The sequence below is a fragment of the Lactuca virosa genome, chromosome 8 (assembly GCF_052849685.1).
Source record: "Lactuca virosa cultivar CGN04683 chromosome 8, Lactuca_virosa_CGN04683_v6, whole genome shotgun sequence".
NCBI classification, from domain to species: Eukaryota; Viridiplantae; Streptophyta; class Magnoliopsida; order Asterales; family Asteraceae; genus Lactuca; species Lactuca virosa.
This window is the reverse complement of record NC_136433.1, coordinates 56,089,550-56,233,728: the sequence shown is the minus strand read 5'-3', so window position 1 is coordinate 56,233,728 and position 144,179 is coordinate 56,089,550. Positions and strand designations below refer to the sequence as shown.

Here is a 144,179-nt window from a genome sequence, read left to right as displayed (position 1 = left end):
GCGAGTTGGCTAGGGTTTCTTCCAAATCTTGGCCACGTATGAACTCGACGAGTTAAAAAGGGAACTCGACGAGCCAATCAAGGATTTCACGACTTCTCGAGTTCAGGAAGGACTCGACGAGTCGGTGATCTGCACTCGACGAGTCGAGTCAACATAGACTGTTGACTTTGACTGTGGAATTTGACTTGGACCAAGGGTTGACCAGTTGACTTCTGATGGTTTCTGGTAATTGGGAGATTTATGAAAAAGGTTTGTATGGTACCTATAGATGGTGGAGTTCGTGTTGGACCCAGGAGTTGAGCCTTCTTATTTCCGACGACAGTTGCGAGGTGAGTTATCCTCACTATACTAAGGGGTCTAAGGCACCAAGGTCGGCCCATTGGATATGATATCCTAGTAGTTGTATTATGTTGAGTATGAGTTAGTTATGCATGCTAGTTTGATACGCTAGAGGGTAGGTCTGTAGGACTACCTGTGATACTGATTGATTGTCTGTATGTGCATTATCTGTTACATGTTGATATGTTATGTGGGATGGGTTGAGGTTGTACTACTCCGTGCGGTAGCCAACAAACCCTAGAGTATTCCAGATATGAGCTGAGGGCCCGATAGGCATTCCAGACTCATACTGAGGACTTGGGAGCATTCCAGATACGAGCTGAGGGCCCGGTAGGCATTCCAGACTCGTACTGAGGGCTCGATGGCATTCCAGATACGAGCTGAGGGCCCGGTAGGCATTCCAGACTCGTACTGAGGGCTCGATGGCAATCCAGATGTGAGCTGAGGGCCCGGTAGGCATTCCAGACTCACACTGTGGGCCCAGGGGTATTCCAGTCTGTAAAGCTGTGGACCCGTTATGTGCTGTTCTGCTCAGTTTGTTATGATATGTCATGGTGTGACATGGTTATGTGGACTGTATGTGTATCGGTATTTTGGGGGTAACTCACTAAGCTTTCGGGCTTACAGTTTCAGTTTATTGTTTCAGGTACATCAGGGGATCGCGGCAAGGCGAAGGCATGATCGTACAGCTCCTCCTATTATGTTATGTTTCTGGGAAAACTCTGATATAAATGTATTTTGAAAACAAAGTTGTAATGTTTTGATAAATTCGACATGTTTTGAAAGTTTAAATTTGGCTTGAATTTTTGGGTGTTACAAGTTGGTATCAGAGCCTTGGTTTGAGTGAATTGGAGGAACACTCGTGTGACTCCAGTCTCAAATCAAGGAAAGGATTTTCAAAATGATTTTTCAAAAAGGTTTTCAAAATAAATAAAGGAGGATGCAGGGCGTACGATCAGTCGGAGCCAGTAAGTAGACCCCAAAATACCATACAATTTATTTGATTATACGATATGATAGAACAGCATGTTAGTGCTAGGCTAGGGATCTTCAGGAATTGCATGATAGAATTGCCTGAATACATGATGCCTGCTAGCCTAGGGTTTCCTTTATGTGAGATTGACATCATTACTGTAGTTGTCTAATGTATGCATCCCAGCTGTACATAATTAAGATCTTATAGCCTGAGAATGTTTGATTTGGCCTTATGTTCTGTTCTTGTTTGATTGGGGGCTTGGGGTAGGATTGGATATTCTAAAGTCTATAGGGTCCAACGTTATGCATGGCTAGCATACATTAGTGCTGCAGGGTTGGTGGAAGTTTCATGGATAGGAGGGATTGAGTGAGACCGGTAGGTCAGTTATAAGATATTTAGCATTCCTCTAGGAGTGAGGATTGAGCGCTTGCCATGTTGTGCATATTGTTAGGGTGTTGTGGTGATACTTGGGGCAAATATGGGTAGGTGTGGAAGGTAGTAGGGGCCCATGCTACTGAAAGCACAGGACCTATACGCGTGTCAAGTAAGTCGCAATCCCTAGGGTTAGTAGGGAGTTGGCTCCCAGTGATTTATATGAATTATCTGATAACTGGTGATATGTTTCAGAATGGTGATGACGAGGCGCTTCGTGGCTGGATCCGGTTCGGGATTAGGATCATGGGACAGAGGCCAGGAGGGGCCGACAGCACCTGAGCCAGTGGTGCAGATGGGTACAGAGGAGTTGGATGCCAGGATTCGAGAGATCCTGCATGATGAGGTTGCTGCTGCATTCCGGGCTCAGTTACCGGAGATGTTCGGGTCGATCAAGACCGCCATGGTGGAGTATTTTGATGAGCGTTATGCAGCCCTTGCAGAAACAGCCGCCGCAGCAGCTGCATCAGCTGTATCAGCGATGGGAGGAGGAGTTGGTAGAGGTTTTCAGTACAGGGACTTCGATAACACGAAGCCCCCTACTTTTGATGGGACGCAAGATCCCATCAAGGCTATGAGGTGGATTTCAGATGTGGAGGGGTGTTTCTTCACCTGCTCGTGTCTTGCTGACCAGAAGGTCAGGTGTGCTCTGAACCTGCTTAGGTCTGGGGCCAAGGACTGGTGGAGACTTGCGACTGGGTCGTACTCTGATGATCAGAGAGCTGCTGTTACTTGGGAGTAGTTCAGGGATATGTTCCGCGCCCGTTACATTCCACGGGTTGAGCGGGAGCGATTGGCACATGAGTTTTTGAGTTTGAAACAGGATGGGGAGTCGGTGACGGAGATCACCCGAATGTTCACTGAGAGGGCGATGTTTTGCCCGGAGTTTGCTTCAGAGCAGGCCCAGATGACCCGTTATCTGAGCATGCTCAAGACAGATATCCGTCAGTTTGTGTCTACCCAGCGATGTGATACTCTTCTAGAGTTGCAGGAGGCCGCCAGACGGCGTGAGTTGGAGATTGAGCAGCAGTTGAGAGAATAGCGGCAGGCCCCGGCACATTCTCAGCCGGCGCCGAAGCGGTCTAAGACCGCTGATACTAGGACCGGGGGTCAGCAGAGCCGCACATGTGGGAAGTGTGGCAAGGGTCATTCTGGTGTGTGTCGAGCTGGTAGTGGATGCCACAAGTGTGGCAAGGAGGGGCATTACGCGAAAGACTGTCGCCAGGCCGCTCCAGTTCAGAGTATGAGGTTATGTTACCATTGTGATCAGGTTGGCCATTTGAAGGCCAACTGCCCGTTACTCGCCGCCAAACCGGCGCAGGCTCCAGCGCCGGCTACTTTGAGGACCACGGATGGGAGACCAGTCAGGGCAGAGCCTCCAAAGGCTCAGGGTCGTGCCTTCCAGCTTACAGCGGAGGAGGCCAGAGCAGCACCAGATGTGGTTGCTGTTATGTTTCTATCCTTATCTCGTTTTCCTATATCTGTTGTATGCTTATCTGTTGCACCTGTGGTTAGGTACGTTTTTAGTGAACTCCTTGCCTGCTTTGGTCTTATTTGACTCGGGGGCGAGTCGGTCCTTCGTATCTCATACATTTAGTAGGGAGTTCAGTGCGCCAGTGGGCGAGTTAGAGTGTCCGTTGCGAGTGTCTATCGCCAACGAACATGGGGTTTCTGCTTCTTCAGTTTATCGATGGTGTGACTTGGAGATTTTCGGGGTGTCATTTCCGATAGATTTGATTCCGATTCCCATGGGGGAGGTATGCGTGATTGTAGGCATGGATTGGCTCAGTCGATTCGGTGCCATGATCGACTGTGAGGGGTAGCGAGTAGTAGTTCGAACCCCAAGTGGGGGAGAACTGATTGTATATGGCGAGGGCACAAGAGTAGGATCATGGTTTTGTTCAGCTGCCAGGGCACGACAGTACATTCAGCACGGGTGTGCAGGTTATCTAGCGTATGTGGTAGATACGCGAGCCAGGGATCAGATTTCGGTTTCCGACGTACCGGTGGTCAGGGAGTTCACAGACGTATTCCCGGAGGAGTTACCAGGGATACCTCCAGAGAGGCAGGTCGAGTTCAGGATCGACCTGGTGCCAGGTGCGGCCCCTATTGCTAAGGCGCCGTACCGATTGGCACCGCCAGAGATGCAGGAGCTGTCATCGCAGCTGCAGGAACTGCTGGGCAAGCAGTTCATTCGACCTAGCAGTTCTCCATGGGGAGCACCGATACTTTTCGTCCGGAAGAAGGACGGTTCGCACCGGATGTATATCGATTACCGGGAGTTGAATAAGTTGACGGTGAAGAACCGTTATCCACTCCCGATGATAGACGATCTCTTCGACCAGTTACAGGGTGCATCTTGGTTTTCCAAGATAGACTTGAGGTCTGGGTATCATCAGGTCAGGGTCAGAGAGGAGGACGTGGAGAAGACCGCGTTCCGAACTCATTATGGACATTACGAGTTCGTGGTGATGCCGTTTGGGCTCACCAACGCGCCAGCGGTGTTCATGGACCTGATGAATCGGGTCTGTAGACCGATGCTTGATCGCTCGGTCATAGTGTTTATAGATGATATCTTGGTGTATTCCAAGACCCGAGAGCAGCATGAGGAACATCTGCGAGAGCTGTTGGGAGTTCTAAGACGGGAACGGCTGTACGCCAAGTTCTCGAAGTGTGAGTTTTGGTTACGGGAGGTCCAGTTCCTCGGACATCTCGTTAACCAGGAGGGGATTTTGGTCGATCCGGCCAAAATCGAGGCGGTTATGCAGTGGGAGGTTCCGAAATCTCCCTCAGATATTAGGAGCTTTCTGGGGTTGGCAGGGTACTACCGGAGGTTCATACGGGACTTCTCCAAGATTGCAGTGCCCCTCACTCGTCTGACAAGGAAGGGAGTGGATTTCCGATGGGGTCCCGAGCAGCAGAGGGCGTTTGAGACCATCCGTCAGCATTTATGAGAGGCTCCAGTATTTACACTCCCGGAGGGAGTCGAGGATTTTGTGGTGTTCTGTGATGCATCCATCACAGGTTTAGGGGCGGTCCTCATGCAGAGAGGACGAGTGATAGCCTACGCATCGCGGCAGCTGAAGCCGCATGAGACGAGATACCCTACGCATGACTTGGAACTGGGGACGGTGGTGTTCGCCCTCAAGATATGGAGACACTACCTCTATGGGGTCCGTTGTACCATTTACACGGATCACAAGAGCTTGAGACATATCATGGATCAGCCGAACCTGAACATGAGGCAACGAAGGTGGCTGGACGTAGTCAAGGACTACGATTGCGAGATCCTTTACCATCCTGGTAAAGCGAATGTAGTGGCGGACGCTTTGAGCCGCAAGTCAGCGGGGTCTTCCACCCCAGCGGTATGTATGAGGATAGCGGTGGATTCTCCGCTGGTGAGTTTGATCAGAGATGCCCAGGTTGAGGGCATCCGCCCGGAAAATTGGAAGCTGGAGAGGATCAAGGGCGAGAACACCCGGTTTGTGCAGGATAGTCGGGGACTATTAACCCGATGCGGTCGGGTTTGGGTTCCAATGACGGGTGGGGTTAGGCAGACGGTTATGGAGGAGGCTCATAAGTCTCATTTCTCTATTGACCCGGGGGCTACCAAGATGTATCGGGATTTGAGTTTGAGCTATTGGTGGCCGTGCATGAAGCGGGAAATCGCTTGGTACGTTGAGAGGTGCTTGACCTGTAGGATGGTCAAGGCTGAGCATCAGTGGCCGCATGGAAAGCTGCAGCCCCTAGAGATTCCCATGTGGAAATGGGAACAGATCACGATGGATTTTATTACCAAATTGCCGAAGACGGCAAAGGGGTTTGATGCTATATGGGTCATCGTGGATCGATTGACCAAGAGCGCCCATTTCTTGGCTATACGAGAGGGCTCATCGGCCGCGAAATTGGCCGAATTGTACGTTCGGGAGATCGTGTCTCGCCATGGGGTTCCTGTCTCCATTGTCTCTGATCGGGATGTCAGGTTTACCTCCCGCTTCTGGCAAAAGTTTCACGAGGAGCTGGGCACGCGATTGCACTTCAGCACAACATTCCACCCGCAGACAGACGGCCAGAGCGAGCGGACTATTCAGACCCTCGAGGACATGTTGCGGGCATGTGTCATTGATTTCGGTGGGAGCTGGGATTCTAACCTACCGCTTGCGGAGTTCGCCTACAACAACAGCTATCATTCTATCCTTGGCGCCCCGCCATTCGAGATGTTGTACGGGCAGAGATGTCGCACCCCGGTTTGTTGGGGCGAAGTTGGGCACAGGGTGATGGGTAGTACGGAGGTAGTCTTGCAGACTACCGAAAAGATCCAGCAGGTTAGACAGCGTTTGCAGACCGTTCAGAGTCGGCAGAAGAGTTATGCCGACAAACGCCGATCCGAGTTGGAGTTTGAGGTGGGTGACATGGTCCTCCTGAAGGTATCACCCTGGAAGGGTGTCATCAGATTCCGAAAGAGGGGCAAGCTGGGCCCCAGGTTCATTGGTCCTTTTAGGGTTTTGGCCCGGGTGGGTCGGGTCGCCTATCGATTGGATCTCCCGGCAGAGCTTAGCCAGATCCACAACACTTTCCATGTTTCTCAGTTGAGGAAGTGTTTGGTGGACGAGTCAGCAGTAGTACCCATGGAGGATATTCAGGTTGATAGCAGCCTGAATTATATCGAGAGACCAGTTGCGATCTTAGATCGAAAGGCGAAGACCTTGAGGAACAAGGTGGTTCAGTTAGTGAAGGTGCAGTGGCAGCACCGGAAGGGTTCAGAGTGGACGTGGGAGTCCGAAGAGGAGATGCGGGGGCATTACCCGGAGTTGTTTTCAGATGCAGCAGCAGCAGACTTCAAGGACGAAGTCTGAGACAAGTGGGGGAGAATTGTAACGCCCCGTTCCTGGTACGTATTTAATTTGATTAAATGTTTCTTTTTGTAAGAGCTACTCGGCGAGTTGCAGCCCTAACTCGCCGAGTAGATGTCGAATTGGACGCGGGCTTTAAGTGATCTACTCGGCCAGTCAGGAGGAAACCCTAATCCTTAGGGTTTGCACCCTATTTAAACGTCCTTATAGCCCCATCTCAGCCTCCATCACCCTCAGCGCATTCCTTATCGAAACCCTAGTCTCCATTGGTGAGTTTGAGTGATTGTTGCCTTGTGAAGGGACTTTTGGTGCACATTGGAGCAAGTGGAAGAAGGAAGGGGTTGAAGAGCTCAAGGAAGGGGACTTAGATCCAGAACACATTCATTTGTGGTCACCCATTCTGGTAATAAAGTTTCCATCTTGATTATTGATCTATTAGATCTTGTTTGTCCCTAAATTGTTGCTTTTAAGCCCTAAAACCCCAAATCCTTGGTAGAGAAACCTTATGGTTGGGCTATACTTCAGATCTGGACCCTCATTACCTTCTAGAGTTGTAAAGTCTCAGTTATGTTCGTGATTGAGGTCCCTCTTGAGCTTAGAACCCCATTAAGAGCTTAGTTTTGACATTTGGAGCCCTTAAAGCTATGCATGCATGTAAAGTTTGCAACTTTACGTGATAAGCATGCCCTAGAAGCCTAGATCTGTGGTTTGGAGCCGCTGCATGGCTCAAACCAGGTCTGTATGGAAAAAGGACTGAATGAACTCGGCGAGTAGAACGCTGGACTCGGCGAGTCCTATGAACATAGCCGTGAACTCGGCGAGTTGGTTGAGCAACTCGGCGAGTTCGTTGAAGATTGCCTTGAACTCGGCGAGTTGTTAGAAGACTCAGCGAGTTGGCTAGGGTTTCTTCCAAATCTTGGCCACGTATGAACTCGACGAGTTAAAAAGGGAACTCGACGAACCAATCAAGGATTTCACGACTTCTCGAGTTCAGGAAGGACTCGATGAGTCGGTGATCTGCACTCGACGAGTCGAGTCAACATAGACTGTTGACTTTGACTGTGGACTTTGACTGTGGACTTTGACTTGGACCAAGGGTTGACCAGTTGACTTCTGATGGTTTCTGGTAATTGGGAGATTTATGAAAAAGGTTTGTATGGTACCTATAGGTGGTGGAGTTCGTGTTGGACCCAGGAGTTGAGCCTTCTTATTTCCGACGACAGTTGCGAGGTGAGTTATCCTCACTATACTAAGGGGTCTAAGGCACCAAGGCCGGCCCATTGGATATGATATCCTAGTAGTTGTATTATGTTGAGTATAAGTTAGTTATGCATGCTAGTTTGATACGCTAGAGGGTAGGTCTGTAGGACTACCTGTGATACTGATTGATTGTCTGTATGTGCATTATCTGTTACATGTTGATATGTTATGTGGGATGGGTTGAGGTTGTACTGCTCCGTGCGGTAGCCAACAAACCCTAGAGTATTCCAGATATGAGCTGAGGGCCCGATAGGCATTCCAGACTCATACTGAGGACTTGGGAGCATTCCAGATACGAGCTGAGGGCCCGGTAGGCATTCCAGACTCGTACTGAAGGCTCGGTGGCATTACAGATACGAGCTGAGGGCCCGGTAGGCATTCCAGACTCGTACTGAGGGCTCGGTGGCAATCCAGATGTGAGCTGAGGGCCCGGTAGGCATTCCAGACTCACACTGTGGGCCCAGGGGTATTCCAATCTGTAAAGCTGTGGACCCGTTATGTGCTGTTCTGCTCAGTTTGTTATGATATGTCATGGTGTGACATGGTTATGTGGACTGTATGTGTATCGGTATTTTGGGGGTAACTCACTAAGCTTTTGGGCTTACAGTTTCAGTTTATTGTTTCAGGTACATCAGGGGATCGCGGCAAGGCGAAGGCATGATCGTACAGCTCCTCCTATTATGTTATGTTTCTGGGAAAACTCTGATATAAATGTATTTTGAAAACAAAGTTGTAATGTTTTGATAAATTCGACATGTTTTGAAAGTTTAAATTTGGCTTGAATTTTTGGGTGTTACAGATATCGTCGATGAACACGATCACCGAACGATCCAACATCGGTCTACACACCCTGTTCATGAGATCCATGAACGTTGCTGGTGCATTGGTGAGCCCGAAAGGCATCACCACAAACTCGTAATGCCCATAACGAGTCCTGAACGCTGTCTTCTGGATATCCTCATCACGCACTCTCATCTGGTGATATCCAGACCTCAGATCAATCTTGGAAAACCAAGACGCTCCCTGCAACTGATCGAACAAATCGTCGATCCTCGGTAATGGATAACGGTTCTTGACCGTCAACTTGTTCAACTCCCGGTAATCAATACACATCCGGTGTGAACCATCCTTTTTCTTGACAAAAAGGATCGACGCTCTCCATGGCGAGCTACTCGATCGAATAAACCCTTTCCCCAACAGCTCCTGAAGCTGCGAGGATAACTCCTGCATCTCTGGCGGCGCAAGGCGATAAGGCGCCTTGGCGATAGGCGCTGCCCCCGAAACCAAATCAATATGGAACTCTACCTGCCTCTCGGGAGGCACACCCGGCAACTCCTCGGGAAAAACATCCGGGAACTCGCGCACTATCGCAACGTCATCCACCGAACTTGACCTCCCAGCGGCCTCTCGTGTGTCCATCACATAGGCTACAAACCCGCTGCAGCCTTGCTATAGACTCTGTCTCGCTCTGGCCGCCGAACAGAACGCTGACCCACATCGAGTACCCTCGCCGTACACCGTAATTACTCCCCCACTAGGGTCTCGTATCGTCACCAACTGTCGCTCGCAGTCTATCACAGCCCCAAATCGGCTCAACCAATCCATGCCCACTATAACACACACGTCCCCCATCGCTATCGGGAACTCAACACCGAAGATCTCGAGTACACATCCTCGTATCACCTCCGTAGCATACACTGCTCGCTCATCAGCTATGGAAACTCGCAGAGGTCGACTCATCGCCTCTCGTCTGCCACCGATGTGACGACTAAACGTTATCGACACAAATGACCGACTCGCACCCGAGTCAAATAACACTAAGGCAGGTACAGAACTCACAAGAAAAGTACCAGCCACGACATCGGGCGCTGCGCGGACCTCCTCCGCTGTCAACTGGAAGGCTCTCCCGCGAGCCTTCGGTGCCTCGGCCTTCGCTGGCTGGGTCTCAGTAACTCGAGCAGCAGGCGCAGATCCCTGCGCTGATCCCTGCAGTAGCTGTGGGCACTCGGCCTTCCGATGGCCGGTCTGGTTGCAATGAAAGCAAACCGTGAACCCCTTGGGGCAATCCCTCGCACAATGCCCCTCCTTTCCGCACTTGTAACACACCCCAGCCCTGCACACTCCCTCGTGGCTCTTGCCGCACTTCCCGTAAGTGGGGCCCTTCGGACCCCCAGTCCTCGAATCAGCGGGCTTTGCCCGCTTGGCTGTCGGCTGAGACTGTGCCGGCCACCGATCCACCCTCTGAGACTCGGCCTCCTCCCTGGCCTGAGTCTCCAGCTCAATCTCCCTCTTCCGGGCATTTGCCTGGAGCTCAGCAAATGTCCGATAAGTCGAGTTCGACACGAACTCCCGTATATCCCTCCTCAAAACGCCCAAGTACCGGCTCATACGTGCCTGCTCAGTAGACACCTGCTCAGGGCAGAACATCGCCCTCTCATGAAACTTCCGGGTAACCACAGTAACCGAATCAGTACCCTGCTTGAGGGTCAAGAACTCCTGAACCAACCGTTCCCTCTCCACCGGGGGAACATACTCATCTCTGAACATAGTGGTAAACCTCTCCCAGGTCACTGCTGAAATCTCTGCAAGAGTGAAGCTCGCCGTCACGAACTTCCACCAATCCTTCGCTCCCAATCGAAGCTGGTTCAACGCGAACCGTACCCTCAGATGCTCCGGACATGAACACGTGTAGAAGCATCCCTCGATATTAGCAATCCATCTCATCGCAGCGATCGGATCCTGCGTCCCATCAAACTCTGGTGGCTTTGTGTTGCTGAACTCCCGAAGCAACAACGAGTCACCTCCCTGAGGTCTGGCAGCAGCCACAGCTGCAGTAGCTGCAGCAGTAGCAACCTCAGTCACCGCGGCGTACCGCTCATCGAAAGTCTCAATCAGTGTGGTCTTGATAGACCCAAACATCTCCGGGATCTCGGCCCGAATCGCCGCTGCCACCTCATCGTGGGTCATCTGACGAAGCTCCTCGTCACTCACGCCGCTCGCGTCAGGTCTGTGGCGTGTCCCAACCATGATGTCTCTGAAATACAACACAATAATATCAGAGACTCGCTCGAGTATACTCGCACTCGATAACTCAACCCTACTTGTTCCTTAGTACCCAATGGATTCTTACTTAGGGTGCGCACTGCTCCGGTGTCTTCAGTAGTACGGGCCCTATACTACCGTCCACACCGCATCAGCATTCACTCTAAGTCCTCCTCCTTGGATCCCAGATCACAAGTACTCTATATCTCACTGGCATAGGCTACCCTTCGGTAGGCCTCTCATCAGCTCCTCACTGCTACCTACTCGCTCTCAAGCATCACATAGCAGCAAAATCCCTCCTAGGCTAAGGCATCACAAATCAGGCCACTCTAGTCCTAATATGAATACCTAGCCTACTCTAGCATGCATATCATATCATATCTCATAACACATAAGGTAAGGGTATTTTGGGAAATCACCGTTGGGGCGCTGGCTGATCGTACATACTGCTTCCTTCTGCCTTTCTCAAAACTTTTACTCTTTTAGAAAAATTGTTTATTTATGTAAAACTTTCCTCATAACACATAAGGTAAGGGTATTTTGGGAAATCACCGAAGATGCACCCGAATCCCTCAAACCAAGGCTCTGATACCAACTTGTAACAACGTGATTTTTCCAAAACAATTTTTCATTTCTAAAACATACTTTCATTCGTCAAAAACAATATCCCAACAAAATATATCAAATATCATCGTCACATAACAAATCCCAGAATCTCAAAACATAATCTCCTGAGTGTGTACGGATCATGTCGGCGCCTTCCCGCGATCCTCACTAGTACCTGAAACACCTCACACAACAACTGTAAGCATAAATGCTTAGTGAGTTCCCCAAAATACCACATGCAACACATACGCCACTCGAGGCTACAATACGACCCTTCGGTCCGATGTGTCTCAGCGGGACCCTCCAGTCCCATAGCTCGTTGGACCCTCTGGTCCGGTCATAGCTCGTTGGACCCTTCGGTCCGGTCTATATCGTTGGACCCTTCGGTCCGGTCTATATCGTTGGACCCTCCGGTCCGGTCTATACAACACATAGCATGCATATAACACAATGTACATAATCTCATACATACACATAGCATACAAGACCCTCTGGTCTACACATAAATACCACTCTAGGTAATGTATAGTGAGAAGACTCACCTCGGGTATCTCGGATGATCTCGCACACGAATCTACTGATCTAGCCCCCGCCTAATCACATACAAAATATCCTCAATAAGTAATGGCTCTCAAAGGCTAGATTAAACCCCCTTCTACGATCCCTCAGAAGGGTAAAAGACCATTTTACCCCTCCTTGACTCAAAAGTCCAACTGTTGACCGAAACCCTAAAAGTTAACGAAAGTCAACGGCCACAGTTGACCCTACTAGCCGAGTGCACTAGAGTGACTCGGCGAGTACACGCCTGCCCTCTTCGCCCCTGGTCCTCTCTTGACTCACTGAGTCAACCCTATACTCCACGGGTCGTCACAGATCGCGAGTCGCGGGGCAACCCGACTCAACTCGTCGAGTTCGTTCATGGACTCGGCGAGTTCATTCCATGCTCACACTCAAACGACCTTCTGAGGTCAGATCTGTTCCTCTAATCCATAGATCTGGCTTTCCCAACCACTATAATCACGTAAAGGTCCGACCTTTACACTCATGCAATGACCATAAAGCTTCTTTGGGTGAAATAACCCCTAAAATGTCAACCTAGGGCCATATCTCTAATAGAATAGCAAAAAGCAAGATGGATAGGACTCTTTGGACCTCTTAAGGTCCAGATCTATAAAGAACTCCACCTTGGGACCTCACATACTTCGAATCCAAGTCAAAGAAGGCACAAGGAAACCCTAGATTCAACTAGAACACCAAATACACAAGTTTGAGCACATATTAGTACCTCTAGTAGCCTCCTCTGATGATATGGATGATAGATCTGAGCTCCACAACCTTCCTTGTTTGTCCTCCTTCCTTCTTTCTTGCAAAATCACACTTAGAATGATGAAATAGCCCTCCTCTTGCACTACAAGCCTTCTCTATGCTCTCTAGGGTTTCTCAGGGGTCTGATAGCCGCAAATGGTGGCTATAAAGGTCCTTAAATAGGGCCCAGGCCCCGAGAATTAGGGTTTCATTAAACAGCGTGGACTCGTCGAGTCCACGTATGGACTCGCCGAGCCCGTCACTAAATCAGTCCAACCATGCGCGATCCTACTCGGCGAGTCTGTGCGCCTACTCGCCGAGTCCCTCTCCAAAACTCAATATAAATACATAAAATAAGATACTTGGGAATCCGGATGTTACAATAATTATCTAGGTTTGCTACTATCTGATATGTTGTATGCTAGCATGATATGTTATATGTGATAGTGGTAGTAGGAGGGGACTAGTCCCCATGTTCGGTTGTTAGGACCGAAGGGTAGGTCAGCACCCCAGAATGGCTTGACACGGGTAGGTCAGCACCCCAGAATGGCTTGACATGGGTAGGTCGGCACCCCAGAATGGTCGGACCGGGTAGATCGGGCACACCAGAATTGTCTGACAGTATGTATGCTATATGATGGTATGGTATGTGGTATGATGGAGGAACTCAGTAATCTTCGTGCTTACAATTTTCAGTTTTGTTTCAGGTACCTCTTCAGCGAAGGGGAAGGAGCCGGCGCGGTAGCTGCACATCACACGCATACTAGATTTCCGCACTACGTGATTATTGGGATTGTACTCTAATCTTATTACCATTTGATGATATGATTTTGGAGACACATTGCTATGTTTTATGGTTTAATATGATATTGACTATGTTTTTGGGTAAACTATTTTATAAGTTACTTAATCAAAAATGAAATTTTTGGCTTGAAAATTTGCGATGTTACAAGTTGGTATCAGAGCCTTGGTTTGAGGGATTCAGACACACCTTCAGAAGTGTATGGACTCAAACCGAGGGTGTGAAAGGTTTTGTACCAGAAAAATGTTTTTCTAAAGATAAAGTAAGAAGTTTTGAGAAAAGAACAAGGTGTGTGATGTGCACGAACGGCCGAGCTCAAGTAAGTTTTCCCCAGGATACCCATACGTGTTATGTTATGCTATGATTTGTTATGAGAACTGCATGCTAGATTAGGGCTAAGGATCTAGGAATGATGCCTTTATGCCTGCTTTGTGTATATGAGAACTGCATGCTAGAATAGGGCTGAGGATCTAGGAAGATGCCTGTTATGCCTTTCGTATATGCTTATTGAGTTGCATGTTAGCCTGAGTAGGATATGTTGGTTTGGGGATACTTAATGCCCGAATGTTGCTTGCTTTGTGTTAATAGGAGTTCTAGCTATCTTTAGTTAACTCGTAAACGAATACATTACATTACATATTGTGAGGACTAAATAATTTTAGAAGTTTAGGTCTAACCCTATTTCTCAGCTCTCGTTTGAGTCTAACCATTGTAGGGTAGGAACCCTCATTAAAAGATTTATATGGTCTTAGTGATATGTAATGGTATTCGCAAATTAGTTAGGTGAAGGTAGCAGGAACTTCTTACGCGGCTGATGGCGGAGAGTGGGTTGGAGAGTTACCCGAGGGTAAGCCTAGGATGAGATTAGAAAAGAGTACAACAGTAGAAGAAGGGACTTGGTGAAGTCGAAGCAATCCTTGAGGAAAGTACGGATAGATGTGGAAGGTAGTATGGGCACGTACTACTGAAAGCATAAGATCCGTACTCGAGTCAAGGAGGGCTAAGATCGAATCAGGAAACTTGTAGAGTGTGTAAGACCTCTTTAGATGTTGTATGACCCTGACATTTATGTGTTTTGTTTCAGAATGCTGATGATTATGCGTCACGGAGCAAGAGGATCAGGGTCAGGATTAGGATCAGGATCAGGTTCGGGTTCAGGTTCCGAACCAGTGGACGAGAGGCTACGCGAGTTTATATCGTCGGAGATCACGAGAGGTATCCTTGAGGCTGTTGGATAAGGTGTCTAAGTCCATAACTTATTTGGTATATACTTGACCCGACCCGGCATGGTCCATTTGGGTTGCACTTCACCCAAACTGTTTATGGATAATTTTATGAGAATTGTATACTTACGATTTATTAATATATTATAAGTTATAATATATTAATATAAAGTCATGTTATTTAATTAGTTTTAATCTTGAATTAATTATGAATTAATTTAGTGATTAAAAGGAAGACTAATTAAATCATGGGCTATTATATTTATATGGTGTGGGCTAATACTCATTTGTTAATGGGCTAAGCTTATGTGGAAGTCCATGGATGATCCATGGAGCTTTTAACCCATGGATCCTTGGAAAGGAAAAGACATGGGTTATTAGGGTTTCACCCTAACCAAGCACACTATATAAACAAACTCATGTTGCATGAAATACTACCCTAGTGTGTGTGTAATAGTGGTGGCCGATTTCTAAGTGTTAGTATACTCTCTCATACATTTTCCAAGTTTGTGGTGATTTGTGATTTCCATTTGAGGCATTCACATTATTGGTGCTTGGCTCTCAAACTCCAAGGAATCAACAATCAACAAAAGGTATGTAATTCATCTAGTCCTTTTATGTTTAAAAGTACCCCATGCCATGCTAGATATGTTATAAACCTTGGAAATTAATATTTTGCATGTACCTTAGATAAACATAGATCCAAGGTTTATTAGGGTTGCATGTACACTTAGGAAGTGTTAGAATGCTCAAAACCCAACAGTGGTGTCAGAGCCTAGGCTTGTTTGTTTGATACTTGATGCAAAATAGTGATAAAAAGTCGATTTTTTGTTGTCTGACTGATGAACTCGCCGAGTCCATGGGGGACTCGCCGAGTTCATGTGTAAACTCATCCTACTCGCCGAGTAGGTTCGTGCACTCGGCGAGTAGGAGCCTCAGAATGCAGATTTTCGACTTTTGCTGCTGGAAATGGACTAGAAACATTACCCTAAACTGTTTTGGTTTTTTAAAACTTGTTTTAGTTGGTGTAATGGTAGTTCTAATCCATTTACAATAGCTTATATCAAAATTTCATGCTTTGTATGTGTTCATATAATTCTTGAAACTTTGATGATCATGTTCATGTTCTTATGAATTTAGAAGATGATAGGAATTATTTGCTGAATTGTTTAGGATTAATTCTTGATCATTTATGTGTTTTAATGGAGTCCATAATTTGTCCTCAAGTTATGGATATCCAAAGGTCACTTCTTTTAAACACACACTTAAAACACATAAGTTACATAAAATGAAGAGTCTTCATTTTTATGAACCTTTAATTCATAAGTTATGAAATGAAACGTTTTGGATAGTTACAAAACTTGCCCTCAAGTTTTGGAATTTGTAAAGTTTCACACACTTTAATAAACTTTAATTCCAAACCCTTAGAGTTTTAAAAGTTAAAATTCAATCCTTATACTATTTATAACATTAATGGTTAATTATTATATATATGTATAAGATCAAGTCGTTTTACCGTTAGTAGGCCTCATTCACGAAGCCAGTCTATAAGGGGGTATAAGGTTGTTGCCTATAAAATGGCAACTTAATGGGTGTCCATTCTCACCCACCGCTTCCTTGATCGGTGGAGGGTCGTTAGCCGAACGGGTAGGACAATGACTTTAAATTCTCATTAAAAGTATAATGAATATTATAAAGTAACTAAACCTTTTATAAATTCCCAATCTTAGTTACTTTAGGAAAATGTGAATATGGTGCTAACCCATGAAATTCACACTTTGTACCTTACCAAGTCGTTGGTGGAGCGTGTGTGGTTAACCGGCACACTAACTTGGACTAGTAAGGATCACGAAGGGTGACTTAATGTTTATCATAGATCGGTGGAGCGTGTGTGGTTAACCGGCACATCGATTAGGTCATAATATTAAGGGTACCAAGTGAGTTTGCATGGTTATTCACACCTTGTTTTGTGATCCTCGGCATCCCAGTCACAAAACCTGAAGGGCACAATCGAGATTGAAACATGTCATTGAAAAGTTCAATGAATCTCAAAAGATCTAGGAGTTTCAAATCCAATTAAAACCTAATAAATTATTTCGTTTTTCATGGTGGAAATTGGTGAATCGTCATTCACCTACCTTCAAATATTTTATAGCTTGGATTACAGCATCCCTCTTCCAAGTTATAAAATATTGTGTTGGGTCCTAGCCTTAATATTTCATATTGGGTGTTATATTAAGGACTTGAATCAACTAACTTGATTTTCTCCCATTGTAGATGTCTGGTTCAGACAACTATGATCTTCCCAAATCGCTTGAAACAAGCTTTCCTCTTGAAGATGATGTCCCTCAACATCATGCTTCACTCCCCCCCACCTCCTCCATTTATTCTCCCTGACCCACAAGCCCAAAGACTTGAAAGGTTCAAGATCACTCAAGCTCTACTAGAAATGAAACATAAAGATGGAAGACCTGTGTGCACTCATGTCTTAGGAATGAAGTCACACATAGACAGGTTGAGAATGTTGGGTGTTGTTATTTCAAGGAAGTTCGCTGTTGACTGGGTTCTTCAGTCACTTCCTGAGTCATATAGTGAGTTTATTAAAGACTACCATATGACAGATCCCGACATAACCCTAATAGATCTTTCTTATTTGCTTGTTGCTGCTGAATCAGCAATGATTTGGCGCAATGGTCGAGCAAATATTGATGGAAAATCTATTTCTCAAACTTCCATGGACATGGACAATGGTAACATTGGAAGTCCAGAAAAGCTTTCTCGTCTCAATGGAAGGGGATCGGCCTTGGTCAACCCGGTTGACCTAAAGGTAAAGGGAAAGGCTAAGTCTGTGATTGTCTCGTGTACCATTCCCAAAGAGTCTATATGTTTTTATTGTCATGAGAAGGGACATTGGAAGCGAAGCTGCCCTGAATACCTGAAATATTTGAAAGCAAGTAGAGACAAAATGTTTGACTCGACTTCAGGTAAGTCCACTATCTAACTTTGTTAAAGTTCCTAATTGTTGATTCTTATTACATGATGTGACTAGGTTGCATCTTGATGTTTAGCAGGATTGGGCAAAAGGAAGGTTAAAATAAGAGTGTGTTGAATCTGATCACGAAGATGGATTTCTATCGCATGGTTCGAGGATCGGATTTTTGAGCTACTACTTAAAAGTTATGATAGATTGCCAGGAAATATGTAATATCATAGTTTTCATTTGAAGATGCATTGTAAGGAATATTTTTTCGCATTTTAATAAAGAAATAAAAGTTTTGTTTAGTTTATTTTACATTATATCCCCTTACAATGGCATTTATGGAAATTGATGTTTGTATGTTTCTAGCAATATTGGAAATATGAGTTTGATTCTCTCATATGTGGTAGTGTCTGAATTTACCAAATGAGGAAAGGTTCTCATCACCCAAGCTTCAGTTAGACAGAAACTTGGAATCATACAAGTTGTATTGTATGATGAATGAGAATTTTCATCTTTGTAAAAATTGAGACTAATTCATTGATCACATGCATATGTGAGTCAATTGAAGGACTAAGGAATTAGGTACATTGGGTGTGTGCTGGTCAAGGTCCACCACAAAGATCAATTCGTCATGATTTACTAGAGATTAGTAAATATGGTTATACTTATAAGGTTAAGTATAATTCTGTAACATTGGAAAAGTTTCAATGTATGGCAGAACGGATGAGATGAATCAAATTTGGCAGAAAGATAAAAGTTTCTCAAATCTGAAAAGATGGGAGAGTACTTTAGTATCATGTTTTTATGATCATCTTAATGATTATGAAACCATATCACAAATTCATACTCTAAGGACATCTTAGTGCATTGTTATGACTAAGATGAGGGGTCATGAATTGTTGGAATGGTTAAAATCAAGAAGATGGATCATACATGTTTTTATGATCAACTTAATGATTATGAAACCATATCACAAATTCATACTCTAAGGACATCTTAGTGCATTGTTATGACTAAGATGAGGGGTCATGAATTGTTGGAATGGTTAAAATCAAGAAGATGGATCATACTTCGTTCCAAAACAACTCTTAGAGTCATACTCCAAGATTGTAACATTGAGTGACATAAAGTAAGGTTTAAAACACTTATCAAATGTAGTGTAAAATGTTTTCTACTCCTGTACATTTGAAATTGGTAAGTTGTGATGTCTTGGATAAGACAAAGACCAACTAAGACCAATTGTGTGAAGTGTTTATCTTAATAAGAATCTGCACTATCCCTTGAATATTTGTTTTGTCAAGGAATGGTTCTTGACTAGGGAAACTTATATGTCAAGAGGACAGTGGGAGTCTTAAAGATCCTGAAAGGATTTCAAGATTTAATCAAGAGTAAAACCTGAGTTTTATCACTAGCACACGACTTAAGGTTTGAAACCTATTAAGTTGACATAATTCTTGTTTCTGTGTTTGTTCCTATTAAGTTGACTATGCATATGAGTTCTGTTAGTTCTAAACTGTGTGCATAACAGCTTGGAAGCATTGGTGGGCCTTGTGCTACCAGATGACAAGAAATTAAGATTGAACAAGTTCAATCCATGTAAGGCTGAATTTGTTACTAACCTTGTCTTGTGATTATGGTTTTGACAAATTCACATGGATAGGAACTCATACACCATAAAATCTAAGTGTCATAAGGTTTCTCTCCGATTCATGAAAATGATTGTGAGGAAATGCTTTCACTAAGAAGATTTTAAGTAGATAGTAATTGTGATGTTTGCATTCTCAAAGTCGTTAGTGGAGCGTGTGTGGTTAACCGGCACACTAACATGGACTTGTGAGAAATGGCAAAGGTCTAAACAATTAAGACTATGATTACGGCATCCCTTTTCATAGTTCTGGAAATTGTTTAGACACACATGTGAGCTATCTAAGAAAGGGTGTACGAATCTAAATTTCAGAAGTCCAGCTGATTTCTGGAAATATGTCAGAGCTAGTGGGAGCATAAGTGTTATGCTGATAATCATCATGTTAGTGGGAGCATGATTATTATGTTTAGTGTTGCAAGTTAGCAATGTTAATTATAGAAAAACAAAAGTTTCAATTCGTAAAGTTGTAGGGGTTGAAAAAGTTGTTTTGCTATAATTAAGGGAGAGGAAATTATACTTCATTTCAATTCTAAAAGCTTAGATTGAGTTTTAATCATCTTTAGTCAAGGATATATATATGAATTTTATGTTGGAATGGTTCAACATAAGGAAATTCTATATATATTGCATTCTCAAATTCGATTATGATTATAGCATCCCTCTTCATAGTCGATTTTTGAAAACATGGAAAATAAAAAAAATATTGTAGCAAAAGACTGATCCAGTATCAGGTCTTTATGTGAGACATCGTGAATCGTGTCCCATATGCTTCGGGTATAGGATCGGTCACATGTGCTATAATATTCATCCTTTCTAAATTTTCCAAATGCTCAGAGCATTAAGAAGGGAAAAGTCTAGAATTGGATAAGACTAAAATGATTAAGCAATTGTCGATGACTATCTAAGGCTCACCAAAGATTGGTTGCTCAGGGACAGTTGGAAGTATAGTGTTAAATTTTGGAAGGACCATATGGATATATTCTGAAAAGAGGTAGCTCTTGTTCAGATATGATAATCAAAATAGGAATATGGAAATTTTCCATATTGGGAGTTGGATATTAAGAATCTATGAGAAAGTTAGAAACTTTTATGCAAGAAGGATGTTCAAAGCAATGTACTTTGAATATGAGAGTTCATTTCCATAGAGTTGATCTCCTTTGGAATCCTCTGTAATGACTGATGACAAGGTTTTGGTGACCTTGTGCATAATCATTACGAGAGGATCAGTGCATATAAGTTTAAAATCTAACAGTTTTTTTTGGTAAATGGTAGGAATTAGGAATTCTTACATTTACAATAAGGATTTGGGATTGTGAAATGAGCATCATTGGAATCATGTTCAATTGATCTATTTCACGAAGTAAAGATCATAGACAAACATAGTGTGCATACTTGGAGTATGGCATAACTATTGTTTAGAAAAACAAAGTGTACATGCTAGGAGCATGGGACGACTGTTGTTTTTGTTCAAGTATTAAGTTGATTATTTGAAACATTATACAATGAATAATGTGTAATCAATATGGTGATAAATAAAAGGTGGTTTTATTTATATTCAAAAGGGTTCTGAGACCATATTGGATTCGATTATTATTGTGTTTCACTTTGCATGTTTTGACTTCCAGGATAGCTAGGTTATTCTTTCCGAATGACTAAGTTATTTAAACACTCCACAGTCGTTCATATGTTGGAAGTAGGTATGAATTAAGACTGTCATGAATCGAGTTTGTAGATGGCTAAACGTGTTTAGACATAGCAATGGTTGCTACAACATTCATGACTACTCATAAGTTATGAGTATTGGAATTAACCCACACTCACTTGTATCACTTCATGGAATTTATCTCGAGTGATCGTGAGACGGTAATATCATATAAGTCTTCAAACCTAGAGATATGAGTTGTTACCTATGAGTTGATTGTGCATTGATTGCACGTAAACGCATCAGTAACTTGATGTTATAAAACGTGCCTTTGTGTATAATTCAACAAGTAGTAGAAACAAGTATATGAGTCGAAGTTTATCTGTTCCTTCTAGTCCTTGGAGGATTAGAAGCGATATCTAGGCCCCTCGATGATTTTGTTTTGACCTATGTACCGGGCCCGGTCAGAACCTAATTGATGTGTTCAATTTAGTTCTTTGTCAAACAAATCGGAAATCGGGAAACAAACTGCTGGACAATAAGTACGACGTTGTTCCATGTATTTGTCCGGCTGATATCATGAGAACAGAGGATTATATGATCACTTATCTAAAATGGCGCTTCATAGTTCAACAGAGTTTTCGAGAGCTACGATTGCTGGTTGGTTCCTGAAGTAACATACGCAAATACAGTTCTTAGACTTATCCAAGTGGGAGACTGTTGGATAAGGTGTCTAAGTCCATAACTTATTTGGTATATACTTGACCCGACCTGGCATGGTCCATTTGGGTTGCACTTCACCCAAACTGTTTATGGATAATTTTATGAGAATTGTATACTTACGATTTATTAATATATTATAAGTTATAATATATTAATATAAAGTCATGTTATTTAATTAGTTTTAATCTTGAATTAATTATGAATTAATTTAGTGATTAAAAGGAAGACTAATTAAATCATGGGCTATTATATTTATATGGTGTGGGCTAATACTCATTTGTTAATGGGCTAAGCTTATGTGGAAGTCCATGGATGATCCATGGAGCTTTTAACCCATGGATCCTTGGAAAGGAAAAGACATGGGTTATTAGGGTTTCACCCTAACCATGCACACTATATAAACAAGCTCATGTTGCATGAAATACTACCCTAGTGTGTGTGTAATAGTGGTGGCCGATTTCTAAGTGTTAGTATACTCTCTCATACATTTTCCAAGTTTGTGGTGATTTGTGATTTCCATTTGAGGCATTCACATTATTGGTGCTTGGCTCTCAAACTCCAAGGAATCAACAATCAACAAAAGGTATGTAATTCATCTAGTCCTTTTATGTTTAAAAGTACCCCATGCCATGCTAGATAGGTTATAAACCTTGGAAATTAATATTTTGCATGTACCTTAGACAAACATAGATCCAAGGTTTATTAGGGTTGCATGTACACTTAGGAAGTGTTAGAATGCTCAAAACCCAACAGAGGCGACCCCGATTATATTTGGGTCGATCAAGGAAGGAATCATAGAGCTGATGGAGGATCGCCTCAGGGCATTCAGGAGTGACATGGCGTTCAGCCAGGCATGATCACACACATTGTCCTTCAAGGACTTCAGGGGGAGTGGTGCGCCGGATTTCCATGGGGCTAAGGACCCCATTGTAGCCAGGAAGTGGATTGCAGACATTGAGTCTAAACAGTTGATGAGCTTCTTCCCTGAGGGGTCGAAGGTGCGATATGCTACAGGTTGTTTGAGGGAAAGGGCTAGAGATTGGTGGGAGTCAGTTGGTGACTCTTTGGGAGCCTTGGCTATTGAGGCAATGACTTGGCCAAATTTTGTAGCCCGGTTCAGGGTTGAGTTCGCGCCAGCTGTGGAGCTTCAGCAGCTGACCAGGGAGTTCCTTGACATGAGGCAGACGACTGATACAGTGGCGGAGATTACCGCCAAGTTTCGAGAAAGGGCATTGTTGGTACCCCAGTATGCGGGGGACGAGGAGATGTGGAAAACTCGCTATCATGATATGCTGAGGGCTGACATCTGGGAGCATTTTAGCTACTCAGTTTGTCCGACCCTGGATTCTATGATTGCCAGGACGAGGGAGAGGGAGATTGATTTGGAGCACATCTGAAAGAGGAAGGCGGAGGAGGGACAGGTGACTGGGGATTCGAGGAAGAAGCCCAAGGGATCAGACACTAGGACGAAGGGCCAGTCGGGCCAGAGTCGCTGCAGGAAATGCAGCAGACCGCATGAGGGAGCTTGGAGAGTGGGATTGTCCGGCTGCTATAAGTGCAGCAAGGTGAGGCATTTCAGCAAGGATTGTACCGCCCCTGCGCCCACGGTTCAGACATCAGAGTTGTTGTGTTTCCATTGCAACCAGTGGGGCCATAAAAAGGCCAATTTCCCACAATTGACAGCAGCAGCGCTTGTAGCGGTGCCAGCTCTAATGACCCTGCGGCTTACGGATGGCCGGCAGGGCAAGTCAAAGGCTCCAGTGGTGAGGAGTCGAGCCTTCCAGTTAACTATCGAGGAGGCAGGCGTCGCACCCGATGTGGTGACGGGTATGATTTCTTCTCCCTAGCTTTTATTAAATGTTGTGTATGATATTGATTTGCCATGTTGTATGCTTTGTTCAGGATCGTTCCATGTGAATGGTATCCCAGTTCAGGTGTTGTTCGATTCAGGTGCCACTCGATTATTTGTTTCTCTTGCACTTAGCAAGAGGTTCCCTGAGTCTCCAGCCATGTTGGATTGCCCTCTAGAGGTCGAGATTGTAGACAACCGCTCTGTGCGAGCATCAGAGGTTTTTAGAGACCGTGTTCTGAGGTTGTATGAGGAGCGCTACCTGGTGGATCTGGTTCCCATTCCGTTGCGTGGGAACAAGGTTATCATAGGTATGGATTGGTTGAGCCCCAATGGGGCTATGATCGACTGCGCACAGCAGTCGGTTCGGGTCAGGACCCCAAGTGGGGGACAACTGGTGATTCAGGGCGAGAAACCACAGCACGGACCAACTTTATGTTCAACAGCGAGGGCTAGGTGCTACCTCCAGCAGGGTTGCACTGCGTATGTTGCATATGTTATGGATACCTGGGAGGCAGGTAAGGCGTCGGTGAGCAATGTACCGGTGGTGCAAGACTACGCGGATGTATTCCCGGATGAGCAGCCAGGGATACCTCCGGAGCGACATGTGGAGTTCAGGATCGACTTAGTCCCTGGTGTGGCTCCGATAGCCAAGGCACCATATCGGCTGGCTCCTCCCGAGATGCAGAAGTTGTCTACACAGCTGCAGGAGCTGCTAGACAAGGGATTCACCAGGCCGAGTAGTTCGCCTTGGGGAGCCCCGATCCTGTTTGTTAAAAAGAAGGACGGGTCGCATCGCATATGCATAGATTACCGGGAGCTGAACAAGGTAACGGTGAAGAACCGTTACCCACTCCCGAGGATAGATGACTTGTTCGACCAGCTTCAAGGAACATCTTGGTTCTCCAAGATTGACTTACGGTCGGGCTACCATCAGATGAGAGTCAGAGATGAGGATGTACAGAAGACTGGGTTCGAAACTCACTATGGCCACTACAAGTTCGTGGTGATGCCCTTCGAGCTCACCAATTCTCCTGCCGCGTTCATGGATCTCATGAACCGCGTATGTAGACCGATGCTGGATCAGCCTGTGATAGTTTTCATTGATGATATATTGGTTGAATCCAAGACGCAGGAGCAACATAAGGTGCAGTTTCTTGGGCAGCTTGTCAACCAGAACGGTATTCTGGTCGACCTGGCCAAAGTGGAGGCCGTGATGAGATGGGAGGTTCCGAAGTCTCCATCTGAGATTCGGAGTTTCATGGGACTAGCCGGCTACTATCGGAGATTCAACCAAGATTTCTCCAAGATAGCCGTACCCTTGACCCGGTTGACGAAGAAAGTCGTGGTCTTTCACTGGGGGCCTGAGCAGCAGGCAGCATTCGAGACCTTGGGACAGAGGCTATGCGAGGCGCCGATCCTCGCCCTTCCAGAGGGCGTGGAGGATTTTGTGGTATACTACGACGCGCCCATTTTAGGTTCTGGCACGGTATTGATGCAGAGAGGTCACGTCATCGCCTACGCTTTGAGGCACCTGAAGCCTCACGACGTGAACTACTTGACGCATGACCTAGAGTTGGGGGCGGTTGTCTTCGCCCTAAAGATATGGCGACACTACCTCTATGGGGTCCGATGTACCATTTACACGGACCACAAGAGTTTGAGGTACCTCATGGATTAGCCGAATCTGAACATGCAGCGCCGGTGGCTAGATGTGGTGAAGGATTACGATTGTGAGATCCTTTACCACCCGGGGAAGGCCAACGTTGTGGCCGACGCGCTTAGCCGCAAGGCAACCTCGATCAGGGATATTTGTCTGAGAATGACGGTAGTGACTCTGCTGTTGGAGCAGATCCGCGCGGCGCAGGTGGAGGGTCTGAAGGAGGAGCGCCGGAAGTGCGAGCGGATCATAGGACAGGTGACCTCTTTTGACTATGATAGCCGCAGATTGTTGACCCTGTATAGGAGGGTCTAGTACGGTACTGCAGGGTACGGAAGATATTGATGGATAAGGCCCACAAGTCTAGGTTCTCCATCCATCCGGGGGCGACGAAGATGTACATAGATCTTTGTCTTGACTACTGGTGGCCCTGCATGAATCGGGATGTCGCTTGGTACGTCGAGAGGTGCCTGACCTGCAGGATGGTCAAGGCAGAGCACTAAACACCTCACGATAAGATGCAGTCGTTGGACATCCCCATATGGAAATGGGAAGATATTACCATAGATTTCATCACCAAGCTTCCCAGGACCGCACGAGGAGTGGATTCGATATGGGTCATCGTGGATCGGTTGACCAAGAGTGCCCATTTCATACCGATCCAGGAGAGAATTTCGGTCGAGAAGCTGGCCGACATCTATATTCGGGAGGTTATGGCCCGAAACAGAGTGCCAGCCTCCATGATTTCTGACAGGGACGTGCGATTTACTTCCAGGTTCTGGAAGAAGTTCCACGGCGAGCTGGGTACTCGTCTGCACTTTAGCACTGCCTCTCACCCGCAGACGGATGGTCAGAGCGAGCAGACCATCCAGACATTGGAGGATATGCTGCGGGCGTACGTATTGGACTTCGGTGGTAGTTGGGATACCTACCTTCCCTTGCAGAATTCTCTTATAATAATAGCTACCACGCTAGTATCGATCGTCCTCCCTTCGAGATGTTGTATGGGAGGAAGTGCATGACCCCGATATGCTGGGGTGAAGTTGGGCAGAGGGTTTTGGGGAGCACTGCAGTGGTGCTCAAGATGACTGAGAGGATTCAACAGGTTCGGAGCATGCTTCATACTACTTAGAGTCGGCAGAAAAGTTATACCGACAAGCGCCGTTCGGACCTTGAGTTCCGGGTCGGGGATATGGTTCTCCTGAAGGTGTCACCTTGGAAGGGTGTCATCCGATTCAGGAAGTGGGGCAAGTTGGGCCCCAGGTACATCGGTCCACTCAAATTTTTGGCCTAGGTGGCTCGGGTTGCTTACCGGTTAGACCTTCTAGCAGAGCTCAGCCATATCCACAACACTTTTCATGTTTCTCAGTTGCGGAAGTGCTTAGTGGACGATTCAACAGTATTACCCCTGGAGGATATTCAGGTTGATGACAGCCTGAACTACGTTGAGTGGCCAGTAGCGATCCCCGACCGGAAGACAAAGGATCTGAGGAACAAGAGGGTAGAGTTTGTAAAGGTGCAGTGGCAACACCGCAAGGGATCTGAATGGACGTGGGAGCCGGAGGACGAGATGAGGGACACTACCCGGAGCTTTTCTCGGAGGTAGCAACACACTTTGAGGACGAAGTCTGAAATAAGTGGGCGAGATTTGTAGCACCCGATCCCTGGTATGTATTTTAAATAAAAGTTATTCATGACTATAGAGGGACTCGGCGAGTAGGATATCCTACTCGACGAGTCGAAAGGATTTTGGGACGCGAGATTTAAGTCGCCTACTCTGCGAGTTAAGAGCCTGACTCGACGAGTAGACCCGCCAGGAGGAAACCCTAAATTTTAGGGTTTTGCACCCTATTTAAATAACTTATATGGCCTCCATTCCAGCCTCCATCTCCCTCAGACTCCTCTCACAAAATCCTAATCGATTATCGTGTGTTCTTAAGCATTTTGAGCCTTTTTGTGTGTCCTTGAAGCTTGAGAAGAAGGAGAAGACTTGAGAGATCAAAAGGAAGCAAGTAGATCCAGAGCTAAGGACCCATTTCTGTCTTCATAAAGGTATAAAGCTTATACCTTGGCTATTATTCACATAGATCTCCTCCTTAGCTTGTATGTTGCCATTTTTGGGTCATTTCCAAGGTCAAACTGAGTTTTGGACCTTTGGGGATGAAAGGACTTTGGATCTAGGCACTCTTGAGCTTTGAAAGCTCAAAGTTGCCACCTTTATCCAACCATGACTCCATTTTAGGACTTAGACCTTCTTTTTGGCTTGGATTGGGTGTTTTAGCTTCAAAACACCATGCATGCATGTAAAGTTAGAAACTTTACGTGTAATGTAAGACTTAGGAGTCCAGATCTATGAGTTAGAAGCACTGGAATGGATTAGAATCGACTGAATAGACATGCCACAAGGAGGACTCGGCGAGTTGTTCTTGAACTCAGCGAGTCGGGCCGTAAACCCTAACTCCTTTTATGATTGCGAGTGGAACCAGTGAGTTGGGGAGATGACTCAGTGGCTGTTAGATTAGATGTCTAAGCCCATAACTATTATTGGTATGTACTCTACCCGAGAGTAGCATGGTCCATTTGGGTTGTATATCATCAGGACAATTTGTTAGGATGGACTTTTGAGAGAAGGTTATTTATGGTTTATTAATATATTATAAGTTATAATATATTAATATGAAATCATATGTTTTAATTAGTATTGATCAAGAATTAATTTGGAATTAATTTAGTGATCAAAAGAGACTAATTAAATCTATGGGGACTAATTATGATAATTAGTTATATTTATATGTGTTGGGCTTATGATCCATGTTGGACCAAGTTTATGTATGGATACATAAAGAGTTGGGCCACATGAACCATGGATCATAAAACCCATGGGTATGGATTTGGGTTATACCCATGACCCTTGGAATCCACACATATAAATACATGCTCTTAGCCTCAAAAACGCCACTTGAGTCATTCTTGGAGTTCATGGGTGTTTTTGGGTGCATGGAATTCTCTCTCAAGTTCTACCTTTGTCCATGATGTGTTGTGACTTCATTTGAGGCTTCCACACTATTGGGGCTAAGCTCTTAAGGCCAAATACATCAAGACTTCAAGCCACATTAAATGTATGTTACCCTAACTAGTATCTTATATGGTTTACGTCAAATGCATGCTAGTTATAGGTTTAATGCCTTGGAAGCCATTTGCATGTATAATTAGTGAAAACATAGATCCAAGGTATTTAGGGTTGTATGTGCACCATAGGATGTTGTATTATACCAAAACCCAACAGTGGTATCAGAGTCATGGGTTGTTTTCTATTATATTTGATGCAAATGTTTTTTTTTCAAAGTTGAAAACAAAAGAAAAAAACATGAAGTTTGTCAAATTTTAAGATAATTACTTGAGTTTATGAAAAACTAGTTATTTGTAAAATTTGAGTCATTTTACTACAAGAGTTGAATTAGGTCAATTTATTAAAAGATAGAATGATATGATTATTTTATTTGTTTTAAAAGTTTGATCTAAATTTTTTTAAGGAGTTACAAATTTTTTCATAAAATTTTGGAACTTAAAAGTCTTTTTTAAAAGTTATGATCTTAAGAGTTTTGAAACTTCCATAAGTTATGGATGTGAAAAGTCTCATTCATAAAACACCATTAATTCCATAAGTTATGGAATCCAAAAGTTTGCAAGAGTTACAAAACTTGCCCTCAAGTTTTGGAATTTGAAAAGTTTTTTTTATGAGACATTGAATTCTAAAACTAAAGTTATTTGAAAAGTTTTCAAAAGTGTAACTCATGGTTCATAACTTAATATTAATTAAATTGTTTTAATTTTGATTTAGCATCTTGATGTTTTTATTGAATAGTTCAGTTAACTCTTATGGACTTTATTAATAGATAATTAAAGTGTTTAATAAAAAGAGAATTAATAATTCCATAATGACATGGTTTAAGTTTAATTAAATTAAGAGTATAGTTTTAATTAACATATTAAATCACTTAGTATTTTAAAAGTTTAAAATACACTCTTATACTATTATAATATTAATAGTTTAATATATTATATGTATAAGTAAAAAGTCGGTATTACCATTAGTAGGCCTCATTCACGAAGCCGGTCTATAAGGGGGGGGGGGTATAAGGTTACTGCCTATAAAATGGCAGTTTAATGGGTGTCCATTCTCACACATTGCTTCCTTGACTGGTGGAGGGTCGTTAGCCGAACGGGTAGGATAAAGACTATAATTCTCCCTTCATTAAAAGTATAATGATAAATACTAAGTAACTAAACACTTATATATTCCCAATCTTAGTTACTTAGGAAAATGTGAAATGGTGCTAACCCATGAAATTACACTTTGCACCTTTGTTAAGTCGTTAGTGGAGCGTGTGTGGTTAACCGGCACACTAACATGGGACTGACAATAAGTGGCGAAGGGTAACTTAAGTTTATCATAGATTGGTGGAGCGCGTGTGGTTAACCGGCACATCAATTAGGTGATAAAGTTGAGGGTACCAAGTCAATTTGCATGGTTATTCACACCTTGTTTGTGATCCTCGGCATCGCAGTCACAAACTTGAGAGGGCACAATCGAGATTCAAACATGCCATTGAAAGTTCAATGTATCTCAAAAGATCTAGGAGTTTCAAATCCAATTAAAACTTAATTATATTTTGTTTTCATGGTGGAAATTGGTAAATCGTCATTTACCTACCTTCAACTATTTTATAGCTTGGATTACGTCATCCCTCTTCCGGTTATAAATAGGTTGTTGGATCCTAGCCTTAATATTTCATATTGGGTGTTATATTAAGGACTTTAAATCAACTAAACTTGAATTTCTCCCATTATAGATGTCTAGTTAAGACAACTATGGTCTTCCCAAATCCTTAGGAACAAGCTTTCCTAATGAAGATGATATCCCAAATGGCAATCAAGGTGAAAGATTAATCCCTTTTGTTGTGCCTTAATGGGACTGGAAATCATGCTTCACTTCCTCTACCTCCTCCAATAATTCTCTCTATCCCACAAGTTCAAATACTTGAAAAGTTCAATGTCACTCAATCCTTATTGTCAAGCCGGGAGAGTCGGGTGTCGAAGTCACTCCCTGATGACAGATCACGACATGACCCTCAGTGATCTTATCTATTTGCTTGATGATGCTAAATAAACAATGATTCGGGGCACTGGTAAAGCAAATTTGATTGAAGATCTACTTCCTAAACTTCCATGGACATCGACAATGATAACATTAGAAGTCCAGAAAAGCTTTCTCTTCCCAATGGAAAGGGATCGGCCATGGTCAAGTCATTTGACCTAATGGTAAAGAGAAAGGATAAGTCTGAGATAGTCTCATGTACATTTACAAAGAGTCCATATGTTTCTTTTGCCAAAAGAAAGGGGCATTGGTTGCGAAGCTGCCAGATTTACCTGAAAGATCTGGTAAAGTCAAAAGTTTTGACTCTACTTCAGGTAAAGTCCATTATCTAACTTTATTAAGTATTTCTGGATATTCTTAATATATAATGTAATCTAATTACATTTTGATGTTTTAGAGAATCAAAGGAAGCTTAAAGAAAGAGTATGCTGATTCTGATCGCGAAGATGGTTCGGTGATCAGAATTTTGAGCAACTGCTTAAGAGTTATGATAGATTGCTTAGGAATAGATATCAACATAGTTTTCATATGTATTTGCATTGTAAGGATAAGTTTTTTTCTGCAAGTTTTAAATTAAAAATAAAAGAAAATTTTATTTATTTATTTTAAGTATCCTTACAATGGCATTTGTGAAAAATTGTTGTTTATATGTTTCCATTGATGAGCAATATTGGAAAATAGATTTGATTCTTTCATTTGTGGTAGTGTCATAATTTACCAAATAAGGAAAGATTCTCATCACCCAAGTTTTAGTTGGATAGAAACTTGGAATCATGCAAGTTGTATTGTGTGATGAATGAGAATTTTCATCTTTGGGAAATTAAGACTAAGTCCTTGTTCACAAGTATGTGTGAGTCGAGTAAAGGACTAAAGGATTGGGTACACTTGGTTGTGCGTTGATCAGGTTCGCCACAAAGGTCAATAAGATTATTCATTATGATTTACTAAAGTTTAGTAAATATGGTTATACTTACAAGTTTAAGTGTAATTCTGAAACATTGGAAAAGCTTCAATGATTGGCAGAATGAATAAGAAGAATCAAATTACGCAGAAAGATAAAAGTTTCTCCAATCTGAAAAGATGGGAGAGTACTTGAGTATCTTGTTATATGATTATCTTAGTGATTATAAAACCATATTACAATTGATCATCTAAGGACATCTTAGTGCATTTGTTTGGCTAAAGAGAGGAATCATGAATTGTTGAAATGGTTAAATCAAAAGATAAATCAAACTTCGTTCCAAAAACAAGTCTTAGAGTCATACTCCAAGATTGTAACTTGAGTGACATAATCTTTAGAAAGTTTATAACACTTGTCAAATGTAGAGTAAGATGTTTCCTATTCTTGTACATTTGAGATTGGTAAGTTGTGATGTTTTGGATAAAAACAAAGACCAACTAAGTCCAATTGTGAGAAGTGTTTAACTTGATAAGAATCCGCACTAACTCTTGAATATTTGTTTTGTCAAGGAATGGTTCTTGACAAAGAGAATCTTATATGTCAAGAGGTCAGTGGGAGTCTTGAAAGATCTTGAGATAGTTTCAAGAACTAATCAAGAGTATTGTTAATCACTAGCCCACGACTTAAGGTTTGTAACCTATCATGTTGACACATTCTTATTTCTGTGACCATTCCAGTTAAATTTGTCCATGTATGTGGGTTCTAAGAGTTCTCAATTGTTTGCATAACAACCTGGAAGCAATGGTAGGCCCTTGTGCTACCAAGTGGCAAGAAATTAAGATTGAACAAGTTCAGTCCATATGAGTTTGGATTTGTCACTAACCTTGTCTTGTGATTATGGTTATGACGAATTCACATGGATAGGAACACATACACCATAAAAATCTAAGTGTCATAAGGTTTCTCTCCGATTCATGAAAATGATGGTGAGGAAATTCTTTCACTAAGTAGATTTTAAGTAGATAGCAATTGTGTAATTTGCATTCTCAAAGTCGTTAGTGGAGCGTGTGTAGTTAACCGACACACTAACATGGACTTGTGAGAATGGAAAAAGGTCTAAACATTATGATTACGGAATCCCTCTTCATAATTGTTTAGACACACATGTGAGCTATCTAAGGAAAGGTGTATGATTTTGATAAAGTCTTATCAAAGCATTCTCGTATCAGAAATCTGAACTTTGGTAAGAAAGTCAATAAAGTATTGATTTCTAGACGTCCAGTTGATTTCTGGGTACAAGTCAATGCTAGTGGGAGCATGATAATTATGATAAGTATTGCAAGATAGCAATGTTAATTATAGATAACAAAAGTTTCAAATCATGAAGTTGCAGGGGTTGAAAAAGTTGTTTTGCTATAATTAAGGGAGAGGATATACTTCATTTCAATTCTAAAAGCTTAGATTGAGATTTTAATCATCTTTAGTCAAGGATATATATATAAATTTTATGTTGGAATGGTTCAACATAAGAAAATTCTATATATTGCGTTCTCAAAATTCGATTATGATTACGACATCCCTCTTCATAGTCGAATGATGAAAACATGGCAAATAAAAATATTGTAGCAAAAGACTGGTCAAGAATTAAGTCTTTATGTAAGACATCATGAATCGTGTCCCATATGCTTCGGGTATAGGATCGATTGCATGTGTTATAATATTTATCCTTTCTAAATTTTCCAAATGACTGGGGCATTAAGAATGGAAAAAGGTCTAGAACTGGATATGACTAAAATGCTTAAGCAATTGTCGAGGACAATCTAAGGTTTACTAAAGATTTGGTTGCTCAGGGACAGTTGGAAGTATAGCATTAATTTTGGAAGGACCATATTGACATATTCTGAAAGGAGGCAACTCGTGTTCAGAAGTGATAGTCAAAATGGGAATATGGAAATGTCTCCATAGGTGGAAGTTTAATCAATCTGTGTAAGATTAGAAAACTTAATGCAAGAAGGATGTTCAAAGCAATGTACTTTGAATATGAGACTTCGGTTCCATGGAGTTGATATCCATTGGAATACTCTGTAATGTTTGTTGACAAGTCTTTGTGACTTTGTGCATAATCATTACAGAGGATCAGTGCATATAAGTTTAAAATCTAACAAATTTTGGTAAATGGCAGGAATTTGGAATTCTTGCGTTTGCGGTAAGGATTTGCGAGTGTGAAATAAGAATCATTGGAATTATGTTCAATCGATCTATTTCACAAAGTAAGGATCATAAACAAACATAGTGTGCATACTTGGTGTATGGCATAACTGTTGGATTAGTGTGTCTAAGTCCATAACTATTTTGGTATGTACTTGACCAGATTATGAGCATGGTCCTTTTGGGTTGCCTTCACCATAGCAACTTGTAGGACGAATTATGGAGAGAGAGAGAGGATTAATTATGATTTATTAATATATTATGAGAATAATATATTAAAGGAGAAATCATATTGTTTAATTAATATTAGTCAAGAATTAATTAAGAATTAATTTTGTGGCTAAAAGAGATTCATTAAACTTAGGGGACTGGAATTGTAATTATAAGATAATTGCAATTGGGCTAATGGACTCCATAGAGTGGAGTGGACGAATTGTATGGGGAAGCCCAGAAGAATTCGTCCATGGCTCTAAGGAAAGGAGTCTATGGGCTACTTAGGGCCTAAGCAGTCAAATTAGGGTTTCCTCGTTAGATAAACCTAATTGCTCACATATATAAGGAACCCCTAAGCCCCAAAAACGTGGCCAATTGATTCCTTAGGGTTTCTGGACGTTTTCGGGTGCCTCCACTCTCCACCTTCTTCATCCTTATTGCTTATGGTGTTTTTCTGATGGGTTTTATGCTATACATCAATCCTATGGTGCACATGCAAAACTCTAAACTTTGGATCTAGGTTTATCTAATTGTACATGCAATGAATCATCCAAAGCTATAAACCCTAGATCTATCAAACTATAACTGAAATTAGGGCGCCTCCACTCTCCACCTTCTTCATCCTTATTGCTTATGGTGTTTGTGACTCCATTAGAGGTGCAACACTTGAGGCACTAAGCTTTCTGAAGCCAATTATAAGGAGGAATAGATTGTTATTGCTACATAACAATCAAAGGTAAGATCTAAACCCTAATTTCATTTATAGTTTGATAGATCTGGGGTTTATAGCTTTGGATGATTCATTGCATGTACAATTAGATAAACCTAGATCCAAAGTTTAGGGTTTTGCATGTGCACCATAGGATTGATGTATAGCATAAAACCCATCAATAACTATTGTTTAGGAAAAAAAACATAGTGTCCATTCTTGGAACATAGGACAACTAGTGTTTTTATTCAAGTATAAAGTTGATTATTTGAAACAATGAATAATGAGTAATCAATATGGTGTTTAGATAAAAGGTGTTTTATTTACTCTCAAAGTGTTGGGGCCATATAGGATTAGTATTATTCTTATGTTTCACTTTGCATGTTTTGACTTCCAGAATAACTAGGTCATTCTTCCCGAATGACTAAGTTATTCAAACCATCCACCGTCATTAATACGTTGGAAGTAGGTATTAAAGCAAGACTGTCATGAGTTGGATTGTAGATGTCTAAGATGTTAGACATAGCAAAGAGATGCTACAACACTCATGAGTGCTCATAAGTTCTGAGTATTGGATTCAACCCATGCTCATTTGAATCACTTCATGGATTTTATCACGAGTGATCATGAGACGATGATATCTTATATTCTTCAAACCTAAAGATATGAGTTGTTACTATGAGTTGGTTATACATTGATTGCACGAAAACGCATTAGTAACTCAATGTTATAAAACGTGCCTTTGTGTATGATTCAACAAGTAGTAGAACAAGCATATGAGTCAAAGTTTATCCATTCCTTTAACCCTTAAAGGGATAAAAGCGATATCCGTGGGCCCCTCGATGATTTAGTGATGACACCCTAAGTGCTTGGCCAAGCCTAGACTGATTTGATTTGTTCAATTAGTCGGGCGTCATAAATCTGAAATCGGGAAACAACAAATGGACAGAGAGAATGATTATAATCCATGTCTCAGTCTATATGATATCTAGAATGGAGGAATATATGATCCCTTACTAATGGACGCGTCATTGATTTGTTCAGAGTTCGACAGCGGCTTTAAGAGCTACGATTGCTAGTCGGGTTATGAAGTCGTACTTGCAATAACAGTTTTAGACTTATCCAAGTGGGAGACTGTTGGATTAGATGTCTAAGCCCATAAATATTATTGGTATGTACTCGACCCGAGAGTAGCATGGTCCATTTGGGTTGCATATCATCAGGACAATTTGTTAGGATGGACTTTTGAGAGAAGGTTATTTATGGTTTATTAATATATTATAAGTTATAATATATTAATATGAAATCATATGTTTTAATTAGTATTGATCAAGAATTAATTTGGAATTAATTTAGTGATCAAAAGAGACTAATTAAATCTATGGGGACTAATTATGATAATTAGTTATATTTATATGTGTTGGGCTTATGATCCATGTTGGACCAAGTTTATGTATAGATACATAAAGAGTTGGGCCACATGAACCATGGATCATAAAACCCATGGGTATGGATTTGGGTTATACCCATGACCCTTGGAATCCACACATATAAATACATGCTCTTAGCCTAAAAAACGCCACTTGAGTCTTCTTGGAGTTCATGGGTGTTTTTGGGTGCATGGAATTCTCTCTCAAGTTCTACCTTTGTCCATGATGTGTTGTGACTTCATTTGAGGCCTCCACACTATTGGGGCTAAGCTCTTAAGGCCAAATACATCAAGACTTCAAGCCACATAAAAGGTATGTTACCCTAACTAGTATCTTATATGGTTTACGTCAAATGCATGCTAGTTATAGGTTTAATGCCTTGGAAGCCATTTGCATGTATAATTAGTGAAAACATAGATCCAAGGTATTTAGGGTTGTATGTGCACCATAGGATGTTGTATTATACCAAAACCCAAGAGTGGGTTGAATCGGATTGAGACCCGATGAGTTGACTCGGTTGATCGCGAGTCTGATTTAGTGCAGGAACTCGCCGAGTTGGGAAGTAACTCGACGAGTTGGGCCGATTGAGAGTTGACCTAGACTTTAACCCGGCGTTGACTTTGATCGGGGGTAAAATTGTCATTTTACCCTAAGAAGAATTATAAGATTTTGACAAAGTGTTATTGTGGGATTGCTAGCCAGGGAGTCGTTAGAGATTCCTCACCCGAGATTCGTACAGTCAGCTTTTCGAGGTGAGTTACCTTCCAATAGGCGTAGGTTGAAGGCCACAATGCCGGACCACCAACAGGAGTTGTTGATAGATGATTGTCTTTGTGATAATTATCTAGGTTTGCTACTATCTGATATGTTGTATGCTAGCATGATATGTTATATGTGATAGTGGTAGTAGGAGGGGACTAGTCCCCAACTTCGGTTGTTAGGACCGAAGGGTAGGTCAACACCCTAGAATGGCTTGACACGGGTTGGTCAGCACCCCAGAATCGCTTGACACGGGTAGGTTAGCACCCCAGAATGGCTTGACAAGGGTAGGTTAGCACCCCAAAATGGTCAGACCAGGTAGGTCGGGCACCCCAGAATTTCCCGACAGTATGTATGCTATGTGATGGTATGGTATGTGGTATGATGGGGGAACTCATTAAGCTTCGTGCTTACAGTTTTCAGTTTTGTTTCAGGTGCCTCTTCAGCGAAGGGGAAGGAGCCGGCGCGGTAGCTGCATATCACATGCACACTAGATTTTCGCACTACGTGATTCTTGGGATTGTACTCTGATCTTATTACCATTTTATGATATGATTTTGGAGACACGTTTCTATGTTCTATAGTTTAATATGATATTGACTATGTTTTTGGGTAAACTATTTTATAAGTTGCTTAATCAAAAATGAAATTTTTGGCTTGAAAATTTGGGATGTTACAGAGAGCCACCAAGAGGTCTAGATCTCAAGTCTTAGATCCAAAACGGATAAAATGGAAATGACTTAATCAAGAAGCACTTAAGCCCTTAAGTCATAAGCTTATTTTCTCTAAAAGAGCTTATAACACCAAAACCATCCTAAAGATTGATGCTTTATAGACTTGCTTGTCCAATGCAAGTCTTGGACTCAACTTTGCTCAAAATGGGATTTGATGACCAAAATCTTATGCATGAGACAAACGAAACACCAAACTTCGAATTCCAAACCATGAACTTCTCCAAATGATCCAGGGATTCATAAAGTGTAACACCCTATTTCGAATTGTTTCATAATTTAGGGTCGTGACTTGAATATCAGTTATCATAAGGTTTTGGGCCTTGGAGGAAAGAGAGATTTAGGACCTTTTAGATGTGTTTAATGTAGATTAGGTGATATGAGAGTTCGGTTGGTGCTTTGGAGCCCAAGGGTATAACCATAAAGTGATAGTTCAAGCCTTTTATGAATTTTGGATTTAAGTACGAAAAAGTTTTAAGGAAAATGAGAGTTGATAAGGTTGTAGAGCTTCTCATTACCTTTCTGTGCATATAAGGATCATTGAAATCAGGGTTGAAATGAAGAAGTTATGAGCATTTGAAGTTAGGTTAGTTTTGGGGCTTAGTCTTGTACGATGGACGTACCTGGAGTACGATGGGTGTACTAGGCATGCCTGGAGTATGTTGGGCATAACTAGAGTATGCTGGACGTACTAGGCATACCTGGAGTATGCTGGGCGTACCTAGAGTACGTTGGGCGTATTAGGCATACCTGAAGTACATTGGGCGTACTTGGAGTACGATGGGCGTATGCGATCAGTGCCAAAACCCTATTTTCATGGTTTGAGCGTAATTTATAACGTCCCAAGAATAAGGCCCAGAAATTTCATTTTTAATTTAATAAAAACAATTTTTGAAAACATCATCACAAATCCCAAATGAAAGAAATGTATCAAAACATCACAAATATCAGAGTTATCACGAAATGTAGAACAATAACGTGTGTGCACTACAATCACCCCGAGCTCTTCCCTTTTGCACTAAAAGTACCTGAAACATAAACTAAAAACCGTAAGCACGAAGTATAATGTGACAACCGTCAAAATTCGAGTCGTTTCTAGATTTGACTAAACTTAGTTGCACGTATAGGCACGACACATACTAGACTTAGTAACTAGAAGCTAAGTTATAACCTACTAGAAACTTGGAAACAATTAGAAACGATGGATAGTGTACTTAAATTTCACATTGATATGTGAATTCTATAACTACTTAACTGTAGTGACTATCCATATTTAGGTCCCTCTTTGACTCGAACACCTTTTCATGAATCATATACACATATCATGCACTTGACCTAGTGGTATAAATTAGGTCTGACTCTCGTAGGAACTTAATTCAAAGTTGAAAACTAGGATTAGTATACTTGATTCCTCAATTTTACTTGAATTTCGAAACCACTACATAGAATACCAATAAATTGATAAAAATAAATTATATACATTATTTCTAACTTGAATAAGAGTTAGGAAACACAAAAATAATTTAAAGTCTCAAAGATTCAATTTATTTTGATATCCAAAGATTTATTAAACTCCAAAACCTAAAAGCCATAAAAACTCATATTTATAAACTTTAACCTTAAAAATTCTATAAAAATAATCATGAACCTTATAATATTATCTTATAATAATTAAAGTTATGAAAATACATTCAAGGAATATAAAATTTAACTCATTAAAATTTACCCTGAATTTATAAATCAAAAATCAAGGTTTTATGAATAAAAACTTGATTTTGGTGCAAATTTTATATAAAAATTGAGATTTTTTCATAAAAGAATTGAAAGTTATAAAATTTGAAGAGAGAGGGAGCCTCTCTCCTCTTCAAAATTCGGCCCCTACTCCCAAGGGAGCCTCTTCCCTACAAACATTAATCACTCTTCACCCACACACTCCATCTTCTCTCATCTATCTCATTTCTCTCTCACACACTCCACCACAAATTTCTTCTCTTCCTCTCTGAATGAACCACAAATTTTCCAGTCAAATAACACCTATAATCATGAAATCTTCATTATCTAGAAGTTCTCTTAAAGGTACACCCGAAAATCCTTCCATCTCCCTTCATTTTACCTTCATTTCACAATGATTTTCATGCATATCTTCTTCTCCTACCCCTTTCTAATGAAAAATCAAGAACGCATACACACATACGGTTTTGGATGATGAAGGTGGTAGGATTTCACTCAAAAACAACATGCATGTTGTAGATGGTGGTTAGGTCATAAATTATGGTTAATACTTTGCTTTTCATAAGCTTTTAGAGTTCTTGGTCTAGGACCGAAAACACCATGTTTTGGTGTTGGTTGGACCGAAATCGCATGTGATTTCTGTTAGGCTTAATATTTTTTAGTTTGGGTTTTGGGATTGGGCTTTGTTATTAGGTCTAGGTATAAATAGTGTTATTTTAGCCTAGATAGGTGTAAGAGACGTTTTGAGGCTGCCATATGCATAGGATGTGATCTTGGAGAGAAACAGAGAAAATCAAGTGTAATCAAGAATCTTCTGTACCCGACTGTTAATTAATATAGTTTGCACTGAAGATTAACTATTTGTGTTCTTGTTCCATATTTGATCTTGCATCATTCATTTAATTGGGATTCTGCATCATCAAGTGAATCCGATTGATACATCAAAGCATTTTGGGTTTTAGAATTGGTATCACTATACGTCAATAGCGTTTTGGGTTTTACAATTGGTATCAGAGCTTGGATCAGTATCAATCGTGTCATTGCAAACGGTTTTTCTTGGAGTTTCTTGGTGTTTTTGATTTATATTTTATGAATTTTTGGCCATTGTTCTTCGTGTTCTTCATATTTTTGGAGTTTTGATCGAGTTTGGCATTAAAGATTTGAAAATCTCGTGTTTTTGGCAAGTTTTGGGAGTTTTTGGTCAAAATTTGCGAGATCCCGATGGCTGTCCTCGGTCCTCGGTCAACCCTAGAAGATCTCGGAGTCAGCAGCGTTTTCAGTCAGCAACTTCGGTTCTTGGTTGTGAAGTCCTCGGATTGGGTCCGAACCCTCGGAGTTTACGGTCTTGCAGGTTTTCGGTACGAGGTTCTCGGATTCGCACGTTCTCGGTTCGAAGACTTTGGCCTCGCTTTTTGGTCTCGGATTTCAGTCTGCAACGGTATTCGGTGCGAGACTTCTCGGTGTGGATGAGAAGCCTCGCAATTTCGGTCTAAAAATCACATTTTCGATTTTGAAGCCTCGTTTTCAGCCTAAAGTTTTGACTTTCGACTTTTGACTTTGAAATTTGACCTTTAACTTTCAAGTTTTCACGTTTGACCTTTCAAGTTTGACATTCAAGTTTGACTTTTGCGGTTTCAAGTCAAAGGAAATTTTTGGTAAACTATGAGTTCTTACAACTATACAAAGGAGGTTAATGAAGCTTCATTTTCTTAGTCTTGTGAAGCTAAAATTAAACTTTATCGTGATCAAAATGAATTATTAATTAGGGAAATTGAGGACCTTAAATATGAAGGCTATACTCTCAGAAAGGCCCAAAAACCTTTAAAAGAAAAACTAGAGGCCAAGATAAGAGACTTTAGACAATTTCAGGAAGACTATAGTAACAAATGTGAGAACTATAACTATGTTAAGGGACAGCTTGACTGCCGAGCTTAACACATTGAAAAATAAGTTTGAAAATGCAGACTTTAATTTTAAAAAATTTGATGTGTCAAGTAAGAAAGTTGAGACTATGATTGAGAAACAATTAAAATTTAAAAATAATCGGAATAAGGGTCTAAGGTATCACAGTGTTCCACCTCCCTTCAATGATAACTATACCCCACCCCTTGAAACCAATGAGGTTGAGATACTTGCTCAGTACGTCTTGCCCCGTGTACCAGCTTTAGTTAAGACTGAACAATCTGGCCCAAATGAGAATATTGAGGTGAATGATACTAATGCTTCTACTTCGTGTGCAGTAAAGTAGTGGAAAATGAGAACAAGGAGAACAGAAATAATTCTAGTTCTGTTAATTCTGCTAATTGTCAAACCAATGTCTCTTTGAACTCTGAATCTGTTACTTCTAATTCAGTTACTTCTAATAAACCTGTTGTTGGTAAATACAGGCCACCAAAACAAGCGAAACATATTGCTTTCTGTAAGTGTGTTTGTGGGAATAATTAGAGACAAGGCATGGGCACGCTACCAGGGACATGCAGAAACAACTTCTACGTGAAGAAACAGACTTGTTTCCATTGTGGAACACTTGGACACATTGTCAGAAATTATCCAAATCGTGCATATGTTCACTACTATGCACAAGGTTGGCAGAAACGTGTCTAGAGGGAGATCTTTCAAAAGAAACCCTTCGAGGTCACATTGAAAAAATGGTGACTGGAATGCCAAAAATCACACGAATCAAACTCCCAAGGACAATAAGGGAATGTAAGACAAGAATCCAAATTCAAGAGATGGTTCAATTAAACGAAGAGCAGTTAGTTCGAAGTCATCTCGACGATCGGTTTCAAGTTCTATTGCAAGTGATAAGGCATCCATCCGATCAAACAAGAAATGGGTTAAACCCGACTATAGATGGGTACTAAAGGTTCATACTCCCAAATCATCTAATGATTCTAACATTTATTCTACTTCTGTGTCTGATAAACAGGATATGTCATGGGAGAGAGTACCTTGCGTAGATGATAAAGGTCAACCCACTTTCAAAATGGATAGGGTTCCAAAGACCAACTAATCTCGCCCTCCGTGTCAGAGCAGCTATGGAGGAATATCATCAGACTTCGGTTTGTTGATAGTGGCTGTTCCAAGCACATGATAAGGGACATCTCTCCACTGTACAACATTCAAAACTTAAACTGAGGCTATGTGTCCTTTGCGGGAAAAGAAGAAATAAGAGGATCACAAATGGGGATCGTACTTAACGGCGTGTTGAATTTTGAGTTTGTTAACTTCGTTCCAGAATTGAAACACAATTAAGGTTGAATTCGTTGCTGCATCTGGTTGCCGTTATCAAGTCATCTGGATGCGTCTTCAATTGATGAATTAAGGTTTGAATTCTTTCGATACTCCTGAGTTTTATTCAAATGATTCGTTTCAAGGATAATTTTTTTTTTGTTTAAATTTGCGCATTTATTTTATTTCTTCCCCATGCACAAATTTAATGGGAGATATCAAAACATTAATTAAAAATAAACAAAAAAAAATTAGAAAATCAAAAATTTCAAAAGATGTTTTCTTTTGTAAGCACTTTTGGGAAATGATATGAAGTCTAGTGTTCAAGGGCAATCTGAAATGCGTGTAATGCACTAAAGCTAAATTGAATAAACTCTATGTTCAATGTGCTGATAGGCACGAAAGATTCAAAATGAAAGGACTAGACACTGTTGACAATGAAAGGACTTAACAATGTTAACTTATCTGGACTTAGATAGTTAAATTTGGTCTGACCATACGACGCTCGGATAGATTGAGCAGTGAGATAAACTGGGGAGCTACAAGATACATTAAAATTAATTATCATCTAGAACTGTGGCTCAACATTTCTTAGGCGTACAGACTTATGTCCTTAATTCTAGTGCTGATAGGATGACTGCGGGGTTCTGATAAAGTAGGTCTGTGTGAAATTGTTTTTCTTTCTTATCCTCTCTGTCGGTCATATGTTTCCCCCTTTGTGTGATCGGAAGATCCGACCTGGGACGCAACATATGCACTCTATTTCTAAACTTATCTCTATCTATCTATGTCAGTTATATGATGTCCCCTTTGCATGATCGGAAGATCCGACTTGGGACACAACATATGCACCTTTCTTTTTCTCTATCCCTCTATTCATTTTAGTCATATGTTGTCCCCTATGGGTGATTGGAAGAGATCCGACCCGGGATACAACATATGCATCTCTATATCTATCTTTTCTCTCAAATAATTGATCACTCACCTAAAGTAAAGAGTTCTTTGGAATTCCTTGATTGCTAGGGTATGTGGTGAAGTGGGGAACACGTTCTAGTAAACTTAAAATTGAATTAACTAAAGGCTAACTGTAGATCTCGTTGCTGAATTTAAGTGGAAAACAATGTCATGGTCCTCGTCAGCTAAATGGTCTATTTAGGAATATAGTTACAATGTCTTGTCACTTATAATCTGTCGAACTTGCAAATATGCTTTGTGTTTAAGTGGACTACAATATTGGTGATTGACCAGAGCTACTCATACAGGTGTGTGCTGATAAATGATATTAAATTGCCTGACAACTTTGATGCCAAAAGTTTTTGTTTTGTACATTTTGTATCTTATTTTTGTTTTTGTTAAATTTGTTCATATTTTTCCTTTATGCACAAATTTAGGGGGAGAATTAAAAAAAACAAACAAAAATAAAAAAATTCATAAAATTAAAAAAACTAAAAAAACATGTTTATTTATGTTTTTATTTCTTTTCATAAAATTCAAAAATACAAAAATATATTTTATATATTTTTCAGAAAAATAAAAAAAAATCCAAAAACATTGTTTTGAGCATATTTTAATTTTAATTTTTATTCTTAATTGCTTTATTTGTGTGCTAAGTTTAGTTTTATTTTGTTTTTATCTCAAAATTTCATTTTGTCTTGAAAAATACAAAAATATGTTTTATATCTTTTTCAGAATCGTATCCCATTCTCAACACCGATTCATCTTTAAGCGGTGTTTATGTTTCAAACAATCGTTTATCCTTGCATACATGCTTCGTTGCCCCAGAGTCGATCCAATAAACAACATCATCATCCTGTACATAGAATTATTCAGGAATTAGTGAAACATAATAAACATAATTCTGCTTAGAATTATCAAAGTTAGTCAAAAATTGACCCCTTTAACTTGACCCGAAGACCCATTCACACTTCCGTTGGCTCTACTGTTTCCAACACCATTATTGTTATTAATGTTGCCCAAGTTCACACGTCAATTACGCTTGCAATGCCCCACCCGGTTGCACCTCCAACAAACGAGTTCCTTTGTCTTTTTGTTGGAGTTATTTGGGACATGTTCCTGTTTACGTTTTCCATGTCCTTTATTGTTCGGGTTCCGAGATTTATTTTCAACCATATGAACAGAGGGTTGTCCTGATTCCACTTTCCCTTTGGTATTATCAGATTTGTCAACTTCCTTCGTATGATGAGATTCTTCAATACGAATATGACTAGCAAGTTGAACCAATGATAGTTCCTCCTTTTGATGTTTTAGGGTATGTTTGAAATCCTTCCAAGATGGTGGAACTTTGTCAATTACACTTGACACGGCAATAGGTTCATCTATATTCATATTGTGCGGTTTAAATTTACCATAAATACAAAGGAGTTCATTATATTGTTCAGTGACAGACCTTGAATCGACCATCTTAACGTTATTAAAGTCACTAACCGGAAACTTCTTGCTAGAAGCGTCCTCTGTGATGTATTTCAATTCAAGGGCGTCCCACAAGTCCTTAGCAGTTAAAGCATCACCATGGCTATCAAATAAAGCATCAAGCATACCGTTTAAGACGTGACCTTTACATATGTAATCGTCGTTGTCCCACTTTTGCCTCTTCCTGGTCTATTCAAGTGTCTCATCAACACTTTCCTCCGATTCAGATGGTCTTGGAGTGGTAAGCATGTATGCTGCCTTCAGAGTGGTCAACATGAAGTGCATCTTCTTCTTTCAGCGCTTAAAATCAATGCCTTCAAACTTCTCCAGTTTTGCGAAGTTTATGGTCATCTCACGGATTGATTCACCCATCTCTAGAAACAGAAGATATTAGCTTGATTGTTAGAAATTGGGTAGGGTTATGGTGGAGATCTGGATATCCTTGGATCGTGTAAACACTTTCCGAATTGATATTTCTACCCTATGCCTATGTTACAAGAAACTCAGCATAGGATAATCCTAAGGGGACACTTACGAATCTAGGCACAAAAAACGTAAGCCAAATTGCTAGAACATTCTGATTTTGTATGAAGAAATGAGAGCTAAAAGAGTTATCCTCCTTCAAAGAGAAGAGTCGTTTATATAGTAAACGAAATGTAAGGTTTCGATATTAGGGTTGGCCGTCATCGGTTTCTTTGGAAACAAATCAAGGGTATCCAAATTAATGAGGAAACAAATCAATGGAATCCAAATTAATGTGCAAACAAATCAAGGGAATCCAAATTAATGAGGAAACAAATCCGAAATGAATGAGGAAATCAACGGTTACCAAAATTGATGAGATTCGTCAATTTTATCAGAATTATCCATCTTCTAAATTAGTTTGGAGAATCACGAATTTAATGGCATAATCAATGGTTACCAAAATTGATAAGATTTATCAATTTTACCATAACAACCCATTAGAATTCGGTTTTTTCCATAATGTAACTAATTAAAATTTCCGAAGAACTTTTTGGGCGCTGTCCCCAAACGCTACGTTTCTATCGTACCGACTTATAATTCGATGTTATATATGCATGCACTCCGCATTCATCAAACATATACTATAGAGTACAAACGATAAACCCATTAGCTCACATGTAGTTCCAATTACACAAAATGTCCTGGTGACAGCAAAATCACCAACAATTAACTTATTTAAAATGAAAAATCTCCTTTGTAATTTGGGAAGTTACAAGTGACAATGCTCTTATTGAGTCTATATATATATATATATATATATATATATATATATATATATATATATATATATATATATATAAAAGAGGTTTAAGGATGTTTTGAAAAAGAAAAAAAAACATCTTGATTTGTTTACTTTTTTTTTTAAAATAATGTAATGTTTTAATATGTATGTAAGTTTTTTATAAATATAAGTAAGTAAAATATGTTGTTTTATGCCAAAAAAATATATTTCATAGATAAATATTTTGTGTTTGTTGTGTTTCGTAATTTCTTGATTTTAATTATATAGTTGAATTATTTTCAAAATTAACATATGTGTGCCCTTGTTCACATGTGCATGTCAGTTAGTTTTCTATATGTTGGTCGTGATTAGACACAATTTACCAAACTAACATTTCTAACGAACTTTATTTATTTATTTATTTTTTTTTTGAATATCATAACACCATTCTAATGTACGGAATCCCAATAAATTCCTAAAAGAAAAATCCTTGTAAGAGCCTTGGTTGTAGTTGAAAGTCCAAATTTATACATATTATCCGATTAAATGTAATGTACTAATTAAACCAATTAAATTACGAATGTTGCACCAACCCTTCTCTACCCTTGATAATGGTTCCATAATATTCAACTTTTCCTTTAACACTTCGACAACCCATGTGTAATGTGTTGTAACTTTCACAACTTCCCATTTTTTAGCAAATTAAAGAAAGTCACCACTGTTATTGTGTTTTACCAAATATGTAGCATTAAAGATTGTGGAGCTTTTTTCTACTTCATCCTTTTTGTGTCGTCTTAACTCCAAATCAACAACTAAAAAGCTTTATGATTAAGTAGAGTAATATTGATAATAAAGGCTAAGGGTGCAACTTTACAACTAGATTTCCGAAGTTGTTTGGTAGCATTAGCTGGCGATTTCCTTTTAGGGTGATGGTCTTTATATCTTAACATATTTCATTGTCCCCTATATTAAATTAAAAGACTACAAAACCTCATTAATCTTTATAGGAGAAAGCTTTGCACTTTTATATAATTCCAATTCTAAGGAACAAGTAAATGTAGTTTAGAACAATGTTTTGTAAATAGACCTGGCTACGAATGTTTATACTCCATCAATCAACATAAATCTCTCATACACTGATGATACACACAAATTGTTTTGATGCCATTGTACACATAATATTTAAGAAGATATGAACGACGAATTGAAATGATATTTCGAGAAAAAGGGTATATATGGAAAATATGATAAAACTTATGTCTGCATGGAATGGTTGTACGGTCAATGTACTCAATCTTAATTGGCCCAAACCTTTTGCTGTAGTACGATTACAATGAATGATGAAATTTCATATATTAAAAAATTCAAGAGTACGTTTGGTGGTACAAATTTGTTACTACTTTGATAGTGGCCCCAACCCCACTGAAATCACCCATGAACTAGTAGCAGTGAAGTACTACTACTACTTACTACTTACTAGAGAGAAAGAAAAAAAGAAATTGGAAATTGTAAATTTGAAAATGGCAAATAAAAAAAAAAGGAAATAAAGCAAGAATGGTTGAGTAGTCATCTTTACGTAAAATTGGTCCACATAATTGTACGGGGTGAATGGATCTCGACCAATAATACAAGCCATGCATCCAGCTAATATTGTCTTCTCCTGTGATGGTCTATTTTTAGGAATGATTTCTTTTGGTAATATCTTTTCCTCTTCTTAGGAATTCGGAATCCTTCAACTCCTAAATAGTTATCATGTTACAACATGTCATGTGAAAAACTTGTATTAATTTCTTACTTTTTAGATTATAGGTATAAGGCACTATAAGAAAAACATTTTCAAGTTATATGTATGCATACGTAATATATTAGACCACAAACCTTTTTGCTTTGTGGGCTTCTTGTTGACTTTTATAAGCTTGTATATATATATATATATATATATATATATATATATATATATATATATATATATATATATATATATATATATATATATATATATATATATATATTGACTAAGAACTTTCAATAAAGTTGCAACCAAACCTTTTAAATCCCACACAATATTTGCCAAATCAATAGTTTGCATTGGATTCACGGATTCTGCCTCTAGAAAGGAAGCTAACATTTTCCTTAGATTTAGATATATGATTCATATAAATATTTTACCAATATATTATGTTGAACACATGGTTTGATTGATTTATAAGTTCAATACATAAGATATAAACGTAGACGATACAAGTAAGTACTATTTGGAAATTCTCTTTTTGTAGTATGCATGTATCCGTTGCCAAAATTCATATGATCGTTGTTGATTCCAGATAACCGTGTCCTCCAAAATGTCGATCCAACCTTTCCCCAACACGGTTTCTTCCATTTGGGTTCATGGTATTGAACTTTTTGGTGACGACTCTATTGTAGTAAAGAAAATATGTATGTTCAAAAATATAGAAGAAAGTTGAAAGAGAGATATATGTCAAATATGAACAAAGAAACCATTTGATTTCAATTCAATAAGTCTTGTTATTGCTTAGGTCGTCTGGTGCTGTTACCTTTTTTTTTTTTTTTTTTTTTTGTGAATAGATAGTATAATGTTTTTTTTTGCGGCAACAATTCTATTTGGTATTAAATGATAATAAGTGAAGGGATGGTCGTATTCGTTGTGGGTATGAGATAGTCTCCGGCAATGGTGGGTAAGAAGGAATTGTCATGGCCACCATAATACCTTCCCCATTATTCTCCCCCTCATCCTCTCTCTATTTCTCTGTCTCTCCAAAGCAAACCCTCATCTCATTTAGTTTCCATTTGGTTTTTATTTCATTTGATTTGGTTTTGGTTTCTAGGATATTTTGGTTCACTGTGATATTGGTTTCAAATTGGTTGTAAGGTTTGATTTAAGGTACGATTTTGGATGACTTTGGTTTTAGGTGTAGGTGACCAACGGTGATAGTTGGATTTGAAAGGTGGTGGTTGTCAAAGTTGATCGGTGGTGTGTAGATGTTGATTGATAGTGGTCTTCGGGATCAGGGACCATAAAAAGGGTGGGGGTGGGGAGCGATGAGATATATTTTATTTAATGATTTAGTTTACTTAATAATTAAAACAGAATTATAAAAGAAATTAAAAAAGCATTAAGGGTAAAATATACATTTTAACTTAATTATAGACCAAAAATGCAACAAAATCAAATTATAAGGACCGTCCAAGTTAAAAGAAAGTTAAGGGCTGACCACGTAAATTACTCCATACCACAGCGAGCATTTGTGTAATTTACGCTAAAAAGTAATATTAATAAAAACAAAAACTTAAAAAATGTTATATTAGAGACTAAAAACGTAATTTTAAAATATAGTAAGGACCAAGATCACAACTTAAAAAATACCAATAATTTAACTTTAGAAGAACCAAAATGAAAACTATTAGATTAAAATTTCTTAAGTGAAAAAAATAAATATAAATGATTTGGATTTGCAGCGATGTATGCTTGTGTTTGATCCGTCGAAAAGGATAATGGTGACAGAGGCTCTGCAAATCCGGATATGGCTGGCTTGTTTGACCCGATGCAAAACCCACCGCCCATCAAAGAAATTAGAAAAGGAAGGAAGCAATAGTCGTTGGTGAGTTGGTTTTTCCATCGAGGATGGAAGTGTCGATGAAGTCGATTTTGTGAGTTTGGTTTAAATGATCCTTGAACTTTTTTTGATGGCTTTATAAATGCATAATGTGAGTTTTTTTGGTCTAAATAGTCAATGTCGCATGGTGTATCAGTTATTAGAGGTTGAAAGGGATATCCGACGCTCATCCAAACCGAAAAGAGAAATTAAATATCCTCCTACTTTTATTTCTACAAATATTTCTACCCAATTAAATGATGATATGTGTCATATTAGTATATTAAAATATCATTAAATGAGCATTAAATGTTACACATGTCACTATTTAATTGGATAGAATGATTTGTAAAAACAAAAGGTAGGAGGATATTTAAGTGTCAACCTAAAATTATATTTTTGGTTTGTAAAAGTTCTTCCTCTTATTACTTCCCCATAAAGCTTCTTTTTTCCTTTTTTACAAATATAACCCATATTTTTCTTTCCTTCACAATTTTGGTATATATATATATATATATATATATATATATATATATATATATATATATATGTGGTGAAGTTCAATAGAGAACCATAATTAACCAAGAAACCAATCTTTTTTTCAACTTTTAAAACTTATTTTTTATGGAAAAAAAACTAAAAATACATAAACTCATAACTTTTTATCATTTTTCCAATGATATCAAACTCGAAAAAAAAATCGTCAAATTCACAATGTGAATCTAAATTCACACGGTGAATCTGAAAAATATTTTTCACATTCACAATGTTACGTTATGAATTTAAATATTTTTAGATTTTTTTTTCGATAAAAAATAAGCTCTAGAACTTGAAAAAAAAATTTGGTTCCTTAAAGAGCCAATAATTATGGTTCTCTATTGAACATTTATATATATATATATATATATATATATATATATATATATATATATATATATATATATAACTTTCCCCGCTTTATTAATTTACAAGTCTTTTCTCCAATTCTTTTACAACGTCGTTTTTTTTTTTATCTTTTTACAATTTTATTTGTATTGTTTTTGTAGATACGTTACATCTTTATGAAAAATATTATTTATTACGTCTTCATCTAAATATTGTTCACACTTTTTCCAAAAAAAAAATTATAACTTTTTTTTTGTGTTCTTTATTTTCTTTTTCAAATTAGATAATTTCTTTTACATCTTTCATTTTTAGGAATTTTATATATTTTTTTAACATTTTAAGTGTACTACTATTTTTTTTTTATTTAACTTACCTATTTTTAAGGGACCATTAATGTAAATGATGTCTTTTGTGAGTTCTATATTTTGGAGCTAACCATACACCGCTCACTTCCGAACTCTCCAAACCGATCAAATAAGCATCGCAACCAATAGTGCTGCAATGAATTATCTCAAGGACTATGTTGTTGAGTTTTGCAGATGCGACTACAAGCTTGCACATCTTTTCGGAACTAAAAAGTTCTTGGCCAAGCTTGACTATAAGCTGCCTGAAGCAGAACTTCTAGCCGAAGGACCAATTGATGAACCGGTGCTTGGTTATGTTTACTTGCAAAAGAAAACTAAAACAAAGGATTTCTTCAGAGTCCTAGACAAGCACCTCATACCCTCTTAGATTCTTCAAAAGTTCATCACCAGTGCAGCCAAGTCCGATGCTCTAGAGCATGTAAAGAATAAATTCATTAGCCAGCTCCAATGGTATATGGAAGTCCGAAACTGGCTATATACAAAGCTTATGTGTTTATCAATGAAGAAGCCAACTAAGTCGACATGATTGCTAAGTTTACTTAGGGGGAGATTGTTGAACCATGAAAGTGAACCTCTAGCAATCCTGAGCTATCAAGTTTCGAAGTCAGTTGAAGGTCCGAGATGAGAAGAAGTTCCGAGATGTAGATCCTTCCGAGATGAAGGGCAATTCCGAGATCAACAGGTTGTTCGAGCATTTGGTGTATTTTGTCTTATTATTGATGTAACATTTCATAGGACTTACTTTCGTGTATCTTTTAGACATCAGTTTGTCAAAGACTGATTATTATCCAATCCTATGAATGTATCTTGGTTTGTACTATGTTCCTCCTTGGTCTATAAAAGGAGTGATTGAATGATATGTGAAGAACACACATTTTTACTCCAAAGATAGCAATTATTCTCTTTACCTCACTTTCACTTCAAGTCAAGTTCTTTTCATAACATTCTTCTTGTTCTTTAAACATCTTTGCATATATTATACTCTAAGTTTTCTTCATTTATTACTTGAACACTTTGTTGAATATCCAATTCAAGTCTTAACTGGTATTACAAGATTTAACTAGAACTATTCATTAAGAGCAGACATTGATCTTAAAGATTAACTCAAGGTTTGAGTTTTCAAACCTTGTCCTTGCGCATTGAGTACTTGTTCTCACATGCATGGCCTCTTGAAATGTATTTGTATCATCCTCGATACCGTAACAATAAGAGTATTGAAGACCCTCTTCATCCCTTATGCCTTCCACCAAGTACATTTGGAAGTCGGAACCGAAATTTTTCGGAATTCGGTCACTTTTGGTTTTTCGTAGCTCTTGTGTTTCTGGTTCTGTCACACCATCTGAACTTTATGGGTTTTTCACTTCATTAGTACAAAATGTCAAATCCTTAGGTCTTTGAATAGATACAAAGCGCATCTCATTAAAAATTGCATCTCGTGACTCAATAACGGTGTTAACCGATACAAAATCATTAGGTTTAATTACGTAGAACTTATATGCCTTGGAATGTTCAGCATATCCAATGAATATACAATTTATTCTACGTTCTCCCAAAGTTGTCCTTTTAGCCTCGGTTAGTTTTACAACTGACCGACATCCCCAAACCCGAAAATAGCTTAAATTCGGTTTTTTCTTGAACCAAAGTTCATATGGGACAAATTTTTTCTTTTTATTTGTAACCCTGTTTAATAAATAACAGACCGTTAACATGGCCTCTCCCCAGAATCCATTACTCAATCCCGAGTATGACAACATCGAGTTTACCATTTCCTTTAAAACTCGATTTTTGTGTTCAGCAATTCCATTCTGTTGGGGCGAGTAAGGTGTCGTAGTCTCATGAATGATACCCACCGCATTGCCCAATTGCAATTCCACCTCGGTTTTGTATATTTTGAATTTATCTAAGGCTTCATCCTTAGAATGTAACAAATACACATAGCAATATCGAGTGTAGTCATCAACAAAGGTGACTACATACTTTTTATTTCCCAAGGAAGGAGTAGAGTGAAAATCACATATGTCACTGTGTACAAGTTCCAAAATAGCCGAATGTCTTGTGACACTAGGAAAGGGTTGTTTTGACACTTTTGTAAGCATACATGTTTTACATTTATCAGAATTCATGTCAAAGGCTATAATTAATCCATCTTTTGACATCTCATGCATCCTTCTAAAGTTGACATGACCTAATCTTACATGCCAAAGCATAGATTTGTCAACATTGGAAGTAGAAGATACAAATGCAGAATTTTGAACAAGTAATAATTTGTCAACAATATTCAAACGAAACATTCTATTTTATATAAATATCCAAACCCAATAAACATTCCACCTTGGGATCAAATGAACTTATTCGACTCAATAACTTGTTTAAAACCATCAAAATTCAAACAACTAGAACTAACAAGATTCTTTCGAATCTTAGGAACAAACAAAATATCAAAAAGCCTAATAGTCTTTCAAGAAGTACGTTAAAGACTCAAAACACCGATACCACAAATTGGAATAAAAGAATCGTATCCCATTCTCAGCACCGACCCATCTTCAAGCGGTGTTAATGTTCCAAACAACCGTTTATCCTTGCATACATGGTTCGTTGCCCCAGAGTCGATCCACTAAGCAACATCATCATCCTGTACATAGAATTATTCAGGAATTAGTGAAACATAATAAACATAATTCTGCTTTGAGTTATCAAAGTTAGTCAAAAACTGACCTCCTTTAACTTGACCCGAAGACCCATTCACACTTCCATTGGCTCCACTGTTTCCAACACCATTATTGTTATTATTGTTGCCTAAGTTCACACGACAATTATGCTTGCAATGCCCCACCCTGTTGCACCTCCAACAAACGAGTTCCTTTGTCTTTTTGTTGGAGTTATTTGGGACATGTTCCTGTTTACGTTTGTCATGTCCTTTATGGTTCAGGTTCCTGGATTTATTTTCAACCATATGAACAGAGGGTTGTCCTGATTCAACTTTCCCTTTGGTATTATCATATTTGTCAACTTCCTTCGTATGATGAAATTCTTCAATACGAATATGACTAGCAAGTTGAACCAATGATAGTTCCTCCTTTTGATGTTTTAGGGTATGTTTGAAATCCTTCCAAGATGGTGGAAGTTTGTCAATTACACTTGACACGGCAATAGGTTCATCTATATTCATATTGTGCGGTTTAAATTGACCATAAATACAAAGGAGTTCATTATATTGTTCAGTGACAGACCTTGAATCGACCATCTTAACGTTATTAAAGTCACTAACCGAAAACTTCTTGCTAGAAGCGTCCTCTGTGATGTATTTCAATTCAAGGGTGTCCCACAAGTCCTTAGCAGTTAAAGCATCACCATGGATATCAAATAAAGCATCAGACATACCGTTTAAGACGTGACCTTTACAAATGTAATCGTCGTTGTCCCACTTTTGCCTCTTCCTGGTATGTTCAAGTGTCTCATCAACACTTTTCCTCTGGTTTAGATGGTCTTGGAGTGGTAAGCACGTATGTTGCCTTCAGAGTGGTTAACATGAAGTGCATCTTCTTCTTTCAGCGCCTAAAATCAATGCCTTCAAACTTCTCCAGTTTTGCGAACTTCATGGTCATCTCACGGATTGATTCACTCATCTCTAGAAACAAAAGATATTAGCTTGATTGTTAGAAATTGGGTAGGGTTATGGTAGAGATCTGGATATCCCTTGGATCGTGTAAACACTTTCCGAATTGATATTTCTACCCTATGCCTATGTTACAAGAAACTCAGCCTAGGATAATCCCAAGGGGACACTTACGAATCTAGGCACAAAAAACGTAAGCCAAATTGCTAGAAGATTCTGATTTTGTATGAAGAAACGAGAGCTAAAAGAGTTATCCCCCTTCAAAGAGAAGAGCCGTTTATATAGTAAATGAAATGTAGGGTTTCAATATTAGGGTTGGCCGTCATCGGTGTCTTTGGAAACAAATCAAAGGTATCCAAATTAATGAGGAAACAAATCAATAGAATCCAAATTAATGTGCAAACAAATCAAGCGAATGCAAATTAATGAGGAAACAAATCCGAAATTAATGGTTACCAAAATTGATGAGATTTGTCAATTTTACCATAATTATCCATCTTCTAAATTAGTTAAGAGAATCACGAATTTAATGGCATAATCAATAGTTACCAAAATTGATAAGATTTATCAATTTTACCATAACAACCCATTAGAATTCGGTTTTTCCATAATGTAACTAATTAAAATTTCCGAAAAACTTTTTGGGGCGACTTATAATTCGATCTTATATATGTATGCACTCTGCATTCACCAAACATATAATATAGAGTACAAACGATAAACCCCTTAGCTTACATGTAGTTCCAATTACACAAAATGTCCTGGTGACGCTAAAATCACTAACAATTAACTTATTTAAAATGAAAAATCTCCTTTGTAATTTGGGACGTTACAAGTGACAATGCTATTATTGAGTCTATATAAGAGGTTTTAGGATGTTTTGAAGAAGAAAAAAAAACATCTTGATTTGTTTACTTTTTTTTAAATAATGTAATGTTTTAACATGTATGTAAGTTTTTTATAAATATAAATAAGTGAAATATGTTGTTTTATGCAAAAAAAAAAAAAAAAAATATTTCATAGATAGATATTTGTGTTTGTTGTGTTTCGTAATTTCTTTATTTTAATTCTATCGTTGATGTATTTTCAAAATTAATATATGTGTGCCCGTGTTCACATGTGCATGTCACTTAGTTTTCTATATGTTGGTCGTGATTAGACACAGATTACCAAACTCACATGGAGCAAAATTCTATCGAACTTTATTTTATTTATTTATTTATTTTTTTGAATATCATAACACCATTTAATGTACGGAATCCCAATAAATTACTAAAAGAAAAATCCTTGTAAGAGCCTTGGTTGTAGTTGAAAGTCCAAATTTATACATATTATCCGATTAAATGTAATGTACTAATTAAACCAATTAAATTACGAATGTTGCACCAACCCTTCTCTACCCTTGATAATGGTTCCATAATATTCAACTTTTCCTTTAACACTTCGACAACCCATGTGTAATGTGTCGTAACTTTCACAACTTCCCATTTTTTTAACAAATTAAAGAAAGTCACCACTGTTAATGTGTTTTACCAAATATATAGCATTAAAGATAGTGGAGCTTTTTTCTACTTCATCTTTTTTGTGTCGTCTTAACTCCAAATCAACAACTAAAAAGCTTTATGATTAAGTCGAGCAATATTGATAATAAGGTTAAGGATGCGACTTTACAATTAGATTTCCAAAGTTGTTTGGTAGCATTAGCTGGCGATTTCCTTTTAGGTTGATCGTCTTTATATCTTAACATATTTCATTGTCCCCTACATTAAATTAAAAGACTACAAAACCTCATTAATCTTTAGAGGAGAAAGCTTTGCACTTATATAATTCCAATTTTAAGGAACAAGTAAATGTAGTTTAGAACAATGTTTTGTAAATAGACCTGGCTACGAATGTTTATAGTCCATCAATCAACATAAATCTCTCATACACACAAATTGTTTTGATGCCATTGTACACATAATATTGAAGAAGATATGAACGACGAATTGAAATGATATTTCGAGAAAAAGGGTATGGCCAATATATATGATAAAAGTTATGTCTGCATGGAATGGTTGTATGGTCAATGTACTCAATCTTAACTGGCCCAAACCTTTTGCTGTGGTACGATTACAATGAATGATGAAATTTCATATATTGAAAAATTCAAGAATACGATTGGTGGTACTTAGTTATCGGATTAATTGTTATTGCTTGTATTGAATATTTTAATCCTTATTTGATTTGATATGTTGAAAAGAACTGGCGAATTCTACAAATGAAGTTAAACACTTTTTTTGTTTAGCGGCATTTTAAACATTTTTACCAAACCCGAAAAAATTGTATATGAATATTTTTTGTGCCTCCGATCTCCCTATCCAAATCCTTGATCCTCCAAGTATATACAACTATTGTAGAAAATCAAAGGGCTTGTAGGCTGTAGCCCAGTGCCATGTGTTGGTGGACGTGTCTCTCAACACTAGATTGAGGTTCAGTCTCATTTAAAGACAAAAAAAGGTTTAAGAATAGACACGAAGTGTGTGTTAAAAAAAATATTATATTTGAAATATTTAATTAAATTAAATGCTCAAAATTTCTGAATGATTACGATATACAAATAATATTATTTGTTATACATATGTATAATAAATCTGTCCACATGCTTAATATGCCAAAAACATTAATGCAAAAGTAAAGGTTAGCAAAATTGAATACATTAAGAGACGTGACGATTTTAATTTATTACTAAATATGGCACTTAATAATATAAATAACAGACGTGTGGATTTAATTTATTACTAATGATGGAGTTTTAACTATAAGTATATATCGACCTGATTGTGAAATTTGATCTGAAAGCACTTTGATGTAGGCTCCACTAATGGAGTTCGAGTTGTAATATTGAACCAATCACTTTTCAATAAAAAAAAAGGAAGTGGGGACCTAATTAGTTTTGTGTTTTTGGATGTTAGGTAGAGTGTGTATATGAGGACCCACAATTAAATGGCTTCTACCCCATCAATAGTATAGGTGTTTTTTGAAGCGGAGGAAGTAATTTAAAAATAGATTAGATTTATACGTCTTCTCATTCCATCGCAGAAAAAAAAAACAAAAATAAAGCTAAGTATACATTTGGATTTTGAATAGTAGAAAAGCTAGCTTTTAGACAAAAGGCTGGAGTTTTTTAATTTAAAAAAAAAATCATGCATCCAAATCTAAATAAATATAATGAGGAAGCTAGCTTGTAGACAAAAGTTAGAGTTTACAAATAATAAACAGATGATTTTGAATGAGCTTTTAAAGCAACTATATTTTTGTTTTTTCGTAATTTACACAGAATTGCACTTTGGGTGTGTTTTTTTGGGGAGTTGTAGGCGTATGTGATGATGCCAAAACTTGTAACAAAAATAACTCATGGTTTCCAATTACAAGCTTTTGTTGAAACTGTCAAATTAATCCAAACCTAACTTTGAAAAGTTAATATTTGTTTTTCTTTATAAACCGTTTGTTTTTAATTTAATCTATTTGCTAAAGCAAAAGTTGAGGAATATTAAAGATTAAAGTTTGTAGTAGGGTAGATTTTGACAAGTTTCTGTAAACCGAAGGTTGAAACTGTAATTTATGTAGCTATTTAACGAGAGAGAGAGAGAGAGAGAGAGAGAGAGAGAGAATAATTGCGTAGTCTCCCGATCTCCTCTATCACTGAAGCCCTGAATGAGAAAACCCTTTTCTCTTTTTGTTTCCATCTTGTCAGTAGGTTCTTTACTTTGTAACCATTAAATCACGCATAAGTGTTGTTCAGACTTGTTCTTATTCAAGCTGTTGCTAATCAGGTACAATTTGTGTTGTTATGTCTGATATTTTCTGTTTATCATTTTACAACGTTGTAATCGATACTCTCAACGTTTCAACGAAGTAGTCCATTAATATCTTCGAAAGAGATTTAAAGTTTTACATGCTTTTTCCATTGAAACGATAAGATCGGCTTTAATTAGGTTAGTATTTCTAATGATACTACTATAAAGTATAAACGTATCTTGTGTGTTAATGACACAATAAGATCTGCTTTAGGTTACTATTTCTAATGATACTGTCTGTAAACTATCTTTTGTGTTAGTTTATAATAGCTTCATGTTACAGATTTAAACAGAAGCAAGAAGAATTGATTATCCTTTATTTTTATTTTTTATTATAGATTACACCCATGGTAAATAAATATGGACACTCTCAAAAAGAAAAGTGATAAGTAAACTTTAGTAATCTAATCTAGAAAGTAGAAATGGGTTCGCTAGTATTTTTTTATTTTTTTTAGAACAACAAATATACACTACTCCTAATATCACCTCCTAATACCACCTATGTCTCCAATGAGACTTGAACCCTCAACCTCTAAGAAGGAGGACAACACCCAGTACCACTGAGCTAGAAGCCCTTTGGTAAATGGGTTCGCTAGTCAACCAATAATTAAAGAGAGAAGTGATAAGTAATGTCTAGTAATCTAATCCAGAAAGTAGAAATAGGTTTGCTGGACATCAATTTTGTAAAGTGAATTTTTCTTCCATCTCAATTATTTATTTGGTTATTAATTAAGTATATCCTCCTTTGTTTAGTACTAATTTACTTCTTGCAACATCAAATGTGGAGTGATCAATTTTTAAATAATTATCTAATGTTATATATTGAACAATATATATTGTATATTGAAAAATGTGTTAGATTAAATTACAATAACGCATATATGGATTAATTTAACAAATATGAGAACTTGTCATATTTAACTATATATATGGGAACTTTGTCATAAACAATTGAAACATGTAAAACTATTTCTTTTATTATATTTTGGTGTTAAAGTTCATATTATACTTGTGTTGGATAGTATTATTGAAAACGTGACTCGATTACCAATTTTTTTTGACTTGTTTCTTTTGTCATTGCATTTATATTGGAAACACATGGATTTAAATCTTGGATTCTTCCACTGCCACCAAATTGTCTTCCCCTTGAAAAAGCAACACTAAATGAGGACTATCACTACATGAGGTCTGGGAGGCCGTAAGGCTTGAGGGAGTGGCCTCGCCACCCCTCTCGCCAAAACCTTTGCTAAGATATGGTACACCATTCCTTAAGAGTTGCTAAGCAAGACGCCAAGACCAACTCGCTAAGGAAGTAGCGTGAAGAAAGAGAAAGGTGTAAAGGTTAGGGATTGGTTGCTGCACTTTGATTCTCATTTAATCACATTTTGACCCTATTTTTTATTTAAAAAAAAAACTTTTTTTTAAGATTTGGTAGGGGTGTTACTGTTACCACTCCCTATGAAGTGCTAAGGAAAAAATGTTAGTGAGGTGGAAGGCAAAAAAATAACGTGACAGCAAAAAAAAATGATATGACAAGGTGTTACGAGTGCTACCATTCCCTCTAGCCTAAAAGAGATTTTAGATCAAGAGAATGAACTAGTAAGGTGCAACATAAATAAAAACAATAAACGTCACATCACAACGCCTTGGTGGACATGGCAGTTCTATCCTTCAAACGTCCACCATAGGGTCACATGGTGGACTATCTTTTTGAAAAGTCTAAAAAGATGTTTGCCCTCTTTGGACAAACGACATTTGAACTAGTGTTCTCTTCGAATATATCAAGGCTGAGCTATTTGGTAAGAATATATAAAGGCGGGGCTATTTAGTAAGAAAATTTCTCTTGTAATATACTATATTCTTTACATATTGTGTTTTCTTTGTCAAAGAGTTCCAATTTACTAACCAAATGTCGGTATACATTGTAGATATTGTGCAAAAAATACTTGATGAACATTCAAAACTTGCTCGGAAACCCTGTGCATTTAAGACCCTCATGTTTCATAGCAGTAAGAATCTCGATCCTTTCTTACCACTTTTCCGTACTCAATAAATGTAGACATCGTTAATAGGTGTTCTGTTAGCTTTAGAACTTGTTCTTTCTTGTTGTATTATCTAAATTATATCACTAAAAATGTGGAAAGGTATGCCATGGAGTTTCTTAGAAAGGTCTAGAAATAATTGGGAAATTATAGAGGCTAGACTTGCTTGTATACTAAGAGGGCTCCTGACATAGAAGGAAAATTTCCTTCCGACGTCCTATTTGCATAGCAACAAGAATATGCAACACTGCCATAATTTGTGGTTAAGCTAATTCAACGATCTTAGTGAAAAAGGAATTGCCTACTTAGGTATATATGAACACGTCTAGGGGTGGAGCCAGAATTTCATAATAAAGGGGCTTACATCATAATTATTTAATAGCTTTGTCTATAACATATACTCTATTTTATCAATAATTGTTAGCATATATATATATATATATATATATATATATATATATATATATATATATATATATATGGGTAAATTACACCAATAGTCCCTCGTGTACATGTCAGAAAGCGTGTTTAGTCCCTATTTTCAAAAATTAACTCGGACCGTCCCTAGGTTTGATTTTTCTTGCACGCTTAGTCCCTATTGACATGAAATGACTGTTTTACCCTGAATTATTTCTTTTTAGATTTTCTTTTATTTCCTTATTAGTTTTAAATAATAAAAAAGAAAATAAACCAAAAATCCCCACCCCTCCTTACGACACTTCCGTTCTCCCCTCTTCTCACCTCCTTATTTCTCCGGTAACACCTCGATCTGAAACCCTCCATCTGAAACTTCATCAACGACTTCTGATGGTGGGGCACTGGTGAAGAAGGTGATCGCCGACTTCCGACAAAGCATCACCTTCGTAGTTCCGCTCAGAAACCTTCTCCTATTTTCTGTAACTCCACTGGCGATCACGCATCTACAAATCCGACCTGTAACTCTCAAATACCTAGCGCAAACCGGTGTAAAACCCAACAGGTGGCGATGAACGCTCCATCTTCGGCGAACAGGTGGTGACGAAGACGAAGGTTTTCAGTTGAACAAATGTAGACTCGACTGTGGAGCTTCGATTCTGACTGTGGAGATAGATGTTTTAAACGAAGATCTGTCGAAACCCTAACCGACGTTGATAGCGGCGCACATGTGAGCCGGTGACGGTGAGGGTGGGCGTCAAAAGGAGCCTCTGTCAGATTTAGATTAAGAAAGAGGTCGAAGATCATCGCAGGAGCCTCCGTTAGATCCCGTCGTTTCCGCCAGAGAAGACGAGCAATAGATTCCGATGAAAAGGCTTTAGAACGACGACCACAACCACCCATCAGAAAGGGGTGAGGAATGTTCATCAGAGGGTGGAGACGGTGGTGGTGGTCTGCAGTTTGTATGTTGTGTTTGGGTGCTTCTTTCCGATCAGTAACAATGAAGGGATGGATGGGTTGGGGAAAATGAAGGGGAGGGGGTTTATTTTATTTTTTTAATTGAAATTCATAATAAAACATTAAATTAATTAAAAAATAAAAATAGAAGGGTATTATGGTCATTTTAAATTAGGCATGGACTAAGTTCGCAACAAAATCGTCTTTCAGGGATGAAGCGTGTAAGGTTAAAACAAACGAGGGATGGTCCGAGTTAATTTTTGAAAATAGGGACTAAACACGCTTTCTGGCATGTACACGAGGGACGAATGGTGTAATTTACCCTATATATATATATATATATATATATATATATATATATATATATATATATATATATATATATATATATAGGCTTAGGTTATTCTATTAAAATTAATTATTGTGTTATTGTATGCATAAGTGTGGGTCAATCATTTTACTTATTTTAAGAAAGTGGTCAATACATATTATTGAATTAAAAATAATTGAAAAATACCATCAAATTTAACTAGAAGGGTATTTTAGTCAATTAATACATATTTAATAAAGGAAATTTTCATATTTTAAGGGATCATAGATTGTATTAATTTTAAAAATCCGATTTTTACTAATTATAAGGTTTTTAATTCGGACATTCTGACAGAATATGTTTGAGTATGTTCAAAAATAATAATATTCTAGAATAACAAATTTTCTTGATCATGACTTTAAAAATTTCTTGTATAATAACAAATTCTCGAACCAGCAATTGAAAAATTAAAACAAAAATTACATTAATTCTTATAGAATACATGTAACAATTGTTAAGAATTACATTTATTGTTAAAAAATAAAACTAAAAAACTTTCAAATTGGGAAAAAAAACATCAAAATCTAACAAATACACTAATTCATTCTAACAGAATAATATTGCTGAGAAACACTTTTAATTTTGTTGTCCGTTCTTCAAGCATCAACTTCTTCAAGCATCAATTTCTGTGAAAACAAATCCAATTGTAGTTTAGAATCCAATAACGCATTAGCAAATGATAAATAAAAAACTATATTCCTTTGGAAAAATAAGCGGACTTGTTAACTGCACCAAAACCAATAACCAAAAATTGTAAAACATGTATAATCAATGAGAAAAAATCCATATTCCATTCCAACAGAATTAGAATTCATGTTTCCATTCCGATAGAATTTGAATTCGTGATTCTATTCCGATAGAATTAGCTTACCACATAAATCGTTGATCCTTTTGGCCATTTCCTTTACATCTTTTTCAGCTTTCTTGATGCTTGTGGAATATGGCCCCAATCCCTGCATAAGTCTTCATCAATTCAGTTGCGATAAACAGAACATTTCAACCAACGCAAACTATCAACTCAAACGTTTCTCTATAATGCCCATGAACTCTAGTAAAATGCAAGATAAAGATCAAAATATCCTAAGTTCCTAACAGCTGAAGGCATTTAAAAATCAATTTTAAATCAAATTGTATTAAATCGCAGCAATTCATCAGCTTTAATAACTTATTCTCCACTGAAATCGACGCAGCATAGGGAGACTTGCCTTCTTACCCTTTTGAGCCTACCAGACGAGATACTTCTGAAAGTTAGATGATTCCTGCCATTCTCGATTATTTCTGCCTTTTTAGGAGTCAAACACCTTCCTTTTTCTCCCCTAAAAACCGTGAATAATTAGAGAGAGGGTGTGGGTGGATTGTGTGTGTGTTTTGCGTGCGACTGGAATCGAGAGAGGGAGAGAAGTTGAGAGTGAGAACGAGGAAGAGTCCATGGATTCTCATACAAGCGATGTTGATCGAGAAGTGGTATCGCAAGAGAGAATAAGAAAACTGGTTTCAAGTTGATGTTCAAAGAATTCCCGATTTGTGTGTGTGAAAAAGATTTCCAGCAACCCCAAATTGATATAATAAGAACCCTAATCGAAAATCATACCTGGATCGTGAAAAGGGGATAAATCGTAGCCGAGATCGACATGATGCAGGGGCTTCTTAGGCTTGCTTTTTCGTCAAGATAGGAGGGCCGGTGAGGCTTGATTGGAGGCAGCAGCCTCCGGTTTTTCTTTGGTTTTTCCAGCGAACAATAAAGATAACGAGAGAGAGAGAGAGCTTCTCCAAAACGTCTATTGAAAGTCGGTAAAAGGGGATGTGTTGTTGGCTTTCTCCAATCTCGCCATCTGGTTGGGACAGAAGGGCGGTGGATACGGTGGTCGGAGGAGCAAGAGGATAGGGTGGCGGCCAGTGGTGGGAGGCATAAGGATGGAGGTGACGGCTGGAGATGGTTTGATTAGGGTTACGGTGGTTTTAAAAAGCCTAGTAGCTGAAGTCAATGGTTACCATAATTATAAGATATTATTTGTGGAAACTAATTATCAAATTACCTATTTACCCTTATTTATTTAATTAATTATTTATTTATATTTTAAATTTTGATTGGCCCACATTTATGAATATAATAACACAATACTTACTTAAAACACATGAACCTATCTCTCTCTCTCTCTCTCTCTCTATATATATATATATATATATATATATATATATATATATATATATGGAGTTGCTACTATTTTATGTATAAAATAATATTCTAAATATACAAAGACCTATTTTTATATGTTTACTATAACTAGGAACAATTATTTTATATACTTTTTTTATAATAATTCATCTCATTGGAGGATCACATTATTACTTACACCTACAAATTAACTTTCACCAAAAAATAGTCACACCACTATACAGTAAAGGTAGCAAGAGTTTACAAATTTTAAATTACCGTAACGATGATTACTTTTTAAATTATAGTGATAAAAGTTATATCCATACATATGAGTGAAGTTATACAAATATTCTAAATTCTAAACATCCACACTTCTAATATTAACTAAGTTTAATTAATAAATACTCCTATATGAAAGTGTAAATGATGTTATAGTAGGAATTGCAAATATTAAATTTCAAACCATTTAATTAATACATTAATAACTATACAAAAGTGTAAATCAGTGTATAAAGGGTAAGATGTGAAAATAATGCAAAGTTTCTATAACGATATACAATAGAAAATAAAGTTAAAGGGTATAATATAAAATATGTTTATAAGTCTAAGGAGTTGAAATAATAATTGTCAAACAGTAGTAGGAATTGCAAATATTAAATTTCAAGGTTATGTTTTTCGTACTAGCTGAAAAGCTAGCTATTAGTTGAAAAGCTAGCTGTTAAATAAAAAGCTAGTTGATAGCTGAAAAGCTAGCTGATAAAAAATAACGTTTGATAAAACTAGCTGAAAAGCTAGCTAAAATATTTAAAATTACATAAAAAGACATATAAGAGTATGTGTTTCTATAATTAATTAAGGAGTGTATTTGAAATTTTTTTAAAAAGCTCCTAAAAAGCTAGTCTAAGTAGCTTTTCAAAAAGCTAGCTTATAAGCTACTTTTTGGCTTACCAAACACGACAACATACAAAAGCTCGAAAAATAAGCTAGCTTATCAGCTAGCTGTGGCGCGTCAAACACAACCTAAAAAGGTTAGAGTGGGCAAAGCACCGGCTTGCTCTTGTACTAGCTCCGCCATTGAACACGTCATTAGTAAGACACAACAAAAGTAAAATAAAGCATGTGTATTGACAATCACATAAAAAAAGGTCTAAAAATAAAATAAAGAAGATATATAATATTACCTTTGAACCAACATTGTTTCTCTCGCATCTATATAACCGGTCCTTGAATAATATTGTTCTTACAGTGATTATCGATTAATGTCTTCTAGAGGAGACCGGCTAAATGCTACATGTTGTTTCCATCAAAGTCTTGAATATAAATTATTAGTTCTCTAAGACCCTCGATTTTGTAAGATATACTGTAAAATTTCGTTGTTACTGTGCGACACAATAACGTGAAAAATACTTTGTTTTCTTTCATCTAGCTCAAATAGATGGATGACATAAAATAAAGTGTTTAAAAATATTTTGCTTTCTGTCATCTAACTCAAGTAGCTAAGTAACAGAAAACCGAGTGTTTAAGTAACAGAAAACCTAGTGTTTTTCAGGTTGTTATATCACATCCTAACATCAAAATCTACAATATGTTGCACAAAATCGGAGGACTAAAAGAGTTAATAATTTATCTTCAAGACTTAGATGGAAACAACATGTTGCATGTAGCCGATCTTCTCATGAGGACATTAATCGTTAATCATTATATGTACAATATTAATCGTTAATTTATCTTCAAGACTTGAAGATAAATTAGCAATGTATGATCTTTTGTACATTGCTCAATCGTTAGTCATTATATGAAATTCATTAATAATTATTAACTCTTTTAGTCATCACGAAGATAAAAGATCATACATTGCTAAATCATCATAGATATTAATCCTTAATCATTATATGTGCATTGCTAGATCATACATTGATATTTTTTTTCTGTTTATCTTACATTGCTAAATCATCACGAATCCGCTATTGCTTTTTGGATCGGCGAACAAAAGATCGATTGAGCAATGTATGTTTATTAACTTTATGACTCAAACGACGACTCTTCGACTTCTACAGATCACTTAAATTACACCTAACAGCTGTAGTTCCTTCTTCCAAAATTCAATCAGGTAATTAATTATTTTCTGACGAGCATCTTGAAATTGAGAGCATTTTGGATGTTAATGCGTGATAACATATTCATGTAATCTCTTAATCTCTTAATAGCTTCTTTCCGGTGGTTGGATAAAGCATTAAATCATTAATTACTATTTACAGTCTTTGAATTTCATCCATACTAAACACTATCTTTTTTTTGCGTAATGTTCTTATACATATTCGATAAATGAAGTTGACTCCGATTTTGACAATCCTTACATTTTAATCGTATTCATGCTCGTCAATTTTGAGTGTTAATGAGACTATGGTGGTGTATGCCTTTGAAACTTGGGAGTGATCAGATTCAGTTCAATATGATTCTGATTTATTGTATTTGTGACGATTACCTTAGCCTAGTTTCTTTGGATCTTTTTCTTTCATTGTCCTCGTTTTCTGTTTAATGCAATGGCTTTGTATTTTACTTGGCTAATAGGGTAGTAACTCATAACTCGATCATGATGATATATCATATTTTGCTGATCTACAGTTGCTGTAGTGTTAAGATCACTCATCTTTTCTAGAATTGCTAAATGCTAATTCCACTTTATATCATCCCAGACTTCCTTAATATTCCAAAATAATTACCTTTTGTAAATCTTGTATGTATTCTGTATTTGTTTTCACTTCAAGATCCTTCCTATTCTTGTCTTTGTTTTCTCTTATTTTTTCAACATTTTTAAAGTTTGATTATTGAAAATTGTGGTGTTTGTATGTATATGTAGGCTTGTCCTTTGTTTATAACACTTTTTGTCATATGTGGAATTAGCATTTACCAACATCTCGGATATTTATTTTCTTTTGCAAGTTTGGGTTTACCTTGAGTTTCCAAAATTCCACAGGTTGAAATGAACCAATGTTTGGATGATTTAGACTATTTCCTGTATCCTGAAGCAATCAATCTCTAACTACAAACAAGAAATTTAGAAATTGTTTTAGAAACAAAATACAACAATATCTATACATCTATACATTGTCAATAAAATTAATTTGAACTTCTCTGTTTTGCTTCTTTTTTTTGGATACACAACAGAATTGTGAGGTATTATTCAATCAATCTGGTAATCAACTTGCTTGTATCATTTTTATTTATATGTAGATATATCTGTCATTCAACTCTAAATAATTTTAGGGTTGAATTCAAACATAGCAACATACTTTTATTGATTTAATCACATTTGTATTATTATTTTTATTATTATGATCACTAATATTATATTTTTTTGTGAAATAGCTTCAATTCACATGCCATGAATTGGTTACGGTGCAACCATGCAATCTGCTATCTTACCAAGTTTGAGCAGATTGAGCCTTGGACCACATCCAGAAGGTACACAAAATTCTTTTTGCTTTTAAGTTTAGTGCTTAATGCAAAAATAGCAACGTATTTTTGTGTAGTTGTTTCATTTAACATCTTCCTTTATTTTTTTTATTACAACATTGTATCTCTAAAATTTTACCATGCATTATGATTATATTTTTACCAATCCCATAACCAATTTGGGTAATGTACTCTATTTTTACATGTAATATTATTACTAGAGAATGCAAAGTGTGTTGCTATTTTCGATAAGTTATTACAAGTGGGTGAAACTTAAACATCAAAAGAACATATTATATCACATAATTTATTTCTTAAACTACCTCCTGCAACATTAACACAACAAACCCCAAAGAAAAAACCTCATTTTAATCCTAACCTCCTTGTGAACCTGAATTATATCTGTAACTTTTGCAGGTTTTGGGGAACACGTGAAGTCATAAACTTAAACTAACATTTGAGAGCATAACCCAAGATTTCAAGTAAGTATTCAATTACATTCTAATGATTTAGACCTTATATGTTTACCACTATTGGATCTACTGAATTTGTTTTTTGTTTGAGTCATTGGTGTTAGACTATGTATTTAGTATAGACTTATTTTATTAGTCTTGTATCAGGCCCATGGCCTTGTATAGCCCAGCCCACACATACCTTGTATACGTATATTTGTAGGTTCCCATTATTTATACCCATTTCTATACCCTTTAATAATTGCATTATATTTTTTTTCCTTAATCGATGATTATATAATAGTTTTATATTTTTTACTTATAATTTAGAGTAAATTACACGAATGGTCCCTATGGTTTGGGGTAATTTGCACGCTTGGTCCCTAACTAATTTTTTTAACTCGGAAAGTCCCTAGTGTTTGCTTTTGTTACGCGCTTGGTCCGTACTGTTTGTTTTTGTTACACGCTTGGTCTCTGTCTTACTTAAAAAGACTATTATTTGAATATGAAAAGATGGTGGTATATGTAAGGTAAGGTGAGGAGGTGAGGTTGGGGGTGTTTTTATTTAAATAAATTAAAAAATCAAGGGCAAAATAGTCTTTTTTTAGGTAAGACATGGACCAAGGGCGTAACAAAAACAAACAATAGAGACCTTCCGAGTTAAAAAAATAAGTTAGGGACCAAACGCACAAATTATCCTAAACCATAGGGACCAGTCGTGTAATTTACTCTATAATTTACTCATTATTACAAAATAATTTATCTTTTTACCAATAGTTAATAATTAGTTATAAAATAATGATGTGTAGATTTTTTATAATACCAATCTTCTTTTATTTAATAAAACATTTTATTAAAGTTATGTTATATAAAATATTATAAAGTATTTCTAATATTTTTTTTTGATATTTTATTCGTTTATTTATTTGACATTTTGTTCGAATAACATTTATTATTATTTTTTAGTGTTTTGTTTGAATATATATTTTTAATGTTTTTTTACGTTTTGTTTGTTTGTTTGTTTGTGTATATATATATATATATATATATATATATATATATATATATATATATATATATATATATTCTAAGATCCTTTTCTTAGTTTTATTTTATAATCTAATTTTTTTTAACTCGAATTTATTGTTATTGAAATCTTTAAAAAAATCGGATTAAGACTTTTGAAAAAGCCATTTTAATCGGATAAAAATCTTGATTTTTTAAAACTTATTTTTATTTGTGCATATGTATAACTAACAAAATGTAAATGAAAACATCATTAAATAACGGATTCAAACAAAATATAAAAGAAAACTTTATTTATTTATCTTTCTTTGTATAATTTAAAAAATCCTTTTTAACAGTGGATTTCTTTTAAAAAAATGTTTGTCGTTTTACTTAAATATACTGTTTAATATTTTTTTTGTCGTTTTGTTAGAATATGTTGTTTAATATATATTCGAACAAAATGTAAATAAATTATAATAAATATCCAAAATCATAAAGATAAATATAATAATACTTAAAGTTAAATAACATATTACGACAAGCTAATATATTTAAATAAAACATTAACATAATTATTAAAATAAAAATGTCACTCAAAAATGCAAACAAGCAAAATGTAAATAGATTTTCTAAATTATATAAACTAAAATAAATAATAATAATAATAATAATAATAATAATAATAATAATTAGATTTTAAAAATAAAAAGAAAAAATAATTTGACATGTAATAATTATTTAATTATAGGAAAAAAGTAAAATTATTAAGTAATAATTATAGTTGTTTAAGAAAATAAGAAGATGTAATCATTAGGGATATGAATATAATAGAAAAGTGATATGATAGATGGACTCAAAAAATGCACTTTCCCTCTACTATTCTCGAAGGCGATTTTTATTTTGTTCTCAAATAAAGGTAGATTAATTCGGACCACAAAGTGGGCCGATCCAACCATGTTTGATCGACCTAGAGGGAAAACAAATAAAAAAGACCCCTTAATATTAGTTTTAAAAAAAAAAAAATCGTTGTAAAAAATTGGACCATTTTTGCTAATAAATACCCAAATCAAGACAAAAGCAACAAATAACGTAAATAACGTTTAAAATACAGTCTTCCTATTTGTGTCAAAGTTGAAAAAAGAAACCTCTTTTATAAAAACGTAAACTAATGTTTATAAAATAAGAAGCTTCACACCTGGAGGGTATCTATTTTGATTTTTTATGAATAGGAATTTTATATATTGTTTCGTGAGTCATATTAAAAGTTTAAAACAAACTTATTTATTATTTAGTTTAAAATAAATAAATTTGGAGACTTAAAAACTTTACATGTTTTTTCTTAAAAAAAAAAATAAGAAAATACCTTACAAGGTTTGAACCATCTAAGTATTTTTCTTTCAAATTGAAGTTTTTTCTTTCTGCTTTTTGTTTGAAAGGTTCAAACCTTTTATATAATATTTGCTTCAAATTAAAGTAAAAAAAAAACAATGTTTTACTAGCTTTAAACTCGGGCTCTTATATTAACATTACCACTTAATTACAAAAAGCTTTCATTAATAACAAAAGCTTCATATCTTATTATATTGTGTTTTAGGGATAACGGAAAAATAAAATAGCGGAGGGAATTGAACTCACGTACGACTATTCACCAAATATCAAATGTCATAACCAACCTATGCTATCAATAGCGCGTTATAGAGGTGCTATAACGGCGCTATATCGTTTATCTGAGGTACAAAACCGCTCTTTCAAAATAGCATTTACAAATAGAGATGACGCTATTAGCGGCACTATTGAGTGCTATTTACCGCGATACGCATCACCACTATAGAGGCGCTACATCCGATTTTGCACTTTCGTTCAGGTTTCGGCCATTTGGCTACTCCATAGTACCAGGTATGTGTGGTTTCCTTTATTCCTTTCCTTTCTACACACACACTGCGACATACAATGCTTCACAGTTCACGCTTACAAATTCGTGACTGTCAAATGTTTCAATCACTTACTGTGAATATGTTAAATGTGAAATGTCATGTTTCCTGTAATCATTTAATGTTCAATGTTTATCTTTCAATGCATCACACTTATGAACTCGTCGGTTTGTGAATTTATGAAGCAATCAATACAATTTTTGAATTTATGAAGCATAGAAACAATCAATCACTCGCTATGAATATGTGAGTTAGCCTTTAGGAACATAAATTAGTGAATTTAGAAAGTTATGAGTTTAAATTCTTAATTTGTCCATATATCATATATATTTGTGTAATATATAATATTAATACTCTTAACATATAAATTCTATATAAATATATAATATAAAATAATAAATTATACGTAATATTAAAAAACCGCTATACCACCACTATAACCACGATTTCAAATAGCGACTTATAACCGCTTTTGAAAATTTGAACTCGATAATTGCATAGTAACCAAGTCATCTATAACAACTTGTATTTAAAAATATAAATTTCAATTATTTATATAATATCTAGTTAAAATTTGAGGGCCCAAACCATTACGAGGCCCTGCGTCGTTGTCAACTCCCCCGATCCACGATTTTGGGTCGGACCTAACCACAATAAGCAGAAACCTCGTGGGCAGTTGAACACTTCACAAACAAGTGTTCTTCATCCTCGTCTTTCACGCTACAGAGTAGAGGTGGCAATGGGTCGACCTGGGTTGGGTTCGAGTTCAATCCATTTATTAATTGGGTTGAAAATATCAACCCACCCCAACATGTTTAGCCACTAAATGGATGCTCCAAGCCCAAAATTAGAAATTTATGATCCATCTTCACAAGCCCAAATAATCCAAGCCAATAACTTTCAAAGCCCAATTCTTCTTCTTTGATTCTGCCAAGCCCAATAATGCTTCGGGAGCCCACTAAGTCGTCTTCACTCAAATCCACAATCACAAAAAGCTCCAAAACCCTGCAAAATTCCTCATGCAACATAACAAGCCCCCGATACGATCCATGATAAAGAAAATAAAGAATATACAATGCAATACTAATAAAAAGAGTTAAAAATCTAAGATAAACTAATAAAAATAAGGAAATAAAATAAGCTATCAATATTTCCAACCCAACCCATCATTACAGATAAATGGGTTGCGACCGAGTTGACCCATTTATGTAGTTATTGATCAAACCTATTAAATAAATAAGTTAAACTTAGGTTACTTATTTAAAACCAAAAAATTAAGTTAAACTTAGGTTACTTATTTAAAACCAAAAAATTAAATGCATTAACTAAAGATTATACTATATAAATCAATTTCAAACATAAATAAATTTTCAAAGTATAACAAAAGCACAATCATAATTTACAAATTTGAATAAATTGATCAAATAACATAAAAAAAATATTTAATTTCAAAAGGGTTTTGGAGAGTGACTAGTGTTTTTGGGGATAAGAAAAAAGATGAGAATTAAGATTACATTTTTTAAAAACACAAATAATAAAACAACATTTTAATTTATAAATTAATACTTCGATTAATACATGATAATATTCAAATAAATATTAAATTAAACATATATTAAAGTTAAATGGGCTGATGGGTTGAAAATGGGTTGACAATTTTTACCTAACCTAACCTATTTAATTAAATAGGTTAGACGGGTTGACCCATTTAACTTAATGGGTTGAAAATCTCAACTCAACCCGTTAATTTTGGGTTGGGTTCGGGTTGAGTTGGTGGGTTGGGTCGATTTTTGCCAGCGCTATGAGTTGGCATGTGATTTATGTGTGTCGTTATCTGTTGAAGTCATGTTGTACCAAGAAATCTTGTCAACCACCAACAAGCATGTAAATGATGCACGTCGTCTATTGAAGTCGTCATACACCAAGATAATCTTGTCAACCACCGCCAACCTAAGAGACAACACCGTGTAACAGCCAGAATTCTCAAGGCCTAACTCTGGCGATCATGGTCCTGATTTAGAAGTCTCATTAATAATAGTTAAAACATAATAAATTTAAAAAATTTGAATACTCCAAACAAAAAACTTACTATATATAATTGCATACACTTGCACAAATACTTGTTCTTTCTTTGTAGAAACATGATAGGAGATATAAGAAGCTACACGATAATATTGCCCCTCTCACCACACTTATGCAATTTCCAATGTTTTCTTGTGTGTTTTGGTTATCTTTTTGTTTTGTGTTATTGATGCACAAACAACATCACCACTACCGTCTCTTATCACCGATACCGACATATAAAAAAAATCAACTTAATCTATGGAAAGTTGACACATATGATACGTTAATTAATTATAAAAACAAAACTAAAACCCTGAAAAAATATAGAATTGGTAGAAAGTTACCCGACTCTTTTTAAGTAATGTAGCAATGCCTAAAATAAATCCCTACTGAAGTAGCACTTGGACAAGTACGTGTACCAAAATTAGACGCTCTCTTTAAGTAGTTTAAACACTCATAACGTTCAAGGTCCGCTTGGCACTATCCATTAACTTGAACTCCTTGATATTCAATGATGTAATATCCTTCTTGGTTAGAGCCATTCATTAACTACGACAAGGCTCCTCGAAGCTTTTTGTTGAACCAATCACCACTAGTGGAACGTACACTACAATTCAGGATCGTCTCCGCAAGAGCATGGTGGAATGCGAGAACCTCATACCGCAAATAACATCCCCCGATCAGGACTACGGTAAAAGTGCTATTTTTATGGCATACTTTTGAGATGACGATTAGTAGTTGCTTTACACAGATAGTGCACTCCGTGATCGACATGTAGTCACCACATTGGTAGAGTATAGTGACATATGTGTTTGGTTGGTAAATTTTATTGACAATGGTTTGATAAAACTTAGTCGTTGATGATTATCTAGAAGGGTATTAAGAAGATGTTTATGGTTTTCAACGATAGTGGAATCTGTGAAACTAGGGATGAACGTTTGGACCGAAAACGAAACCCTAACTGAATTATGACCAAATAAGTTATACGGTTGGTTCTCGGATATGTATTTTATGCTTATTCAGTTTTTGGGTTTTTTTGTCCGGGTTACCCAAATAATGGTTTAATTGGGCCTAAAGGACCGACCCGAAAATTGATGGATTTTTGGAATATGATATATCAATGGTTAATATATATATTTATTCTTGAACTAGATATAGTATTTCTTATTTGGGTTATTCGGGTCATTTCAGTTTATTTTGGTTATTTCGGTTCAAAAGTATAGTGTAAATGTTATTTTGGTCCTTTTGGTCCGGATTTTGGTTCCGCCTTTTCATCCAATTCGGGTTATTCGGGTCCGGTCTGATTCCAGTCAGTTCCGGCCCGAAGCACATCTCTATGTGAAACTTTAGTATTCACAGTTCATGTTCAAAATATTTGTGAAAAAATCGAAACGAGCAAAACAACTAACCAAGAAAAACGAATAAGTAGAGACATAATATATAAATTTTTTTATTGAAGACATTTAAGGGCGGTAACAGATCCGGATGGGAAGTTAACTATGGTCTAATATGCTGAATATAATCAAAAAAAGTTTAAAAAAAATAAATATTACAAGATAGAATAACATTAAAAGCATAGAGTATAAAAAATAGGTTTGTCAACAGTCTTTTAAAGTTAATAATAAAATTGCATTTTTGTTTTCGATTACAATTATATTTTATTTTATTTTTATTTTAAAAGCTAAAAGTATATAAATGAAATTGCAGTTAATATATTAACTAAATGACATTATAATTAACTTATAATACATATAAATATATTATAAACAAAGAATAATTAAATATTATAACTAAAATAGTTAGATGGTCTTTTGATGAGTAATTATTTTAGGCAATTACTTTTATACAGTAACATATAATAATAAAACTATTCGTAAAATAAAAATAATCATAATTATTACTATGTACGGGATAATATAAACTAGAATGACCATTTCAACTTTGTTAATTCAAATTCGTATTATTTTAAATTATAAAATCCATTGTTATTTTCTAAACATTGAATATGTTATTAATGATTTGTTATAAATATGATTTATCTATCAGTAGGCTTAGACTTATGTGTAATTAAATAAGTTATTTTGGAATCATAATATTCATTAGGCTTAGACTTTTATGTAATCAAATGAGTTAGTTTGGAATCAAAAGACTCGTTGAAGAGTCGTTATGGTAGACTTGAAAGTTGAAATTCAAGTTATGAATGATAACTTGAATTTCAACTTTCAAGACAATCATAGCCACTCTTCAATGAATATTTTGATTCCAAAATATCTCATTTGATTACACATAAGCCTAAGCCTATTATTGATAAATAAATCATATTTATAACAAATCATTAATAATTTATAACAAAAATTGCTTTTATCATTTGAAATCATAAAAACTTGAAATAACAAAATTAAAGTTGTCTTTTTAATTTATATTATCCCCTTTATAGTTATAGTAATAGTTATGTGACTTTAATATTATATGTTACTATATAAATGTAATTTTCTAAAATAATTATTCATCAAAAGGCCATCATATTATATTTGTTATAATATTTGATAATTATTTGTTTTATAATACATTTAATAATATATTTTCATGTATTATAAATTAGTTATAATGTCATTAAGTTCATATTATAAACTGTAATTTTATCTATATATTTCTAGTTTTTAAAATAGAATGTAACTATAGTCGTAGTCGAAAACAACACGTAATTTTATTTTTAACCTTAAATGAAAACATATTTTATTCGTTGCCTAACATATTTTTTATACTCTATGTTTTTAATGTTATTCTATTTTGTAATATTTAATTTTTTAAAACTTTTTTATTATATTAATCATATTAGACCACAGTTAACTTTCTAGTTGGATCCGTCACCGCCCCTAAATGCCTTCCGTAAAAAGTAATCTCTTCCGTCTCCACTTATTCGTTTCTTTGGTTACTTGTTTCACCCCTTCCGATTTTTTCACAAATATTGTGAACATGAACTGTGATTACTAGAGTTTCATAGATTCCACTATCGCCGAAAACCTTAAACATCTTCTTAATACCCTCGTCTATAATCATCAACAAGTAAGTTTTATCAAACCACTATCAATAAAATTCACCAACCAAACACATTTGTCATTGGATGCTACCAATATGGTGGCTACCATTCGATCATGGAGTGCATTATCCGTATAAAGCAACTACTAATCACCATCTCAAAAGTACGCCATAAAAATAACATTTTTTTCAAAGTCCTGCTCGGGGGATGTTACTTGCAGTATAAGGTTCTTGCATTCCACCATGCTCGTGCGGAGACGATATTGAATTGTGGTGTGAATTCCGTTAGTGGTGATTGGTTCAACACAAAGCTTTAAGGGGGCCTTGTTGTAATTAATGAATGACGTTAACCAAGAGGGATATTACACCATTGAATATCAAGTATCAAGGAGTTCAGATGGATGGATAACGCCAAGCGTACATTGAACGTTATGAGTGTTTAAACTACATAAAGAGTGCATCCTATTTGGTACACGTACTTAAGTGTCCAAACGCTACCTCAATTGGGGTTTATTTTAGGCACTCCTACATTACTTAAAAAGAGTTAGGTAACTTTTCTACCAATTCTATATTTTTTACGGGTTTACTTTTGTTTTTATAATTAATTAAAGTATCATATGTGTCAAATTTCCATAGATTAAGTTGACGTTTTCAAATGTCGGGTGGGTGATAGGAGACTGTAGTGGCGATGTTGGTGCGCTAACAACACATAACGAAAACACAATGAAAACATAAAGAAAAACATTGGCAATTGTTATAAATGTAGTGGGAGAGAAATATTATTGTTTAGCTTTTAGTATCTCCTATCGTGTTTGAACAAAGAAAGAACAAGTATTTTGAAAGTGTATGCAATTATATACGCTAAGTTTTTTGTTTGGAGTGATCATTTTTTTCAAATTTTTTATGTTTTAACTATTATTAATGAGACTTTTAAATCAAGACCATGATCGACAGAGTTAGGGCCTTGAGAATTCCGAATGTTACACGGTATTGTCCCTTAGGTTAGCGGTGATTGACAAGATTATTTGGTTGCATGACGACTTCAACTAATAACGACGCGCATCAATAATCATATGCTTGGTGGTGGTTGACAAGATTTTTTGGCGCATGACGACTTCAACCGATGAAGATGCACATCAATCACATGCCAGATCTGTAGCGTGAAATATGATGATGAAGAACACTTGTTTGTGGAGTGTTCAACGAATCAAGAGGTTGTGCTTTTTGTGTTTAGGTCCAACCTAAGGGGGGGGGTGGACAACGAACGAAGGTCTCGTAATGGTTTGGTGCCCTAAATTTTAACCACACGCACACACACATACATATATATATATATATATATATATATATATATATATATATATATATATATATATATATATAATTGAAATTTATATTTTTAAATACAAGTTGTTGTAGATGAGTTAATTATGACATTTGATATTTAGTGAATAGTCTAACCTGGGTTCAATTCCTTATGCTATTTTTTTTCTACGATCCCTTAAATTACAATATAATAAGATAAGAAGCTTTTCTTATAAATGAAAGCTTTTGTAATTGGGAAAATGTCATATTAGCCCATCAAAACGTTTTGTGTTTGTTTTAAAAGCTCATCAAACTTTTTTTTTGCACATTAACGGAATAAACTCAAAGTTGACCATTTTAAAAAGTCCTTACACCCTTGATAAATGGTGTCCTCGCCAAATCATCAATAAATGGTTACGTGGATGCCAACTCACTGCTTACGTGGCAGCTGAGTGTGGTCTACTATACAACCCTTGGTCCCCAAGGATTGCCACGTCGTCGATGGCCCGGTATATAAGAAAAGTGATACCTTAATAGATCAATATGCACCACTTTGTTACCCTTTCCCTTATTCAAACCACTTCCACCTCCATTTTCAGCCTTTTTCTTTTTAACCTGAGATTTTGGGGGCCTTGCCACTGCAGTACAACTTGACTTGTTGCGCCCTGCCTGTTTACAAACACCACATACAATCCTTTTGCCCAACTTTGATACTCTATGAGATCCACTAACCTCTGTACTACACCTCCTCCTCTTAACAGTAGGTCTCCCTGACATCTTCCTTTTTAGTGGTGGTAATGGTGCTATGTAGTCCGTTGGGGGCCACATTGCACTCCCATTCATACTTCCTGTTGAGTATTTGTAGGTGTTCATGTATGTGCAAGCCCGATATTAAGGATCAACAAATGCCTTTACATTTTTGTTTACATAAGAAATGGTTTCCACTGAATGGACACAACCATACCCATTCAGTTGCCATATCCTACAAGTGCATGTTTTCTTTTCCAAATCAACAACATATGACTCCTATGTTTCTTGTTTCAAATGTATTCAGTCCACTAGAAAGCACTTGCCAGTACCTACAAATAAACACAGTTACAATGAGCTATTATGGTTGAAAAAGAATGAAAAAGAAGAATAAACCTTTGTTGGATCTTCAATTCATTTATGGAAAGCCTTATGTTTGGACATACATCAAAATGTCCCCATCCACTACCTTTCTATCTCAAAATACACATTCTCTGCATCATATATAATCTAATATCCTCTAGCATAGTAATATTTGGCTTCTTCCTAGCATCCAATATAAACATTGTTAAATCTTTCAGACAACCCATTTTCAACAACATCACACCCCTTTCCTATTTGAAAAAAATGCTCTGGACCATGACTTTGGATTCCTTCCCATAAGATGCACATATGCAGTAGGGCTAATCATTTGAATCTCTTTCATTGCAGAATTGAAAAGTGGTTCAGTTGATACCTTACAAGCCTTCCAAAACAATGTCCGAAACAATGTCTCATATTGAGCACCATGATATTTCTTCTTGAAGTTGGACAAAACATGCCTGGCACATTGCCTATGTTCTACCTCTCGGAATAGATCATTCACAGCTTCAATTATCCCCTGCATTTGGATCATAAGGGCATTTAGAACTAGATCATATATGAAACACATAAAACATGGCATAATGAACACAAACATACCTTATGTTGATTTGATATTAATGTCTTGCCATACTCACCTTCAAGATGCAGATTTTTACAGAAACCATTTCCCATTGTCTTTATTTTCAACACTAACCAGTACACATTCCTTTTAAAAAAACACCCATCCAAGTTTATAATCCCTCTACATCCACTTCTCCAACCCTGTTTTAGTGCATAAAAACATATATACATCCTGCTAATGTAAGTTTTCCCATCTGGCATAGTGTTCACAAATAACTTGACTGTTGACCTTGGATTAAACCTTCTTATCTCATCACCATAGGACCACAACTTTGCATAATATTCCACTATGGTACCTTCAACAAAAGACACTGCATGTTTCTTAGCGCTCCTACGTTGTCCCATACTAACCTCTATGCCAAATTTAGTCTTTACTTCCTCTTTTAGCCTCCTAATATTGAATTTTTGATTCTCAAGAACTTCCCTGGTTAAATGACTACCAATACATCTATAATTAACAACTGACCCTAACTTAAAGTTCTTGGCACAATTATGCTCATTGATAAGGGACTTGATTTGGAATGAGTGCTCCTCACTCATTCATGACGCCCCGAGCCCAAATGTGCATTCACCATCACAATACTTAACTAATAACCTTTTACTGTCATTTTTTTCATAGTACAATTGATACCCATTGGCTACAACATAATTACAAAGCATGAATTTCAATTGTTTAGGGTTGGTGAACCTCATACCTAGAATTGGAAACTGCTTCTTCCAAGGTATGTCTTCATTAAACATTGGTTTTTCTTTGACATCTGGGACATTGTCATCTTCATCATCTTTTGGATTTCACCTTCTGTGGCATCCTCAGTTCCATTTGTCTGACTTACTCCTTCATAGGTTACTCCTTCCATGTTGCTCTATTGTGGACTCATGAACTCAGTTAGGTCGTTACCTTCTTCCCTTTCGATTGACATGTGTGACATCCCCATTTTCACGGCCAGAAAAGACCGATTTGTTTATGTTTTGTTTTGAAAATCATAGTAACCTTTTAATGAAAAGTGTTGCGGAATTTGTTCCCAGAAGAAAATATGATAAAGATTTATCAAAGCATTTCCGAAGAAATGTATTTCATTATATTAAAACCTCGAAATGTCATTGTTAATACAGATCAAAAGCATAAACAATACAACATAGACTTTACTATATTTATTTATATCTATTGGCCTATAATCCATAATCTCTCATCCAGTAATCCAACTATGCTCTTGTGCCACTACCTGTAATACAAGAAACTGAGTGGGTCAAGCTTGGGAGCCTGATGAGCGCATAGGTTTTTCAACCCACAATAAATAAATTTATTTATTTCATCAAACCAAACAACCAAATTACCCATTCCCGTTATTCTCACTTTACGGCCCTAGAACAATAAATAAATTTATTAATTTCATCAAACCAAACAACCAAATTACCCATTCCCGGGACCTAGCCAAAGGATTATCATCGAGCTGGACACTACTACTAAGGGGGTTCATCAGCAATAAATGTCCTTAAGGCAACCATGAGGGGGATGGAGTACACCGGTGAACACATCGTTCACAAACACCTACAGGCTGCGAGCCTACTAGCATTCCACAAGACTGTCTAGAAAAGTCCGTGGTCATCATCTATACTCCGCTAGATGATTGGATCATCATCAACGTCGAGGTCTCTCATCATTTTATTTCATCACACACCAATTATTTCATATACCTATGTTTTACCCAACATATTTGTAAATATAAAATACATATACAGTTCAGATCTGGAGAAAAGGTTTAGATCTGAAAAAGAATACATATATAGTTTAGATCTGAAGAAAAAGGTTTAGATCTGACAAAAAAACTAAGTTTAAATCTTTCACCCAGCATAGATATCAAGATATAAAATTCATATATAGTTTAGATCTGAAAAACAAAATTTAAAACTTTCGCCCAACATAGATCTCAAGATAAACAGATAATATGCCCACATAGCACGTAATTTATATAAAATAATTCATATCTATGTGTAGGATGAAAGTAACTATGCACTCACCTGATAAGGTGGTGATTCCAACTTGAACAGCGCTTCGCTTCTTAAAAATTTGATTTCATTTGACGAAACTTGGAGGTTTTCTTGAAAACCGGATTATGCGCGGGTAGAGTTTCAAACCGAAAAACTTTTTTTCTCGGAGCCTTCGGGCACTCCGGGGCTTTTTTCTAGTGCTAGGGAAGTTTCCTAGGCTTTTGGGGTTTAGGGAGGCTAGAGAGAGAGAGAGAGAGAGTAGAGAGAGAAAGAAGTGTGAAATGGTGTGAAAAAGAAGGGCTACCTCGCATCTTATTTATAGCCGGAGGCTGCTGACTACGTTGCGCGTACCTTCGGTGGTACGTTGGGCATTCCTCGGAACGTTGCGCGTACGAGGGTACGCAGCGCATTGTTACGTCGACGTGTCAAACTTCGCATGGTGCATCATGGCTTCTTCCGGACTGAGCAACGCGAGACCGTCGGGCGTATGGGCTTCGTACGCGGGGCGTACTTTGGTACGCGAGGCGTCTGACTGTACGCGGGGAGTAGTCCTCGCACCAGCCTCGCATTTTACACCTTCGACTTCTAAAAATCGTAACGTTTGCATACGAGCTCCGTTTTCGACGTTCTTTATATCCACGCGTAGGTGGGACTGTACTCTACAACTTTCGTTTAGATTTTGTCGGCTAGTTTTAAATTTATTTTTAAAATTATATTTTTAACATGCCGAGAAAGGAAAAATCCGTTAAAAATTCATAACTTCTTCATTCGACGTCCGTTTTCGTCCGTCTTTTTACCGTTGAACTACTATTAACGAGAACTTTGATTCTCATTTAGGTTATGCCGGCTAAAAATCGGTCAATCTAATTATTCGAACTTCGGGCTGCATACTGCTAAGCCGAAACTTGGAAAAATCATAACTTCCTTATACGAAGTCAAATTTGGGCGTTCTTTTTATGCACGCTCTCGATTTAACATACGCTACGACTTTCGTTTAGATTGCTAAGGCTAAAAAGTACTTTATCGTAAACTCACTTTTTACGTCACGCAGTGTCGTGCGGGTTTTGTCGCGAAACTTCGACAGACCATAACTTCTTCGTTATAACTCGGATTTCGGCGTTCTTTATATCTCCGAAATCCTTGTCACGACCACTACATCTTTCTTTATATATATCGGGTTTATCTATATTTTATTTGTGATGCTTATTTTTATTATATCTTTATAAACAAGTATATAAGCACATAAAATCACATAATTCACATAATATTCAAATAATTCTTCTTTATTACTTTAAAATGAGTTACAATGGTTGACCTTGACTATTAAATCATTATACTAATGCGTAGCCCAGAAACACGTGCGTTACAATTCTCTCACCCTTAGGATGATTCCGTCCCAGAATCATGCATCAGTAAACAGATGTGGATAGCGACTCATCATGTCACTTTCTGTCTCCAAGGTGAGGTTTGGCTCATTCATATGTTTCCAACGCACAAGCACTAAGTATGAGATTGTCCCGTGTACCATTCCAAGAGAGTGTGTTTGTTTCTATTGCCAAGAGAAGGCATTGGTTGCGAAGCTGTCATATCTACCTAAAGGATCGCAAGGATGGTAAAGTCAAAATGTATGACTCTACTTCAGGTAAATCTATTATCTAACTCTATTAAGTTCCTATTTATAAGATTCTTAAATACATGATGTGATAAGATTATGTTTTGATGTTTTGTATGATCAAAGATAAGAAAGAAAGCTTAAAGGAAAAGTAAGTTGAGTCTGATCGCAAAGAGATGGATTTCGATCGCATGGTGCGACGATCAGATTTTTGAGCTGCTACTTAAGAGTTATGATAGATTACTTAGGAATAGATAGCAACATAGTTTTCATTTGTAATTGCATTGTAAGGACGAGTTTTCCACACCTTTTAGTAAATAAAGAAATTTTGATGTTATCTTATTATAAGTTTCCTTGCAATGGCATTTGTGAAAATTGTTGTTTATATGTTTCTATTAATAGCAATGTTCATAATGGTTTGATTCTTAGCTATATCAATTGTGGTAGTGTCGTAATTTTCTAAGTAAGGAAAGATTCTCATCGCCCAATTTTCAATTGGACAAAAACTTGGAATCATATGATTTGAATCATGTGATGTATGAAAATCTTGGTACTCAGGAAAATTGCGACTAATTCCTTGTTTACATAAGTATGTAAGTCAAGTGAAAGATAAAAGGATATAGTACACATTTATGTGAACTGGTCAGATCCACCACAAAGGACGATAAAGTCTATTTGTCATGATTTACTGAAAGCTCAGTAAATATGATTATGCTTACAAGATTAAGTATAATTCTGATACTTTGAAAAGATTCAAAGTATAACAGAACGAATAAGGGGGTGTTTGGCAGGATCTGAATTTTTAAGATTTGAATTTTTAAGAGGTCTGAATTTCTAAGAGGGTCTGAATTTTTAAGAACTGAATTTTAACATGTTGTTTGGTTGAACATCTGAATTGTTGTGCTGAATTGTAAAAATGACCATTTTACCCTTATGTATAATTTTTTGTTAAATTCAAATGTAAACACAAATCCAAATCAAACCATGCCTATCAGTTTCATCTCGTTATTTAATTCTATCAAGTAACTTCCAAAAGTTTAAAAAATTCATGATTTGACAATAATATAAGTAACAAAAAGAAGAAAAAGATCAAACTCAGCTCCAAAGTATGATATTGGAATCCAATGTTGACCCCTTGACCATGGGTTTACCAATTTGATTGTCAGTATCCATTTGATCCAAGATTGTTGATATCAATATGCAATTAATGGAACCTGTAAACTACCACAAATACCTATTAAAAGACGTCGATGTTATAACACAAGTTCTATTCCCCAACCTTATTCATCAACCTGTCATCAAATTGAAGCAAAGAAAGTGTGGATTTTGGTTGATTGCCTCTACTAAACCCACCATATACAAAAATTTTCATCATTAATTCCATCGATCATCTCCATCACATAAATCCTTGTTGATCCGTCTCTTTGATTAAAAATACAGTACAGGGGCAAGAAGGAGAAGAAGAGTATCCATGTTCTTGTCCTATTTTTGACCCGCAATTCCGATTAGAGTAGATGGGGGCTAGATGGCGGCTATTTCAAGAAGAAAATCAAAAAAAGAACACCAATTTCTGAAAAAGATTACCAAGAACAGAAGGCGGAGACGATGGTGTGCAGGAGTTGATTTTCTCCCCTGCTTCTGAGACGTCGGAGATGCAGGAAGAAGAGAGGGAGGGGTGGAGACTGGTGTTCGTTGGATGCAAAAAGAGAACCGGGGAAGGAACTGGGCTAGGGCAAAAAGGGAAGACATCTTTTTTTTTCTCTTTCAGATGTGATGAGATGTCTAACCGAATAAGTGATATTTTTCAGATTAAGATGCTAAAATAATATGTAAACAAACACTCTTAATCATACAGATTCAGACTTTCCTCCTATTAAGTGGCAATACGAGGTAAACAAACAGGACCTAAGAAGAATCAAATTTGGCAGAAAGATAAAGGTTTCTCCAATCTGAAAGGAAATGAGAGTACTTTAGTATGATGTTTTATGATCATCCTATTGTTTATGGAACCATGTCACAATTGATCCTCTAAGGACACCTTAGTGCACTTGTATGGCTAAGAAGAGGAATCGGGAATTGTTGAAATGGTTAAATCAAATAGATGAATCATACTTCGTTCCAAGATTGTACATTGAGTGACATATCTTAAGTAGGTTTATAATGCCTTATGAAATGTGGAATAGAAATGTTTCTTATTCTTGCACATTTGAAATTGGTAGTTGTGATGTTTTGGATAAAACAAAGACCAACTAACACCAATTACATGAAGTGTTGTCTTGATAAGGTCTCACACTAACTCTTCAATATTTGGGTGTCAATGAATGTTCTTGACAAAGAATCTTATATGTCAAGAGGTCAGTGGGAGTCTTAAAGATCTTGAAAAGGTTCAAGAACTAATCAATAGTAAATCTATTGTTAATCACTAGCACACGACTTGAGGTTTGTAACATATCGTTTTGACATATTCTTGTTTCTGTGCCTATTCCAGTTAGTTTGACTATGCATGTGATTTCTATGAGCTCTCATTTGAATGCATAAGGTAAAGCACCTTGATCAATGGAAAGTACATTGATCTGTAGGGGTGAGCTGCTCAACAACCTGGAAGTAATTGTAGGACCCTCATGCTACCAAATGGCAAGAAATAAAGATTAAACAAGTTCAGTCCATGGTTATGATAAATTCACATGGATAGGAACACATACACCATAAAATCTAAGTGACTAAGGTTTCTCTCCAATTCATGAAAATGATTGTGAGGAAACGCTTTCACTAAGTAGATTTTAAATAGATAGCAGTTGTGTTAATTGCATTCTCAAATTCGATTATGATTATGACATCCCTCTTCATAGTTCGAATTGTGAGAAATGGAAAAAGGTCTAACATTTGAGACTTATTGCTGTAAGTTCTAAAATTGTTTAGACACACATGTGAGATATCTAAGGAAAGGTGTATGAGTTTGAGAAGACTAGATAAAGTCTTATCGAAGCATCTTGTATCAGAAATCTGAACTTTGGTAAAAAGTCAACAAGTATTGATTTCTAGAAGTCCAGCTTATTTCTGGGTACATGTCAAAGCTAGTGGGAGCATAAGTGTTATGCTAATAAGAATGTAATTATTATGCTAGTGGGAGAACAATTATTACGCTAAGTGTTGCGAGTTAGAAATGTTAATTATAGAAAACAAAAGTTTCAATTCGCAAAGTTGCAGAGTTTGAAAAGTTGTTTTGCTATAATTAAGGGAGACGAACTCATACTTCATTTCAAATCTAAAAGCTTAGATTGAGATTTTAATCAAATTTAGTCAATGACATATATGAATATTATGTTGAAATGATTCAACATAAGGAAATTCTATATATGGAAATATTATAGCGAGAGAGTGGTAAAAAATCATGTCTTTATGTAAGACATTATCAATCGTGTCCCATATGTTTCGGGTATAGGATCGATTGCATATGCTATAATATTTATGTGTTCTATATTTTCCAAATGCCTAGGACATTAAGATGGAAATGGGAACAGAACCAGATATGACTAAAGTTGTTAAACAATTGCTTAGAACAATCCACTACTAGAAAAACAGCCTTTTACGACGCGCAATGCGTGTCGTAAAACGCTCAGACGACGCGCAAATGCGTGTCAAGGAAGGCCCTGTCATAACGAGAGACGACACGCTTTTGCGCGTCGTCTATTTACAAAGCGCATTTATGACGCGCATTTATGACACGCATTTACGACACGTTGTTACGACACGCAATGTGTATCAAGGAAGGCTCTGTCATAAAAGAAGACGACACGCATTTGTGTGTCGTAACCTTACGACGCGCGTTTAAGACACCCGTTGGGTATCATTAAATCCCCTGTCATAAATGAAGATGACACGAATTTGCGTGTCATAATTTTAAATGTTATATATATATATATATATATATATATATATATATATATATATATATATTTGATAGAATTACTATTTTTAAAATTAAACAACAGATTGAAATTATCATAATACAAAATAAAATACCATACATAAGAACGATAATTCATTTCAAAAAAATATCACATGTCAAACAATTTACCTAACATTACATGTCAAACAACACTACATGTCAACGCTAATAACACTTAAAAACATGCTTTTTCTTGCATTTGGAGCACCCACTATTCCTATATCAGTAACCAGCTTTAGGTCCAATTCCAACCACCTGTAAAAGAACAACATTGTAAAAGAACAACATTAGAAGATCAACATTTGCTTCTCCACTTAACCTCTTTAAAAATAATGATCATTTTACCCTTACACACCCAACAAACAATATTCATCAACTATAACAATTGAAAAAACAAAAAGATCAATGTTGGCTTTTTACTAGTGGTCCCACCAATAATTTCCAATTTGTGACCTGAAATAGATCAAAAATATAATTAAAAAAACAAGTAACAACAAAAATATAAGAAAACATTGGAAAGGATTTTGGTATTTAGTCTTACAGACCTTGACCACTCTGGTATAAACTTGAAAACTCTGTTAATGAATGATCTACAGAAAAAAAAATTGATTTTTTTAATGATAATAATGAATTTACAAATAATAGTAAATTAGAAAAAATAACCAATAAGTTTTAGTAGTTTAAACCAACTTAATGTCACAGTATAGATTAAGGCTATAACCTAACTACAGTTAAAAGCATGAGGTATAAAGTGGAAACAAGGAAGAGGGAATACAATACGATAAGCACATATTGATAAAAGCAACTACGAACTTGGTCACATCCATGATGAATTGATATAAGTAGGAAAAAAGCATCAGCAAACTGAATCAGGCTACTGAGGGCATACATGTCTTTTTGCACAGAGATGAATGTGCACCGCAGCTTATGGTATAAAATATCAATGTTATTTGGTATAAGAAAAAAAACATTCATCTCGTTTGCATTATTTAACACATTATTGTATCGTGTCACTCTCTCCTCATGTTACATACACCTATTTTATTATGCTTTTATTTATGCCGTCAATGACCATGACCTTGTCAACTGCCATATCATACTCATCTATTTAATTTTTACCCATTCCAGTTTCATCAGGTATTAAGTATTAAGTATTAACCAACAAACACCTACCTTTAGTTTTTCTTTCTTCTAGCAACGCATCACAGACCAATCCAAATTCCAAAGTTAAAAAGCTTAAAGGTCCTTGTAAACCAGAATCTATTAATCAAGATTTTCATACACCATTGTTTCAAGAGGAAAATTGCAGGTAATCAATGTCCTGCTTTTTCTGTTGATGCTATACTACCATTATCTCTAATATTATCAAATTAAATGATTGGTAAGTATTTTGAGTTACTTACCTTACCTCTTCATCATCATCAAGACAAAGACATGCAATAACATGTAGACTACTGATCCACCTTTCAACAATGCTTCAGGTACCTATCATCCAGAAAAACAACAAAACAGACAAAAATTTACACCAATCCCATCACAAACAAAACCAACTGCTATTATCACAAATAACAAATATAATATCCTCCAGACAGTATTAAAATGTAGCAGCATCCAAACATATTATAAGATGAAAAAGTTAATAATACGAAGAAGTAAGAAGTAGACACCCACTCAGAGAGTGATTTTGCACTATTATGACAAAACATCTCCTTACATTGATTTCTGAAATAAAGAGAGAATATTACCTATAAAGTAATATTCCAAATGGACTTGTAAAGTTCTTATATCTTGACCATCTACCATTATCAAACCTGTCAGTTTTATACCAAGATTAAATTCGATCAAAACCAAATTTTAGCTTGACCATCCATCATTATACCGTCCGCTGTGCAAACTGAGCACCGGGAACAAAAATAGCCTCAGGGGTATTTTGGGAAAGTTCCAATTTAATTAAGTTTTTGTATTAAAATATGATTGTAGTTCGTGAATTGCCATAATATCACCTCCATTGTTGGCGTAATTCAGGAAAAAGCCCACAGGGGCATTTTAGGAAAAATGCTTTTATTATTTTTGTTTCCCGGTTTTAGACTATGAGTCAAACTCTTTTTCTTTTAGTATAAATATGCTACGTTATAGGTATTTAGAAAGAAGTTTTTCAGCAATAAAAGTTTTCTTTTCCACCAAGCAAAATCAAAAATCCCATTTTTTTTCTTCCCCTGTTATCACCTGTTGCCAGCTGTGCAGTTTTTTTTTCCTTCTTTCCTTCCTGTTCTGTTTTGTTTTCTGTTTTTAGGCAACAAGGTTGCAGCAAGGTATCAGGTAGATACCTTACATCCATAACATTCAGATTCTTTGAGAATATCTTCTTTCAATCGAGCTTCCATTCTCTCCACTCTTTCACAGTCAATTCCCTACATTAAACCACATGACACTTGAGTATATTTAAATAATAAACATTAAAAATGAGAGAGGATTATTATTATATACCGTATACTCGAGCATGTTTTTGTAGGGTCTTTCAACCTCACGAAGCAGAAAGGGCTTTCCATTAATGTAAATAACAGGTTCTTCTCTCATGTTGTGCCAAAAGACGGGTCTACCCACGCCACCTTTAGAGCTACCTATTCTTTGCATAACAGATTTAATTCTTTCCACAGTTGGATTTGCAACACCATAGACTGGGAACCCGCCCTAAAGCAGATTTAATTCTGCATGGAGGCACACTTGTCAATCACTTTGTCCACCTGTCGTTTGCCTTCAACACCGCCCTAAAACCATGTTAATCAAAAAGAAGTTACTCAAGAATGTTGTTGTAATGGGAAATTTATAAGGAAAAAGGTTCATTTGCATACCTCTAAGACACGGATTAAGCTTCTTATGATAGTATATTCCCCTCTAAGAAGAGCATCTTCTGTGTTTAGCATGTTGTCAGTAGCATTTGAGCCACAAACAGAAATTGTTCCAATTGAATTTGTTCTTGGGATACCTAATAATAAGATATTGTAAAAGCATGCAATCATAAAACATAAACTTCACAGAGAAAAAAAAAGTACCAGAAGCTCTTATTCGCTCTTATTCGGTTGAAATAGATCAATGTGGCCATGACCATCCCTGTGGTAGTACGCCCACGCCCCATTTGGCAATTAAAGATTATTTCTGTCTTGAGATCAGCTCTTGAAATTCTATCAACCTATAAAGATCATAAAACACAAATCATATATAAAGTATAATCTAGGTTAAATATTTTCATTTTGTAAAATGAAAATAGCACTCACCAACGTATCAAAATCATGTTCCTTGGGTGATTTTCATCTGTTACTGGATTGCGTTCGTAGTCAACAAGGAATTTTCTTGTTTGGAGTTCTAAATAGACCTACAATAGTGAAAGGAATTATGAAATAGATATTCAAAATGAACATTTAATTTCATAGTATGGTGAACCTGTAGTGATGTTTTGACAGAGTTGGTGTGACTGGCTCCCATTAATCCACCATTTGATTTGACCATCTGGTAGTTCATCAGTTACTAGGATCTTATTTCCATATCTGTAATCGAGATGGGTATTGAGATGATAAGAAAAATGGGTATCAAACACAGAAACATGTTAAAAAGAATACCTTGCAGCTTCTAGCAATATGTCTTCCTTCAACCGGTCTTCCATTTGCTCCACCCTAGCCCTATTGATACCCTATTCATAACATCAAAGTTTAGATATAGAATGGGATAAATCAGCATGTTTATCAACAAAAAAATATAGCAAAATACTGTAAATCTGAAGTGGAAGTTGGGATTTGAGCAGAAAAAATAAGCACACACCGTGTATTCAAGATTGGAGAAGGGTCTCTCGACCTCGCGCAAAACAAATGGTCGTCCATTGATATAAACCACCTGTTCCAAGAAAGAGTTTTTCCACTGTTATTCAGGGCATCGAAACCTAAATCTATTGCCATAAACAAGTGGAAGCATGAAAAAATCATTTACCAATTCTAAAAAGTTATTGTTATAAAGAAAGGGAATAAGTTATTGCCAATCATCTGGACAATCCATCAGTAAAGAAGAGAGATTTAGGGTTGTAGTGGTTGACTGCGAGAAGGATTTAGGGTTTCCTTCGGTTACCCCTGCACATCTTCGTAAATCTTCATATGTTGGAGGATAGAGATGAGAGAACACCTGGTGGAGAAGGAGAGACGAGAAGGTGGAGGTGTCGATTAGGGGTTGTTCAACTGGTAGCTTCGATTGACGATTGCTGAGTCGTAGTTGTTGATCGGCGCTACAATCGAAAGGAGTTACAGTCGTCGAACCATTTAGTGTGAGGATCGATTTGGAAGAAATCTCAAACCCTTAACCTTAAACATGATGTGAAGCGATTGATCCATAATCTTATTCGTCTCCATCAATTCCTTGGGCTCACATAATTGGACGATGGTGGTAAATGAAGCGTTCTTCGAGAAGGAAGGTGCATCGCCGCAATCTGAGGCTAGAAGAGGCAACGAGGATTGGAGGCGATGGATTTGGGTGAGGGCCTGAGGGGTGGAGACGAGGGAGAAGAAGGCGGGGGTTTAAAAAATTTGGGGATTTCATTTTCCTAAGGAGACGCGCGTTTCTTAAAAAAAATATAAAACGACATTCACAGAGGACGCACATTTTAGATAAAGTGCCCTCCGTGTTTTTTTTTTTTTTACATGAGACACTAATTTAAGGGCACGCAATAATGCGTGACCTAAATCCTTAAATTTTTTGAAGAGATGACACTTTTTTAATGTCACTCTCTTTTGCGTAACATAAATCAATGAGTGTTGTGGTTTGCGGGTCGTAAAAGGGTCTTTTTCTTGTAGTGATCTAAGATTCGCCAAAGATTGGTTGCTTATAGACATTTGGAAGTATAGTAATGGATGGACCATATTGACATTATTATGAATAGATAAGATTCATTGTCATATGGCAAATATGGAAATTTATCCATAATGGGAGTTGGATATTAAGAATCTGTGTAAGTTAGAAACTTTGATGCAAGAAGGATGTTCAAAGGAATGTACTTCGAATGAGAGACTTCGTATCTGTGGAATTGTCTTGTAACAATCTCCAGTAGAGTACTTTGTAATATCATTATCCAAGTCTCTGTGACTTTGGTGCATTGACATTACAAAAGGATCATTGCATGACAGTTTAGAATCTAACACATTCTAGCAGTGGCAAGAATTTTGATAAGGATTTGGAATTGTGAAATGAGTATCATTGGAAATGTTTACAATTGATTTATTTCACAAAGTAAGGATCATAGATAAACATAGTGTGCATGCTTGGAGCATGGGATGACTATTGTTTTAATTCAAGTATTAAGTTGATTAATCGAAACATTATACAATGAATAATATGTAATCAATATGGTGATTAAATAAGTGTTTTGTTTATATTCAAAAGCTTTGAAACCATATTGGATTCGATTATTCTTGTGTTTCACTTTGCATGTTTTACTTCCTGAATAACTAGGTTATTCAAACATCCACAGTCAATCATACTTTGGAAGTAATTAATGAGGTAAGACTGTCATGGATCCGACTGTAGATTGTCTAAGTGTTTAGACATAGCACAAGTGTGCTGCAGTGTTCATGAGTACTCCTGTAATAAGATTGTGAGACGATAATATCTTATATTCTTGAAACTAAGACATGTGAGTTGTAGTTGATGTGTAAACGCACCAGTAACTTGGTATTATTAACCATATTGTTGTGTGTGATTTGATGAGTAAATAGAGCAAGCATATGAGTCGAAGTTTATTCGTTCCTTTTACCCAATGAGGGATAAAAGCGATATTTGTGGGCCCCTCGATGATTTAGTGATGATACCCTAAGTGCTTGTCCAAGCCTAGACTAATTTGATTTGTTCAATTAGTCAGTCGTCATAAATCGGAAATCGGGAAACAACACATGAAAAGAGAGAATGATTATAATCCATGTCTCAGTTCATACGATATCTTGTATAATGGGGGATTATTTGATCCCTTATCTAATGGACGCGTCAGAGTTCGACAACGGCTTTTGAGAGCTACGATTGCTAGTCGGTTTTTGAAGTCGTACCTGCAGTTGTAGTTATTAGACTTATCCAAGTGGGAGACTGTTGGATTAGGTGTCTAAGCTCATAACTATAATTGGTATGTACTTGACCCGATAGTAGCATGGTCCATTTTGGGTTGCATTCACCGGAGCAATTTGATATGAAGGATATTTGAGAAAGTGGTTATTTGTGATGTATTAATATATTATAAGAATAATATATTAATTGAGAAATCATATTATTTAATTAGTATTGATGAAGAATTAATTTCGAATTAATTTAGTGATCAAAAGAGACTAATTAAATTAACAGGGGCTGATTACGTAAATCAATGATACATATAGTCTGGGCTAATGATCAATGATTGACTAGTAATGGACTAAGTTTATATGGAGTCCATGAAAATGATATAGGATCAAAATCCTATGTGAGTGGATTAGGGTTTACAAGTGACTCTTGGAATCCTATACTATATATGTAACCCCTTAGATCCAAAATCGGATCAGTTCTTTAAGAAATTTCATATGAGGAATCTCGATGTAACCCTAATTGATATGACATATATGTTGATGGTTGCTGAAGCAGAAACGCTTAAGAACACAACTAAAGCCAAAATGATTATAGGGTCTAATCCCAAGGTTTCCATGGACATTGACAATGGTGACATTGTCGATCAATAAAAGATTTCTATTCCCAATCGAAAGCGATCAGCCAAGTTCAAACTGTTTGATCGTATGGTAAGGAGAAAGGCTCATTCTTAGATCACCCAATGAGTCCATTTGTTTCTACTGCTAATTGAAGGGACATCAGAAGCAAAGCTGCCCAAACTACCTAAAAGATCTTGAAGATGGTAAGGTCAATTTGTATGACTCTACTTCAGGTACATCCATTATTTAACTCAATAATTCCTATTCATAGACTCTTAATACATGATTTGATGATCACATTTTGATGGTATCGCAGGATCTAAAAGAAAGAAGGAAGCTTAGTCCAAGTGAGCTAAATCTGATCGTGAGAGATGGACTCTTGTTGTATGGTTCGATGGTAAGAAGTTTGAGCTACTAATAGGGAGTTAGGATAATTTAATAGATTGCTATTACTCTTCTGAGATGTTTAGAAATATAGTTTTTCATTTCATGCATTGTAAGGACAAGTTCCAAATTTTCATTTATTTCAATAAAAGCGGAATTTTGGTTTACATAGTTGCCTTATCTTATTTCCTTGCAATGACATTTAATGAAAGTGTTCGTTATGTTTCTAATAATAGCAATATTAATTGTGGATTTGATTCCTATGGTATCACTTATGGTATTTTCATAATTGAGTCGGTGAAAAGAAATCTCATCACCAACTAGACAGATACATGGTGTTGTACAAGTTGAATTGTATAATATATGAGAAACTTGTTCATTGGAAAACTATGACTTACATTTTTTCACATGCTTATGTGAGGCAGGTGAAGGGCTAATGGATATAGTATATGTTGATATGGACTCTTCAGATCCACCACAAGGGACGATAACTTTGTTCGTCATGATTTATTGATGTTTCAGTGAATATGATTGTGTTTATAAGACTAAATAGAATTCTGATAGTTTGAAAAGATTCAAAGAGTAGCAAAACGAATAGAAGAATCAATTAAGCAGAATGATAAAAGATTCTACAATCTGAAAAAGAAAGGAGAGTGCTTTAGTATCATGTTTTATGATCATCTTAGTAATTGTGGAATTGTATCACAATTAATCCTCCAAGAACATAATAGTGTAATTGTATGACTAAGAAGAGGAATCGAACATTGTTGGAAATATTTCAATGATAAAACGAGTCATACTTTGTTCCAATCAAGCTTTAGAGTCATACTCTAGTAACTATGAATCGTATCTTGAAACTATTTTTCAATTAAGAATGATGGCAACACCTCGTATAATGTGGAGTAATAATGTTTTCCTTACTCTAGCACATTTAGAATTGGAGTTTTGATGATTTCATTGATTGAATAACAAAAGATAAACTGAGTCATATTCTATGAAGTGTTTTCTTGTCGGGAATCCACATGACCTTTTGAATTCTTGTTTTAGCTCGTCAATGAATGTTCCTTGTGAGAAAACTCACATGTTAAGAAGTCAGTAGAAGTCATGTTGATTTTGATCTTGCAAGAGTCAAACAACAATGATCCTTTTAGTTATCACTAGCACGCGACCTGAAGTTGATAAAATTTTGTGTTTTAATTGACATATTCATATCTCTATGCACTTCCAGTTGAGCTGACAACGCTTATGAGTTCTATGTTCTTCATTTAACTACAAAAGCAAAGCACGTTGGTCAGTGAAAGTACACTGATCAATATGGGTGAGCTGCTAACAATATGGAAGCACTGGTGGGCGTTGAGCTGCCACATGGCAAGAAATTAAAAATAGCAAAGTTCAATCCAAGAAGGAATACTAAATTTGAATTTTGTTTATCCTAAACCTTGTCTTATAACTGAAGGTTAGAAATGAAAGATACACATGGATAGTAACGTATGCACCTTTGAATCTAAGTGGAAAAGGTTTCACCCTAATTCATGAAAATGGTTATGAGGAAACACTTTTGCTAGTAGATTTTAAGTATTTGATAAAGATCAATATGGATATTGGTTGTGTTAATTGCATTCTCAAATTCGCAATATGATTACGACATCCATTTTCATATTTTGAATTGTGATGAATGGAAAGGAATTAGGAAAGCTTTCAGGCGATATTTTTATCACGTATTGAAAGGACCATCGAGTGGCATAGTATGCATCATCAGAACATGTCATGACTGATGTTATCTAATTCAAGTGGTTAATTGATACTCGAAACATTATATACAATGAATAAATTCGTAATTGTTCTGGTGATTTAATAATAGTGATTTTTTATAATCAATAGGTATAGTACCATAGTCAATTAATTTATTATTGTGTTTCACTTTGCATGTTTTACTTCACCGAGTAATTTAAATATAATTCAAAATTCCACAGTCGCTCATACTTTTGGAAGTAAGTAGTGATTTAAGACTGTCATGAATCGAGTTGTAGATTGTCCATAAGGATTGGACATTGTATACAGATTACTACAATGTTCATGAGTACTTGGAAATAAGGATTTAAGTAGATAAACCCACACTTAGAGATTACTTCGTGGATTTTAATCACAAGTAATTCTAAGACGATAATATTTTCTATTCTTAAAACAAAGACATATAGTTCCTAGTTTACAGATCAGTTGTGCATTGGTTTGCTCAAACGCATCTCGTAACTGGATTTTATAAAGGGTTATTCCATGTGTGATTTGACATGAAAATTGTATAACTATATAGTCAAAGTAATTTGTTCCTTTTCCTTAATAGGAAAATCGATATATGTGGGCCCTTCGATGATTTGAGTTGATCTATGAAAACCCGACGCTTGGTCCGGACTAAATTGACGTGTCCAACTTTATAGTCTAAATTGATCACAAATCAGGAAATCGAGAAACAAATAAATGAACATGAGGTTGATCATTTAATCCATGACTCAGTTCATACGATATCTTGTAGAATGAAGGAATAACTGATCAATATCTTAGGGCCAACGTTTGATTTGAATCAGAGTTCGGTAGTGGCTTTGGAAAGCACTCTTTGCTGTTTAGTTCAAGGTCTATACTTGCAATTATAGTTATAGACTTATCGTGGGAGACTGTTAGATTAAGGTGTCTAAGCATGCAACTAAATTTGTATATTCTTGTAATTAGAAGCAAAGTCCTTTTTGGGTTGCCCTCATAACAAGAACCTGATTAAAATGACATTTATAGAGAGGGAATGATTTATTAGATTATTATATGATTAATAAATTAATTGGAAATTATGAGTAAATGATTTGTTAATATATTATATGATTAATATATTAATTGGAAATAGATAGTTGATTTGTTAATTTATTATGTGATTAATAAATTAATATGAGATCAATTGTTAACGCTATTGATTTGTTAATATATGTGATTAATAAATTAATAAAAAATCAATTAGAATTAATTAATTATTAATCAGAATTAATCTGGAATTAATTTGGGATTATTTGGAATTAATTAAAGGTGAAAGGGGTGAATTGTAATTGTTCAGTAGTTGAATAAAAGCGACAATTCTAGAACCATCCTAAGGTGGACGTTTTGGAGCCCGTCTAGGGTTTCCAGAAGCCTCCTGGATGCTGATAATGAAAGGATTTGAATTGGGATTAAATCTTAATTATTCAAATCTTGTTTTGTCCCTAAGTTACCTATACTAAAAATAGGACCCAATGGGCATCAATTTTCATGAATACTCTTTCTTAAAAGCTTATGAATGAAAATTATACTTCCCCTCCTCTCTCCTCAAGTGTCTTCTAGTTATAGGGTTTGGGTATGAGCCATTAGAGGCATCATCATTTTAATGATAGGTTTCCAAGCTCTTCAAAGGAAGGATTGAAGTAACTTGTTTGCTATAACAAGTTTTAGGTATGTATCTTTAGTTTGTGATTTTCAAAATTACTAGGAAGCATAGTAAGTTATTGTTATTCAAAGTATGTTGCCTTAATGTGAAGACATATATCCTTTTAGGTTACATGTTCCCTTCTTATTTGTTAAGTTTTTTTTCTGCATTGTGCATATTGTTGTCACCTAATAAACTTATCGTTGGTATCATAGCATCTGGGTTCATGGCAAAACTGTAGGTGGTCAGTGGTGTCAAGAAACTTAACCATCACAATTACAACACCTGGGCTATTTCCATATCGTTCTACATGCAATGTCAAGATCTATGGGAAGTTGTGAAAGGATCAAAGATGATACAACCCGAGGCTGAAGACAACAACAACGTTCTACGTAAGCGGAAGATCAAGGCAGACAAAGCTTTATTTCTGTTGAAGACAAATAGAGAAGAAGAAGTACTAGAGTACATAAAGGACGCTGCAATACCTAACGAAGCCTAGGAAACTTTGCTTACTTTGTTTTCTAAGAAGAACGACACAAAACTCCAAATGTTTGAGAATGATATTATATATGTGTCACAAAAGGACTTATCTATTTCTCAATATTTTCATAAGGTGAAAACTACGTGCATAGAAATTGGAGAAATTGATCCTTTGGCTCCAATCGGCGAATATCGGATGAAACGAATCATCATCCATGGCTTACAGATCGAATTCAGGAGTTTTTTTTGGAAACGATCCAAAGGTGGCCAACTCAACAAGCCTTATTGGAGTTTGAAAATTTGTTGACTGCTCAAGAAAACCTAGCCAAACAGTTAGCGGGAGGTGTTGAGAAAACCACATAAGAAGCCCTTTATGTTGATAGAGGTAGAAACAAGTATAAGGGTGACACAAGTAAAATCCAATGAAGATAAGAACAAAGGGTCTGACTTTGAAACAAATAATCATGATCCTGATAAAAGAGATAATCATAAGGGTCGCTATCACAATAATTGTTCTTCATTCAAGTGCTATAATTGTGGCGGAAAGACATATATTCAGAAACTATTGTGTAAGATCAAGTTAAGAAGGAAATGCAGCAACTATCCAAGAAGAAGATGTCTTGGATGCAGAAGCCCTAACAACCTAAGTAGATGAAGTCACGGCGTATACAATAACTACTAAAGTCCATAGAAATAAGATGAATGAGTGGATCATTGACTCAAGATGTTTTAATCACATGACAGGTGAAAAGAAAATATTACAAGACCCGATCAAATACAAAGGAAGTAGAGTGGTTGTCATTGCTGATAACTCCAACCTTCCTATAGCTTATATTGGCGACGTGGTTTTCTCACTTGAAGACAAAAAGAAGGAACTAAAGTTATCTGGAGTGTATCACGTACTGAGAATGAAAAAGAATATTTTATATGTTGCACAATTCGCCTCCGTAGGGCAGTATGTTGTTTTTGGACCCAATGATGTTAAGGTGTACGACAAGTTTGAAACTCCACATGTGTTAAAAGGGCATAGATCCTAATGTATTTATGTTATGTTAGCTAGAACAGCCTATGTAGAAAATACAAAGAAAAATCAAACATCAGACCTTGGCATATGCGAACGAATCACATGAGTTACGACAAACTAGACATGATGATGAAGAAGAAGTTGGTTGTTGGACTACCACAGTTAGAAGTGAACAAAGAAATTATATATGGCTGGTGTCAATATGGAAAAGCTCATCAGCAACTTTTTAAGAAGTCTAGTTTTCAAGAAAAACATCGGCGTGGGACACATACATTCAGATGTCTTTGCACCAGTAAAACAGCCATCCAACAAAGGTCTGAAGTACATGTTAACATTAATCGATGATTATTCCAAATATCGTTGGGTACTTTATGAAAGAAAAGTTGGAGGTGTTCTAGAAGTTCAAAGATTTCAAGAGTAAGGCAGAAAGAGACTTGAAGCATAGCATTACGTTTTTACGATCAGATAATAGTAGCGAATACCTTGCATCCGATTTTAGTGATTACTTGAAGGAGCATAAACTCAAGCGATAATTAACTTCTTCGAATACCACCCAACAAAATAGGGTTTTTGAAAGGAAAAATAGACACCGGGTTGAAGTATGTTGAAGAATGACGGATGATAAAAACATACCAGACGATTTTGGGTCGAAGCCATGAAAATTGTCGCGTATGTCATCAACCAGATTTCTTAGCAAGGATTACAATATGTGTCACCTAATGAAAGATTGTGGAACATTAAGCCTAATGTAAGTTACTTCTGTATGTTTGGATGTGTGTGTTATGTGGTTATTCCTAACCACCTACGTAACAAAATGGAAAAGAAAGTGATATGTTGCATCTTCATAGTGTATGACAAGGAAAGAAAGGGATGGCGCTACTGTAAACCAGGAACCAGAAGAAGTTATATGTCTCAAAATGTTGTTTTTTGATGAACGATCATCATGGTGGTCAGCCAACAATGAAAATCTTTCAGATACCGATTTACTCAAGGGAGAACTTGATTCATCTAATGTTAATTTAACATGAGTTGATATTCTGACAGTGATTGTAGAATACGAGCCATCAACAACAAGCAACAACCATGGAAAAACGGAATCTTTCATCCCATAAGTGCAGATGAACAAACATCAGAAAGATTGCGAAGGTTCACGCGTTTAAAAAGGCTTAATCCAATGTATGCAAATGAAACAATTGTTGAAGATGATATTGTTGAGCCTGCAACATATGAGCAAGCATGTGTCATGGAAAGATGGATCTCAAATCCGTTTCAAGAATACGATACACTCATGAAAAACAAACTTGGGAACTAACCCTAGAACCTAGTAACATGAATACTATTTCATGTAAGTGGATGTATAAAGTCAAACGAAGGATTGATTGATCGGTAGAAAAACTCAAAGCAAGACTAGTAGCATGGGGTTTCTCATAGGAATATGGGCTGGATTATGAAGATAACTTTAGTCAAGTAGATAAGCTAACCACTATGCGAGTTATATTGGCTTTGACATCAAGCAAGAAGTGGGATCTATGGAAAATGGATGTGAGCAAGGCATTCCTCTATGGAGATTTGGATCGAGTCATATACATGGATCATCCATTAGGATGTGTAAGTGGTGTTGCCTCGACATGTCGTGGTCACCACCAAATTCCATATTTTTGAGGGTTTAACATAATACAATCTTAAAGGAAGTAAACCAGGAACGGGTGTCACACCACAACATATTCATCTCATTAGCTCATTTAATGACTAAGCGTCCCGGTTAACAATGAAACCTATAAAATGTTTGTTATATGGAGAAAATAGTCAAATCATAACGTTTACCGATAATTCAATTTTTTTCGTAAACAAATTTAGTTTGAGACTTATTCGTAAATTAGGCTAAATAATGGGACTTTAATGTGACTATGTCAACAATGAAATCGGTAAACATGGAAAAAAACGGCAAAATCGTCACGTTTCCCGTTAATTCATGTTTTTTTATAAATAAATTTTAGTTTAGGACTTATTCATAAATTAGGGTAAATAATAGAGTTTAATGGCGATTTCCCTATATATATATATATATATATATATATATATATATATATATATATATATATATATATATATATATATATATATATATATATATATATATATATATATATTGGTAAATGTTAAAAAAACATATTAATTTCCAATGGTCAAAACAGCAAGGACTAGAAAATGGGGGAGCAACGGTCGATCTTTTGAACAGAAATAGTATGCCGTTGGCATACTGCCACTCACAGGAAAAAAAAAACAATTAGAGGCAGTGTTTGCCGTTTGCAATACATGCCACGTTGGAATACCGACGGCAAAACAACCACCACACCCCACAGTCTAAGAGGCTCCATTCATCCGGTATTTATAGAAAGACGACTACCGATGAAAAGTATCCAAAAATACCACATCAATGGTAACTTTTCTTAAAATCCATTATTGTTACCGGTGTTTCATGGTAAACTAATTTTCCAAAATTTTGTAACTTGTCTTTGTAGGTGATGATTAAAATTTGTATTTTTGGGAATTTGAGAATGTCAAATGGCATCTTAAAAATTCCATGGTTAAAAATTAGGTTTGGTCATTTAAATATTTGAAGGACATAGTTTTCTTCTTCCTCGACAATGCAACATTTGAGAAGAACTTCTAAAGTTTTGGTAAATTTAAATGGTGAAGATTATTCATCACCTTTATAATAATCGACAACATTGAAGAGGCTATGCTATGTATGTTAGGTCACTTGACCCCACCTATTTTATTTATTAATTATTATTATTATTATTATTATTATTATTATTATATAGAAATAGAAATTATAGTTATGCTACCCATCTATTTTTTTTATAATAGATTATATAAAAATATAAATTATGGCTATGCTATGTAGAGCTGTCAATGAGTCAATCTGGGTTAGGTTCGGATTCAATTCATTTAGTAATTGAGTTGAAGATTTCAACCCAATCCAACATGTTTATTTAAATGGATTGATATTTCCAACCTAACCCAACATTTTATATAAATGGGTTGTCATTGGTTTGACCTGTTTGTATATTTCTCAACCCAATCTATTAAATAAATAGGTTAAACCTGAGTTAACTCATTTAAAAAAAATTAACTAAATATTACACCATTTAAATTAGTTCCAAACTTAAATAAAATTTCAAAGTATGACAAAAACACAATTCTAATTCACAAACACAAATAAATGTTCAAATAACATTAAAAATATTTAATTTTGACGTGATTTGGAGAGTGGCTAGTATTATCGGCACCAAGAAAAAAATTAGAAAATACGATTGAATTTTTTTTTTAAAACACGAATAATGACACAACATTATAATTTATAAACTCATACTTAGATACATTATAACATTTAAATAATTATTAAACTAAATATATATTAAAGTTAAATGAGTTGGTTGGTTGAAAACGGATTGATAATTTTTACTCAACCCAATCCATTAATTAAATGGGTTAGACGGGTTCACTCATTTAACTTAAATGAGTTGAAAATCTCAACCCAACCTGTTAATATTGGGTTGGGTGGATAGGTTGGATCAATTTTTGCCTACTCTATGTATGTTAAAGGTGGTCCCCATCTATTTTTTTTATAATAGATTCTATAGAAATAGAAATTATGAGCCCATCTTAAATATTTTAAATAAACAACCTTAATGTTTTCGGAGGGGGGGGGGGGGTTATATTTCACCATTGTTGTGTTAGAGATAATTTTATAGAAGGAACTTTTTTAGGGTTTAAAATAGGGATGAGCATTTGAACTGGGGAACCGGAACCAGATAGAACCGATCGGGCCGGGACCTGGATGATATTCTTGTGGATTTTTGGAACCGGGAACTGGTAGAACCGGCAAAAACCGGAACGTATATTGCTATTTCTCGAGGACCGGTTCCAACATTGAAGACACGGCAAGAACCGGTAGAACCATCGGTCCGGTTCGGTTCTTAATTTCAGCTGACTTCGGTTTCCGGGCCGGGTCCAGTTCTTCTGGCCGGTTCCTTTGCTCATCCCTAGTTTAAAAAGTTCTGAAAGCTTAAACATACAAGATAATGAAGACGATTATTTAAGTAGTGTTTGATTTTGAATTGGTTCGGATCTTGACCTTATTAGCGGCAATTTTCTATATAATTAAAATGTAGTATGATGCATTTAGTGTAAATAATAAGTTTCTCTCTTTTAAAAAAAAAGTCAAAAGACTCAAAACCACTTATTTTGGCACCGGATAAATGGACTTCTCAAGATATCACATTAGAGAAATCAAGGGAAAGAGATTTGTACGTGACGTGCATTAATCCAACTTAACACTATAGATGTTAAAAATAGCCAATCTTACAGGTGGCTGATGATAGTAATTCCGGAAGCCAACAACCTTTTGTAATCCTTTCTTTTGATTCAATCATTTACAAAATCGTCGATCAGTTCTTGTAATTCTACCTTAATTTCTGATCCACTTTTTTTTTTATGGTTGTGAATGATGTGTGGATCCAATTCAGCTCAGGCTAATTATACACGCACTGAAATTAATCGAAGTGTCGTATTAAGGCCGATGAAACCAATGATGCTAAGGTACTCAGATTCACTAAATTAAATGTAAACTTACGTACTCCAATAAACTTTGAAACAAATAAAAACAAACGTGGGTTAAATTAAGTAAAGGGGGTGTGGGTCCCTCTCCCTCGAGAGTGTGCATCAGTCACTGCCAAGCCCTGATAGACAGTCCCACGAAGAATAACCATCAGCCTCGAAATCAGAACTATGATAACCGCTTGTATTTTCTTTCTGCCAAACAAAACAATTCATGTTATTAATAAATCTCAACTTTATTCAAAAAATACGCTTTCAGAATCACAAGATATTATAAAAATTATATCAAGACATTACAGCATGTTCGAGGAAGAATGAATACATTTGGATTTGAACATGCTTTTAACTAGTCTCAATCTGGCTTAAATTATTTGGTCAAATTGTGTCATATAACAACATGCCTTATCCTTTTTACCAATATAGGCAATGTACGTTACTTTCAACCCATGATACCAAGAAGAAATATGCAAATTTAGGCGATCAAACATATGCATGCAGTAGTAAAATTATACTAAAAAAACACCTATTGAGAACACTGGCATACTAAGGTTCATCTAAATTCTAAATAGCATTAAGAATTAAATAACCTGCAATATTCAAGTCATAATCACATCTGTTAACATTCAAGATCTAGTTGAGAATAGGACATAATTGGTTCGTCTTTATGCATATGAGGATTGTAAACATTTATTCTTCCCCTTGAGAACCAGTGTGACATTTGTTTTGGTACTCAAAATAAATAGGAAAATAACAATTATACCTTTTCTAGATGTCCTGAATAAATCAAATGATCCGGCAGTAGTTGATATTTCTCAGGTCCAGCAAATGGAGTATTTTTGAAGTAACCTAAACCCATAATCTTTGTCACCATCTCTCTCACATCAGCATCTGTAAAACAAACATTTTATCCTCAGTTCATGTAAGCATACCAATAAATTGAATTAAGTTGAATATCGACTATGGTATCATACAAGTAAACTCAGCTATTCGGATCAATCTTCTTCTCAGACTTGCAAATCCAATTATTGGCGTGCTCAATGCATCTCTGCAACGCATCTTGATGCGAAGTAAGACTAGAATCCACGGGTCTGGAAATCATTAGAGAGCTCAGCCTTGCGATCGCATCCAAATGCCGTTCTTCCAGTGCAACACCCCAACAAAGTTCAAAACGTTGAATACTATCATGTGCCAAACACCAGAATCTTTCCTCCAGCCTCGAATCCACATCAACTTGTTTCGCATCAAAAATACTTCCAAAGTAAATCAAACTCAGCAGATCATCAACAGGTAAAGCCGCATGTTGCTCTTCATCTCCATCTAGGGTTTGTGATTTATTACAGTTTTCAACGTTATCATTGTGACGACGTTGGAGCGCGAGAGTGGTTTCTTCATCGACAGCCACGGATAAGGGCTGTCGGGACTTTTCTAGTTCGTCAACCACGGCGATGATTATTGGCTTTGATTTGAGGAGTTTTTCCTGATCCTTGTTCTTGATAATGGATTTTCCTTGAACGATGGAGTCTTCGAGCTGCGTGATTCGTTTGAGCTTTTTTCTTAGGTTGCGGATACGCTTGTTGATATGAGCGAGGACTGGTCCATCAGCGGCGTCAGAAGTAGCTTTGCCTGGCGCCATTTCTGGAATTCACAGTGGGGTTTACGGAGGTGTTATAAAGTTATCTGAGCCGCCGTCACCGGCGGTGTTGAAAGATATGTGGTAGGGTTTGCAGGGAGGACAAGATCGAAACGGCCACAAGTTAGGGTTTGAAAGAGTTTAGGAGAGGAATAGCTTCCGGTAACCCCAGCCTCAGGTATTTTTATCGCATTTCAAAATAAATTATTTAAAGGGTAAATTATTGAAATCCTCCCGCCTTAATTAAATACAAGAAGTGTTCTAAATTACCTACTATGAGTATTTATCATCAATGGTAAATGGTCGCCAAAGCATGTTATAACATCAGTTCTTTTTTTTTTTCTATTTTATAGTTTTTCTTTTGTTTTTTTTTTCGAATTTCTTTTTTTATTAAAACAAATATATTTTAAATAAAAGGTAATATCTAAATAAAATATAATGTTTAAAAAATAAAATACCATAGCTTTTAAATTACACATAACATCCAAAATAATAATAATAATAATAAACATTACAATACAAAAAAAAAACATATTTTATTTTTCCTAAACAACGCTATTCGTTATTGTTATCGTTACCGTCGAAGATATAATTCGTCAAGTCCTTTCAAAGTTGTCTATGTTTATTTGCATCCTGAATGTCAATGAATCTATGCAAATATTTTGTTGTTTCTGGTTGAAATTGAACGTGTCTGGGCTCCGTTGGGATATAGTGTGCAATATTTCGTCCTTTATCTTCTACTACCATGTTATGCATTATGCTACATGCATACATGATATATCGTAGAGTTTCTAAGTCCAATGGTTGTGCCGCACGTTCAACTATGTGCCACTTCGCCTTTAGCACTCCAAAAGCACGTTTTACATCCTTACGTGCTCCTTCTTGTTTTCTCTTGAATAATTTATCTCTTTCTTCAACTGGGTGTTGAAATGCCTTCAAGAATGTGGAATACGGAGGATATATTCCATCTGTAAGGTAATACAGAAATTTGTATTCGTTTCCATTCACTGTGAAAGGAGCATCCGGGGCCTTTCCATTCAAAAGATCGTCGAATATTGACGACTGATCAAGAACATTGACGTCGTTGTTGGAACCCGCAACCCCGAAAAATGCATGCAAAATCCATAAATCTTAGGAAGCAACAGCCTCTAAAACCAATGAAGGTGATCCATGATGACCACTTGCATACTGCCCTTTCCATGCTACTGGACATTTTTTCCATTTCCAGTGTGCACTTAATGCTTCCAATCATTCCGGGAAACCCATGTCTTTCTTCATGCGTTGCATAAAGCTCTTGTGTATCATGCAATAAAGGTTTCCGCAAATATACGTCTCCGAATGTTTCAACAACACCTTTTGACATTTTATACAAACTTTCCTGTGCAGTTATTTCAGACATTCCCATATAGTCGTCCATAGTGTCGGGTGACTCCCCCATATAGTTGTCCATGGTGTCGGGTGACTCCCCCATAACCATCAAACGAATGGCCGCAACAATTTTATGCAACGTTGTAAATCCTCGCCTACCTCTAGCATCATGTCTCAGTTGAAAAAATGTATACCTAAACATATATTAACTATGGTTTAAAAACATACTACATTTGTATTATAATTAAAGAAACATGTAGTACATTTGTATTTAAGATTAAAGAAATGATACCGACTTTCCAAGGCATTGACGATCCGTAGGAACACATTCCTACTCAAACGAAACCTTCTTTTGATGTCCTTCGACCCGTATACACAATTATCCGCAAAGTAATCGCGATATAGACGTCTGTGTCCTTCCTCGTGATTTCTACTTAACAATGCGTCTTGTTAGTAGCGGGGTTGGGTCTGGTTGTAGCATCTTGTTGGTGTAATAATGATACATCATATTGAAGAATATATCGTCACCGTCATCATCAGACAAGTCGAAATGATCCATAATTTTTTTTTGAAGATAATTGAAATTGTAGAGAGAAACAGAGGAAAAAATTGTAAATAGATAGTATATATTTATAGGTAAAAAATAATTATTTTTTTAAGTTATTATTTTTTATTAATTTGACCGTTTTCAAACTGTTCAATTGGTCGAAATGGTGGAAATTAGCTCGTTTCATCCGGTCAAGACGGCAATGAGATGCACTGAGGGGAGGGGCGGTGTTCATCTCGTTATGACGTCTTTGAGACCACTCCACGTCAGCCATAACGGCGTTTTGGTGCCCATACCGCATCGTCTAATAAATGATTTTTTGACATATTTCACACTCTTATTTAATTTGATAAATATCATTTTGTGATTATTTTGAATTAATTTTTTTTACACATGTCATTTTATGGGTTTTCTTATTTATTAAACTAGATTATGACCCACGTAAAACGTGGGAGAACGTATAAAAAAGTACATATAAAGTTATAAAAAGCCGACACAATAAAATATATATATAAAGTAACATAAAGAGAGTTCGCGTTATTGGTTATATTGAAACGTCTAAAAAATAAAAGAAAATGCATGAATATCTATAATCGTTAAAGGACCTCTTTGAAGACAAAATTTTTTGTTTTATTAGTTGAACGATCTTTCTCGTCACATAAGTTGTCTTTTTAGTTGAATTATCTGTCATTTTTCATTTTCATTTAAGTTTTTTTTTTGGAATTAAACGAAAGGAAAAACAACATAATTTCATTGTATGAAAAAAAAATGGAAGTATAAGGCTATAATTGATATAAAATCCAACAATGATAGTTCATAACATTGACCTAACTCATATAACTTTTTAGAGATTATTTTTAGAAATTGATTAATTGATTAATTTTTATATAATTAGAGAAATTTCCATCAAATGATTGGTCCATATTTGTTTTTTGTTTGACTAGTCCTTTTCTTTCGAATCAGTAAATTCTTTCCAAAAATCTAATTCAATAACCAAACATCGTAAAACCAAATTACTTAGGGAAGCTTCTTGACTTTAGTTAGATTTTTATAAACGTGGAGACTAAGATAATTTTTGCAATTGTGTAATGTTAAAACATAGTGTCATATTTAACATGTTTCCTTTTAGAAATTAGTTTTTAAGAAAAAATATATTTTTTTGGCAAATAGTTATTTGAGAAAACATGTCATATCGAAAATTACATGTAACACATTAAAAAAATATTATTTTCATTAAGCAACGGACACATATAGTTATATAAGCGGCAACAATAAATAGTTCTCTTTTGAAAAATATCATATTTCAAACAACACAACATATATAAAAATATGATTTTCCGTTATGTCTATAATATATGTACAAAATTATGGTTTGCATTTGTTTCAATGTGTGTTTAGAATCTATTGATTGAATGTGAACAAATTAAAAGAGTATACATAACTAAAATTTTACCTGTTATATGAAGTAGATTATATAGATTATAACAAATGATATAAGTACTTTGCTTTGGGGTTAAAAAAATATAAATATATTGGCATTTTATGTTAGCAAAATGATAGTACTTTGCAATTATAGATAAATAAGTAAATTGCTATACTTTTGTAGATCACTTCAAGTAGTAGGTTGTTATAAGTACTATACTCATATGTTCTACTCCTCCCCTCGTAAAGCTAGTTTCCAAGTTAATCAGGTGTAGTTGGCATGATGATGTGTCAACATATATGCCATGTTATCTACAGATGAATACTGTAATTATTTTTAATTTTTTTTAAATTTTAAATTTTTAAAAATCAGATAAGTACTATACCATATTTCCAATAAGTTCCACATAAACATCACAATATATGAAAAAAAATTAATTTCAACAAAATAATAAAAGTTAAACACGTGTGGTTGCTTCTAAAAACCAATAAGTTCCAAAAAACGCTAAAGTCAAAAATTTGTTATGGCATTCTACTTGGAAGTATCATGGGATTAATTTTATATGGAATCTATAAACATACAATACACATAACCAGATTCATGAATCAAGATAAATAGTAATTGTTGATTACTTTCATTTGGATACCCTTGACATTTGTATCAACATGTGTATGTAGTAGAATCTATGCCAAACTTTCACAAAACAACTAATATATGGGGATAACCTTTTAAGTAACACAATTTGACCATTTCTTGCATTTAACTTAAAAAATAGCAACATACTTAGTTTATATCTTGCAATTAACTCAGAAAAAAATGCAAAAAAATATTTCAGTAAGAAACATTGAGGCAATCCAAATCAGAAACCTACTATTACAGAAACATAATCACATTCCCTCTCCTAAAGTCTGATCATGAACTTAATTCTTTTTCAGGTTTATCAAGATCTTCATGTTTGGGTTTAGTAGACAATTTTGGTCCAAGATTATTTATAGCCATCTTGTAATCTGTAAAATCCCAATGATAATGACTTAAGAAAAAAACAAAATTAGAATTTAAGATTGAGAGGTACTTAAATGGAATTGAAACAGAAAATCTATTACAATACCAAACTATAGTTTCACTAAACTAAGTAAAATAAAAATGAGAAACATGTCACACAAATCGTGTTGGGTTTCGAAAAAATATAAAATTCTACAGTCATTTCTGATGGGTTTTAAGCATAACAAAAAAAAAACTATGTGTGTATACAACCCTAATTCTTGATCTATGTTTCTCTAATTTAACATATAACTTTTGAACATCAAATGGAAAATACTAGGAGGCATATAATAATTTCGAAAATCATATAACTAGGGTTAGAATACATACCTTAATTGTTATATAGAAATAACAATAAAATCCTAGTCTTCTTGAAACCTTGAGAGCAAGCGTTACAAGTGTCACGCCTCTAGTAGATCACACCCAAACAAGCAAGAGGATGAGAGAGGAGAGAGTATATGGAGATCTAGGAATTTCGGCTATTCTTATAGGGTTTCAGATGGCCGAAATTCCTTAGGGATACAAGTCTATTTATAGTGCAACAAGGATGCCCTGGATAACTCTAATATGAATATAATATTAATTCCATCTCCTTAATTATCCACATGGGATAATCTAGAAACCCTAGATAATCCATATAAAACCGACCAAGCCTTCCTAGGAAGGTTATGTAACCTCTTGCTTAGCTATTGAACAATTACACTTTAGCCCCTGCACTTTTAATTAATTCTTTTAATCCAAAATTAATTTTATTTAATTTCTGATTAAATATTAATTAAATATTATTATTTCTAATTAATATGTAATTCTTATAATATATTAACAGATCATTTATTTCCATTTATTAATCAAATAAAAAATTTAACCTCTCTCTCCAAAAGTCATCATGTCTAGTTGCTAGTTTTGAAGGCAACCCAAAAGGATTGTGCTACTATCAATTCAAGTATATACCAATTATAGTTATAGTCATAGACACCTAATCCAACAGTCTCCCACTTGGATAAGTCTAATAACTATAGTTGCCAATATAACTTCAAAAACGGATTAGCAAATTGTAGCTCTCAAAGTCGCGGTCGAACTCTGACCTAGTCAGTAACGTGTCCTCAGATAAGTGATCATATAATCCTCCGTTCTGCAAGATATCATGTGGACAAACGACATGGAACTGAATCAATCTCATTGTCCAAAACTTTTTTTCCCGATTTCCGATTTGTAATGACAAAGAACTACTAATCGAACACATCAATTTAGTCATGGTCGGGCCCGACACTATAAGTCAACACCAAATCATCGAGAGGCCTAATATATTGTTTTTCCCATTAGGGCAAAAAGAACAGATAAACTATGACTTATATGCTTTCACTATTTACTCATCAAATCATATACAACAATATGTTTTATAACATCAAGTTATTGATGCGTTTACATACCAACAATGCACAACCAACTTGTAAACAACAACTCATATATCTCCATTTAAATATTATAAGATATTATCGTCTCGGAATTACTCGTGATAAATTCCATGAAGTAATTCTCTGAGCGTGGGTTTATCCAATACTTAAATTCTCCATTTCAAAAGTACTCATGAATACTGCAACAAGCCATTGATATGTCTAAACCTTTATACAATCTACAATCTGATTCATGACAGTCTTAATTCACTACTTACTTCCAAAAGTATGATTGACTTTAGATGTCTGAATAATCTAATTATTCAGGAAGTAAAACATGCAAAATGAAACACAATAATAAACAATTGACAAAAGATAGTAAACAATAGTCATAAATAAATCTTCATTATTTAATCATCAAAAGTCAATTACATTTACTTTGTTACAAGTTTCTAAATACCTATCTAACCACTAAAACTAATATCATCCTTCAGACCAATGCTCCTAGCATGTTGAACGTGTTTGACACTTTGACCCTACTCAGAACCTTTGTGAGGGGATCTGCAGGATTCTCTTCTGATGATACCCACTTTACGACGAGGTGTCATTCTTCTACCCTATGTCTGATAAAAATGCTATTTTCTTTCAATATGTCTTGATCTGCCATGATCTATTGGTTCCTTTGTCAAGGAAACCGCTCCTTTATTTTCACAGTAAATTTCCATTGGCTCCTTTATGGCTGGCACAACCCCAAGGTCTTCGATGAAGTTCTTCAACCATATAGCCTCCTTCGATGCTTCGCTTGCTGCAATGTACTCTGATTCACAGGTAGAATCAGCCACCGTTTCCTGTTTGGGACTTTTCCAAGTTACCGCTCCTCCATTAAGGGTAAACACCCAACCAGATTGAGAACGGAAATTGTCTCTGTCTATCTGAAAGCTGGCGTCACTATACCCAGTAACTCTCAAGTTATCACTGCCACCAAGCACAAGGACCCAATCCTTAGTTCTTCGCAGGTACTTGAGAATGTTCTTTACTGCTATCCAATGAGCTTTACCCGAGTTTCCCTGATATCGACTAACCATGCTTAAAGCAAAAGCCATGTCAGGGCGAATACATATCATAGCATACATGATCGATCCAATGGCAGAAGCATAAGAAACTCGACTCATTTCTGCTATCTCTGCATCAGTACTCGGACACTGAGTCTTACTCAGTTTGGTATTACTCTGTATAGGCAACTCTCATTTCTTGGAATTCTCCATGCTAAAACGCTTTAGCAACTTATCCAAATATGTACTTTAACTAAGTCCAATTACTCTTTCACTCTTGTCTCTCAAAATCCTTATCCCAAGAATATAAGTAGCCGCTCCCAGGTCCTTTACAGCGGAACATTTTCCAAGCCAAGACTTAACTTCTTGCAAAGTTGGAATGTCATTTCCTATAAGAAGTATGTCATCGACATAAAATACCAAGAAGTTTACTATACTCCTACTAGCTTTGACATATACACAAGATTCATCTTCACTTCCAGAGAAACCAAACTCTTTTACTTTCTGGTCAAAGTAAAGATTCCATCTACGAGAAGCTTGTTTCAATATCTTACACACTCTATTGGGATACTTTTCATCTACAAAACCCTCTGACCGACTCATGTAAACATCCTTAGCCAACTTCTCATTAAGGAAGGCGGTTTTGACATCCATTTGCCAAATTTTATAATCATGAAATACAGTTATGGCTAGCATTACCTTAATAGATTTAATCTTAACTACTGGTGAGAAGGTCTCATCATAGTCAATCCCTGGGGTTTGAGTAAATCCCTTCGCAAACAGTCGAGATTTGAAAGTGTGTACCTTTCCATCCATGTTGGTCTTCTTCTTGAAGATCCATTTGCACCCAACTGTCTTACGACCTGGTATATTGTCAACAAAATTCCAAAATTAGTTGGCATACATGGACTTGATCTCGTTGTCCGTTGCCTCTTTCCACTTGGCAGACTCAGGGCCCGCCATGGCTTCCTTGTAGTTAGAAGTCTCATCCAAATTTACCAGCATACTATCGTTGATAAACGAATCACCTTCAGTCATTATATGAAAACCATACAACAAAGGCGGAACGCTAACCCTACTAGAACGCCTAAGAGGTAACGACTCGTCAATTGGTTCAATTGGAATTTCTTCCTCGGGTTGAGCACTAGCATTATAGAGGTTCCTTCATCGTTTGACTCTTGAATTTCTTCAAGATCATTTGTACTTCAAGATCATTTGTACTCCCACTGTCTTCTTTGCATATGATTTATCTCTCTCTCGAAAGTCTCCCATTCATGCTACACAGACCACGTTGTCATTAGGTCTGTAGAAAAAATATCCAAAGGACCTTTGTGGGTAACCGATGAAAATACATCTCTCACTTCGAGGTTTAAGCTTTTCATGAGTCTCTCATCAAACGAAAGCTTCACAACCGCAAACCTTGATCTATGTCAACGAGGGAACCTTCTTTGTCCATATCTCGTGAGGTGTTTTGGCAACCTTCTTTGTTGGGACAAGATTAAGAATATGGGTGGCAGTCTCTAAGGCATACCCCCAGAAATAGATTGGAAGTGAAGCTCGACTCATCATGGAACGAACTATGTCTAACAATGTTCGATTACGCCTCTCAGCCACACCATTAAGTTTTGGTGTCCTAGAAGGTGTCAATTGTGAAACTATTCCACATTCCTTGAGGTAGACGTGGAACTCGATACTAAGAAACTCACCGCCTTTATCGGATCTAAGCATATTTATCTTCCTGCCCAGTTGATTCTCGACTTCTTGTTTGAACTCTTTGAACTTTTCAAAGGTTTCTGACTTATGCTTGATTAAGTAGATATAGTCATATTTTCTATAATCATTGTAAAAGTCACATAGAATCAATTTACATCTCTTGTGGTGGATCTGAAGGACCCACACACATCTGTGTGTATGAGATCCAACAATCCCTCACCTCTTTCACAAGAATCAGTGAAAGGTTATTTTGACATCTTTCCAAGTAACAAGACTCGCACGTATCATCTGACCTTAAGTCAAATGATTCCAACCACTACTAGAAAAAACCCTTTAATGACACGCATTGTGTTTCATAAAAGGGTACAGATGACACGCAAATGCGTGTCAAGGAAGGCCCTGTCATAAAGGAAGACGACAAGCTTTTGCGTGTCGTAAACTTACGACACGCATTTAAGATGTGCGTTTACGACACGCATTGCATGTCAAGGAAGGCCTTGTCTAAAGTAAGACGACACGCATTTGCGTGTCGTAACCTTACGACGCGCGGTTAGGACACGCATTACGTATCATTAAAGCCCCTGTCATAAATGAAGATGGCACGTATCTGCGTGTCATAAACTTCAACAACCATTTACGATATGCATATACGACGTGCCTTTACGATACTTATTTACGCATAATACAAAAATATAGAAACAAATATATACCAAAACAATCAATTTCATCCAATAACATCATGTCAAATAATTGTAATACATTGATATTAAGGGGATCTGATTGTACATTGTTAGTAAGAGGTTTTCCCTAATTATATAACCTAATACTAGATTTCTATTAAGGGCCACCTTCTTGTTTCAGGTATCATGTCAAAAAAAAATCCTCCATATCATTGGTTTGCCACATGGTGTACTGGGCTGCTGTCCACCGGACGTGGATGGCAAGTAATGACATGAACACTAGATCTATATTCTGGTTTGCCCATTATAAGAACATGTTGCAAGACACCAACCAAAGCCATGAATGATTAGCTATAGCTATAAACACATAGATGATAACAAACATGGATAAATTTAGAAATTGTCGCTTTTTTCACATTGTCGATAGTACAAAAAGGGAAAACTTTGATAGATAAAAAGTATCAGTTGAAAATAGACCTCCTTTTTTGCATATGACCACCTTCAAAAGAGAAGTCTGACTTTTCACACTTCCTACTTCTCATATAATCTAAATCACATGACCAGTTCTTCCATGATATTGCACAATTATCTTCCAGAAATTTGACATCCAAGAAGCTAGATTTTTCTGAAAAAAAACAAGGAATCAAAGAATGGGTCATTACGAATACACCCACACAAAAAAAAGATATTGAAACATGTTACCTTAAACATACTAATGTGAAAGGTTGTAGTCTGTCCAATAAGTGTAAAAATTATACTTTTGGAATATAAATGTAATTTATTTAAAATCATGAAGTTGTATTAAAAAGATTTTACATAAGATTTAATTACTAAATTACCACATAGCCACGTCGTCCATTATTATTTCCTCGTTCAACTTGCATAGTTACACTTAAGCGGTTAATCCAACAACCCGCCACACAATCTATACAAAATATATATTCGAATACATTTTGTTATCAATTAATAGATTTAATTTAATTTAACCAGATTAATTAGCATATAAAAATTTGTAACCTTATTTATATGAAACATAACATGTGGACCCCATTAATTCCTTTTTTTAATCATTTTTTTTATTTTAACACTTGTTTTCATTTAATAAATAGGATAGGAAGATTAGTATGAAAATGGAAAATAGAAGGATATTTGAATTCTCTTCTTTTAATTATAAAAAATTACTTTGTAAATAGTTCAACAGTAAACTTATGATGAAGTTTAAGTAAATATAGGACAGCTTTATAAGTTAATTAAAACTACTTTCTGGTTTTCTATAAATAATACAGAATGAAGTTTGAATAGTTCAACAGTAAAACATAATGATGTTTAAGTAAATATAAGACTTTACAATAAAATTATCGAACTTACCAAAATTCCTCATCACATAGAAAGATCATTGTCCTGGATGAATGATGAATAATACCCATGTGATTGCAATAAGTATACAAAAAAGGTTAGGTTAGTGGTTAGGTTAAAATACAAGAAATACCAACATACTTTCATTTATTTGTTTATTATAGTTCCTATTACAACATTGTATTTTTAAAAAGTAAGATGCTATAACAAACAATTAAATGGAAGTATGTAGGTATTTCTTGAATAAAAAATAAGTATAAGAGTAGAATAACTTACATCAAATAAATGGAAGCCCCTGTATTTGTCAAGAAAGGCATGTCGCTTTCTTAAGAGAATACGGACTCAAACATTTAGAGAACAGATGCCGAATTCCCGTGTACCTTGCTAACATCAGGCCTCACCTAAAATAAATAAATAAAATTCTTATATCCATAAACCCGTCACTTTACTTTTCATAAATAAATAAATCCCACAACAATTTATACAAATCTTACCCTGTGGGCAGTTTGAACATATGGAGACTTTCTTGAAAGAGCAACATGTCCCATAAGGCAAAAAACGAAATCAATATCAGAATTTAAAAAGAATATTTGGTTGTAAATTGTAATACCTTAGTAGGAAACATTACATACCTAAATGCTAGCAGGACCCCATTAAATGAAATTAACAAGCTTTCTTTCGCCTATTCGTTGCAAACTATCATGAACCTAATAATAAAAGCATCTTACAATATCATCCATGGAAGTTTTCAGATTGCAAAATGTATGTTGACTTGACTGACCAGAGTAGGGTCAACTTCTCCCTGAATGATGTTCAGTATGGAGATATATTTTGCCTGACTGGCTTCTTTTGTCCTAGCATGTGATGAAACCATGATATTCTTTGTCTGCAAAACATAAAATTTTTTGCACCCATGAGTATGACAATCAAAGCTTCACTAAAACAACTTCTAACATTTTCTTGCCTGAAGAAGTCTTCTCATCACATCCAATACCGTGGTTTTTCGAATCATATTAGCCTACCGATAACAAGAATTTAAAGTTCACCTGGATAATAACAATAAGAATAATTATAACAAATATTTGAAAATCTTATTCTTATATACCTGGCGTTCCACTGTGAGTGGTGTATACCCTGTCATAAGAAAGTGGCATCTTGGTGTTGGGACCAAAGAAGCAAGAATAATTGACTATAGACTAAGCCGGCAGTGTGTGTTTTGTTTGAGAGAGAAAAAAACAAGTTGTAATGAGTTGTACCTTGAAGTCACCGTTGATGATCATTTCGACCATACAAAAGATAGTAGCAAACAAACACATAACCATCTGAATCTTTTTAGGAAAAAAAATGTGTGTTTAGTCTTAGGGCCTGTTTGTTTGCATCTTAATATCTCTTAATAAGGGGTAGCTCTGAATCTTTAAGATTCAGACCGTTTGTTTAACTCTTAAGTTTTGGTCTAAATCTGAATTTTAACACTTACCGAATCAGATTTGAAACTCCATCTGAAAAAATAAAAGACGCGCTATGCTCTTAACCCCAAAACACGTTCTCTCTTTCTCGCCCCCTTCTCCTCCTTCTCACCCGCTTCTTCTCCCTCACCGATCTCCAATAATCGTCCACTTCCTCCGATCTACAACACCGCCTCCGACATCAACGTCGTCTCCGACATCGTCTCCGGCAGCCAAGCCCTTCAGCTCACTCATCGACGCCGGTTCTCTTCCACCACTTTCTCCTCCTCCTCTGATTCTGTCTGCATCTATTCGGTCGGCAACGTCACCGCCGACTTCGCATCCGCCTCCGGTTGCTTCACCTGTGCCGCCTTCACCCCCGGTATCTTCTGCAGGTAACATTTTCTTTTTCTCTTGTTATGTAATTCGAGTTTAATGCTTAAAAATCTAGTGTGTTTCCCCTGTAATTCGAATATCAGAGAATCATTACTTTGAGGTTAGTTTTGGTTCAGTTTTGATTTATGATAATGTGTTGATTTCTGAAATATATGGGGTGATTTTCTGATTTTGTGTTTATTTGGTGAAATATATTGCTGAGAATGTGTTACTAGTTGCTGATTTGTTCTTTTTTATTGATAATGTGTTCCTAGTTGTTAATATAAGTTGTTGATTTTCTTCATTTGCTGAAATCTGTTGCGGATCTTGTTGTTATGTGCTGAAATGTTGTTGACATATGTTGATCTTTGAAATTTGATAATGTTGTTGATGAAATCATATGCTTTGCTTTTTTTTTTCCTAAAATATGTTAATATTTTGCTAATGAAATCATATGCTTTTTTGTTTTGCTTGATGAAATATGAATATTAGCATGTTATTGATTCACTAAATGAAAGTACAATGTTATATATTGAACAGGTGGTGTCTATTAGTGGAGGATATTTCATACCCACAAGCTTAAGGAGTTCATTAGCATTAGATTTGTTATGGATGGAGATGGTTCTAAAAGATTTCACAAATCAATGAAAGCATGAGCGTTTGGTATAATCAAGAAATGATAGTGTTATGTTTGATTTGGATTTATGTTCTGGATTTTATATGGTGTTTGTAAATTTTTTATAATTATTCAAGAAGTTGATTCGGTTATTTTATAAAAAACGTTAAATTTAGCAAAAATAACATAGAAGGGTAAAATGGTTATTTTTATAATTTAGCACTGCAATTCAGAGGTTCCAACCAAACAACATTTGAAAATTCAGATCTTAAAAATTCAGAACCTCTTAGAAATTCAGACCTCTTAAAAATTCAGCTCTTATAAATTCAGATCCTGCCAAATAGCCCCTTAGTGTCTTACAGTAAAATTGCGTCTCCATGAGCTATGAGATTCTTGGAAGAGTAAGATCCTTTAAAATTTTTGGAAGGTGCAGGTCATCCGTAGGAGAAATTGTTGTGACAAATATGTGGAAAAAGACTCTGTAACAACGTAAATTTCCAAAATAATTTTTCATTTTTAAATCATACTTTTAACCATAAAACAATATCAAAACATAATGTATCCAATGTCATCATCACAAAACATTTCCCAGAATCCCAACATAATCTCTATGAGTGTGTACTGATCATGCCGGCGCCTTCCCGCGATCCTCACTAGTACCTGAAACACATAACACACAACATGGTAAACATAAATGCTTAGTGAGTTCCCCAAAACACAACATACAACACATACGCCACTCAAGGCTACAGTACGACCCTCCGGTCGATGTGTCTCAGCGGAACCCTCCAGTCCCGTAGCTCGTTGGACCCTCTGGTCCGGTCATAGCTCGTTGGACCCTTCGGTCCGGTCTGTATCGTTGGACCCTTCGGTCCGGTCTATATCGTTGGACCCTTCGGTCCGGTCTATATCGTTGGACCCTCCGGTCCGGTCTATACAACACATAACATACATATATCACAATGCACATAATCTCATACATACACATAGCACACAAGACCCTCCGGTCTACGCATAGATACCACTCTAGGTAATGTATAGTGAGAAGACTCACCTCGGGTAACTCGGATAATCTCGCATACGAATATACTGATCTAGCCCCCCGCCTAATCACATACACAATATCCTCAAATAAATAATGGCTCTCAAAGGCTAGATTAAATCCCTTTCTACAATCCCACAGAAGGGTAAAAGACCATTTTACCCCTCCTTGACCCAAAAGTTCAAATGTTGACCAAAACCCTAAAAGTCAACGAAAGTCAACAGGAGCAGTACGCGGCGCGTACCAGCTCTTGTACGCGGGGCGTACTCCGGCGATCCAGAATCGGGATCTCGGACCCTTACGCTGCGGGTACTGAGATTTACTCCCAGCGTAAGTCTCAGTTTCAGCCTTTCTTGGATTTTGGTCTTAAACGGTTAAGACATAAGCTCAAACTCTAGATCTGACTTCTCTAATATCACTTAATCCATAAAGTCGAGACCTTTAAGCCTTTGCATGGCTGTAAAGGTCCCTAATCACTCTAACACCTTTCCTTCTTCCTCATAAAGTCTAGATCTCATGCATGGCTCAATATTCACGTCCAAGATTGGATTTTTATGAACATACAACTCATATTACCCTGAAATATGGCAGATCTAGGCCAATGGAGACCATTTGTTCATAAAGTCTCCACCTTGGGACCAAAAACCCTAACAATTGGTCCAAGAAGCACAAATCACAAATGACAAGGAAAGCTTTGAGCTTTTTACCTCAGAAAGAAGCTCCAACCTCTGTAGAACTCAGATCTACTCTTGTCCACCAACTTCTAGCTCCTAAAATGGCCTCCTCTTCTCTTTCACCACCTTGAAATGGCACTTTGAAGCTTAGAACACACACACACAAGCTAGGAACGAAGGGTAGCTCTCTATTAGGGTTTCACTCTTTGAAATGGTGGCTGAGGATAAGGCCTTAGCATTCCTTTTATAGTGCACAAGCCACAAATTAGGGTTTGCATCTGGGCCCGCTACGCCCAGCGTAACCCTGGGTACGCCCAACGTACCTAGGCGAGTCCGCGTCCAATGAAGCGCATGAGTACGCGCAACGTACTCTCCAGTACGCCCAGCGTACTCATTTGCCTTAATGTTTTCTTTAAGGGGCCAAACTTGACAACTTGGAAAAGAAGAAGGGTATAAGAGATGTACCTGAATTTCGGGATGTTACAGTTCTCCCCCACTAGAACCAAACTTCGCCCTCGAAGTCTCACGTCGTAAACAACTTTGGATGCTGCTCCCGCATCTACGACTCCGGCTCCCAAGTCAGCTCGGACCCTCTCTGATGTTGCCACTGGACCTGAACCAGGGACACCTCCTTGTTCCTCAGAACCTTGATCTTTCGATCCACAATCGCGATTGGCCTCTCAACATAATTCAGGCTCGCATCCACCTGAATGTCCTCTAGCGGTACCACTGCCGTCTCGTCGGCAATACACTTCCTCAACTGAGACACGTGGAAGGTATCATGAATCTAGCTCAACTCCGCAGGTAGCTCCAGACGATAGGCTACCTTGCCCACCCTCGCGGTCACCCTGAACGGACCAATGTACCGGGGCCCCAACTTGCCCCTCTTCCTGAATCGGATCACTCCTTTCCATGGAGATACCTTCAGGAGTACGAAGTCTCCCACCTGAAACTCAAGCTCGGATTGTCGCATATCTGCATAACTCTTCTGGCGACTCTGGGCTGTCAACAACCTCTGCCTGACCTGCTGAATCTGCTCGGTCGTCTGAAGCACTATCTCAGTGCTGCCTATCACGCGTTGCCCTACCTCTCCCCAGCAAATGGGAGTCTGACATCTCCTCCCGTACAACAACTCGAAGGGAGGCATACCAATACTCGAATGGTGGCTGTTGTTATAGGAAAACTCAGCCAACGGCAAGTACGTGTCCCAACTTCCACCGAAGTCCAACACACATGCTGGGAGCATGTCCTCAAGTGTCTGGATCGTCCGCTCACTCTGTCCGTCCGTCTGTGGGTGGTATGCAGTACTGAAATGTAGCCTCGTACCCAACTCCTCATGGAATTTCTTCCAGAACCTGGAAGTGAAACGCACATCTCGGTCCTACACGATTGAGATCGGTACTCCATGCCGCGATACCACCTCTCTCACATACAACTCTGCCAGCCTCTCCGCAGAAGAGCTCTCACTGATAGCAAGAAAATGAGCGCTCTTCGTCAGGCGGTCAACGATCACCCAAATTGTATCGACACCTCTCGCAGTCCTCGGCAATTTGGTGATAAAATCCATGGAAATTTGTTCCCACTTCCACTGGGGAATCTCAAGTGGCTGCAACTTGCCCTGCGGTCGCTGGTGCTCGGCCTTAACCCTGCGACAGGTCAAGCACCTCTCCACAAACCACGCGACATCCCTCTTCATACAGGGCCACCAATAGTCTCTCTTCAGGTCCAAATACATCTTAGTGGCCCCGGGATGGATCGAAAACCTCGATCTGTGCGCCTCCTCCATCAAAATGGTACGTGCCCCGCCCTCAAATGGCACCCAAATCCGACCCTGAAAGGTCATAAGCCCTCGGCTATCGGCAATGAACTCAGATACCTGCCCGATCACCCGTTCTCTTTTGCGGTTCTCCGGTCTCATGGCCTCTACCTGTGCCTCCCGAATGGTGTCCAACACCGAAGTCATCACCGTTAATCTCATACAAACATCTCGTATCGGGGCACTCTCCGCCCTACGACTCAAGGCATCGGCTACAACGTTAGCCTTGCCCGGGTGGTACAGGATCTCACACTCATAATCCTTTACCACATCCAACCACCTCCTCTGGTGCATGTTCAGGTTGGGCTGATCCATCAGATACTTCAAGCTCTTGTGGTCCGTGTATATGGTACACCGAACCCCATACAAATAGTGACGCCAGATCTTGAGGGCGAACACCACAACCCCAACTCCAGATCGTGAGTAGGATACCTCGTCTCATGAGGCTTCAGCTGCCTCGATGTGTATGCTATCACGTGCCCTCTCTGCATCAGCACCGCACCCAATCCCGATATCGACGCGTCACAATACACCACAAATCCTCCATCCCCTCCGGAAGGGCTAACGCTGGGGCTTCGCATAATCTCTGGCGAAGTGTCTCGAATGAGGCCTGCTGCTCCGGGCCCCAACTGAAAGACACGCCCTTCCGGGTCAACCTGGTGAGAGGAACAGCAATCTTGGAGAAATCTTTAATAAATCTCCTATAATAGCCGGCCAACCCCAGAAAACTCCTGATCTCGGTGGGGGATCTCGGCACCTCCCAACTCATCACCGCCTCAATCTTGGCCAGATCGACCAATATCCCATTCTGGTTAACGAGATGTCCCAGGAACTGGACCTCTCGTAACCAGAAATCACACTTGGAGAATTTGGCGTAAAGCCTCTCCGATCTCAGAACTCCGAGGATCTCCCTCAAATGCTCCTCATGCTGCTCTCTGGATCTCGAATACACTAATATATCATCAATGAACACGATCACCGAACGATCCAACATCGGTCTGCACACCCTGTTCATGAGATCCATGAACGCCGCCGGTGCATTGGTGAGCCCGAAAGGCATCACCACGAACTCGTAATGCCCATAACGAGTCCTGAACGCCGTCTTCTGGATATCCTCATCACACACTCTCATCTGATGATATCCCGACCTCAGATCAATCTTGGAGAACCAAGACGCTCCCTGCAACTGATCGAACAAATCATCGATCCTCGGTAAGGGGTAACGGTTCTTGACCGTTGGCTTGTTCAACTCCCGGTAATCAATGCACATCCGGTGTGAACCATCCTTTTTCTTGACAAAAAGGATCGGTGCTCCCCAAGGTGAGCTACTCGGTCTGATAAATCCTTTCCCCAACAGCTCCTAAAGCTGCGAGGATAACCCCTGCATCTCTGGTGGCGCAAGGCGATAGGGCGTCTTGGCGATAGGCGCCGCTCCCGGAACCAAATCAATGCGAAACTCCACCTGCCTCTCGGGAGGCACACCCGGCAACTCCTCGGGGAAAACGTCCGGGAACTCACGCACTATCGGCACATCATCAACAGAACTAGGCCTCTCCGCTGCTACTCGTGTGTCCATCACGTAGGCCACAAACCCACTACAGCCCTGCTGTAGACTCTGCCTCGCTCTAGCAGCCGAACAGAATGCTGACCCTGAACGGGTACCCTCATCGTACACCGTAAGAAATCCCCCACTAGGGTCTCGTATCGTCACCAACTGTCGCTCGCAGTCTATAACAGCCCCAAAACGGCTCAACCAATCCATGCCCACTATGACACACACATCCCCCATCGCAATCGGGACCAGATCAATCGGAAACTCAACACCGAAGATCTCGAGTACACATCCCCGAATCACATCCGTAGCATACACCGCTCGCTCGTCAGCTATGGAAACTCGTAGAGGTCAACTCAACGCCTCCCGCTGGATACTGATGTGCTGACTTAACGTTAACGACACAAAAGACCGACTCGCACCCGAGTCAAATAACACCAAAGCAGGTACAAAACTCACAAGAAAAGTACCTACGCATATCATAATATAAGCACAATATCTCAAACTCAGCATAAATAAATGAAAGAATACATACCAGCCACGACATCGGGCGCTGCGCGGACCTCCTCCGCTGTCAACTGGAAGGCTCTCCCACGAGCCTTTGGTGTCTCGGCCTTCGCTGGCCGGATCTCAGTAGCTCGAGTAGTAGGTGCAGATCCCTGCGCTGACCCTTGCAGTAGCTGTGGGCACTCGGCCTTCCGATGGCCGGTCTGGTTGCAATGAAAGCAAACCGTGAACCCCTTGGGGCAATCCCTCGCATAATGCCCCTCCTTTCCGCACTTGTAACACACCCCAGCTCTGCACACTCCCTCGTGGCTCTTGTCGCGCTTCCCACAAGTGCGGCCCTTCGGACCCCCAGATCTCGAGTCAGCGAGCCTTGCCCGCTTGGCTGCCGGCTGCGCCTGTGCTGGTCGACTGTCCCTCCTCTGAGACTCAGCCTCCTCCCTGACCTGAGTCTCCAGCTCAATCTCTCTCTTCCGGGTATTTGCCTGGAGCTCAGCAAATGTCCGGTATGACGAGTTCGCCACGAACTCACGGATGTCCCTCCTCAGTATGCTCAAGTACCGGCTCATACGTGCCTGCTCAGTCGACACGTGCTCAGGGCAAAACAACGCCCTCTCATGAAACATCCTCGTAATCACTGTCACAGACTCAGTTCCCTGCTTGAGGGACAAGAACTCCTGGGCTAGACGTTCCCTCTCCACAGGGGGAACATACTCATCTCGAAACATCGTGGTGAACCTCTCCCAGGTCACCGCAGTAAGCTCTGCCGTAGTGAAGTCTGCCGTCACAAACTTCCACCAGTCCTTCGCTCCCAAGCGAAGCTGGTTCAGCGCAAACCGAACCCTCAGGTGCTCCGGACACGAGCAGGTGTAGAAGCATCCCTCGGTATCAGAAATCCACCTCATTGCAGCAATCGGGTCCTGCGTCCCATCAACCTCTGGTGGCTTCGTGGTGCTGAACTCTCGGTACAGCAACGAGTCACCCCCTGCGGCCTGGCAGCAGCGACGGCTGCGGTGGCCGCAACAACAGCAACATCAGTAAGAGCAGTGTACGACTCATCAAAAGTCTCGATCAGCGTGGTCTTGATAGACCCGAACATCTCTGGTATCTCAGCTCGAATGGCCGCAGCCACCTCCTCGTGAATCAACCTACGGATCTCCTCATTACTGGTACCACTGGTACCACTGCCTCCTGGGTGGTGGCGCGTCCCAACCATGATGTCTCTGAAATGCAACACAAAAGAAATCAGAGATTCGCTCGAGTATACTCGCACTCGATACTCAACCCTACTTGTTCTTTAGTACCCTAAGGATTCTTACTTGGACTGTTCACCGATCCGGTGTTTCCAGTAGTACGGGCCCTATACTACCTTCCACAATGCATCGGTATTCACCCCAAGTCCTCCTCCTTGGATCCCAGGTCACAAGTACTCTACATCTCGCTAGCATAGGCTACCCTTCGGTAGACCTCTCATCAGCTCCTCACTGCTACCTACTCACTCTCAAGCATCTCATAGCAGCAGAAATCTTCCTAGGCTACGACATCACAAATCAGGTCACTCTAGTCCTAATATGAATACCTAGCCTACTCTAGCATGCATAACATATCATAACATATCTCGTAACACATAATGTAAGGGTATTTTGGGAAATCACCGTTCGGGCGCTGGCTGATCGTACACACTCCTTCCTTCTGTTTTTCCTCAAATTCTTTTACTTCCTTAGAAAAATTGTTTATTTCATGAAAAACTTTCTCAAATCCTCAGTTTGAGTTCAAATACACCCGAAGGTGCATCCGAATCCCTCAAACCAAGGCTCTGATACCAACTTGTAACAACGTAAATTTCCAAAACAATTTTTCATTTTTAAATCATACTTTTAACCATAAAACAATATCAAAACATAATGTATCCAATGTCATCATCACAAAACATTTCCCAAAATCTCAACATAATCTCTATGAGTGTGTACTGATCATGTCGGCGCCTTCCTGCGATCCTCACTGGTACCTGAAACACATAACACACAACTCGGTAAGCATAAATGCTTAGTGAGTTCCCCAAAATACCACATACAACACATACGCCACTCAAGGCTACAGTACGACCCTCCGGTCGATGTGTCTCAGCAGAACCCTCCAGTCCCGTAGCTCGTTGGACCCTCTGGTCCGGTCATAGCTCGTTGGACCCTTCGGTCCGGTCTGTATCGTTAGACCCTTCGGTCCGATCTATATCGTTGGACCCTTCGGTCCGGTCTATATCGTTGGACCCTCCGGTCCGGTCTATACAACACATAACATACATATATCACAATGCACATAATCGCATTCATACACATAGCACACAAGACCCTCTGGTCTACGCATAAATACCACTCTAGGTAATGTATAGTGAGAAGACTCACCTCGGGTAACTCGGATAATCTCGCACACGAATATACTGATCTAGCCCCCCGCCTAATCACATACACAATATCCTCAAATAAATAATGGCTCTCAAAGGCTAGATTAAATCCCTTTCTACAATCCCACAGAAGGGTAAAAGACCATTTTACCCCTCCTTGACCCAAAAGTCCAAATGTTGACCAAAACCCTAAAAGTCAACGAAAGTCAACAGGGGCAGTATGCGGCGCTTACCAGCTCTTGTACGTGGGGCGTACTCCGGCGATCCAGAATCGGGGTCTCGGACCCTTACGCTGCGCGTACTGAGATTTACGCCCAGCGTAAGTCTCAGTTTCAGCCTTTCTTGGATTTTGGTCTTAAACGGTTAAGACATAAGCTCAAACTCTAGATCTGACTTCTCTAAGATCACTTAATCCATAAAGTCGAGACCTTTAAGCCTTTGCATGGCTGTAAAGGTCCCTAATCACTCTAACACCTTTCCTTCTTCCTCATAAAGTCTAGATCTCATGCATGGCTCAATATTCACGTCCAAGATTGGATTTTTATGAACATACAACTCATATTACCCTGAATTATGGCAGATCTAGGCCAATGGATACCATTTGCTCATAAAGTCTCCACCTTGGGACCAAAAACCCTAACAATTGGTCCAAGAAGCACAAATCACAAATGACAAGGAAAGCTTTGAGCTTTTTACCTCAGAAAGAAGCTCCAACCTCTGTAGAACTCAGATCTACTCTTGTCCACCAACTTCTAGCTCCTAAAATGGCCTCCTCTTCTCTTTCACCACCTTGAAATGGCACTTTGAAGCTTAGAACACACACACACACAAGCTAGGAACGAAGGGTAGCTCTCTATTAGGGTTTCACTCTCTGAAATAGTGGCTGAGGATAAGGCCTTAGCATTCCTTTTATAGTGTACAAGCCACAAATTAGGGTTTGCATCTGGGCCCGCTACGCCCAGCGTAACCCTGGGTATGCCCAGCGTACCTAGGCGAGTCCGCGTCTAATTAAGCGCATGAGTACGTGCAGCGTACTCTCCAGTACGCCCAGTGTACTCATTTGCCTTAATGTTTTCTTTAAGGGGCCAAACCTGACAACTTGGAAAAGAAGAAGGGTATAAGAGATGTACCTGAATTTCGGGATGTTACAGACTCATAAGCTTCACTGGTAGCCGAAGAATAACGAGTCATCAAAATTATCTACAGATTTGAGAAGAGGAATTAAAAAACCCTCCTAGAAACCAGCCAATCAATTTATTGATGTTCTCCATTTATAAAATTTAGCAGATTAAATAGATTCAAACCATTCACAGAAATCAAGAGAAACGCTTGATCCGATAAAAAGTCAAAGACTAGTTTTGCACATACAAAGTCAACCAAATCTTCAGGTTAACAAATTGTATTCCTAAGCAACCTATTGAAGCAAGAAAAATAAATACTGAAGATGGAGTAATTTCGTGTAACAATAGAACATAAGTGACTATGAGTTCAGGAAATTGAACCTTTGGATTCGATTTGGAAAGATGATAACTCCGAAAATGAGAAGTGGGATTAGATAAATCAGAGAAAAGACCATGAGGGCATAAAAATACAAAGATGCATCCGAGTAGAACTCCGAAAACAATTGCAATGGTGATTCTAGATCCACGAATTGATTGCGACGCGTTCGTTCATCTACGACCCACAGGACCCGCCATTGTTCATAACTTTTCGAATCTGTGAGCACAATGCTACCGTGTATCTATGATGATTCAACCATCGATGGGTTTTCCAACCATACTTGAGAACCTACATCGATTTTTCCTGTAGAATCATGCATATGGATTCAAAGAGTCATCATAATCCAAAATTAGGGTAGTAATGAAGATATGAAGGTCAATGAGGAATAGGAACGAATTTAACTGCATGAATACAATCGGCTTTGGAAGGGGTAAGGTCAATGGCAGAGGAAGGCGTCGCAGAAGGTGCGACGTTGGCGGAGGTTCGGCGATGGCAGAGGGTCGACGACCAGGAAAGAGCACATAGCGTTGGTCAGAGTGCGAGGGGAGTAGTTGGCGGTCGATTTGGGGAGGGGAAAAAAGTATCGTCGATTATGTTTGTGGGGAGAAATAAAGATGCGTCAAAAAATGCTTAGGGTAAAGAGGGAAGTGAAAGCGCGCTTTTCTAATTTTTAGACTTTTCTTTTTCCCGCTTGTTATTAAAGAGCGTGTTTCATTAAAAATTATAAAACGACATGTTGAGATGACACACCTTTTATAATAAGCGCCCTCCGTCTTTTTTCTCTAACACTAATTTTAGGGCACGCAAAAATTGCGCGTCCTAAATCCTTAAAATTTCTAAAGAGATGACATTATTTTTAGGTCACACATTTTTGCGTATCATAAATCAATGTGTATCATAAATTGCTTGTCATTAAAGGCCTGCTTTCTCGTAGTGAACACTCCATCCTTTTGGAGTTGGGCGATGCGTTTCTTGTTGACATGTACAAGATGACAATCCCACAAGCATGCTTTGTCTATACCATTATACGAATCAATTTGAAGAACGCTATTACCTAAATTGTCTACAACCATCATAGTTTCATTCACACCATCACAAGGTAAAGCTTCAAAATAAAACACCATTTTTAAAAGCAGAAATAGATCCATTCTCATCATTGAAAGAATATCTAAAACCTTGTTTAAATAAAGCATGAAATGAAATGATGTTTCGTGTCATCTCTGACGAGTAGCAACATCAAATCTAAACCTAACCCACTACTAAGCACTAAGTTATAAACTCCAATCTTGGTAACAGGTGACGATCTCCTATTGCCTATGATCAAGTTCATCCTCCCATGCTCCACATCCTCACTTCTTCTTAACCACTGCATATCAAAACAAATGTGAAAACCACATCCTGTATCAAAGACCCAATAATGAGAATATGATGAGTTATTAGATAAGATAGTGTAAATAATTGTCGAGGTTGGCTTCACATTGCCATCCTTAATATCTTGCAAGTATTTTAGGCAGCTTCGTTTCCAGTGCCCTTTCTCGTAGCAGTAAAAGCAAGTAGCCTCTTTAGGATTAGAGGCAGGGGGAGCATCAGAACTGGCTTTTCCTTTGGGTCCATTGCTTGATGACCCGACTTAGGACTTTCCCTTCCAATTCTGTTTTAGAGGACCTTTCCTCTTTTCCACTTTCCTTGCCCAATGGCCAAAACTGGAGCAGCAGCAGGAGTGGAGGCAACACTTTTTCCCTTCAATCCTCCTTCGACAGTTCGCAGTAGGTTCTGAAGTTGAGCCAATGTGGTCTTTTGGTTGTCTAGATGATAAGTCATGATAAACTGATCATATCAATTGGGCAATGAGTGAAAGACTATATCAATAGCAAATTCCGCATCAAAGTTCACATTTAGCTTTGGCAAGCGTTCTACGTACCATTGCATTCTTTGCGCGTGGCTGCTGACGGACTCTCCATCTTTCATCTTGCTAGTGATGAGGGACTTTACTACCTCGTATTTCTCTTGACGAGCTCTTTGATGGTACTTTTGCATCAAGTCCTTGTTCATCTCATACGACTAGTAATCCTCGTAGAACCTTTGTAGCTCAAGAGTCATAGTCGCTACCATGATGCAAACAACTTTTGTTGCATCATTATAGTGTGTCCTATACTTAGTTAGTTCTTCAGGAGTAGCTTTAGTTTCATCGATCTCGAGAAGTTCTTTTTCGAGCACATACTCTTTGTCCTCGAAGCGAAGAGCAATTTTGATGTTTCGCATCCAATCATTATAATTGGTGCCATCAAAAGTAACCCTCGAGCAGATGTTCAATAGTGAGAAGTTGTTGTTGGAGGAGTTGTTTTTGTTGTTGGAGGAACCAAAAGCATAGTTAGGAGTATACATCTACAAAAGAAGGATAGTTTTGGTTAGATAAGAATAATCCTGAATATAACACCCAAATGAAATATCAAGGCTATGATCCAACTAAGTAATTCACAACTTAGAAAAAGGATGCCATAATCTAATTGTAAATTATTTAAAGGTAGGTAAATGACGATTTACCAATTTCACCACGAAAAACGAAATTTTGAACGAATTAGGTTTCTTTTAATGAAATTCCTAGTTCTTTTGAGATTTATTGAACTATTTAATGACATGTTTAATCTCGATTATGCTCTTCCATTTGTGACTGAGATACCGAGGATCAGAAACATGATGCGAATAACCATGCAAATTAGCTTGGTACTCTCGATGTCATTTATCATCTCCTTTTAATGTGCCGGTTAACCACATGCGCTCCATTAATCAATGATAATTTACGAGACACGCCACTCTTTGTTAGTCCCCATTAGTGTGTCGGTTAACCACACACGCTTCACTAACGACTTATAAAGTGCAATGTGCAATTTCATGGGTTAGCATCAAATTCACATTTTTCCTAAAGTAACTAAGATTAAGAATTTTTATAAAAGGAATTTAGTTACTTTATAACTCACTATACTTATTAATGTAAATTATTTGTCCTATCAAACCCGTTCGGCGAATGACCCTCCACCAATCAAAGAAGCGGTGGGTGAGAGTGGACACCCATTCAACTACCATTTTATAGACAGTTTCCTTATAACCCCCCCCCCCCTCTTATAGATCGGCTTCGTGAATGAGTCGTACTAGCGGTTCGACTGAATTAGTCTTATACATATAGTAAATATTAAACATTTAATTTTACATATAGTATAAGGTGTATTTTAAAGTTTTCAAAATACTAGGGTTTTTTAAATCTTTAAATTTCGAAATTAAAACAATTTAATTTAAATTTAAGAAATTAAAAACAAATGATTTAGTAATTATCTATTAATTAAACCTTTAATTAGTTTATTAAATAAAATTTTCGGATTATCCAATTAAATTAATCAAAATAATTTAACATAATCCTCTCCCCCTAATTTTGAAAAACACGGGAGGGATAATGCAAATTTCATAATTATCCAATTAATCAAATAAAGAGATAATTACCAAAAATAAGAAAACCCTATCAAGAAACCCTAATTTTCGAAAATAGCTTTTCTTGGGGAGGAAGGCGAGGATTTCAATCCTTGCCATTTTCGAAATCCGTGAGGATTAAGGATACCCAAATTTCGAAATTTGTAAGGCAATGGAAAGGGTTAAAACCCTTTCCTAATTTTTGAAACCTAGGGCTCAAGAAACCCTAGAATCGAAAATCCCTAAGTCCAAAAGGGTTTAATTTCCATAAACCCTAAATGATCAAATTCAAACAATTTTAATCAATTCAATAGAAAACAAGCTAAGGCTTTGATATCACTGATGGATTTTGAGCATAACAAACAAAAACCTATGTATGCATGCATCCCTAATTCTTGATATATGTTTTCTCTAATTGAACATAAAACTTTTGAACATCAAATGGAAAACCCTAGGAGGAATATACTAATTTTGAAACCTTAAGAGCAAGCGTCACAAGTGTCATTCCTCTAGTAGATCACACCCAAACAAGCAAGAGGATGAGATAGGAGAGAAGAGAGGAAGAGCTAGGAATTTCGGCTATTCTTCTAGGGTTTCAGATGGCCGAAATTCTTTAGGGATACAAGTCTATTTATAGTGCAACAAGGATGTCCTGGATAACCCTAATCTTAATATAATATTAATATTTCAAATTTGGTAATTATCCACCTCCTTAATTATCTACCTGGCATAATCTAGAAACCCTAGATTATCCATCTAAAACCGTCCAAGCCTTCCTAGGAAGGTTTTGGAACCTCTTGCTCAACTATTGAACAATTGTACTTTAGCCCCTGCACTTTTAATTAATTCTTTTAATCTCGAAATTAATTCCAAATAATTTCTGATCAAATATTAGTTAAATATTACTATTTATAATTAATATATTATTCTCATAATATATTAACAAATCATTTATTTCAATTTATTAATAAAATAATAAATTCAATCTCTCTATCCAAAAGTCATCCTGTCTAGTTGCTAGTTTTGAGGGCAACCCAAAAGGACTGTGTTACTATCAATTCAAGTATATACCAATTATAATTATGAGCTTAGACACCTAATCCAACAATTTCATGATGATATTTGTAAGTATGTCTCGATTTGTGAATTGTTTATAATGATTTTTTGAACTATATTCAGGTCTATGAAACTTTATGAGAAAAAGTGTTTAATATAAGTTAGAACAAATGGAGATATCTTTAAATAAAAGTGTGCACAAAACATGATTGCTAAAAGTATAAGGCTATTTTAAGTTTTTGTAAAATTAGAATGTTATTTTTATTATATACAATTAGGAACCAATGTGTTACATCGGTTCATTAGATTTCAGAACCTATCCCTTCCCAATTTGCCAACCCAGTATTTTAATATTTGAATACTTTATTATTACACAGTAAATAAATTTACCAATATAATAAATAACAAATGAGTTGTAGAAATTAATCATAACAAACTATAAACACTAACCATTAAAATAGTAAAAATTTAACATATGGTGCATCATAAGCATGAATATGCTTTCTAGTGCAAGAGTGTGTGTTAGTGGGTGATTATATATATTTTTTGGAAATTTATTATTATTATTTATGACACTAATAACAACTTAACATATTTGAAAATAAATAAATTAAAAAACAAAGCTAGAATGATAATGAATTTCCAAATTAGAAAACTATATATAAAAAAATTGTATCAACAGTTGTAATCAAAACTAACCTCATGTAATGCATGACATGAAGGATATTGTGATGATCTCAGTGAACAATAAGGTTGTCTTTCCTGCAAGTAGAGCCTATAAACAACATCCAAAAAGTAAATTGATAAATAAAAAAATACTTCAAAAATATATTATATGAAAAAATTATCATGTAAGGTCATAAAAGGAAACTGACTTCAAAATACATATCATTTACTAAGTAACAAATAGTAAAATTTGACAACAAATATAATATTAGCATAAGGTTGTGGAGTGTTTTCATTGATATGCAATTATGTGATCGTACAACAGAATATATATATATATATATATATATATATATATATATATATATATATATATATATATATATTACAAAGGATAAAAGTCATGTCTTATCTATACAGCTTCCAAATCTATTCATCTTTTTATCTAGGCTAAACATAAATGTGCATTTGAAGAGTAAACTTGTCTTTTAATCATAATTAAACAGAAAACTTTACATTTCTACTGATAGCAACATAACAACAATTATTTATTCTTGAACCAAAAAACCAATTACAATTTCTTTCTTTTTTTTAACCTTTTGACAGCTGTTTGGATTAACAGCATCCTTCTGTGACAAAATCTTCCTATCCAATGAATATTACGATTTCAACCCTTGACAACAACTTGCAATTTTTTATTTGATTTCCTTTGAGTACCAAATAAAACTTACTACACTTGATCAAGCGATTTACTATTTTTATTGGTCCTCCTATCTAATGAAAACTTCACTACATAAGCCATTAACACAAAAAATGATAAATCATGTTTAAAAGTCATAAAATTCAAAACAAAATGGGTCTGGCACTTTATAAAGTGTAATCATAAAATTATATATATATATATATATATATATATATATATATATATATATATATATATTATAATGTATAAAACTTATGAGGAGAGAAAAATTTTAAAAATGTAGCATTGAGCCACATTAATTTTGCTTGAAATAAATCTTCGATTTATAAAAATTTGTAAAAGTTCTTTCCTTTATTAAGATTATGTTTCATGCTTACCTTTTTTAGCATGAGAATCCTATCTTGTAGTCCATCCATTGCTCTATCATTCCTCTGTTCATCAATTTCATGGGAGGGGTAAGAAGATGAGGCTTTAATATCATCATCTTCAGTTTCATCAAACAGAGAATATATGCTTCCATGCACATCTCTGCATTCAAACAATGCTAGTAAACAACCGATGCATGCTTAGCCAAGACTTTGCAAATTGTAATAACATAAGATCAAATTGACGCAAAAATGATAAAATTCTTGTGAGTTGTGATATCATAGAAAGTGATGTGACTACCAATATGACACTATTTGTTTTCTAAATGTTTGCTATCTGCAATAATATATGGCATGGTATATTTGCATAAGACCTATTTTGTATAAATCTACAATCTAAAAACTAAGGCATGTTGATTAATCAATTTATCTTGGTAACTAAGATTTAATCAGGATGTGGATGGACAGGTATGAAGTTGTAATAAAAATGATTAGAAAAACATATGATTATCATTATCTATATATCTCTAAAAATAATCAACTTAGTATCTTCATCTTGTATGATTTTGGTTATAGGCAATAAACACTTTCAAAATAGGAGTTCAAAAAATACCTAAACTAATTCCAATAAACAACAAAGGAAGCCAAAAAATACCTAAAATAATTCCAATAAACAATAAAGGAAGCCAAAAAAACGAAGCAATATACTAACAACTTCATAAGAATCGAGTAAAATGTTTACTTGAATATAATCTCTACCGACAATATTAAGCATTTGGTCGAGCGGGTGGTTGGCGAATCTTGAAATAGAAATTTTGGTAAAATACAACATCCATAATGTAATTTCTCTATAAGAACATCACACAAAGATATAATTGAATTCATAATTTTAAAAAAGAAATGATTGCGGGGGGCTAATTCTTCAAACAAACCACAATAATTGCATATAATAAAAATGAATCCTCCATTGACAGAGAGGATGACGAACCTAACTTGGAGTGGGTTGGAGAAAGAAGATGAACATACAATTGAATCTTTGATTCCATCTGAGATCATAGGATGCATTTGTTGGTAAAGATGAATTTTCCAGATAGAGGAAACACAAAGATGATCATGGGATGGTCAAAAAGCTTACCGATAATGATGATGACTTATTGATATGAAAATCCCAACAGAGAAGGAAGAATGCTGAAAGCAAGAGTAGAATTAGGATTTTTTTTCATCAAATTTGAAATATAAACACAGTGGTATGCAATTGGCAGGGAGGAAGGAAGCTTCAACAGCTGGGGATGGAGGATTACGACACTTCCATGTGTATGTGTCGATGAGAAGATAAGAATGGAGGCGTGCAAATGAGAAAGAACATGACTAAATTAGGGCACTTCTGTCTTATTCATCTTATTTTTGGTGAGTTTTAATTGTCTTTATTAGGTTTCCTAATTTTAAACATTTTATTTTTGGTGAGTTTTAATTGTCTTTATTAGGTTTCCAAAATTTAAACCTAAGATACGTTTTATAAAATTGGTGGACAAAAGTAAAAGGGTTTGAACGAATGATGATGTCAGCAAAATGATCCAAGGGTGCAAAATCTAAGAATGGATTCATATGTGAATCCAACTCAACTGCATGAACAAGTAGCACAAGTAAGCAAGTGAGTGAAGATTATAAGCAACTTTTTATTGCAAAATGTTTTTCTAACCTTTTTTTAATAATAAATTTGGCATAAAAACTAAAAAAAATACCTCAACTTTTAAAAATGGAATGCATCCATGGAGAAACATAGGAAGTAGCCCAACACCAAGACCAATTACAACTACCCTAAACTTTATGTATTTTTTTATTCCAATTCCAAATTGAAAAAAAAAAAAAAAAAAAAAAAGATTGCAAAAGTTCTTACTATTGTTCCAGATGATGTCATTCTTTCATGGTATGAAGAGATGATCATAAATCTAGATATTATTCCAGAATGATAAGAACTTGCTAAATATCCATGATCAACATTTTAATAATTGCTTGAATCTATTACATCAAAAAAACCAAAGCAAGATCAGATTTTGTTAGACAACATAGTAGTTGAGTTTCTTTATACTTTGCATAGCCATCAAATGAATACATGCATGTTTTTACTAGATGCGGTTTAAAATCATATTGTGGCGCAAAGATATGGCTCTCTCCTCCTACATTTCTCAAAATATAACCAAAAAAAATTGTTCAGAATCCTAAATTGGAATTGGTTCATCATTCATGAAGTCAAAGTGAAGTTATCATGTGATATTTCTCATTGAGGCATTTCATCGAACATCTTAAGTGCAATCAAATATCTATATTTTTCTATAACACATGCGTCTATTTTTATAGCTACAATCAAAATAAGGATTTAACGCTTTTTAAAAACATATTGACTAAACAGGTTCAACTTAACGGTTAGGCAAAAACAATCAACATAAGGATTTATTCTTGAATCTGTGTTGGTTTGAGCTTGACAGGAGGATGAAACTTTAAACTAACAAGTGAAAGACATATAACGGCTATGGTTTCGTATTATTATCAAATAGAAGTACAAAATACAATGAAAGGGAAAGAAATAATATATAGACTAGCTAATTAGGGTTTCCTAGCGAAAAGGCCCAATTATAAAACCCAATACAAGATAAAGCCCAAAATCTTATTAGGCTAACATCCCCCCCCTCAAACTCACAATGCAACAGCAATAAGCATTGAGAGTTTGTCAGACAGAAAATGGAATCGAGGAGCAGTCAACGGCTTCGTAAGCATATCAACAATCTACAAAGAGGAAGGAACATAAGGAATGGAGATAGTGCCCTTCTGGAGATTATGACGTGTGAAATGACAGTTAATCTCAATGTGCTTTGTGCGCTCATGAAACACTGAATTCCTGGCAATCATTATCGCACTCTCGTTATCACAATACAAAGGGGTAGGCTGAGAGATGTGAGCGCCCATATCTGCAAGAAGCCATCTCAACCAAAAAATCTCACAAGTGGTGATAGCCATGGCTCGATACTCAGATTCTGTAGAAGATCAAGAAACAACATCTTGTTTCTTGCTTTTCCATGATATCAATGAATCTCCAAGAAAAACACAATACCCAGTAGTGGACTTACGATCATAAATATCACTATCCCAATTTGCATCACTATAGGCACGCAGCTCAAGAGATGATGTAGATGGAAACATAAGAGTGTGGAACTAAGTACCACGTAAATATCTCAAAATACGAAGAACAACTTCCCAATGAACAGTAGTAGGAGCAGTGACAAACTGGCTAACCACATGAACTGCATGAGCAATATCTGGTCTAGTGACAGTCAGGTAAACAAAACTCCCAACAATGGTACGATAAAGGCTTGGATCTGATAATGGGACACCATCAGTTGGAGAGTACTTTGCATTACTTTCTATAGGCGTATCAACTATTCGATTATCCGTGAGTCGTGCACGTTCAAACAAATCTGAAATATACTTCATTTGAGATAAAAGATAACCCTTTGGATATTGAGAAAATTCAATCCCCAAGAAATAATGTAGCAAACCCAAGTCTTTCATAGCAAAATGGTGAGCCAAATCACGCTTTAAAGACTCTATACCATCATGATCATCACCAGCAATAATCATGTCATCGACATATAAGGAAAGAATAATCCGACCTGCATTCGTACATCGAATAAATAGAGCCGAGTCATGGTTACTTGGTTGAAAACCAAGCGAAGTAATCACCGTAGAAAATTTCTCAAACCAAGCACGAGGGGCTTGTTTGAGGCCATATAGTGCCTTCCGAAGTCGACAAACTTCACATGGTTGGTGAGCAATACCAGGGGGGAGGAGACATGTATACTTCCTCATGAAGATCACCATTCAAGAAAGCATTCTTGACATCCATATGATAAATCTTCCATTGGCGAATGGAAGAAACTGCAATCAAGGTGCGAACAGTCGTCATTTTTGCAACAGGAGCAAACGTCTCCTCATAATCCATACCATACTTTTGCGCATACCCTTTCGCAACAAGTCTGGCTTTATAACGCTCAACGGATCCATCAGACTCTGTTTTGATTTTATATACCCAACGACAACCAATCGTGTGTTTTTCGGGCGAAAGCGGAACCAGATCCCATATATGAGTCTGATAAAGAGCTGCAACTTCCTCGGCCATAGCGGTCTGCCAAAGGGGATCAGAAACGGCCACTTTGTAGGATGTTGGCTCAGAGAGATGATGTATATTAGCAATAAAGGAGGCAAACACCGATGAGTAAGAGGAATAGACAAAGTCAGGAAGCTTTGTGGACTACTTATTACGCTAATGACTCGATGGAGGGGGATCTTGATGATTCGCAGGCAGAGGTGGATCAGCTACAAGTGGTGGATCAGTGACATGTGGTGGATCATCAATGTCAATGCTAAACGGATCAATGGTACCAAGCTCCTCTCGGGTTGCATCATGTGACTGAACAGGAATGCTATAGAATGGAATATGTTCCAAAAAGTGACATTGCGAGAGACATACAGTTTCTGATTTGAAGGATCATAGCACCGATAACCTTTCTGACCAATACCATATCCGAGAAAAACACAAAGAGCTAATTTTGAAGACAACTTATCTCTCTCTACATGAGGCTTCAAGACAAAACATGTACACCCAAACACTCGTAATGATGAATAATCTGGAAGTTGTCCAAACAACATTTCATAAGGAGACTTCCCGGAAGTGTACGTAGTAGGAATTCGATTAATAACATAAGTGGCGGTATGAACAGCTTCTCCCCAAAACATATTGGGAACTTGAGCAGAAAGTAGTAAGGATCTAGCAGTTTCTAGGAGATGTCGATGTTTTCTTTCTGCAACACCATTCTGCTGAGGAGTGTCTATACAAGATGATTGATGTATAGTTCCATCAGATGCCAATAATTGTTTAATATCATTGGAGGTAAATTCTCCTCCCAAATCACACCGAAAACATTTTATGACATCGAAGTGTTGAGTCTTTACAAGAGCTCTGAATTCACTATATATGGTGAAAAAGTCAGACTTGCGCTTCATAAAATAAACCCACGTATAACGAGTGTAATCATCAATGAATGAAACATAATAATTAGCTCCCGATTTAGAGGTGATCGGAGAGGGACCCCACACATCAGAATGCACGATATCAAAAGGAGCAACAGAACGAGTGACACTTTTATTAAACGGTAAAGCAGAAAATTTTCCCAGTTTACAACCACAACAATCAGAAATATCATCAAATTTCAAAGAGCCTAACACACCAGTAGAAACCAAAAACTGTAAACGAGACGCTGACACATGTCCCAAACGAGAATGCCAAAGATAAAAAACAGACTATGAAGGGTTTAAACGAAAAGACAAGAAATCGACACTAGATGCAGCAACATCAGCAACATGTAGCTGCTCCAAAACATAGAGCTCCCCAAGTCTATGGCCTATCCCAATCACCCTCCGAGACTGAATGTCATGTACACAACAGAATGAATCAAAAAAGAAGACCCAACAACCAGATTTACACAACTGAATGACCGATGCAAGATTCAAAGCAAGTGTAGGAATGTAATTCACATCTGTTAAAGATATATATGGAGTGACAATAGAACCAACACCCTCTACTGACATGGGTGTAGCACTAGCAGACATAACAGAGACAGGTGTACGAGAAGATAATGAAGCAAAAGATGACAAATATGGTGACATGTGATGAAATGCACCAAAATCCAATATTCACAAGGATAAAGGAATACCTGACGTGTTGGATGAAGACAAACCTGAATGAGACATGGAAGCTGACATGGCAGTTGGATTGGTAGCTAAGAACTATATGAACTGCTCAACAATCTGTGGATCCAAGGCTGATGGTGGTGTGAAATCTGTTTCATTCTCAACTGAAGGTGTAGCAGCAGCATACTGTGGTGGCCTAAAAGATGGAAAGGAAGGACATGACTGTCCGGAAGACTTGTTCTGTTGTGAAGACTGAGACTGTGCTGGTGATCTTGCTTGTTGTTGCTGCTAATTTCCCTTACTTGTCAACAAAGGACAATTTGCCTTCCAATGTTTCTTCTTCTTACAGAAAGCACACTCATCAAATGCAACTATGGGACGATTTTGGTTTGAAGACTGAGGTCGTTGTGGAACAGAAAAAGTCAGAAGGAGTGGCTGTCTTGGGAGCTTTGTCAGCATGGGACTTGATATGAGTTTCTTCAGCAATCAACTCGTGAATAACCGAATCAACAATGGGAAGAGGTGTACGATGCAAGATTGATCCATACAGACCTTCAAAATCTGAACGTAATGCTATCAAGAACTGAACCAAACGTTGCTCTTCCCTTCTATCAATATAAGGCTTAAAAGCCTTCAACACATCGGCTTCTGTAAGAGCTAACTGATCCCACAAATCTGACATAGCTGCATAAAATTCCTGAACACTGAGATTGTTCTATTGGAGAGCTCGAATATCAAACTCTAACTGATACTACTTTGCAAAGTTAGACTAAGTATACAGCCTAGCCAATTGATCCCAAACCTCTTTTGCCATGTCATACTTCACCAACTGAGTACCAATAGACTGGATGACAGAATTATTAATCCAAGTAATGATCTTGGAGTTATCAGTCTCCCATGAATCCAGTAAGGTTGCATAATTATCAACCTTCTCGTCTGTTGGTTTCTTCTTGTCACCTGTAACAATCCCCCACATAGTCTTGCCTCGCAAGAAATTTTTCATAACATAACTCCAGTAGGCATAGTTTTTGCCATCAAGTTGAATACTAATGGACTGAAGAGAATCATCTCTTGGGGCCATATTTCAATATCAGTCAAACAGTAAATACGAGTAGCAGTAAAAACAATCAAGATCTCGAAATCAACAAAGCCAGACGAAACGAAACCCTCAAAACCGAAAAAATAAACAAATCAAATCAAATTGAATACATAAATGATCAAGAAAACCATACCCAAATTTTCACAAAAAAGAATGTCGATGAACATTGCACGCGAACAGTGCCGATGAACAGTACCCATGAATAGTAATCGACGAACAGTACCCGATGAACAGTAGTCGGTAAACAGTGGCAGTTATGAACAATATCGCCGATGAACAGTATCGATGGATAGTAATCGGTGAACAGTAACTCACCCCCAAAACGAAAAGTACAGATAATCAATCGAGCTCTGATATAATGTAAACTAACAAGTGAAAGACATATAACGGCTAGGGTTTCGTATTATTATCAAAGAGAAGTACAAAATACAATGAAAGGGAAAGACATAATATATAGACTAGCTAATTAGGGTTTCCTAGCGAAAAGGCCCAATCATAAAACCTAATACAGGATAAAGCCCAAAATCTTATTAGGCTAACAGAAACTACCTATAGTAAGGGAATATTATCTGGTTGTCTGCTTTTCAACAACATGAATTAAGCATAATCAATCGACTTCTAAAAAACTACTAATCGAATATCATTATAGGTTTATGCTACCAACATAGCCTACTAGATACAAATCTGATTATCAAAAAAGAAAATTAAATGGATAGAAGCAATCGATGGATCGAAATGTACCTGAGATGAATCAATTGGAGTTTGGATAAACACAAAAAAACTGAATCGATGAGATGCATCTAGATATTTGATCTTAGGGCGAGAGACTCATTGTCGATGTACTAGGTTTGGAAAGGCAGAGGCGGTAACATATTAAGGATACAAAGATTCCAGAGAATAAATGAGATGCTCTCAGATCTAGAGGCAGTAAGAAGATGTTGAGGAAGAGCGTAAGTGAACGCGATCAAGAAGCGAGACGAACGCGGGAGGAAGGAAGGAGAGAGACGATCCACCAACGAATGATTTAGGTATTCGACGATCATTGTTGCAGTTGAAGATGAACACATAGATCGTTCACAAGATATTTCATGTGAGATTACAGATCATTAGTCTAAGGGATGTTGGAGGCGACTGAGACGGTGTGAGGGGAATGTAATTGATCTGTCAATCCAAATCACATTGTCGGTCTCTTGTTACTTTGATTCAACTTCAACGAGCTGGACATTAAGGAGTGTGGATGGTTGAAGGAGAGAGGTGAGATGAAGGGATGAGAGAGGCGGGACAAAGAGAGAGGGGGAAAGGGCTCAACATGATTCAGTCAGATAAGGGTATATTAAGTTATCTCTAAAATGCCCCTGGATCATTTGAATAAGATGCCCCCGCCTCTTTTCTTTCCTAGTTATTTACAAAAAATGTCACAAAGCATCCTAACCTTCAATTAGTTTAATCTAATGGCCTTCGTTTGGTTCTCGGGTTCTCGGAAAACTTTGAGTTCTCAAATGATCATTCATCTCTCTCTCTCTCTCTCTCTGTCTATATATATATATATATATATATATATATATATATATATAGTTCATGGGTGAAAATATAATGCATGGACATTTATACCCCTTATCCCATTTTTGTTTTTATTATAATATTGAAGAGAGAGAGAGAGAGAGAGAGAATTTGTTTCCAAAACAGCTCTGATTTCCTGTTGCATATCCATTCAATAACTTCCCCAGAACCATTCCGTCTTCGTCAATTCAAACAATAATTAAGTGAACTAGGTGAAAATGAAGTACTCATGTTTGGATGCGAAAATACCATATCAGTGAACTTTGAATCGAAATAAAGATCGACACGAGCAGAAGTAATCACTTGAATTTGGTGTAAAAACTCAATATCAACCATGTCACAACAAAAAACGGAACCTTTAGCGGCGACAAAAATCATCTCAATTGATGCCCCTTGTCGTCGCTAAAGGTATTAGCGACGACATGTCGTCGCTATTACCTCGTAGCTAATACTCGTTTGTTGTCGCAAATAGTGTCGTCTCTAATACTCGTTTGTCGTCGATATTAACGTCGTCTCTATTAATATTCCGGCCACCGGCCGAAGTTTTTCCGGCAAAGCTTCCCGAAGTTATGGTCGTCGCATTTGGTCCCCGTCGTCCCTAAAGGTGTCGCTGCTAATGCTTTTTTTTTTGGAGAAAAAACATATTTTTATGATATTAGTTATATATATATATATATATATATATATATATATATATATATATATAGTTGATAAAAAAAAGACATAAATAAATACATACCACATTACATAAAACGTCAAACATACCATATTACATAAACTATCTAATAATTCCCAAATAAACATCTAATATATCATTCATAAACTATCTAATAAATCCAAAATAATATCATCCATAACATAAAAACAAGAAATACTATGTGTCTTTGTCTTCCCCATCGTTGTTTTCCTCGTTGTTGACTTGGTTTTTAAACGAGCGAATAATGTCTCCAATGGCCGTCACAAATGCCGGGTTTTGAAGAAAATTATTCACATCAACATCCTACAATTAAGTCACAAGCACATTAAGTCATTAACAATTCAACAAACTATCAAACCATCAAAGCACCAAATGAATTAAGTCGTTAACAATTTAACAAACTAACGAGCTACCAAAAATTAATACAAATACATCAAGTTCTTAACAGTATAACAAAGCTACCAAATTCTTTAAGAATTTAACAAGTACATGTATTGGTTGCGGTGCTTGTGACTGTAACTGCCATTGGGAAGGAGCACTTGTACCCGCAGCTGAAGAAGGTTTAGGCCCAATGCCTCTCACATGCCCCCTTCGTGTACCCAACACCTTCTCAAATATTGCGATCCAATCAATGGTGTTTGAATCACCACCAGAGTCGGCTATGTGATGAGTCTGTAGAGCAACCTCAGCAACTAAGGCATTCTGTATTTTACAAAGATTGTTAATATACGTTAAAACTAACACACACAAAAAAACCCAACAATTTACTTCATTTTTAAGTAATAATAACTTACATATTGGTCTTCAACCAAAGGATCAACAAATTCACATTTTTTATTCACATGCGCACGATGAAATGGTTCAAGTCTATTCAAATTCTGTTTAACATTACAAAATATGTTATATTTGAATAAACATTAAAAAATATGTTATAACTGAATAAGCATTATCGTAACTTACTTTCTTAAAACAAGCACTACCGTAGCTGCACGTCCCTCCACGATTCTTAACTACTTGCTTCTTCCGATATTCTTTGTTTCCAGCGGATCGTTTTTGATGCTTTTCTGTTAAGAAGTGGTCAATAGCAGCATTCCAACGCTACAGATCCATACCTATAGGGGCTTGAGCCCTAGCTGCCTCCACATCCCCTGCAAATTCAGTCA

General features: G+C 36.9%; 5 protein-coding genes and 1 long non-coding RNA gene across 21 annotated transcripts; 1 reads left to right on the top strand and 5 right to left on the bottom strand.

The window, feature by feature from the left end:
- Positions 1 to 53,592: 53,592 nt before the first annotated feature.
- On the bottom strand, positions 53,593 to 54,327 carry LOC145130371 (uncharacterized). Its single transcript, XM_079065185.1, has one exon. The coding sequence runs from the start codon at positions 54,325 to 54,327 to the stop codon at positions 53,593 to 53,595; it is 735 nt and encodes a 244-aa protein (XP_078921311.1).
- Positions 54,328 to 58,220: 3,893 nt separating this feature from the next.
- LOC145128406 (uncharacterized) lies at positions 58,221 to 104,365 on the top strand. 15 transcript variants are annotated; one of them, XR_013716874.1, is made up of 10 exons: positions 58,221 to 58,379; positions 59,559 to 59,744; positions 59,830 to 60,202; positions 60,332 to 60,412; positions 66,338 to 66,454; positions 67,714 to 67,809; positions 68,218 to 68,282; positions 70,855 to 71,156; positions 82,667 to 82,961; positions 83,058 to 83,247. It is a non-coding gene; the product is annotated as an uncharacterized LOC145128406 (long non-coding RNA). The 15 variants fall into 15 exon arrangements; XR_013716869.1 differs by lacking the exon at positions 58,221 to 58,379 and adding an exon at positions 80,008 to 80,052 and having other exon boundaries at positions 58,386 to 59,744; positions 82,672 to 82,961; XR_013716881.1 differs by lacking the exon at positions 58,221 to 58,379 and having other exon boundaries at positions 58,386 to 59,744; positions 59,830 to 60,231; positions 66,402 to 66,454; positions 83,058 to 83,248.
- A 148-nt stretch (positions 104,366 to 104,513) lies between these two features.
- On the bottom strand, positions 104,514 to 105,167 carry LOC145130370 (uncharacterized). Its single transcript, XM_079065184.1, has one exon. The coding sequence runs from the start codon at positions 105,165 to 105,167 to the stop codon at positions 104,514 to 104,516; it is 654 nt and encodes a 217-aa protein (XP_078921310.1).
- Positions 105,168 to 105,770: 603 nt separating this feature from the next.
- On the bottom strand, positions 105,771 to 106,614 carry LOC145130369 (uncharacterized). Its single transcript, XM_079065183.1, has 2 exons — positions 106,354 to 106,614; positions 105,771 to 106,226 (listed from the first exon to the last, which is right to left on the bottom strand). Exons 1-2 carry the CDS (start codon positions 106,612 to 106,614, stop codon positions 105,771 to 105,773), a joined length of 717 nt encoding a protein of 238 aa, XP_078921309.1.
- Positions 106,615 to 115,750: 9,136 nt separating this feature from the next.
- Positions 115,751 to 116,914, bottom strand: LOC145134374 (tubulin gamma-3 chain-like). 2 transcript variants are annotated; one of them, XR_013719110.1, is made up of 7 exons: positions 116,844 to 116,914; positions 116,703 to 116,756; positions 116,520 to 116,624; positions 116,371 to 116,445; positions 116,233 to 116,263; positions 116,015 to 116,139; positions 115,751 to 115,783 (listed from the first exon to the last, which is right to left on the bottom strand). XR_013719110.1 is itself a non-coding variant. In XM_079069229.1 (5 exons), exons 1-4 carry the CDS (start codon positions 116,877 to 116,879, stop codon positions 116,392 to 116,394), a joined length of 249 nt encoding a protein of 82 aa, XP_078925355.1. In that variant the 5' UTR covers positions 116,880 to 116,914; the 3' UTR covers positions 116,231 to 116,259; positions 116,371 to 116,391. The 2 variants fall into 2 exon arrangements, 1 of the variants encoding a protein (XP_078925355.1); XM_079069229.1 differs by lacking the exons at positions 115,751 to 115,783; positions 116,015 to 116,139 and having other exon boundaries at positions 116,231 to 116,259.
- A 23,107-nt stretch (positions 116,915 to 140,021) lies between these two features.
- On the bottom strand, positions 140,022 to 140,741 carry LOC145130368 (uncharacterized). Its single transcript, XM_079065182.1, has 2 exons — positions 140,440 to 140,741; positions 140,022 to 140,364 (listed from the first exon to the last, which is right to left on the bottom strand). The coding sequence occupies exons 1-2, from the start codon at positions 140,739 to 140,741 to the stop codon at positions 140,022 to 140,024; spliced, it is 645 nt and encodes a 214-aa protein (XP_078921308.1).
- Positions 140,742 to 144,179: the final 3,438 nt, after the last annotated feature.

Coding starts and splice junctions, on each gene's coding strand:
- LOC145130371 (XM_079065185.1), bottom strand. CDS start 54,327: ATGTCTGATGCTTTATTTGATATCCATGGTGATGCTTTAACTGCTAAG.
- LOC145130370 (XM_079065184.1), bottom strand. CDS start 105,167: ATGGCGCCAGGCAAAGCTACTTCTGACGCCGCTGATGGACCAGTCCTC.
- LOC145130369 (XM_079065183.1), bottom strand. CDS start 106,614: ATGGACAACTATATGGGGGAGTCACCCGACACTATGGACGACTATATG. Junction 106,227..106,353: donor CCAGTAGCATGGAAAGGGCA/GTATGCAAGTGG, acceptor GTTCTTGATCAG/TCGTCAATATTCGACGATCT.
- LOC145134374 (XM_079069229.1), bottom strand. CDS start 116,879: ATGACAGGGTATACACCACTCACAGTGGAACGCCAG. Junction 116,757..116,843: donor CACTCACAGTGGAACGCCAG/GTATATAAGAAT, acceptor TGTTATCGGTAG/GCTAATATGATTCGAAAAAC. Junction 116,446..116,519: donor GAGAAGTTGACCCTACTCTG/GTCAGTCAAGTC, acceptor TTTTATTATTAG/GTTCATGATAGTTTGCAACG.
- LOC145130368 (XM_079065182.1), bottom strand. CDS start 140,741: ATGGCCCCAAGAGATGATTCTCTTCAGTCCATTAGTATTCAACTTGAT. Junction 140,365..140,439: donor TGGGATCAATTGGCTAGGCT/GTATACTTAGTC, acceptor GAACAATCTCAG/TGTTCAGGAATTTTATGCAG.